The sequence below is a fragment of the Marmota flaviventris genome, chromosome 4 (genome assembly GCF_047511675.1).
Source record: "Marmota flaviventris isolate mMarFla1 chromosome 4, mMarFla1.hap1, whole genome shotgun sequence".
In the NCBI taxonomy this organism is placed as follows: Eukaryota; Metazoa; Chordata; class Mammalia; order Rodentia; family Sciuridae; genus Marmota; species Marmota flaviventris.
The window spans coordinates 130551272-130672975 of NC_092501.1; the positions used below are offsets into that span (position 1 = coordinate 130551272).

At 39.1% G+C, this 121704-nt stretch overlaps 1 protein-coding gene across 7 annotated transcripts; it reads left to right on the top strand.

Annotated features, from left to right (window-relative positions):
- Positions 1-23113: 23113 nt before the first annotated feature.
- On the top strand, positions 23114-109763 carry Rnaseh2b (ribonuclease H2 subunit B). Of its 7 annotated transcripts, none has more exons than XR_003581800.2 (11): positions 23114-23475; positions 43944-44015; positions 45999-46106; positions 50610-50686; positions 53290-53404; positions 60729-60793; positions 62279-62384; positions 64793-64874; positions 66559-66601; positions 71032-72738; positions 87928-88008. XR_003581800.2 is itself a non-coding variant. In XM_027928815.2 (11 exons), exons 1-11 carry the CDS (start codon positions 23412-23414, stop codon positions 90231-90233), a joined length of 945 nt encoding a protein of 314 aa, XP_027784616.1. In that variant the 5' UTR covers positions 23117-23411; the 3' UTR covers positions 90234-90267. The 7 variants fall into 7 exon arrangements, 6 of the variants coding, with proteins under 6 accessions (XP_071467620.1, XP_027784618.1, XP_027784616.1 ...); XM_027928815.2 differs by lacking the exon at positions 71032-72738 and adding an exon at positions 90102-90267 and having other exon boundaries at positions 23117-23475; XM_071611519.1 differs by lacking the exons at positions 71032-72738; positions 87928-88008 and adding an exon at positions 109587-109763 and having other exon boundaries at positions 23115-23475.
- Positions 109764-121704: the final 11941 nt, after the last annotated feature.

Genomic DNA, 121704 nt, shown 5'->3' on the forward strand with positions numbered 1-121704 from the left:
CACGTGTCACTAAGTTACCTTAAATGTGTGTGCACATGCGCATGCACACACATACACACACACACACACTTATTTTTAAAAATGTTTGAGCAATACTTCAAAGTTCTAAGTTCAACATCCATACCAAATGTGGAAGAGCTTAAACTTGCTTTGGTCTTCAAACCCCACCCCCTGAAAGATACTCACATAATAAGTTTATTTGACAAACATTTACTGCACACCTACTATGCGCTAACGATCATTTCGGGACAAGGAGATATGAGACAAGTGTCCCATGGAGCTTACGTTCTAGTGGACTTCTGGAAAAATGAAAGGATCCTGACTTAGCTGTGAGTGCTGCACAATATGCAAGTTCACTGCAGTCTAGAGTTTGAAACAGTCATTTCAGGAGCCAAATTATTAAGGATAATTTATTCCAGACCTCTGCTGAAATAAACAATGCTTCTGACTTCTATACAGATGTGCAGCCAGCAGGGAGCTGACTGCCTCCATCAGTTTCTAGCATCCTTTCAGCAAAATCAGAGCTCCACATGGAAAACCAAGTATTCATCGTCCTCTGTGCACATTTAGGCAGCCCTGGGGCCTCTGGCTAATGAGGAGATTATACTCTTCTCTGTGTATAATTTTTTCATCTGTGACAGATTTAATGTGGATAATAATGCTCAGTCAATAAGCAGTCCAGGATCACTTAACAGAAGTTCAAATGAGTCCTTCATCTGTAATTTTAAGGGGGCCATATGTATGACAGGGGAGGACAGTGGGTGAAGAGCTGACCTAAATGCAGGACATCCTGAATGACCCTGTAGCCTTCATTTTTTCCACTTCACTCACTGAGGTTATGAACAATGGAAGAATGCATTTTATGGTAGATATAATTTGGGAATGACATTGAGAGCTTAAACCAAAGGATGATACTATTCATCTAAGACATGACATCATGTTTACTTATCCCATTTTAGGTTATTGACCAAAGCAGGGGTCAGCGAACTTTCTCTACGGGTCCAGATGGTAAATGAGTTAGGCTTTAGTTTCTGTGGCAACTACTCGACTCTGCGGCTGCAGAATAAAAGCATCCATAGACAGCAGGCAAGCAAATGAGTGTGGCTATGTTCCAACAAACTTTACTTACAGAAGCAAGTAGCAGTCTGCATTTAACCTTTGGGCCACAGTTTGTCAACCCTCAAAAGAGAGTTGGGAGCGTTGGAGCTATAATTCAACTCTCCAGAAAATGTGTGTGGCTGCAGGCAGAAATGGTGGCTGCCTTGGTTTGTGGGCAAAATATGACACTATTATGAAGTATTTTAGACCTAGATGATGGAATTTGTGAGTGAGCTTCATATTAGTGCAACACAACCCGCTCCTGGGTGTGGTTGGGGAAATAGATTCTCAACAGACTACTGCAGACCTAAATAGATTCTCAACAGACCTAACTAGTGGTTAGGTCTCCTGGGCTTGGGGAAAAATTGATTAGATGAAGGCTACTTTAAAGCTACAGATGCTTTCAATACGATTCATTCATTCAACCAGTCTTGATGTTGTTCACATTGTGCTAGAAACCAGGAACACAAAGATAAATAGAAAATAATATCTGCACCCAAGGGCTCACAGTTTAGTGACAGAAGGTGATGAAAAATAGTTAGAGGTCTTTTAACATTCCATCTTAACAGCATGAACAAAGCACTCTGGGATCAGGAAAAAGAAGCTCTTGACTTTGCTTGAAGGTAATGGAAGTACCACCCAGTAAGAGAGATGTTAAAGAGCAAAAGCAATATCTTTTCCTCACCCATCACAAGGTTCATGGCTGAGACTCCTTCAGTAAGAGACAGATTAACCAAAGAAAAGCATACAAGTGTATTTAATGTAAATTTTATATGATACAGGAGGCTTCAGAAATGAAGACCCAGAGAAAAAGGTGAACTAAGTATTTTTATGGACAGTCATGCAGAATTCCAGAGGGAGCGCAACAGGGTAGGATCTAATGGTACCGAACTCAGGGCAGTTTGATAAGGCCTATTTGTTCATATTCTTTTTTGTGTCCCTGTGTCTTTAGAGATAGGGATTTTCCTCTTCTCCAGGTATGGGAAGGATACCTCCAGAATGAGGGTCTCAGGACCTACTTTAAAAGAAAGTCAGATAATTCTTTTATGCCCTGCTTCAGAAGAGAAAGGTGTAATGGCACCCTCTTCTCCACAGAAAATCTTAACTAAGCTTCTCCAGAAATCTTCACCATGATTGGTTTTAAGATTATCAGGAAAAGAGTCTCTACAAAAGAGTTCAATGTAGGTAAACTTCCTATTTTCCTGTTGCTCTATTTTACTTGGCCACTGGCCTGGAAGATATCAGCAATCCAGATGCTAAACGCCCCCTTTACTAGTTTTTCACAAACATTTATCCAGTATAATAGTTTGTAAAAGTGTGTTTGCAAATGCAAAATGTGATAAGAAAATTAAAAAAAAAAAAAAGGCAAATCCTTTAACAAGGCCTCTGGCCTTGAGCTGGGGCTTCACAGAGATGTCTACATTTCTAAGATAAGAGAAGTTATCAATTGGGCTCTGTGGTCACAGCTGGTAGGGGGAGGATAGAAAGGGGAGAAGAAGCTCTCCCCTTCTCAGGTGTTGTCCTTGAAGGGTTAACTTGCCCAGAACAGTGAAAGAAAAAGCTGCTTTTATGTGAACTTCTGCAGACTGTGAACTTCTGAACCCCTCCCCTTACATTCTGGGTATAAAACTCTGAAACTCTGAATTCGGGGTTCAGCGGGATTGATTGATTACAGCTAAAGCTCTGCCCTCTGAACCTGGCTGCAGCCAAATAAAATCAGCTTCCAGTTCCTATCTGGTGTCTTTTCTCGTCTGTTCCCTGCAACAGGAAAAGATCAGAAAGTTACCGTGTTGCTTTAACTGTGTCCTCAAATGCCCAGGTGCCATACTTTGAGTAGTATTATGGTTTGTGGATCTGAAATGTCCCTCAAAGTCTCTTGTGTTAGAAGTGGGGATTTTGGGAAGTGACTGGATCCTGAGAGCTCTGACCTTATCAGTGGGTTAATCCACTGATGGCTAAACGGACTCCTGGGAGGTGGGACATAGTTGGAGGAAGCAGATCACTGGGGTGTGCTCTGGAAGAGGCTTTATCTTCTCTCTGGCCTCTTTCTCAACTTGGACCCCCACTTCCTGGCTGCCATGAGCTAAGAAGCTTTCCTCCACCATGCCCTTCCGCCATGACCTACCTCACCTCGGGTTCAAAAACGAAGCGAGCCAACCATGGAGTGAAACCTCTTGAAACTGTTGGTCAAAACTAATATTTTCTCTTCTAAGTTGTCCTTCTCGAGTATTTGGGGCACAGCAGTGAAAAGCTGACTAACACATGTACCATGTCCTGAATGCCATCAGACCTCAGAGCCAGGGAGCCAGCCAGGGGTGTGAAGGTGTGGGATAAAGCCTTCTGGGCCTGAGCTTATAGTAACCTTTGAAGTTCTTAACTACCCTTATTTTATGTTTCTTCATTTATAAAGTCAGAATTAATAATAATAATAATAATAATAATAATAATAATAATAATATCTAATCTATTCTGCCTTTACCCAAGATTATTAGGTAGGATCAAAAGAATCACTGTATATAAAATAAACCTGCCTGGTATGTAGGAAAAGAATATACTGTAATAGTACAAAAAACCTCCTGTTGGGGGTCACCAGGCAGTCTCAGTGATGGAGAATATGGTCTGTCTTTTCCAAGAATATTCCATGTCTCTGGGGACCTTCAGGCCTTTCTTCTCCTGGCATGCTTCCCTCCTGCCCTCCGTGCCAGGAACCCTCAGCATGCTTCAAGCTTACTCCCTGACTCAGCTCCTTTCTTGCGGGCTTTGCTGAGTCTCTTGGGTGGAGTTTGTGGATCGCTATTGTACACAGCTTTCTCTGGCCATTGCTTTTGGTGTCTTTCACCCTTAAGCCAGGAGCATTGTCTGATATATCCTTTCCTCCCACAGGACATGACAAAATCAGTGGGCTTGCAGTAGGTAAGGGCTGGGGAGTAGTATAATAATCCCTGAGCAGCTTTTGCCTGCTCTCAAGGGCCAAGTGGGCACATCATTTTGGGTTCTGCAATGTCAATGAAAGCTAGAAATATGGCATTGTTGGGAGTATTTACACCATAGAAATCAGCAATGGCTACAAATCCCATCTCCTTCCCCCACCAGCCGGTAACATTTACCAGCACACCATGCAGCAAAGGGGAGAGTGAACCCAATTCCTAACACACAAGTCACAGCCAATATAGCTCCATGCAGGAGGGTGAATTAAGCTTTATAAAGGGTGCCCATATTCAAATTAGGTCTTCATAGGCTATATAAATATGAAAAAGCCACCAGACCTTTCTACTTCACTGTCAGTGACCTCCTGTTTTCATCAAGTGTATTACAAAGGAGATAGATGTGCATTATTGTCAGAGTATAGAAATAAAAAAAATGATTTAAAAATTCTTCCCAGCGACTCAAGAAGCTGAACCCAGGAGGCGGAAGCAGGAGGATCACCAGTTCAAAGCCAGCCTCAGCAATAGCAAGGCGCTAAGCAACTCAGTGAGACCTGTCTCTACATAAAGTACAAAATAGGGCTGGGGATGTGGCTCTGTGGTTGAGTGCCCCTGAGTTCAATCCCTGGTAGCCCCCCAAAAAACAGAAAAAAATTCTTTCAGCATATGTTTGAGGGGGCATATAAAGACCTGACAAAACTTTTAAATTGCATAATTAGCTATGAGGAAAATGTGATTGCAAGGCCTTAGTTTTTACATTTCAGCATTCATGATATTGGACATTTTTTCTCAATTTTAGTACAGAAGAGATTTTGTTTTGGACAAAGAGGAAGTGAGAGCTGATACAATCTCATCATGTGCAAATGGCTGTATAAGGAGGCAGGGACCATGGTGAGCACCCAGGGGTCAAAAAGAGAGTGGTTGAAGTGAAATGATCCATAGCCTTTTCCATTTCCATTCCTTTTTAATCCTTTTTTTAAGAAATTTGTTTTATTTATTTATTTATTTATTTATTTATTTTTACCAGGGATTGGACCCAGGGCACTTCAGCACTGAGCCACATCCCCAGCCCTTTTTATGTTTTATTTAGAGACAGGGTCTCACTGAGTTGCTTAGAGCCTTGCCAAGTTGCTGAGGCTGGCTTTGAACTTGAAGATCCTCCTGCCTCAGCATACAGAGCCTCTGGGATTACAGGTGTGGGCCTGCACCTGGCTTAATCCGTTTTCTTAAGGTCAGTTTCATTACATAAAACACTATAAAGTAAGAGATTTCTTTTCTAAATTAAAGAATAAGATTAATTAAATCTTTTGCTCTATTTACATGAATAAATAAACTTAAAATTTTATTTTCAAAATACTTGCCTATAATTTCTTAGTAATAGGCCCAGTTCTCTGGGTAGGGGAGTATGGGTTTGGGAAGGTTGTATGCATTTGTCCCCTTGGTTTTGTCTTTGCAGGTTGGATCTTGGTTGGAGTCCATAGGACTCTTAAAATATTTTCAGACTATAATCCCAGTGACTTGGGAGGCTGAGGTAGGAGGATTGCCAAATTTGAGGCCAGTCTCACCAACTTAGCAAGGCCCTAAGCAACTTAGTGAGTCCCTGTCTCCAAATTAAAATAAAAAAAAATTTAAAGGACTAAGAATGTGGTTCAGTGGAAAAACAACCCTAGTTTAATTTTTTTTTCCAGAGAAATCACTCACACTATAAAAGAAATGAGAGTAAATGAAGGCAAAAGGGGACATGGAAAAGAGAGCCAAGAAGAGGGAAGATAAAATAGAGGGGCTGTGGTTTTGACACACAAAGCCTGACAAACAGGAAATGAAAACAGAAAAAGAAATAAAATGTTAAAAGCTATGAAACAAAGTAATGAGAGAAATAAAGTCTTAGATATGAAAAAATGTGTAATTATAACATTAATTATAACGGAATTATCAGCTGCTTTGGCTAGAGGTACTGACTCTTCACTAGGGCCTGCAGATGCCCAGAGGATAACTAAAAGCAGGATGAAGTTTAGCATCTCTGCCTTCACCTTAAACGGATTCCTGCTCAGCCCTGAATGTAGACATCATCACCTGAGGAATGCAATATGAGGTTTATTAGCCCTAAATTTAACTAACCTAACTCATCCCTCTTGAAGACTAAGATAAGAGTAACTGCATCATTTTCAAAAATTTACAGGGACATCCAACTGCCAGCCTTTACAACATCACATCCTAGTCCAAACTCTCTGTGGGTGCCTGCAGCCTCCAGTCATTGCCCTAAACGTGCAGTACCTTGGCTTTCAGGAACAGTGCAGTCTCACAGGCATATCATCCCTTGATGAGATCACAACCCTAATGGAGCCATGATCCCAGGACGGAACGGAGGCAGCCCCCAGGAAGCAGAAGCAATCATCTATGGGAACCAGATTGGCTCCTCAAGTGAAAAGGGCTTCTCCAGAGCCAACTCACAGGCCCAACCCTGAAATAATAATGGACCAGATTGTAGTCCAACCAGGGTGACTCACTCTATCAGCTCTGCAAACCCCTCAGTCATGCAAGCCCCCAACTCTTGCCTTTGTTCTCCTTTTCTATAAAACCTCAAAGTTTTTCTCAGTCCTTTGAAGACAGCTCTTTAGTCACTGAACCCCTATATCTGTCCTTTCCCACATTGCCACGCTGATTAAAGCTTCTTTCCTGCCCTTTATTACTGCCTGTCTCTTTGATTGGCATATTGGGACTGGTGACAGAGCCTGGTCTTTTGGAAACTTCTGAGCTAGGACCTTCATCTCCAAACCACTGTAACATATTTGATAACAACAGAAGAGTGACCCTAGCCTCCTGAAACCTCCTCAATTGTACCAAAGGGAGACTTGGCCTAAGGGTTCTCATGGTCATTGACATCTATGAAATAAGGATAGTAGCTATCAATTCTGAAATGATGAAAAAATAACCTTGTAAAGGAGAGAGTTGGATCTAACACTGGCCAGTATGAGTCAGATACATTCACTTCATTAAAGTGCCCTGCAAGGGTGAGTTGGCTTTTTAGATTCTATGAGCCCATCAGAATTCTGTCTCCGCTTGGACTCTCCGACTGGATGGTGTTGGTACCAAAGCCTTACAAATATGGTTTATATAGAGAAATCGATGATGTTAAGAAAGCAATTTTTTTCTAAGAAACATTTCAGAGAGCAGTAACATAAAATGGTGAACATGCCAAAGATATGAAAAATAAAGACTATTATTACAAGATGCAATGGCTCTGGATGTTTGCTTTTATGTGACAGATGTTTTTAAGCAAAGTCCAACACTGGCAGCTAGGATACACTTCTGATTTTAATTTGTGTTCTCTCCCCTTTCTATATTGATATCTGCTTGCAACATCTGCAAAGGCTCTGGAACCTGAATTTGACAGGGGGAAAGTGAAGAGCCCGCTTTTGGAGGGCTTCCATTAAGTCCACGCAACAGACTGTTAACAAAAATCTTAAATAGCTATTCTAATCATCAACAGCAATCTTACACAAATTAAATTAGACCCAAAGGGCCCCATTAACTTTAAAATGCCTTACAGGCATGTAACATAAATTGAATCCCCCCACCCCTTGGAATAGAAATAGAGGATTGTTCAGTGTGAGTCAGATGCACAGTTAAAAAGCAAAAAAAAAAAAAAAAAAAATGTTAGCCTGCATGTTGGATTCATACTGGCATGGAGACAGGGTTTCATTTTCTTTATCAGGAAACCACACTTCTGTGAGTAGAAATTCAGTTAGACCATGGCCAGGCCTACTTGTTTACATGCAAAGTGGCTTGCTTTGAGAGAGGCAGGGTTTTCACAGATGGGATAGATCCCCTAATAGGCTCAAGTAATTCGTATTATTTAAAGAAAGGAGCCATATGTAAACTGGCATTAACATTAAAATAACGCCATGGCAGAGGGAAAGATTCAACTAGAATTTCTCAATTCAAACCCACTCATCAAGAAATAGGTTAGATGCATGATTTAAAGTGTAATTATCCCATGAATCAAGGCAAGATGCTTTTACAAATGTCTGCCCTTCTCTGTTTTAAATCTCCAGAAGTCTATCCAGATATATTTCTTGAATTTTCATTCATCCCATATCCTGGTCAGCAGGTTCATTATCTCTTCATCTGCTATAGTCTCCAACTCTCACATGCATTTGGTAGTTTTTCTTAGGTAACTTCCCTCTAGCTGCTTGGAACATGGGATTTCAACTCAAATCAACAGCTGTAAATGAGAAACCCAATTCATACTAAAGAATAGAAACCATTAGAATCACCAAACTACATTTTGGTGGGCTTATTAGTTTGAGGAACACATGTCCTTGCAACTTCTAAAAAAGTATTAGACACCCATCTTTGTCCACAGCTTGGTGTTCGGGTGCCCTCACATAAGACGCTTGCTCCTTTCTCCCACCAGCCCCAACAGTATATTAGAGTCATGGGAGATGCTCATTGTCTGGACAGTATTCATTTGCACCTTACAGAATCAACGCACTTTTGAGAAACTACCTCTTATTCCACAGATCTCAGGAAGATTCAACTTCATCAAATCACCAAGGCTAGAACTTTATTAGTTTAAACCAAAGGCCAGTCTCAATTCACTGAGATTAGGACAAGGGTGGACACTTTATCAGAGATGATACAGACACAATAGGAAAGATGGTGGAATGAGAAGGACATCATTAGCCTAGGTGCACGTATGATTGCACAAATGGTGTGATTCTACATCGGGTACAGTCAGAGAAATGAAAAGTTGTGCTCCATTTGTGTACAATGAATCAAAATGCATTCTGATGTCATGTATAGCTAATTAGAACAAGTTTAAAATAAAAAAGACTCAAGGGCTGGGGGTGTCGCTCAGTGGTAGAGCTCTTGCCTAACATGCAGTTACATTGGGAGCACAAGGAGACCTCTGGAGTCCAGTTTGTATATATAAAGATTTTTATTGCTGATATCATTTTGAGTCAGGGATTTTGATTCCTTGCAGATTTTGATTTCTAGCCAACTAATTATAGTGATTTCATGAGCAATGTGTATTCCAATGTCTCTGAATTTTCCTTCAAATTCAGCCATTCGTCCACAAGGACTAGCCCAGAACAGGCTCTCAGTAATGGACAACATATGCATATGTTCACTAGCGCTGGGGAACCGTGATTGACCCAAGCACATGTGCTCCACTCTCTTAGAATGGGTTATTTTCCAAAAGAAGTCTAGCTTCATGCCAATTAACTTTGCCTATCAAATAGGCCCTGATGTGCCCTAAAGAATCAGGCTGAGGTCAAACTAGAACCCAGATTCATGAAGAAATGTGCTTTTATTTGTGTTTAAGCAAGTCAATTTTTTAAAAATCCAGCTTAATCCCCCCTTTTTTTCAGGTAAAACCTAGAATGGGGATGTGACTTGACCAAGGAAAGAATGGACTGAAGACAGGGACAGGAAGAGCCCAAGGTTCTGTGCTCAGTCTACTACCCTGGTCCACTGAGGCCACAGGCTCCATCGCAGTGCCCTCTCCCAACAGTGTGTGAACATTATATAAGCATTATATTGGGAATTTGGAATTAAGCTGTTACTATTCCATAGTTTAGAGTTATCACTACTATACTATCCATGGTTCCCTTATGTGTTTCTAACTATTTCATGTGTGTGGATCTTCTTAAACTGGGATTATAAGCTTTTTAAGAATAAACAATACTATTTTTCTCTCTTATATTCATTCTACGGAGCATTTTTGTGCAGCATGGAAATTCAAAGCTTCCTTATAAATGCTTATCAATTGATGAATAGAAATAACTGGAATACAGGTGAAAGGGGGCCCCTCCCTGCACCCCTGCCCTCCCCATGCCTTTGTTGCCACTGGGTACCACTTGCTGCTCACATTGGATGGGCTCTGGAGGACTGAGCACTAGGCTTTCTTGGTCTCTTCCATGGCTTGCTTTCTGTCTTGCTGTAGCTTCAGAGCAGAACAGCAATGACCTTCATACTCATAGAGTGGGAAGATGGAATCTCAAAGTTCAAAGCACATCCATGATGCTGTAATTCCCTTCTAGTTCCAAGTAGGATAGAACCTATACTGACTCAGCAGAATTCTTATTCTCTCAAGTCCCCAGGCAGGGCCAAGCATCTTGTGCACACAGTTAGTTTTAATGTCTAATCTCAATGTCTCCGGCTGCAGCTCAAGACTCTTCCCTTTATTACAACGCTGAGTGAAAACAAAAACTAGGGCTTTCTTTGCTGAAAATCATGTCCTCACCACACAACTGTTCTTTTAAAAATGTATTGACCAGCTTGTTTTCTTTACCAAGTTAAAGATGTGGTGTCATTTTTTATATCTGGTCTCAGTTTTAAAATAAATGGCCATCTGTGGTGCTGATTATAAAGAGGCCAGTCCTTTAAACCTTCAAACATACAGAACATACAGAGAAATTTTGGCATGTTTGCTTTGAATATTTTATTTTTAAAAATAAAGATATTATAGGGCTGGGGATATAGCTCAATTGGTAGAGTGCTTGCCTTGCATGCACAAGGCCCTGGGTTCAATCCCCAGAACCACACACAAAGAGAAGATATTATAGATATAGGTGATTCTGCCTTCATACCATTGCATATTCCTCCTCCTCAAAAATAATGACTGTTCTGGTGAAGCTAGGTGCATATTCTTCCTGGCTAGTTTTAAAATTACATGTATACACACACATTTATAATATACACCAATCATATACACACATGACATGTACATGTCTGTTCTTATTGACATGCATTGCTCATTGTTATCATATCAATAAGCTTATTGATTATTAACATCATTGCTTATTACTTGTCAATACATGTGCATATGATTATGTATGTATATGATATATACATATATTATTCATAGACTATATATTCATATGTTCCACTTATACTATGTACTATTTTTGAGTGTTCATATTCTTTTCTACTAAATGTGTATCTCTCTAGAATTTACTTATGTGTTGGAGTCCTCGTGACTCACTGGAATAGAGTGCCCACCCGTCTCTGCCTGATTCTGGATCAACAGGCTCATAGAACTGCCACGCCAGCCCCAACTGACTGGATTTCCTCTCCATTGACGGTCTATGAAGATGTTCCTCTTGCTTGATAACAAACATTGCTTGTGTGGATTAGTGTGGGAGGCCATCTTGAGCTGGCATGTCCTTTGTTTTGAATTGCCAAGAGGGGATGAAAGAAAAGGTCTAATTTAGTTCTTCATTTAACACCTAGTAGGAACTTGGGCATTGGGCGAGTCAAGGAATGATTGCTTCATTAAGATGAGCTGAGAATTGGTGGAATATCAACAAAATCTTGATGGTCGGGGAATTCTTGTTTGATCTTCACAGGTTGTATTTTGAAGGTTCAAAACTTTTGAATAAAGTAATCTTTATAAGCAAAAATAAATGATAACTTTAATTATGCATAATTTTTCCTTTTATAATTATTCTGAAGCAATTATTCTTGATACCTAGATTTCAAAAAATCATGTATGTTCTATGAACAAGAACATATTGAGCTTTGATTATGTGCCAGTCACTGTATAAGGAGAAAAAAGACAAGATAGTTAGGGTCCTGCCCTTGTGGAGCTTATAGAAATTAACTAAATACTTGATCACAGGGCAACTTTGCACAGCTGGGATAAGTGTTCCTCAGACCCTTCCTTCCATTTTTTCCAGTCACAGACCTTACAATGTCTTCTTCAAGTCTGTGGTTATGTTTTAACTGATGTGCCATTAAAATTTTTTTTTGATGTACTCAAATTCACCAATCTTTTCTACAGCTTTTTTCTTTTTGAGTCTTGTTTTAAATTCACAAAAAGCTATATATGTACCTCCTTCTTTCCCTGCAGGCTGTCACTGAACATGTCACATCCCTTGAGAACCTTCTCCCCAGCCACCATCATTCTGTGGTTCAGAGCAGCATCCCATTTCAGGATACTTACCACAATTATTTACTTTTAAGTCTATCATCCCGACTACACTATGAGCTCTACGGGGAGCCTGTTTATTTTATTTCGTTTCTAGTCTTTGCTGTCCTCAGCCCCTACACAATGCCTTGCTCATAGCTGAAACTTAGCAAATATTTACTGAATGAATCTGAATAAGTGAACTAATAAGAGAGGACCTAAAAGGGAGAAGGGCATGCAGAGGGACCAATCTGTGCCAAGTCCTTGAGGGGGGGGAGGGATGTGGCACAGTGACCAAGTGGCTGCAGGCATCTACTCTATTTGTGATGACTGAGAATGCCAAATTGAGGATTTCCTTTTATTTTCTTTTTTTTCTCTCTCTCTCTTTTTTTTTTTTTTTTTGGTATCAAGAATTGAACCCAGAGGCACTTAACCACTGAGCCAAATCCCCAGCGCTTTTCATTTTTATCATTGAGACAGGATGTCGCTAAGTTGTGTAGGGCCTTGCTAAGTTGCTGAGGCTGGCTTTGAATTTGAGATCCTCCTACCTCAGCCTTCAAAGCTGCTGGGACAAATTGAAGATTTTTCAATTTTAGTTGGAAGGTGTTTTGGAAGCCTCTGAAGGGGTTAAAGCAAAGAAGTAACTACTATTTCCGTTTTTCATTTTTAAAATGTTGTCCAATATGGTAGCCATTAGTTCCATATGGGTATTCAAATTCAAATTAATTGAAAATAAACTAAAATGAACAATTCCTTTCTTGGTCACAACCATGTACACTGCAAGTGTTCAAAAACTCCCAGGTGGCTAGTGGCTCCCTTACTAAGAGACAGCCCAGATACAGAGAATTTTCATCACTGCAGAAAGATCCCATAGAGAACAGTGGGCACTGAGGCTGTGTAGAAAGTGGGTTGAAAGGATGATTCAGTGTATTATATGTAACACTTAAAACCATCCAGTGGTAAATCTAAGAATGTTTTGCAGCAACAAAAAAATAAAATTAAAAAAAAAAAACCTTTAAAGCTGTAATCTAGCTGAAAATAAAAGTTGAGTTTTGAAAGGGCAATTTAACAGTTCAGGAAAGTACCCATTCTAGTATACTCGTAAAACTGTGCTGCTCTCAAACATTTCTTTCTAAATTATTTTATTTTATTTTTTTAGTTGCTGATTAACCTTTATTTTATTTATTTTATTTTATATGTGGTGCTGAGAATCGAACCCAGTGCCTCACACATTCTAGGCAAATGCTCTACCACTGAACCACCACAGCAGCCCCTGCTCTCAAACATTTTTAAAAACTCTCAGAACATTTTGAGATGCAGTTCTAAAATTTGCACTGTTTTCTAAAAGCAAATATATCTAGCGACTGGTCTGCAGATAATGAAGAAAAATCTACTTGCAAATTTACTCATTAAGGTCATGTCAATGCTTTAATGAACACATCAAACATTTGTTTATTTGTAGTAAAATCTCTGGCTGACTACCATAAATATTGGCTGTCTGTCAGAAATGATGTACCCAGATTTCACATGTTTTACATTTTCTAGTAGTGACCCAGCCCACACAATATCTTTATATAATGACAGCTGTCGTGAAAGTGGGATATCTTATAATACACATTGGATTTTGATTAATGAACTAATGGTGGTTCCCTGCTTAAAGTCATTAGCCCTTACATGGTTTTTAGCCAAAGCACACTCAGAGTTGACAATGATTTTGATTATATTATCCACGTGTTAGGGCGTAGCCAAAATGACCACATTGCTTATGGCAATGCTTTTTAAACGGCAGATCACAACCCATTACTAGATTGTGAAATCAATTTAGTCAATTTTATTAGCATTGAATAAAGGAAAGAAACTAATAGATTAGAACAGCCCCCAAAATACCAGACTACATTGAACACAATGTACAGATACTGGTGTGTGAAATCTCTGTTTTAATCCTGTGTGTCTTTTGAGGGACTTCTGAGTCTGCTGGAAGATGTACATTTCATTGTGTTCTACAGTGAAAATATTTTGAGAAACACTGGGCTTCCTTTGGGTGTTTCATTGAAACTAAAATAATTTTTTTTTCCTCTTGGCCACATAATGTTCAAGGTGATTTTTTTTTTCAATAAATGATTATGCTCCTTTGCCCCTCCCTAGTCAGCCCATGATGGGTCCCATTTTAGTCCCATTGATGGGTACTGGGTCCTCCCTTCTCCAGGCTCACCTCTTGCTCATTCCACAGCTTCCTTAGCTGACCTTGAACATACAAGGAAAGCAGCACCCACAGAGCCCTTACACTTGCTCTTCCGCCTCTCAGAACACCCTTCCTTCTGACATTCACAGGTCTGACTCTTTCCTTCCTTCATGTCTTTGCTCAAATGTTACCTTCTGTTTGGGGCCCACGCTGACCATGTTACAATATTTAAAATTATAACCTTCCTCATACACATGAACCGCCCCCCCCCATTTCCTGTTGTATTTTTTTGATTGCATACCACTAACCACCTTCCACCATCCTCCAGAATTTATGTATTGTGTGGATTGTTTCTCTCTCTCTCTCTCTCTCTGTCTCTCTACTGGATGTAAAATCCTGGAGGGTAGGTATCATGTTTAGTTTACTGACTTAACCCAAGCCACCAGAACAGTGTCTGGCACAGACTAGGTGCCAATTCAGATTGGCCTAAATCATGAGGGAGAGAAAAGAGAGAGGGGGACAGTTGGGGGTGAGAGATACACGTAAGTATTAAATACAAATTTATGGGATGTTCATTTTGCATCCTTAGCGTGTTTCCTGTCTTTTATCAAAAACTTCAAACTCTTCTTGAAAGTAGCTCCTCTATATTGCACTTTTGTCTTTCCAGGGCCCAGTCTTCATCTGGCTGTGTAAGACTAGAGCAAGATCTTCAATCAATTCCTCTTAGGAAACCATCCTCGAGGAGTGTATTGAAAGTTAAAAAACTGAGCCTCTGGTTACAATTTATAGTCTTAATACAGTGAGCCTAGGCAAAATCAGCAAAACATGTGCCTCTGCTGAACTTATTTATCCAATATAGAAAAGGAAATAGTAAAGGAGTTCAGAAGATAAATCTTGGGTTGGTTGGTTTACAACATGAAACTAAGGGAGAAAAGTAACAGAATCCATGTAATGGGCCTGGATTCTCCCCCTCACCCGCCGCCGGAGCCAACCAGTTTGGTGAATACAGTAAGCAGTTGGGTTGGCTCTGCTCCTAAGGAGGAGGACCATGTGCTTGGACATCTCATTTATTTCCCACTTGAAAATTTCCACTTGTTTAGAGAGAGAAGCTGCTCCCTGCAACTAAACTAGTCTATAGTTGCTGAGGTTGGCCTTGAACTTGTGACCCCCCTGTCTCAACCTCCCTAGTTGCTGGGATTACAGGCATGCACCACCACACTGGGATTACAGGCATGTACCACCACACCTGGTTTAATGTCATCTATAGTGACTTTGTGTGAGGCCTTCACAAAAGGTAGCTTGGGCCAGACTTTGTTAGGAGGAGCACTATGAAGTAGTTTCTGGTTTTGAATGAGAATTAGATTATTACTAAATAAATCACTTCTGGAAAAACGGTAGAAAATCACTTTTGAGTTGTATGGCTGCTGTAGGAATGTCATTTGTAGGATGGATCGTGACACATCTGATGTTAGAAGTTAGAAAAAAAAAGGAGGCAATTTCAAGTAGATGGATATCATATTAATGTCAAACAAATGGAAAGACTCACAGAAGCTCAGCAGGGATGTCTAAAGATGTAACCCTTCCTTTTAACAGTGCCTTAATCTATGCTCATTTATTTCACATACTGTTAGAATTACATGAAAAAGTGAAAGCAATATTTTTTCCTTTCTCCATAAATTTATACTTCCTTTCCCCCAGTCTGTGCTGATAGTCTGAGTAATTTGAACATAAACTCAACTGTAAGAAGTTCCCTTTAGCTCAGGGTTTAATTCTGAACATTGCACCACAGTTTGCTCATAATTCTTCTTCCTCCTCCTCTTCTTCTCTTTTTCTTTCTTCTCCTTTTCAAATCTTGAGATGCATTTGAGAAACCTGCCTGATTGGGATCACAAAGAGGACAATAAAGAGTCTGTGTCATTAGAGGCCTGTCACTTTTTAGTTAATTGAATCACAATTTAGTTTATTGTTGGCAAAGCTATGAAATAAATATCGTGCTTGAGTCCAGTGCAATTCTTCCACATTTTAACTATTAAATCATTTTGAAATCTCTTGGGTTTCCTCCCAACTCCAGCAACAAAGGATGCTTGATTTGTTACACATTCTTCACCTCTGGTATGATCTTAATAAGAAATACTTATGTTACTCATTTGCTCTGGGCTTGAAGTTTTGATAAAGACATAAAAAAGGTATGCTTCATGTTCATGCTAAAAAATAGAAAAATCATAAGAACTTTTAGGGATAATCCTTTTATTAATTGAATTACATTCACAAAGACTTAGAGCTATTTGATGAGCTAATGAAGTTTTTAGGCTTGTTGCTCTTGCGTAATCAAATTACAAGAGTCAACATGAAATTGGCTATTATCCTGTAGAAGTCACAATAATTCCTCTTTAAATATTTAACCAATATTTCTTATTTTTGCTTTGAACAAGACATTGTGAAACTCTCACATTACTGGAAAATGTTTTCATTTTTGACACTACATTAGTCATATTTAACAGTTATAATTCCTGTTCTCAGATGCTCTGTTATAATGGGTTAATAAAATATTGTGTCTTACTAGTATTTGAAGAGTATTTTAATTATAGGGAAGAAGCAGCAGACATAGGTGCTTCAATGTTACCAATGTATTTCTCTCCTTATGCCTCTTTATTTTAGAGAGCATTGGTAAAAGTGAACAGGAAATGCCAAAAGAGAACCAGGATGTTATTGTCTAGGTTCATAGGAAGAAGCACAGAGTAAAATGAAACTAGGAATTAATACTATTTCCATTATCAAATTAAATATTAATGGAACAATTTTAGAAAATATATCTCAAAGTAGAAAAATGATTGAAGAGGAACTATGATTATATTTTAGTTGACAGTCTTTTATTTTATTAACTTTTTCTTTTAAGCTGTAAGCATAGTCACTATGCAAATTTGCATCTGGCTTCTGAAAAATAGATATTTAAATGCAAAACAGCCAATATTTTAGTAATTCTCAATTTATTAACTTGTTGGCAATGCTTGAAAAAAACACAATTCCAGTGTATTGTGCTGTAGAAAATATTAAGAGCATATATAAAAACAAAATAAGTGAAAATAACTAAAATGTCAGGATATTAAGATTATACGAAGTATGTGGTGATTGCCTAGCCTACCGTGCAGCAAAACATGTAATTATCTGGTAATCCAATTGACTTGATTTTGGTAGCCTACCTGTACATAGAGTTCAGGCACAAAAGTATACTTTGGAGTTTGAATTGTCTGAGTTTTCTAGCTACCTTGATTTTATATGAACATATATGTATTGTGTCTATCTGTATACACAGATAAACACATATGCACATGGAAATGTGTAAGCATAGTGACATAAGCTTCTGCCAAAGAAACTAGAAAATCTCTTTTGGTAGAGCAAGTTTGGTTTGAAACTCACTGCAGCAAAGGAGCATACACACTTACTGAATTCTAGGCATCTCAGAAAGACGTTAGAAAGAAACTTTATAGGATTGAAGCTCTGATTGGGCAGTTTGAGGGAAGGTCTGAGGAAGCAGGGATTCACTCTAGATTGGATGCTGTTAGAAAGTAGAGTGGTCTGAGAGCATTTTGATGGCTCTTACTCTTAGTGAGTGTCACCCCTCACTTTGGTGAGGACAAAGCTATGATTAGTTAACAGATAGCAGTCCTCATGTGGGCTAAGAAATAGGTTGTTTGGCATTTTATGGGTAACACAGTGACCTTATTTTTAATCTGTGCTTAGAAAAACTTATGAAGTGAACCTGCTTGGTCTTATTTTTTCAAGGTCTCAGAGTAGCCTTATCAGAGATAGGTATTCTGAAATGGCTGAAGTCTGAGAGGAGAACCTAGTCATGAAAGTCAAGCCCATCAAGGGATAATATTCATTCTTTCTCAATAGCTTCATCCTTATTCTGTAACTGGCAGACCTCATGATTATTGTGTGTCCATGTGTTAAATTGCCTCTTTTGCTACAAGTATAATTCAGCTTCAAGTAGGTGTGTTAGCTCTCCATTGCTATGACAAAATACCTGAGATAATGACTTTAAAAAGAAAAAATATTTATTTTGGCTCACAGTTTTAGAGGTTTCGGTCCATAGTTGTTTGGCCCCATTGCCTTTGGGTCTGTGGTGAAGCAGAACATCATGGCAGGAAATAGTTAACAGAGGAAAGTTGCTTACTTCATGGAAGCTGGGAAGAAAAGAGCAAGAAGAGGTCCCAATATTTCCTTGAAGGGCTCATTTCTGGTGACTTACTTCCTTTCATTAGGCCCTACCTTCTAAAAGTTCCTCCATCTTCCAATAGTGCCATCAGCTTTGGGACCAAGCTTTGAATGCATGAGCCTTTGGTGGACATTTAAGATCCAAACCACAGCGGTTGAATTAGAAAAGAAAGAACATGAAGATGATATTCTCCCCAGAAAAACAATTATTACTTATTGGTCCCCTGGCTAAAGAGTTGCCTTTTGGAGGGCTGATCTGCTTTCCATCTCACGCTTTAGGATCATGTTTGTTTTCTCCATTGTCATTAGAGGAGCATTTAGTAACAGGACAAAAACAAGATAGCAACTTTTTCCCCAATAAATTGTATTTTTTTATCTTATTTTGAAAGAAGTATTAACTTTTCAATAATATGTAGAAGAAAAAAAAATTCTTCCACTACCTTTAGTTCTATTTCTCTCTGATCACCAGTAAGCATTGCTAAAGGTCATCTGACACTTAACTATTCCCCTGCCCACAGTTCCTTCCCCACTAAAAAATTAATCTATTGTTCCCTTTTTTAAAATTAGTGCATTGTATTTATATGTAACAGTGGGATTCGTTTTGACATACTCATAAATGCATAAAACATAGTTTGCTCCAATTCAATCCCCAGTACTTCCTCTTTTCCTCCATTCCCCTCTCCCCCAACCCCTCCCTCTATTCTATTGGTCTTCTATTTTTTAAATTTGTTCATTATAGTTACATATAAAATTAGAATGCATTGTGATATATTCATATATGCACAAATTATAATTTAGGTCAACTTCATTCACCAGTTCTTCCCCTTTCCCTCCCCCCGTCCTTTCCTTTGGTCCCCCATCCCCTGTGCTTCTACTTTACTGATGTAAGGAAGATCTAAGGTCATCTATTTTTGTGAAATCCCCCTTTTTAAGTTCCTTTTATTCCAACTTCCACATGAGAGAAAACATTCTACCCTTGACTTCCTAAATCTTGCTTATTTCACTAAGCATGTTATTCTCCGGTTTCATCCATTTACTTGCCAATGACATAATTTCATTCTTCTTTATGGCTGAGTAGAATTCCATGGTGTACGTACATACACCACATTCTCTTAATCCACTAGTCTACTGATGAGCATCTAGGCTGGTTCTATAACTTGACTATTGTGGATTGTGGTGCCATCAACCTCGGTATGCATGTATTTCTATAATATGCTGATTTTTTTTTCCAATACATATCAAGGGGTAGGATAGCTGGGTCATATGGGCCCATTCCTAGTCTTTTGAGGAATCTCCATACTGCTTTCCAAAGTGGTCATTTGGGGTCCTACCAACAATGTATAAATGTTTGTTTTCCCAGTAATTTATCATTATTTGTATTCTTGATGATTGTCATTCTGCCTGAGGTGATTTTCATCTTCCTGATTGCTAAGGAAGATGTGTTTGTTGGCCATTTGTATTTCTTCTTTTGGCTAGTTTCTCAAGATATTTGCCCAATTACTGACTGTGTATTGGGTTTTTTGGTGTTAAGTTTTTGATTTTTTTCCTATATTCTGGTTATTAATCCCAGCCTTCAGACACTTGTGGTTCTACTCAGAGATGTTAAGGTTGCTGCTCCCTCTTATTCTCTGAAGAGTGACTTACTTGTCTCTTTGTATGTTAGTGTGACTAGTACAGACTAGTATAAAAATTCATTTATGGAGTATTTTATCACATACTGGATATAATCAACTTGTTCTTATTTATAAAATCTGGGAATACCACAAGTTATTGACCATTGTCATGACTACTTATCTGCAGTCTGTTGGCATAGATATTTATTAAAATAATATTTGCCCACCACATATATGCCCATAGACATTGGGACAACAGAGAGGGAGGAAGGAAGGCTAAGGGTCCAGTCTTAGCTCAGGTACTTTTTTTTTTTTTTCTTTTGAGAGAGAGAGAGAGAGAGAAAGGGAGAAAATTTTTTAATATTTATTTTTTAGTTTTTGGTGGACACAACATCTTTATTTTATTTTTATGTGGTGCTGAGGATCGAACCCAGTGCCCTGCACATGCCAGGCAAGCACATTACTGCTTGAGCCACATCCCCCATCCCAGCTCAGGTACTTTTTAGGTGTCCTATCATAATTATCCATTTCTCTGAACTGTGTCCTTTGTACAATGTGGGTGACCACAGTAATACTTGACCTTAGGGCTGTTTCAAGAGTTGAAACAGTCAGAGATTAGTGCAGGGCTTGGCAGTGAGTATTCAAAGAGAACCACTGTAAATTTTTGGAAGATAAAGTGGTGAGCTACTAGATGCTCTCTTTCCTTCAATGAAGTAAGGGGCTCTTACTACCTCATGAGATCAACAGGAAGACCAAGACTTCTCACTTATTCTTGGGGTCATTGTTAGCAGGAGGGGAGAGGGGATATGGAAAAGGAATTATCTAAGTGACACTTGATGGATGAGTTAAAGCCACCCCAGTGGTGATGCATGGTAAGGGAGAACTAGCAAAGTGGAGAGCTGGGGCCCTCAGCATTGGGAACACAATGTCAAGTGCTGGGTGGGCAGAAACACAGGCAGTTCTTTGTGGCAGAATGTGGATAGAAGAGGACTGAGATATCTGAAATTGTGGCTGCAGAGTCCAGCAAGGACCAGATCTTAAGGGTTGTGTTTAAAGCTTAGTACCTTGAACTTTACCTTGAGGACGACAGGGACCTAGAATCAGTACACACACTACTACTGGTCTCCCTTTCAAGAAGGTATTTGATATGTATTAAGTGAGGGGGGCACTTTCTTATTGTTTTGTGCTGCTATAAAGAATACCCAAGACTGAGTAATTCATAATGAACAAAAACTTATTTGGCTCTGGATTCAGGAAGCTCGAAGTACATGATAGGGGGTCAGCATCTGGTGAGGGCCTTTAAGCCCTCATGATCTAAACACCTCCCATCAGTCCCACCTCCCAACATTTTAACATTGAGAAGTAAGTTTCCAACACATTTTTTGGGGCGGGGTGTGTGTGTATTCAAATCATAAGAAGAGACAAAGGAAATTGTTTAGAGAAGGTGCAGAGAGTTCACTGTACTCTTATACCACATGAATGTGGCCCATGTGAGCCTGGGCCTCTTATTTGATTTCTTCTGCCCTTCTTTTCCTGTCTCATTCACCTCCACTTTAAAGACACCCATTTTTTATGTTTTACACATGGCCTTAAATATGCATGTATCCTTGTAAAACATATAGGACTGGTTTTATGTATGTTTTAAATTTACCTACATAGTACTTTGCTATAAATAATTTCCTGCATCTATTTTTTCCCCTTTGCTATAAAGCATTCATATTGTATAGGTGCATCTAGTTTGTGCCGGGTACTAATTTTTCAATTAAAAGTTTAACCCCCATTTCATGATCACGACTTCTTAAACATAATTTTTTCAAACTACTGCATAGTCCATATTGAAACATTATTCATAGTAAGTTTGAGATAATATTAATATTGTACACTAGAGAATGGCTAACTTTAGATTAGTAATGTGAGATCACATGCCTCCATTAATAATGACAGTGCTGGATACAATGCAAAACATTTTTATGACAATGTTAAGTGAGAAAAGCAGACGAAATTGTCTTTACACTGTGAAAACAACCACATAAAGATACATACTCAAACAGCCAACGGCTGGAAAGGATGAGAGAAAAATGAAACCAGCTACACATGGTGGAGCAAGGGAACCATGGGTAGCATTTCTCCCTTAGCTGTTTTAGTAATCACCATGGGGATTTGGGTTTATACTACAGTGTCAGGGAAGGTCACAGCAGTACTAATCTGCTATCTGTTCCAGAATCTGCATTAGGATGCTGTTCCTTTCCACTGGTGTCCTGCAAGTCCATTTGAGCTGTGTTTGTAAGCCTGTGAGAAACAAGCTTAAAGTTAAAAATATTTTCAAATGACTCAGTTAGATCTAAGTGGTACAGAATCCAAGTATCTTCAGGATTAAACAAGAAAAGCAAAATACATAAGAGTTATGCATATTATTCTCCCATTTGTGCAAAAAATAAACGTGAACTTGTATTGGCAAGAGAAAATTCTGGAAAAACAAGGAAATGTTGGGGATCTGCAAGTGGGGCACACAAACATTTACTGCTTTCTAAAAACCCTGTGCCGGGTACTAATTTTTCAATTAAAAGTTTAACCCCCATTTCATGATCACGACTTCTTTAAACATAATTTTTTCATAAAAGTCATTTTTAACTCATTACAAAGTGTTCTCTAAAATTAAAAAAAAAATCATATTTTGAGCCCCCAAACTGTGCACTTTTTTTGTTGTTGTTGTTTGTTTTTTGTGGTGCTGGGGATTGAACCCAGGGCCTTGTGCATAGCACCTTTTTTTTTTAAAGTGATGAGGTGCAAGCCCAATTTGAGGGCTGTGGGGTGCATTATAAACCACCAAGCACACAACATCCTGACTTTAATTCCAAAGCAGACCTAACTGATGTCAAGACACGTTCAACCAAGACTTAGAGGCCAAGTCCCTGGGTTACAGTAAGATTCGGATGTGTCAACTGTTGTCCTTAGAGAGCTGTTGCTCTAGGAGTCTCCTGATCCTTAGAGTGCGGGGGGCGTCATTTGTCCTCCAGGCCCAACATTGCAGGGACCCTGGCAGCTGCACCACCTCGCAAGAGCGCCCGGACAGTCGGGCTGTGCGACTCCGCCCGCCGCCTCAGCGTCCCCGGGTCGCCGCCCTCTCCGCCGCGTCACTTGTCCCTGGGGGGCGCGGCGAGCACCTACCACTGGTGGAGAAGCGCAGGGGAGAGGCGAGCGTCTCTTCCCCGGCCTCGCGCCGCTGATCCGGGCGCCTCGGCCTGGCGCTAAATTTAAAAACGTAGCGCGAGCGAGCGCAGTTTGGTCCCGGAAACGAAACCGAATTCAACCCGTGGGTCGTCTCCTGGGCTCGGCCAGTCCCTTAGCGCGCCGCGCCACCCGGAGTAGACCCTCCTCCCGCCATTTCCGGCGGGGCGCGGGACGGGGGCCTGTGGCTACGGGTTTGTGGCCGCGCGCGCGTCCCGGAGGAGGCGGGCGCTATGGCCACGCGCGTGGACTGCGGGGACGGGGCTCGCGCCCGGCAGCACGTATTCCTGGTTCCAGGTAAATACGGCCGCCCCGCGCGGCGGCGGGCGGGAAGGGCGCGGGGACGCGCTCCTACTGCGGAACGACGGCCCGCTGTGCGCAAACTCCGCGCGCCAACTCCCGCGGCTCCCAACCCTGCCCAGGGAGCCGGAAGGACTTCTCCCAGACACCCGCACCGCGTCTTGGTCACGTGTTATAGCCAGCCGCGGTTTTCAATCGCGGGAGCGCTCCAGGGAGCCGCTCTGATCCTCCTGGATCGAGTGAGCGGGCGGGAGCCGACCCCGCCTGCAGAGGGCCAGTGGGTTCCAAGTCTCCCGTGCGTGTGGTACCCTGGAGGTTCCTGCACGTGTCCCCAGTTGAGCAGCTGGAATAGCATCTTCCATCCTAGTGCATCGGAGACAGGGATCCAGTACGCCCGGAGTGGCCTCAGATACAGCTATTTTTACTGGGCCTCTTACCTCGAACTGGCCTGGCATGGCCTAGCAAGAGGGAAGCTGGTTGGGGGTGATGGTTAGGCCAAGGATGGTCATAGCTCTGCAGGATAATGACCACAGTAGCCCTAGAGCCAGGCCCTTCGTCCTCTGTGTGCACGGATGACCAGACCTCCAGAGTATGCAGGGAAGTGGGTGGAGGAGGAATGGAAGGGTGGATAGTCGGTGCCACAGGAAGAGGGACCCTTTAAGCGCAGAGTAAATTCCTCATACAAATGCCACATACATATGATAGTATAACTTTGGAAAGAAGGAAAGTCCCCTGTTCATTATATTTAATGTCGAGATTTAGACTAGCAAATGCATTGTATTTTTGCAGTAAATATACACTGATATGACACAGTTACCCACTAATCTAGATTTTTTCTAAAATTACATGGCAGTGTGTCAATATATTTTGCATATATGCTTAATTCTCCCACTCCTTTGTAAATAGTTATAATGTACATGCAGTAAAATATAGGGATTTTAAGTGTGTAATTCACCCAACCTTTCATCTGTTGTGCCCCAAGTCAAGAAGTAGAACTTCTCTAGGTGCCTCCTCTAGATATCCACAGTTGTCTCTGTGCTGACCTCGCTCACCAGAGATTAGTTTTGCCTATTTGGATACTAGCGTACCTTTCCGATTTTTGGCTTCTTTCACTCACCATTGTATCTATCAGATGTGCCTGTGTTGTGGGTACCAGTGCATTAGTTTTTTGGTTGGTTGGTTGGTTTTTTTCATTGCTGCTTCTGGTTCATGATATGAATACCCATGCTATTTGTCTCCTTTACTGAGGATAACATTTGGATTGTTTTCAGTTTGTAACTTGTATAAGTTGTACTTCTAAGACTATACTTGTGAGGCCCTTGGTGGACATGAAGACTCATTTCTCTAGGGTATATACTTTGGAGTGGAATGGCTGGATCTAGGTACTTGCATATTTATTTGGCTTTAGTAGTCACTGCCAAATGGTTTTCCAAAGTGGTTGTACCTATCTGCACTCCCACCAGCAGAGCATCAAAGTTACTGCTGCAAAATTCAGGATTTTGACTGAGTCTAGCAAGGGGTTAGATGTATATACATGTTTTTCATTTAAAAAAAGAAAGAAATCCTACTTTCATTTCACTTTTGTCACATCAGTACAATTAAATTTTTAGGATAAGAACTCTAATCTTTCAGAATCAAGTGCATTGTTATTATTATGACAATGCAATTGCTGATAATAATTCGAGTTTCTCATTTTGTTGTCTGTTTACTAAGTATTGACATTTTCATTCTTAAAGTATATTTGTGCCTTCATTATATTGAACACCCCCCCCCCCCAATAATTAAATATTGAACGTATCCCTGAAGGTTGAAGATTTAAAATATCTACTGAGAGGTGGTGAAGAATTTTGTCTCAGTTCCTGTTCAAAGATGAGATGTACTGTCACCTTTTAAGCACTGGGGAAGTTGAACAACTGTTAGGGAACTGATGGTGCTGTGTGGTCAGGTGGGAGGAGAAGAGGAAGGCCTGGTTTCTGGAACACTTAAAACTTGAGCTCCCTCCCTTCCTTCTTCCAGCTGGCCTTTAGTGCCACCTTCAGGCTCTGAGGGTACAAACAGTTTGATAGCTACAACTTGCCACAGTGGTTCTCAAATTTGGAGGCATCAGCCACCTGGGGGCCAGGCCTCACCTCCAGAAGTGCTGGGGCCTGAGAATGTGCATTTCTAATGATTTCCCAGGTGCTGCTGCTGGTGGTCCAGGGACCCCCCGCTGAGAACCACTTCAGTGAGGTCCAGCCCTTGGGAGCTAGATGGAGATGTAGGAGTTTGAGCCTCAAGCTTAGAGCTGGTTTTGCAATGGGCCAGAGTTTACATAGTCATCAAGTATGCAGAAGTTCAGTGTACCAGGCCTGTCTTCATGCTGTTTGTATTTTCCAGGAAATGGGGCAGTGCAGTTAGTTATGCATCCAGGAGCAGGAAACTGAATACCCTTTGCTGAATGAGCATGTTCGCTACAGTGAGGTTGGACCCTTAATAAGGTCTTATGAAAATTTTCAAAAATTTTGGTAGAGATAGTGTGTATTCAGTTGTAGAAAACTTCTGGGATCTGGAGAACCTTTATGTATTGAACAGTGAGCACATTGTCCACCAGAACAACAGAACTTTTAAGGAACTTTTAAGCCACCTAACCTTGTGATGACGCATGTCCAACAGTTAGTTTGTATTTTCTGAGTTGACTATTGTACTGTTATATCATGAAGGAAATATTAAAAAGTTGGACCCACTTTTGTTAGGTCCCTAGATGGCTGGCTGCACCTTACAGAGCAGCCTGGCAGATACTCTCTGTCAATAAACCTTGGCTTGAACTCAGAGCTGTGTCTCTCTTGGATATTTGTGCCAGCTACCCTAACAGCATTGGCTTCTAGTTTGCAATTTTGGTTGGCAAAACTCAAATATCCCAGATAAAAGCTGGAACTTGGGAGGGATACTTGTAAGATATTCAGACTTAGCACCTGCATTTTAATAGGCAGGTGGAGACAGAACTGCTTCTCATTTCAGCAAAGGTAAGCACTTCTTTTAGTTCAAGGTGTTCTTAATGTTTCTCTACAATTATCTAGGCATACTAGGTTATTGGCAGTTGTAGTTTCTCTAAGAGAACGTTAACATCTCTGCTTTTAAGAACATGTTAGAAGTTTTGCCCCTCTCTGCTTCCCTAAGAGTTTTATATTTTTAGTATTTTTCTTTAGTCCAAGTTTTGTACACTCGTCAGTTCTATTAAGCTGGGATGGCCTAGGGGTGAGGATCAACTGGGAACACACTGGCTGAGTGGGCCAGACAAGTTTATTATTGCTATTGTGGCTGAATCATTAACAGGATTCACCTCCTATTAAGTATTAAAACATTTGGAAAACCCAATGTTCTTGTGAGGAAAAATGGGAAGAACAGAAATTATTTCAAGACAATTTTTAAAAGCCCAGAACTTGGGCTGGGGATGTAGCTCAGTTGGTAGAGTGCTTGCCTCACATGCACAAGGCCCTGGGTTTAATCCCCAGCACCACAAAAAAAAAAAAAAAACAAAAAAAAAACGCAAAGCTAGATCTCATCTGGGTCTACTTAGCCTGATTAAAATTTCTACATGAGTCCCCTGAGTAAAAGGTTTCCAGACCAAAATGGACCTCAGATCGAATCTTCACTTACAGTATTACTTTTCATATTGCTAAAGGACTTTCCCCCTTTATTTCATGAAAATAAATGTTAAAAGTTATTTTAGGAAAGGTTGTATGGGTCATTTCTCTACAAGTGAGGGCCAGTTTCTTGTGGGTGGAAGATGGGTAAGTTTTTGAGAGAAAAGAATCCCAAGCCTGCCTACCTTAGACATTTCAAGTACAATAAGAGCTTTTTAATTGGGCATCATGATAACACAAATAGCAGTATCAGAGTTGCCTCTCCACATGGAGAGCAAAAACAGAAGTGAAAATATTGTGTGAACTCACCCTTTAGAGCTGTGTCCTCTTCAAAGATTAAAAAATAAATCAACTTTAAAGCAAAGGTTAATTTCTTATGTAATGATGGTTAAAATTTATTCTAACGCTGTTGACTCTGATGGTCTGTCTCAGCTTTTTGTAAGTCCTGGAAGACACATGTCTTGTTAGGGATGAGGGGAGAAAGAAAGTAAAAGTGTGTATGACGACAGATGAACTACCATAGACCTCGTTGACTTTTCTGTGCTACTACAAAACAAAAAACAACTTTTTTTCCTCTTTTGCCTAAGGGTGGGCATATGTTAGAAAAGTTGAATCAGGCTTTTTGCCCTTTGTCAAAACTGTTTTCACATATGCATGCATGTATAAATTTGTGTTTAGAAATATGCCTTGTGGGCCGGAAGTTGCCTTTCCCTTGGCAGAGGTAGGGAACCTGGCCAGTGCAAGTGCCGACTTCAGACAGCCCCTGGCTTCTTGGAAGATATGTCATTTACTCTGTATGAGTGTTTGAGTTTTCCAGTATGGAGCGTGTTTAACATTTTCCACAGGGATTCTGAGTCTGCCTTTGCCTTTAAAAAACATTTTTTGATAGGGCTCATCTGACCTATCTCAGATGGCCAGTGGATCTGCTCCCCTGGCTATCTGAGCATGTTCTGAAATGGATGGACTAAATCAGTTGCCATTTGGTGTAATCAGGCTGTTCCTGGAACCTGATCGTGCCTTCTTAGTATTGTTCCAAAAGACCTGGCACAAGAACTCATGGCTCCCACATATTTATCCTCCAAGAGGAAAAAATTTATTAAGAAAAGTAAGCAGTGGGACTTCAGGAGTTCTCCCACATCCTCTGAGCTTTAACTGTGATGTTAAAAACAAACAACTCTGGTGCTGGGATGTAGCTCAGTGGTAGAGCATTTACCTAGTGTGCTGGTGGCCCTGGGTTCCATCCCCAGCACTGCAAGCACAAAAACAACTTAATGCTTTCTCAAGCCTGGCTATAATAAGAGACACCTACAAACTAAATGTGTGCTATTTGGTAGCTCTATGTCCTTGAACTAATTGCTTCCTTATTGTGAAGTGTCTATTCCTCATTACTGCAGTGGGGAGACCAGAACCAGTCTAATGCGGTAGTTGTCTGTGGCTCAATTTACACCGAAGTCCTCTCCAACTTAACTGGGCCTGGGATACAGTAGGTATTTGATAGGTATTTTCTGGAAGAATGTCTCTCTTTCTATTTCTTCCTGCAGTATCTTTGCTTACACTGACCTTTCTCTCCCCCTTTCCACTTCTATCCAAATTCTACCCATTCTTCAAGGCTTGGTTCAACTTCATTTTCCACAGAGCCAAGCCATTTGCTGGACCCCACCTTCTCTCTGAATACCCACGGTGTTCTATTTCCCCGGAGCTCTGCCTGCTCTTCTCCACTTTCTCTGCCTGCCAAATTTCTGCTTTTCCTTTAAACCCAGCTCAAGGGTCACCTCTACCAGAAGCCTTCCCACTGGGCCTGTCTTCCTGTTAGTGTACAAGTTAGTGGTACCTCTGGTCACCTACAGGTCAGCATGATTATCCATTGTCATTTTGTTTAAATATGTGTTGAACACCTAACACATGCCAGGAGCTGGGGAGGGTCCAGGCGTGTTCCCTCTGAGCAGCCAGAGGCTTCTCAGTGGTGGTCCCTTTGGCCTTCAGCTTCAGACCACAGTCATTCCTAGTGCCTGTAAAGAGCAGATCATGCCACTTAAAACTTCTGGACTTTTGTTCAGAACTTCCTTTGTGATTTCTTTTCTAGGGATGACTTTGCTAAGTGGAATGGGCCACTGATGAAAAGACACGTAAGGGACTCAGATCTGTATATCCTGGTGCCTCTTTCATTATCTTCCCCTGAAACCGCGAGGCTGGAGTCTGGCCGAGCTGCCTCCCACCAGAGCTAACCCCATGAGGGCCCCAGTTCGCCAAGGCTCTGCAGTGATTGTCAGATTTACCTTGTTTTTAAACTTTTTGTTGTTGCTCTTTAAATATCAGTTTTTGACTCAATTAACTCTACATTTACACATTTTTATTTGCCTACTATTTTTTAAATAACTTTTAAAAAAAATTAGAATGGTAGTACCCAAGATGGAAATTTTAGTAATGCAAAGAAAAATAAAGAAGGAAATAATTTGTCTGTCAATCCGCCACCCAGAAATAAAAATACCAATTATTTGTATGGAGATGTTTATTTCCATTTGTGTGTGTGTGTGTGTGCTATTTGTATTACAAAAGGAATTTCAGGGTTTTTAATTTTTTTAAATTTTTCTATTTCGGCCTTTCTTTCATTTTTTACTCTTACTATTTACCTACAACAATACTAAAACACTCAGTGGAGTTGGGATTCTAGAAGAGTGCTGTATGGCACTGTTATACTTATACATGGAATTAGAGAAAGCAGTTGCATTGATTTAACAAAAGAACTGAGGGGTTGAATATTTTTCTGTTAATGACCTGTCCCTATAGTCCCAGCTACTTGGGAAACTAAGGTGAGAGGATTACTTGAGCCTAGGAGTTTGAAACTAGCCTAGGCAACATAGTGAGACCCCTGTCTCAACAACAACAACAGCAACACACACACAATATTAAAAAGAAAAAGAAAAACTTGTAATATGAACAAAGCGGACAAAGAGAATTTGTATATCATACTTTGAGTATTGAAGAGGCATGAGTTTATGTTCACACAGTAGATGATATACATTTGGAATATATTATCTTTAAAAATGGATAAAGATTGAAAATACAAATGGTTGCAGGAGAGATGAAGATAAACATAAACTCAGAGTCCTAATGGATACAATGGCAAACTAGGATGTTTTCAAAGCCACCAAAACGGGATGAATTTTTGATGACAGCCTCCTGCATACTTGCTCTGTGCACTGGGCATAAGCTGGAGGACTGTTTGGATGGTGCCTGAGTCTCTTACATGAACTTCGTACTGTTTCTCCCTGTGGGGTCAGTGTATCTGGGTTGCATATTGCAAAGCCTGACTTGAACTCCTCCAGGAGTTCCTGAGCAGGTTCCCATTTTCCTAGGAAAGGCCAGCTGTGTGCTGGGGCAGGGCAATGGAGTGTGGAACATGTGAGGACATCTGGAAACAGGGTGTCGTGGCAGCAGGAGGCCCTGGGTTTCTGCCTGATTGGTAACTTCCTCTGCTCAAACCAACTTCCTCCACAGAGTGGAAAACAGGCTGCACCCATGCCTCAGGTCTCCTGGTATGAAACTTTTCAAGTCAGCCTTTTGATTGGGCACCCTGTGATCCAGACATCCCCATCCTCCACCAGCTATTGAATGTGGCTAGGAGGGTAGATTCCACTACAGGCACAAGGTGGGAGAGGAAGACAAAGGGGACTTGAGAGTGAGGTGCTTTTCTGGAAGAAAAGGATGGAAGGTCAGCACAAGAACTAGCTGCTGCCTTCACTTACCAGTGGGACTCAGAAGCCTTAGCCAGCATTTGGAACATCTCAGTTGTTGGCCCTCTCTCTGACGGGCTTATGCCTACATAGATGGCAGAGGTTTATTTGTATAGAGAATTGGTTATGGTGAATTGGAATCTGACTGCAGCTTTTACGGTTATCCCTTGGTATTCAAGGGTGATTGGTTCTGGGACCTCCAAGATACCAAAATCTGAAAGTGTTCAAATCCCTTTATATAGAATGGTATTGTATTTGCATATAACCTAGGCAGTCTCCTTTACTTTGGATCATTTCTGGATTATATAAAATACCTAATATAATGTAGGTACTATATAAATAGTTATTGTATTGCTTAGGGAATAATGACAAGGAAAGAAGTCTCTGTTCAGTATAGATTTTTTTCCATCAGAATATTTTTGATCCAATGTTAGTTGAGTCCATAATGTGGAATCTGTGGATATGGAGAACTGATTTTACTTGCCTTCATTTTCCCAAGGTTTATGTAATTTTTAGGAAATATCTCTTGTCTTTGGATCTTATATCACTTCGTGTTATTATATTTGACCCTCACAGTGACCTTGGGTAGCAGTTCAGGCAAGCTTTATGTCACTGTTTTTTTATACATCAGGAACCAAGACTCAGAAGTCAAAAGTGTCTGTCCAGGAGGCAGTAGGATTTCAGTGACACGTCAGCTCTCTCAGGTTCTCTAGGACTCCTGCTTTACTCCATGGGCCATCCTACTGCCTGCAAGGAGGCATCCCAGCACGTGGCAGAGACTGGGGACATGGAAGGGCTGAGGCTCCCTTTGCTCTAGGTTTGATGACCTGGGCTCAGGCACACTTCCTCTTCTGGAGGCGGTCCTTGCTGCTGTCAGATACCCCAATCAGGTCTGTCCTTTCTGCCTCTCCAGAATTTCCCTCCTTCTTAGATATTTCAAGCTCCATCTCTGTAAGTTGGTGGCATTTGTTGTTCTGAGCTAGTTGTGAACCTGAATTTTATCACCGGCTTTTTCTCCAGTGCGTTCTCCAGGCGATTCCTAGAACATGGCTGTCAATAGGGGGTAGCCCTGAAAGATTGAAGGTTTTGTTTTTCATGGTCTTGGTGAAGGACAGTTTTTACTTTTTTCCCTAAAGCCTCAAAAGAAAATTATATTTTGAGGAACCTATCACTTGGAAATCATTTTCCTAGTGTCTGCCTCTGTCCCCCACCCCCACCTTCTCTCTCTCTTCCTCCTCCCTCTCCCTCCCTCCTTCTGGATTTGCCTCTGTAGCCTTTGAAGAAACAGAGCCTCAAAGCCCAGAAAATGACCCATATCTCTTTGATGGTGGTGCTAACATCTTGGGAAGGGAAAGGCATACACTTATTACTGAAATTAGCATTCCTAGAAGCTGTAAAGAACTTAAAAAGTGTGCTGATTTGTCTTGCATGCAGTATCTTTGTGTGCTAGCAAAGTGTTTCCAAGGAAGACTCTCTGGCAACCAGGCAGGAGGGAACCAGGAGGTCTGAATATGTTCCAGTGGTTAAACTTGAGCCATTTAGGACTCATATTACAAGAGCATGGAAGTGATAATCTCATTTTTTTATATTGGATTTTCTTTAAAAAGCTGAATAGCCCTGATATGGTATCTAAAAATGGAGCCAATGGTGCTTTGGTGTCTCTCCTTTCTTCTCCGTGTAACATAGGTGTGGGTTTCTCAGAGCTTATCTCTTATGTGCCAAAAATGAGACAGGATCTTGAACAAATGTCCATTGCTTCCAAGTCATAAAAGCACTTGGCAAAAAGGTGATTCTCTCCAGTCTCGTGTCTTTGAACTTTAAATAATGCGAAGAAACTTGTCTTAAACAAGAGAGGGATAAAAAAGAGCTGCCAAGTTTTAAAAACTGGTTGATGAATAGCTTCATATCAACTGTGCAGCAGCCCATGCCGTATGGTCTGTAGGTGAGAAAGAATGGACCGTTTTGGCTTGTGAGAAACTGCGCGACTAACTTTTCAAAATTACAGAGTGATTAGAGCAGGATGATAAATAGGTGGAAGATCTGCTACCAGTTAATGGTGACCAGTGGGGCATAACTGGATCTTTCCAAAGTCCAAGAGAGCAAAATACTGTGAAATCCGTTAGATATAAGGAACCAGAGTGACAGGCTTGAGATGATTATGGAATTTGAAATGGCTAACAAGACTGATATGTGCTTCTGATCTGTCTAAATTTTTCTTTCTTTCCTTTTTTAGCAAAAAATACTTAAGCTATTTGAGCTTGAGGGCATACATCATCTTAAATAGGGAGAGTCAAAAGGCCAAAGCTTACTCTTAAAAATAGTGTGAATTCTCATTTTTTTCAGTACAATTTGAAGGAAGTGTTTCACAAGAATAAATGTTTCTACAAAAGAAAAGTTTGATTCTATAAGTATCAAGATTTGCTTATATCATTTCTTATTGAACTTTTTATAAAATTGAACACATTACAGTTTTCAAGCACATTTCATGTGCAAAGAGCTACTGGGTACTTAACCATACATTTTCTTGATTTTATTTTTTTTTAACACACATACAATATACATTGTTCTGGCTTTATAAGCAAGATATACTGATTCTAGTTTAAACTTTTCTAGGAAGGCTAATTGTTAGACCTTTAGGAACTCTTTGCTTGGAATTTGTATTTAACTTTTGGTCTTCAATTCCCTACCTGTTCTTTACTTTTTCATAGAGTTGAGGGAAGGGAAACTGATTCTTAATGAGTAGTCATTACGTGTTCTAGGCACTTTCATATACATTTCATTTCAATCTAACAAAAACCTATATACTAATTATGATTGTGCCCATTTTATAATTGAAACAACTGAGGCACAACAAATGTTGAGTATCTTGCCTGTGGTCACACTGCTGTGTAAGAAGAGGTGCTGGGGGTTTTGGAAATGGCCCTGTCTGATCCATGGATCATTTTGTGCTAAGATTGTTGAAGAAATAGTTGCCAGTTAAAAACAGACTTATAGATGAGGGCCCTCTTGATAGTCCCTCTTTCTTACTTTTCTGATTCTCTCTCATAACTTTAAAAAGCAGGATTTTTTGTTTCTTCCTAAGTAATTTAGCAGTTACTCATCTGTGCTAGGTGCAGGTGAGAGAAAAGACATTAAAAAAGAATTCAGCTTCACTTGGTGAGTGAGGACTAGCCCATGGGGTGTCCCAGGGTTTTCCATATTTAAATGAAAACTCTTTAACTTTGATAGAACCTTTGACCTGTGGTCACAAATAATTTTGCATGGCTAAAAATACCAGGTATAGACTAAGGACTTAAATAAAAGGTCTAATAGTAGTACAGTTCTTTTTTTTCATACTGAGCCTTTAAAATGCAGTGAGAGTAAACCAACACCTCCATAAAAGCAATGAAAATCCTGACAAGGAGAGTTCAAAATCAACTTTTTTAGAACTCTTAAAATTAGCCAAAGACTTCCAACAGTCTAACGAGTGTTTACTCAAGAAAAACTGCTGAAACTCATTAGGAACAGCAAGCAGGGTTTGTGGCATTGTAACTTGAACTACTCCCATTTTTCTCTGCTCAGTTCTATAGTAGCCTGGAACTGAGCAGAGAAAAGTAGCAGTCTTGCAAACATGGTACTTGTAAAAGCTAGCAATCTTTTTTTTTTTTTTTAAATTTTTTTATTTGTTATTAGTTGTCAGTGGATCTTGTTATTTATTTATATGCAGTGCTGAGAATGAAAGCTTCACACATGCTTGGCAAGCGCTCAACCCCAAAGCTAGCAATCTTTCAACTGTTGGACAGGATAGACCTGGTTTGAAGCTCTTCAAAAAGTCCCATTCCTGGAGCATTGTCCCTATTTGACCTGTCTCACAGTTCCCTAGAAAAGTCCCATTTGCAGGGCACAATTATTTGGCCTGACTTAGAGTTCAGAGTCTGTTCTTTGGGAAAAGCCCTATCCCTAGGACATTTGTCAGAAACAATCAGTGGCAATTATATAACATTGTAGCTTCTGATGGGACTATAACAGTTGGGCAAATAATAACCTGGCCAAAAACTTAGAGAGAATATAGGGAATAAGATGTTCATAAGGGGCTTGGAAATCTCATTCCTAGGGACTTAGAAGGCTAAACCTGTATGTAGGGCTGTAGGTATCTGAGTGGGAATTGAATTTCCAGAACTGTCACATTTACTGTATCTGATTCAACATGTCCAGTTTAAAAACTATATAAGACACACACACAAAGAGGAAAATATGGTCTATAAACAGAGGGTAAAGTAGTCAATAGAAACTGTCCCTGAAGGACCTGAGGTGTTGGATTTATTCTATAAAGATTTTAATCAGCCAGGCACTGTCGCACATGTCTGTAATCCCAGTGACTTGGGAGGCGGAGGCAGGAGGATTGGGAATTCAAAGCCAGCCTCAGCAAAAGCGAGGCACTATGCAACTCAGTGAGACCCTGTCTCTAAATAAACTACAAAAGAGGGCTGGGGTGTGACTCAGTGGTTGAGTGCCCTGGAGTTCAATCCCTGGTACCACTCCCCCCCCCCCCAAAAAAAAAAAAAAAGATTTTAATCAGGTATTATAAATATATTCAAAGAACTAAAGCAAACCATGTCTAAAGAATGAAAGTATGATAATGGAATTTTACCAAATAGAGGATGTTAAAAGAGAAAAATTATAAAAGAATATGTCAATTCTGGAGTTGAAAAGTATAGTAACTAAAATGAAAAACTCACCAGTGCTTTCAGTAGCAGATTTGAGTTGGTAGAGAAAGGAATCAGAAAACTTGGACATAATTGAAATTATCCAGACTAAAGAATGGGGGTGGGTTGGGGGGAAGCATAACCGTATAATCCTAGGGACTCATAGGACACTATCAAGCATACCAGTATATGCTTAATGGAACCTGAGGTGAGTGGGGGGAATATTTGAAAAATTTATGACCAAACAACTTTCCAAATTTGATTTAAAAAATCATTTGCTATCTAAATAGGATAAACTCAAGGAGCTCTAGGCCTACATGCATCATAGTGGGACTGTCAAAAAAAGACAAGAAGAAAATGACGCATCAAGTTGAAGCTATCTTCAAACTAAGAGCTGACTTCTCATTGAAAACTAGAGACTAGAAGTAAGTAGGGTGACATACTCAAGATGCTGAAAGGAAAAGATTCTCAACAAAGAATTCTATATCCGTCTAATCCTTCAAAAATGAGGAAGAAACTAAGATGTTCCCCGATAAAAATAAAAATTCATTACAAGCAGGCATGTCCTAATATAGCAGTGATTAAATAAGAATGCATTATACACGTAAGAGGCATAAGAGAGAGAGAAAAACCATCCCACAAAGAATCAAGAGGAGTTCTTCAGATTGAATAGAAAAGACACTAGATAGTTAACTTAGATTCACAGAAAGAGTGAAGAACACTGGTAAAGATAACTATAAATGGGTACCTACCATATGAAAATAAAATTTGTATAAAAGTATAAATGCATTTTTGTTTGTAACTCTTCCATCTAATAGACACCTATATAAAGCAATAAATACAGAACTGTGTCAATGGGTATACACTGTATGTATGACAATAATAGCTCAAAGCAGCAGGAAGGAAAAGGAAAATATTTCAGGAACGTTTCTAAATACTGTTAAGCTAAGTTAGTATTAATCTGATCTATATTGTTTTAAGTTAAAATGCTAATTAAGATTCCCAGAACAACCACTAAGAAAACAACTTTCCCAAAAATAAAGAAAGGAATGAAAATGGTGCCCTAGAATGTATCTATTAAATATAAAAGAAGGCAGTAATTCAAGAATAGAGGAACAATTACATAATGTATAGAAACAAAAGAGATAGATGGCAGACATAAATCCTACTTTTTCAGTAATTATATTGAATGGGAATGCATTAAACACTCATTAAAAAGCAAAGATTCGCAGAATCGGGGGTAGGGGTCTATGCTCCAGCTGTATGCTATTTATAAGACACATGGTTTAGATTCAAACAGGTTGAAAGTAAAAGGATGAAAAAGATATTCCATACAAACAGTAGCTCAAGGAGAGCTAGAATGCCATACTAATTTCAGAGGAAATAGAGTTTAAGACAAAAAGAGATACATTGGGCAGGAGCTTGGTTTCCCAGCTAGATCCCCAGTGCCTGACCTGGTAGCATAGAATTGGTAGAATAAGAAGGTCCAATAAGAGGGTGCTGTTTCATGGCTCAGTGGTTTTTTTTTTTTTTTTTTTTTTTAGAACCTGATATTTACCCTGTCCTGCCGTGAGTATGAATGAGAAAGCAGTTTAGTGAGGGCAGATATGGCATTTGGTAATTGTCCCGTCATGAGGTTCAGGATGCTAAGGAGTGTCAAGGAACCAGGGCATGGTAGTTGCCATCATTGACGTGAGCTGCTTGTTGCCATGGTTTTTTGATTGTGCAAGGTGAAATTTTTATCTAATGACTTTTTTTCCATGTTTAGGGAAATATTTATATTTAAAACCTGCATTTTATGTAAAATCACTCAACTTTCAAAAATTGATATTAAATCAAGTTTTAAAAAATGAGCATATTGGGCTGGGGATGTGGCTCAAGCGGGTAGCACGCTAGTCTGGCATACGTGCGGCCCAGGTTCGATTCTCAGCGCCACATACAGACAAAGATGTTGTGTCCGCCGAGAACTAAAAAAAAAAAATTAAAAAAATTATCTCTCTCTCTCTCTCTTAAAAAAAAAAAAAAATGAGCATATCAAATAAAACCAATCTCTCAGTCTAATGATCGTTTCTTTGTTGATTGTTCCCTTTGCTATGGAGAAACTTTTAGTTTGATACAATGTCATTTGTCTGTTTTTGGTTTTGTTGCCTGTGCTTTTGGGTTCACATCCAAAATAATCTTTGATCAGAGCAAAAACTCTTTTGTTTTCTTCTAGTAGTTTCATAGTTCAAGCCTTACTTTAAGTCTTTAATCCATTTTGAGTTGACCTTATATATTAAGAGATAGGGGTGGGTGTAGTTTCATTCTTTTGCCTATGAATATACAGTTTTCCCAACACCATTTATTGAAAATACTGTCCTTTTCCCAGCATATGTTCGTGACTCCTTTGTCAAAAATAGGTTGGCTGCATGTTCTCATTTGGAACCTAAAAAAATTGATCTCCTAGAAACAGAGTAGAATTGTGGTCCCCAGAAACTGAGGGGTGGGGTGGGTAAGGAGAGGTTATTTAGTGGGATACAAAATTACCATTAGATAAGATAAATAAATCCTAGCATTTTTATAGCACAGTAAGGTGGCAACATTAACAATAATTTATTATGTGTTTTAAAATAGCTCAAAATGTTTGAGGTGACAGGAATGCTAATTACCCTGATTTGATCATCAAACATTGTATACATATATCAAAATATCATACTCTGTGTAGCCCATAAATATATACAATTATTGAGTATCAATTAAAAAAAATTTCTCTGCATTGGTTTTGGCCCAGGAACTAGCTAAAGATTTAGTTGGTAAAGTGAATATATAATTCCCTTGACCCCTTAACCATAAAAGCAGAGAACTAAGCAATTCCAAGGCACAGGAAGCCTTGCCAGACCTCCCCATCTAGATCTTCTATCATAAGGTTTCATATTCCTCGTATTGTTTTTCTTCTTGGCCGTTGTTACACTAACAGCTTACATTTCAGTGATTATTTGATTTAAAACCCGTTTCTTTCATGGGATTTGCATGAGCTCCATATGGATAGGGGCTGGGTCAATTTTTACTTGTCAGTAATGGATGAATTAATAAGTGACATAAATGTTTTCTCTAGTGAAGAGGGGCAAACCACCTGAGTACAGCATCTCACTAGCAATTCCATGTTGAAAGATTCAGTCCAACAGCAAGTTGTTTTGTCTGTGCCATGTGAGAGCAGATCCCAAATCATATTTCAGAGAACATTGGCATTTGCAGCATAATACATTAGTGTCCGTGTTTATTTGTAGTTAGTAATTTCAGAAGTTCTTATAGCTTGACATTTTAGGCTATAACTAATCCTCTGGTCTTACTGCTTTTCTTGAGAAAAATAAAAACACTACTACCCTTGGAGAATTATTAGAAACATATTTTTTAGACTTTTAGTATTTAAAATTTTTGATTAGTGTAGGCTCTGGAGGAATGGGGAAAACTGAAGGAGAATGTGTCAGGCTTACGAGATCCAGTAACTTTGGAAAAAAAAAGAAACAAAAAGTCAACGATAATTCATCAAGTTAAAATTGAAAGGTCTACTGTTATAGTGAAGCTAACACAGAAAGAGGTCACCTGGATCTTAAGATATATATGAAGGTTCATGATGCTGGGGGTGAGTTGGATGAGAATCAGCAGGAGGGGAAGGGAGGAAAACTACTCTTTAGTTTTTTGGAAAAATGTTAAACAGTGCTCAGCTTTATCTGGAAATAAGTTACAGAAAGAAAAATCTTAAAAGATTCTTAAAATTAAATCTGTATGGTTCCATTTATATAATATTGTTAAAATGGCAAAATGAATAGAGAAAACAGATTAATGGTCCGGGGGGAGGGATAGAGTAGAGAGCCCCATCAGTTTTTGCTTTATGCATTTTGAAGCCTTGTATTGGGTGCATATTTAGAAGTGTTATGTCCTTTGAGCTAATCCCTTCTATCATTATAAACTGGCCTTCTTAATCCCTGGTAATAGTCTTCTGTTATCAATTTAGTCACTTTCCTTTGGTTGGTATTAGCATGATAAGCACAATATAATCTTCCTTTTACTTTTATTCTACTTGTGTCTGTGACTCAAGTGTGTTTCTTGCAAGCAGCATATAGTTTTATCTCACCTTTTTTAAAATCCAGGCTGACCATGTCTGCGTTTAGTTGGGATGTTTAGACCTGACACGTGAATGTGATTGTTGATATGGTTGGGGGTGAGTCTGTCCTCCTGCTGTTTGTTTCCTGTTTGTCTCATCTGTTCTTTGTGCCTTTTACTCTTTCTCTATCTTCTTTTAGATTAAATATGTATTTTTTTTAGTTCTATTTCATCTCCTTTGTTGTCTTATTAGTAACAGCATTTTTTGTTTTTGTTTTATGTTTGTGATTGCCTTTGAGTTTATTGTACACACATTTAAATCATCACGTCTGCCTTCAAGCGATTTGATATTTGATATCAAGCGATATTCTATCACTTCACACATGGTATAAGACACTTAGAGGAGTATCCTTATGCTTCTTCCCTTCTGGCCTTGATACTATCGTTGTCATACATTTTATGCATACATATGTTATAAACCCCACAGTAAATTGTTCTTTTTGTTTAAAGAGTAATATTTAAAGACTATTTTTTATTTACCCCTGCAGTTACCATTACCTACTTTCTTGGTTTCTTTGTTTAGATTCTGATTTTCATCTGGTATCATAGTGTTTGCCAGAGGATTCTTTTAGCATTCTTTGTAGTGTGGGTATGTTGCTGATTTGCTTCAGCTCTTATATTTCTGAAAAAGTCTATTTTCTACCCTTGATTTTCAGGGGAGGTTTTATGGGATTGCAGTGTTTTATTTGAGTACTTTGCAGATGTTTCTCCATTGTCTTTAAGTTTGCATTGTTTTCACAAAAAAATTGCTGTCATTCCTTGTTTTGGTCTTCTGTACAAAATATGTCTTTTTTCTCTCTTTGGCTGCTTTTAAGATTTTTCTTTTTATTGCTGTTTTCAAACTACTAATTATGATGTATAGTTTTATTCTGATTCTTTTGTGGTTGAAATCACTGAGCTTCTTGGATGTGTGTGGTTACAATTTTCATAATTTGGAAACATTTCAGGCATACTTTTTTCAAATATTTTTCTGTTCTCCTTTTCCTTTCTTTTGAAAACTTTAATTAGGTGTAATTAGGTGTATATTATCTGTTTATTATGATAAGTTCTTGAATTTGTCCCATAGGTCACTGATCCTCGTCTTTTAAAAATTTTCTTTTTATGTTTTCATTTTAGACTTTGTTTCTCTGTCTTCAAATTCATTAATCTTCTGCCATTAATCCTATCTGATGTATTTTTCATCTCTAAAAAATCAGTTTGGTTTTTTAAAAAAATCTCCTATCTATACTTAACTTTTTGAGCATGAGAAATGCTGTTTCCAATGCCTTTGTAAATTCTCATGCGTGGTGTATAATATCAGTACCCCTCTTTCAATAATTGAGGTTTTGTTCCTCACCATCGGCCATATTTTTTTCACTTTGTTGAATGAATTTGATTCAGTGTCAAACATTGTGAATTTTACCTTTTTCAGTTCTATAAATATTCTTTAACTTCAGGAATAAGTTAAGTTACTTGGGAAGAGTTTGATCCATTTAGGTGTTGCTTTTAAAATTAGTTCGGCGAGACCAGAGCAGCATTTAATTTAGGTCTCCTCCTTCCCTACTACTGAGTTAACACCCTTTTGCGTACTCTACCTAATGCCCTGTGAATTATGAGGAACAGGAATAAGGGCAACTTAGAGGTGTGAGTGTGAGGTGCTGTTTTCCCTAATCTGTTCAGATGGTTTTCACCTGTCCCTTGGGTAGTTTCATCACATGCACACACTGATCAGTGTCTTGAGAACAGTGGTTTCCTATGTTTTGTGTGGTGTTTGTTTTGAGTTATTTCAAGTGGGAGAGTAAATGGAATTCTATCTACTGTATCTCAGTTGAAAGTAGAAATCTCAAAATCAGGTTGTCTTTTTCTTTACATATTTAATAGCAATGTTAGTTTTGGGAAAGAGTGGTATTTTAATCATGTATTAAAGCACTTCCTCAACGTGCTTGCTGTATCTAAGTGTATATAGATTCAAAATGGAGCAAAGGGAGTACAGACCATAGAGAATAAAAGCTCCCTTCCCTCCCCGTAGCTTTCTGTTTTACTCTTTTGGTAAACTGTTGCTGCATTGCCTTTCTAATCAGAATTTAAAAAGAGTTCCCCGAGTGTGCCATTCACAGTATATGAAAGATGTTATCAGTGATATTGTCTTATCTTTCTCTTTTGATCTGCATGATTAAAACTTTGACAGTCAAATATTGTAAAGGAAACAAAATGAGAGGACTTGTCTTACCAGATATTAAAATTAAATCCATAATCAATAAGAATTTGAGATACTTAGTAGATCAAAATGGAATGTCTTTAAACAGACCTAGAGATGTATTTTAAATATTTTTGCATAATGGTAATATTTTTATGATGAGTTTATTCAGTAGATGGTGTTGATACATCTGGCCAACCCTGAAAAAAGAATGCTTGATTTCCCCCCTCTATCTTATACCCAGATAGGTTAGAGATATTATTTAAAAATATTAGAAGAAAATACAGGTAATTCACATGCTTTTGAGGAAGAGAAAGCCTTTTAAGTATGACACAAAAGATATAAGCATATTGAAAAATAACGATCTGATTGCAAGAAGATTTCATATTTTTATATGGCAGAAAAGATTCATTATAAACAATTAAAAACAGAGTTAATATCCTTATAAAGACTCCTTTTAAGATTCCTCATAAAGTAAGGGGGGAGAAAAGGTGAATATTTTAACAGAAAAATGGCCAAAAGACATAATTCAGTAATGATGGAGGTAAAAAATATAAATGTCCAATAAATATTTATTTTAAGAATGTTCTGCACTCAAAAAATTAGACAATAAGAGAACAAACAACCCAATCAACAAATGGGCCAAGGACCTGAACAGACACTTCTCAGAGGAGGACATACAATCAATCAACAAGTACATGAAAAAATGCTCACCATCTCTAGCAGTCAGAGAAATGCAAATCAAAACCACTCTAAGATACCATCTCACTCCAGTTAGATTGGCAGCCATTATGAAGTCAAACAACAACAAGTGCTGGCGAGGATGTGGGGAAAAGGGTACACTTGTACATTGCTGGTGGGACTGCAAATTGGTGCAGCCAATTTGGAAAGCAGTATGGAGATTTCTTGGAAAGCTGGGAATGGAGCCACCATTTGACCCAGCTATTCCCCTCGGTCTATTCCCTAAAGACCTAAAAAGAGCATGCTACAGGGACACTGCTACATCGATGTTCATAGCAGCACAATTCACAATAGCAAGACTGTGGAACCAACCTAGATGCCCTTCAATAGATGAATGGATAAAAAAAAAATGTGGCATTTATACACAATGGAGTATTATTCTGCATTAAAAAATGACAAAATCATAGAATTTACAGGGAAATGGATGGCATTAGAGCAGATTATGCTAAGTGAAGCTAGCCAATCCCTAAAAAACAAATGCCAAATGTCTTCTTTGATATAAGGAGAGTAACTAAGAACAGAGTAGGGTCGAAGAGCATGAGAAGAAGATTAACATTAAACAGGGATGAGAGGTGGGAGGGAAAGGGAGAGAGAAGGGAAATTGCATGGAAATGGAAGGAGACCCTCAGAGTTATACAAAAGTACATACAAGAGGAAGTGAGGGGAAAGGGAAAAATAATACAAGGGGGACAAATGAATGTCAGTAGAGGGGGCAGAGAGAGAAGAGGGGAGGGGAGGGGAGGGGAGGGGTGATAGTAGAGGATAGGAAAGGCAGCAGAACACAACAGACACTAGTATGGCAATATGTAAATCAATGGATGTGTAACTGATGTGATTCTGCAATCTGTATATGGGGTAAAAATGGGAGCTCATAACCCACTTGAATCAAAGTGTGAAATATGATATATCAAGAACTATGTAATGTTTTGAACAGCCAACAATAAAAAATTAAAAAAAAAAAGAATGTTCTGCTTCATAATAATAGTATTAATGATAGCTGTCATTTATTTCTGTTTATTATGATAAGTGCTTTCTATAGATTACCTAGGTTAATTCTTTAAAAAGCACATGTCCTATTATCACCATCTTAGAAAAGGCGTTTGAACCAGGAGAGTAAAGTCACTTGCCCAAGGTGACAAAAGTTATATATAGCCCAGGCCATGTGACGCCAGAGCCTGAGCCTCATCACTTCCCAAACAGATAAATTAAAACTCCCCGAAATTCCACTGCAACTCCTGGAGAAACCGGTCATCAGCTTGTAAGTGATAAATTAAGTTAAAATTTAGGAAGGAAAACAGTGAAGTAGGTAAAATAAGAAGCAGATCAAGCATCTCTTAATTTTATGACCCCCATTTCTTTTCAGAATATTTAAAAGATGCTTCAAAGAAGACGAAAAGTGGCCTGATGTTTGTAAAATTGGTTAACCCTTGTTCAGGTGAGCTCTCCCTCCCTCCCTGTTCCTCAGATGCTGGTGTCCTGAATGTCCTTCTCCCTGTGGCTGGTGTGACTGATGAGTGCATGGACACATTTGGTACTGGTGCGTCTTCTTCCTAAACAGCTTTTAAAGTTAAGATGGCATCATGAGGTCACAAAAGCAAGCTGATGACATTTCCTAGTTTTCCTAGATAATTTCCCCTCGACATTTTTTGAAAAATTTCTTCTTATAGCTTTAATCCACAGAACTTTAAGGTCATCAGAAATGTTGGCAAAACAAAAAAGTAGCGTGTTTGAGTTCTTTCTGAAAACAGATGAATTTTCTTTGGCTTTCTTAAGCCAACTTTTCTTAGTAGTTATTCAATGTTAGCCTTCATTTATATTCATTTTATATTACAAAGTAAAATAAACAACCAAAGTAAAAAAGCAGAAGGCTTTTACTTGACATGCCAAGATTTTGATTAGTTTCATTTTTAACTGTACTTCCCTTATTTTATTCCTGCCAAAAAGTAGTATGTTGTTTTTTCTCCTGTCAGGGATGATTTTCTTTTTAATTAAAAGTATTGTACATTGAAGAGATTAATATTTTCTTGGATATCAGTTTTATTTTAACTTTACATTCAGCATATTTTCAGTTTTATCTTCTGATTTTTAGGCAAAAATATTAAAATATTCTGTACGTATGTAGTATAGTGATATTGGTGGTGTTTTTTTGAGTAGATACCTGATTCTTAGCAGATGAGAGCATTCTCCTGGTGCCCATAATGCTGGATAGTGAAATGAGGGAAAGCAAATGGGTAGTGCCTTATTGTTGGAGAGACATGATCAATAGAAGCAACAAGAGAGGTGAAAAAATTCATGACTTCCTCCAATGTTCTTTTCCCTAAAATGAAATTGAATGTAATTGGTGTCATGTTTAAGCCTAAGTTGAGGTGAGAAATGTTTGTTCAAGAGAAGTTTTGGGTAGCAGTACAGATTCTAAAGCATTTAACAAAAGCCAGATTTCTTCTAAAAATTTGGTTTTGTCTAATTATCATAGGAATAGAGGAACAAATGTTCTTATTTGCTACACTGGCAAGAAAAAATAAAGGCCAACATTTGCTGAGCACATACTATATGCTAAGTACTGTGTTATTTATGTTTTCTGGGTTTTTTAGCCCTTATTAAAAAAAAAAAAACTATGAGATAAGTGCAATATTGCCCCATTTTACAGATGTAGAAGGAGAGGCACAAAAAGGTTTATATAATTTCCCTAAGAGCGCATACCCAGCTCTTGGTGGAGACAAGTTCAGGCTCAGGGTCTTGACTCCAGAGATGGTACACCAGTTGGAAAGATTTTTTTTCTTCTTTTCATTAGTTGAAGAGATCAAACATGAATATATGAATGGGCTCCTACCCTCTTTTGAGAAGTAAACGAAAATCCTTTCAGCTTTTCGGTTGAGTGGGGCTTTAATTACTCCCTATATCTTGAAGCATATCCTTGTCTTCCCTATTTGGATTGACTTGTGGGGTAAGAGAACTTGGTTTCTGTGTTGATCCCTGTGTGTTGGGGCTGGGGGGGCGGGGGGCGGGGAACATGGTGCCCTGGAGACAGGGACCCATGTGGCAGCTCAGACCATCTAGCTGAACTCTTAGGGTTTGCTAATTTAGGAATGGCTTTCCTTCTCCCTGATCTGATGCAGAAAGTCTTTGTAGTAGTTAAGATAAATAACTTACACTTTTACTTTTTTTGATTTAAGTTCAGTAAAGATTATAGAGCTGGAAAATAAGCACTTGCATATAATAGCTCTAAGATTTTTCTGGGAGTCAGCGTGTATAGGATGTATCTATGTATGTTTATGCTCATATTAGTAGCAGTCCTCAGAACTGTAGGGCAGTATGTTTGATATGTGTATGAGTGGTGTGTGTGTGTGTGTGTGTGTGTGTGTGTGTGTATAAGAGAGAGAAAACTTACTTACATATAAAAACCAGATTTGTCTTCCAGGGGAAGGAGCCATTTACTTGTTCAATATGTGTCTACACCAGCTGTTTGAAATCAAAGTTTTCAAGGAAAAGCACCACTCTTGGTTTATAAATCAGTCAGTTCAATCAGGTAAGTGACTAATGTGAATATTTTCCAGTAACTAAGTATGTACTCTTGCTTTTCCACTCTTCACACCTGGGCTTATGGGTCCATCCACCTGGTTGGGAGTCTGGTCAATGGCATATCCTTCCTTGGCAGCAGAGCAGGGTTTAATCAAAGAGAAGGGAAAGATTATTAGTTATGTCTTTTTTAAATATATTTTTAATATTTTATTTTTTAGTTATAGGTGGACACAATATCTCTATTTCGTTTTTATGTGGTGCTGAGGATTGAACCAGTGCCTCACGTGTGCTAGGCAAGCGCTCTACACTGAACCCCAACCTCAATCCCAACCCCTATTACTTGTGTCTTTGATGCTAGGAAAGTTTAAACTAACCAGTGTTGTCTCCTAAAATGCTACCATATCCTCAGGCAGAAGTTAGATTACCTTTGTATCATGGAGTGCCTATCTCATTGACTGTAGACTTTCTTTTGAGGATCTTCAAGTTTTTAACATCATTTCTTTGAAACTGGATATTTGTATAGCTTCTAGACACTAGAATATAGCAACCTTAAAAAAATACTTTTCATATAAATTACTGCCCCCCTGTGTTACTCAGGTTTCCATTACTGTAATGAATACCTGAGATAATCAGCTCATAAAAAGAGAAGGTTTATTTTGGCTCAGTTTTGGAAGTTTCCATCCATGATTGGTTGGCCCTGTTGCTTTGGGCCTTTAACAAGGCAGAACATCATGGTAATAGCATGTGACAAAACTGCTCAGCTCATGGACAGAAACAAAAGAAAAATTGGAAGAAGTGGAGGCTGAGTTCCCACAGTTCCCTTTGAGGGAATACCCACAATAACCCAAGACTGCCCACAAAAAACCTGGAAGATTCTGTAATTTCCCAGTAGTGGCACTCTGGGGCTCAAGCCTTTAACACATGGGCCTTTAGGGGACATTGCAGATTCAAATGATAGGATGCCCAACCCCCCCCCCCCCCCCCCCCCACACACACACACACACCTCACCACCAAGCTCTAGATTCAGAGGGAGAAAGGGTACCAAGAGAGCTGTGTTCTGACCCCTGTTCTGGGGCGCGTTGGGGTCCAGCAGTGGTTGGGTATATGAGGCATTGTGCATTTCTTCTGCCCACTTTCATTGCTTCTTTTTTTACCCCCTAATTATTTATTTTTAGTTATACATGAAAATAGAATTTATTTTGACATAATTATAGAAGCATGAAATACAGTTTGTTCTAATTCAGTCCCCAGGCCTTCCGCTCCCTTCCTCCCACCTCTTGTTCACCTCCCTCTACTCCATTGATCTTTTTTTTCTTTTTTTAAACTGATATCTTCAAGATACACATGGTGAGATTCATTGTGGTGTATTTATATATGTACATAGGAAAGTTAGGTCAGAGTCATCCCACTGTCTTTCCCTATCCCATCCTTTCTCCCTTCCTTTCATTCTCATTTGACTTTTGACTTTTGGACTAGCTTATTTCACTTAGCATGATAGACTCCAGTTCCATCCATTTACTGGCAAATGCCATAATATCATTTTTTTTTATGGCTGAGTAATACTCCATTGTGTGTATATATACCATTTTCTTTACCATTGATCTGTTAAAGGGCACTTAGGTTGGTTCTCTAGTTTGGCTGTTATGAATTGTGCTTCTATAAACATTGATGAGGCTGTGTCATTGTTGCATGTTCATTTTAAATTTTTTAGATATAAACCAAGGAGTGGGATAGTGCGTCAAATAGTGGTTCCATTCCTAGTTTTTTGAGGAATCTCCATACTGCTTTCCAGAGTAATTTGCACCAATTTGCAGTCCCACCAACAATGTGTGAATGCACCTTTTCTCCCACATGCTCCCTAACATTTATTGTTACTTCTGTTCTTGATAATTGCCATTCTGATTGGAGTGAGATGGAATCTCAGTGTAGTTTTAATTTGCATTTTTCTAATTTCTAGAGATATTGAACATTTTTTCATATATTTGTTGACCATTAGTATATTTCCTGTTGAGCAGTGTCTGTTTAATTCCTTTGCCTATTTATTGATCATGTTTTTTGTTTTTTTTTGTGTGTGTTAGATTTTTTTTAGTTCTTTGTATATCCTGGATATTAATGCTCTGAAGAGCAGGTAGCAAAGATTTTCTCCCATTCTGTAGCTTTCTCTGCACACTCTTGATTGTTTTCTTTGCTGTGAAAAAGCTTTTTAATTTGATGCCATTCCATTTATTGATTTACTTCTTGTACTTTAGGAATCTTTTTAAGAAAGTCAGTTTCTGAGCTGACATGTTAGAGTGTTAGGCCTGCATTTTCTTCTAGCAGGTCCAAGATTTCTGGTTTAATTTCTAGGTGTTTGATCCAATTTGAATCGAATTTTTGTGCAGGGTGAGAGATGGGGTTAAATTTTATTCTGCTACATATGAATTTCCAGTTTTTCCAACACCATTTGTTAATAGGCTATCTTTTCACCAATGTATGTTTTTGGCATCTTTGTCTAGTATGAGATAACTGCATTTATGTGGGTTTGTCTCTATCTTCTGGTCTGTTCCATTGCTCTTCTGCCTGTTTGGGTACTCTGACTGCTTTTTAAGAGTGCTTTCTGTTGGCTCTGTGTTACCACTGAGTGCTAAGATACACAGGCCATTTTTGTCCACCTTCTAAGACATTCCCGAAGAAGGATTTGTTGCTTTGATTAGTTTTGCATACCTATTTCCATGAGGAAATTGAAGCAGTTTTTAGTTGAGCAAATGCAATGGTAGTTTGTGTGTAGCCTAGAGGGTGGAGAGTACTCCCTTTTCATTGTTGTTGATGTGTATATTCATTTGGCAGTATGTGAGAGTTAGGGTTTCTAATGTAACACACTTGCCGTCAAATGTAGCTGAGAGACACAGAACACAGGAAAATATTGGGCAGCCGTGATTGCTCATCTATCTTGGATGTCTTGAGTTGGTACTCACTTTTTTCTTTCCTTTATTTTTAATAGACTGGTTTTTTTTCTTTACAACAAATTTATCTTCACATCACAACAAATTTATTTCACATGCATTTTTTTTTTTTTTTTTTTTTTTTACCATTGTCTTCTTTTTAAACTTAATTCTAAAGAAAAGAACTGTTTTTAAGAATAGCCACCAAGATGTCACTGTTCGATCTGGAAACCTGTTTCTAATTTCTGCATATAATGGATACCTCATATAAGGTTAACTTAAAACTTATGGTTTTATGAGCTTTCACTTTTCAAAATAATTAAATAGTGTCATAACATAAAACTGCTTCTTTGAATTTTTTTTGTTCTGTACCATGAAAGGACATGGGGAAAATTTACTATGAATTTTTTTCCTTACTATGAAATGGATTCTCATATATATATGTGTGTGCATATGTGTAGATATATGTGTAGATATATGTGTATGTATATATACATATATATGAATCCTTACTTTAAATTATAAATATATGTATATTTATATATATTTTTGATCTAAACTATAAATATATATTCATGGTTTAGGGTTAGGATTTCTTGTCTTTATAGGTAGGTTGCTCAATTAGAAAATAAATGTAAGTACACATGTTTCCTGAAACCAAAATAAAACAGTTGGGCAGGGGTAAGTGAATCGTTTATTGTTTTGAATTTGTTTATTTTGATGAAAATACTTCCTCCAAAGCAGTTCTGTGGAAGGGTGGGAGGGAGTTGTCTGGGATCCTTGGAGGGGAGTTCAATAGAGGAAAGAGAAGCAGGAGCCTTTTTTGTGATTGCCTGTTTCCTTCAGCCAGAGAGTGGGATTTTGGGTTTGTTCAAGCCGATTGCTACCATTTTGCCTTTTGCTTTGGGGGCAGGGGTTGGTATTGGATCTGGGTTAGTGAAGTGCCTGATGAGCTTTGAGCCCCCAGGCCCAGAAGAAGCTGTCCCAAGAGAATAACAGTGCTTTCCCAGGGCTTCCTTTTCAAAAGCACAGGAAATTACTTTTTACTGGAGCTTTATAGATAGATTTATATGAGTTTCCCAATGTTTGCCTGGTTTAGGTTCCCTCTGTGCTACCCCCACCTCTACTTTCTTTGGGGATGGAAGGCTTTATAAAATACGAATTCTGAAAAAGAAATGGAAAGTTAAAATCAGATTTCAGTGTCTTAGCTCCATTCTTCACACAGGGATTTGCAACTTTTTGAAGTAAAATCTGGTGGAGCATATTCTGCCTTTTGAGACTGTTTGAACGTGAAAGAAGCAAGATTTAAGGTAGAAATGTAAAGATTTTTGTAAGAAATTTGTGAAATCTGTGATTGAAAAAAATGACAGCCTTCAAATTGAGGCATCTCTTGCCACTTGTTGCACTAAGGCTTGGTAGGATGAGCTGTCACACGTGTTACTAAATCAGTAAATTTCTTTGACCTGTATAAGAAGACCTTTTGGATTGGGGATTTCACATGTGTTTGTCAGTGAATGATTCTCACCTTGAGGTCAGCAGGAATTCACCAGCTTGCCTTCCTGAGCCCTACTGTTCTTTTAACCTTTAGGAGGTCTCCTGCACTTCGCCACACCCATGGACCCCCTGTTTTTGCTCCTCCACTACCTCATACTGGCCAACAAACAGGTGAGTTTCCCAGTGGGGGTCATCTATAATGACCTCATCTTCCTGCTCTCCTTTTCAAATGTAGATTCCCTGCACTTCCGGTTTAATTTGGTAAGTGTGGAGGGTATGTATCCTGTGTGCTAGGACAGGTCAGAGCACCCACACACAGGCCTAGAAGCAGCGCTGCAATCTTGATCCAGTTTGATATTAGCTTGCCCATCACTTCTGAATTGCTTAGCTCACAGTGCTCTGTGCCTTACTGGTTGACAAAGCCTGACACTGAAAACATTTATCATTAAGTGCCCAGATACACGTAAAAATTGACCACCAGCTTTAGGAGAAGAAGGGTTTATCTTCTGTGAGACTGTGATATAGGGACATATCTAATGAAAGCTTATTGAGGAAGATATAGTTGAGACTTAAGAAATTCCAGATAGATAAAATTTACCCTTGTAATAGAAAGACAGAGTTTACAAAAAATATTAGTTTCAACCTAAAGTTCTGAAACATTTTGGTCTCATAATATGTTCACACTTATTAAGGGTTTCCAAAAGCTTATGTTTTTATGAGCTCTAATTATCAATATTTACTATATTAGGAATTAAAACTGACATAAATAACACATTTTTAATGAAACAAACAACAAAATTTAATAAGGCATGTGGCAGTGTTTTTAATGGCTGGCTTAAAAGAAGATCACTGAATTCTCATGTCTGTTTATATATTCAGCCTGTTTATTGTTTTGGTGGAACTGTGTGAAGAATATGTGGCCTCACACAGAGATATAATCAGAACAGGGAGGAAAGGGCATGATAGCCTTTTAAGATAATTGTGGATATTTTTCTCTGATATTACTTCAAAAATCAATAAGGAGTAGTTTCTTTTCTTTTTTTTTTTTTAAAGAGAGAGAATTTTTTTAATATTTATTTTTTTAGTTTTTGGTGGACACAACATCTTTATTTTATTTTTATGTGGTGCTGAGGATCGAACCCAGCACCCCGCGCATGCCAGGCGAGCGCGCTACCACTTGAGCCACATCCCCAGTCCCAGGAGAAGTTTCTTAAAGGTTAGTCATAAAGTGGAATCTGAACCCTTGTCAATGATCCTTCCATGCTGTCTTACATTAAAATCCATTGGTTTGTTTTTCACTTAGCATGGATCTTTTTTTATAACATCATGTTTTGGTTTATTTGAAAAATATTGGTTCACTGAGTTATATAAATCTTCCAAATGTTAATACATCCCAGTTTATACATACACACCCTTTGTAAATGTCTTACTTCAATTTGGTTTCTGTAACACCTGAAAGTGGATAATTTTATAAGCAAAAGAGGTTTACTTTGGTTTAGGGTTCTCAAGGCTGGGAATTCAAAGAGCATGGCACTAGTCAAGGTCTTATGTTCCTTTAACTCATGGTGAAAATAGAAAGGCAAACATATTTGCAGAAGAAAGAACATGAGGGATAAACTTGCTCTTGTAATAACTAATCTAGTCCTTTGAACTCACTCATGTAAGAAAGGATTAATCTGTTCATGAGGGCTCCACCCCCAAACAGCTCCCATGAGCCCCAATGGCAAGCAGATTCCATATTCATATCATATCAGTTACTACCATCAAAAAAATCCTTGAAGTATTGAGAAGCTGTGATAGTGGGAGATACAAGTTTTCCACAGTTCTGATTTTTGCCTGAAAGTTCAAGTTTTATTATAGGCTACAAGTGCTTTCTTTCCCTTGAAGTGATGAGCTTGCATCACTCATGTTCTTCTGCTCAATACCTGAGTCCAAACTGACTTATAGTGGGTTTTCAAGTATAAGTAATATCCATGAGTAAGTGGTTAGTTTTGTAATTAGTAAAGCTAAGAAGAATTAAACTTAACTGAGAAGAATAGTGGTCTGGATTCTGTGTGTGTGTGTGTGTGTGTGTGTGTGTGTGTGTGTGTGTGTGCTGGATTCTTATGGTCTACAGTTTTCTTCTTTTGGTACCCAGGCTTTATGGACTTAACTAGCTGAGCCTGGCTTAGCCTGAGTACACCTTCATTTATGTATCCCTCTAGCATTCTCTCTCTCTCTCTCTCTCTCTCTCTCTCTCTCTCATTCTTCCTCTTAATTTGGAAGCATTATCTGACAGCACTAACAGGAGTGGATTTACTTTTGAATTTTTCTTTAAGTGGCTGGGTTTTCTTTCTTCAGCTGTGGAATGAGGATGGAGAGGCCGAGGAATGTTCTGGGCCCATCTGGGCTGGTTCCAGGCCTGTGTGATGGTGGGGCTGCTGCTCTGGGGCTCTTCTTCAAGTTGAGTGGTTGGACCAGCCCTAGGCAATCACTATCATCTTTGCAAGTTTCTGTGGCTTCATGTACTTTTCTAGAATTTTGTTTCTTGTTTCGTATGGTGACTGTACCCCTGGGGTAGGGTGCTTGCTGCTTGGAAACCAAGTGCTCAGAAGAGCTTCTTAAAGGGAGCCCTGCATCAGTCCTAGAACCTGTCCCCATTTAGGGGTTTCTTAGATGGGACAGAGGCTCTGAACTAAGTTGCAGGGACAGACCATGAGATATGTCTTTTTCTCTTTTCGTGTGTGTTTTGGCTGGGATGCTTGCATTGTAACTGACCAAAGTGTTTTTTCCAGGGAAAGTTTCAGCCTCTAGATCAGGTGGTGGTGGATGATGCATTTCCGAATTGTGTCTTGTTGCTGAAACTTCCTGAACTTGAGAAAGTACTTCACCACGTGACAGAGGAAAAAGGTATGGTATGTGGGCCTTGGAAGTCAGGCAGAAAGACTGGGCCTTTCTCAGAACATGTAGCTGCTTAAAGCCTCCCTAGCTGTAATGCCCATTCTGTGTCAGTGGAAGACAAAGTGTTACTCAGATGGGCTTCCAGTCGTCAGTACCCCTCCTGGGTCCCATCGGATTGTTCATTCTCTGGAATTATGCCCACTGAAATCTTCTGGCCTCCTCCACAGCCAGAAATCACAAAACATGGCTTTAGTCTCAGTTCTTTGAAGTAGCTTTGTGACTAAAGGCAAGTCAACTGCTTTCTGCTTCAGATTTTTCATTTGTTAAATTATATAAAACGACTGTTAGTGATCCAAGGGGTATTTGAGTACCTAATGAGAAGCAAATGTTGAATATTAGTGCTGGGCTTTGGGAACAAATAAGACACTGTCCCTTCCCTCACTTTTCTTTGAGTCTGATGGGGCAAGCAACAAGCAGAGCAGTGACAAGACAGTGATGGAAGTAACTGTGTGTTTCCTGGGGATGCACAGGCCCCATATGGGTTGGGTGGGGTACAGGTGGGTGAATACCGTGTTGCTTTCCAGGGGGAGGTGACCTAAGTGGAGTCCCGAAGGATAAGTCAGAGCAGCAGTATAGCAAAGGCATGGATATATGGAAAAGGTTGTCCTGTTTAGGTGGTTCCATGAAATTCATTACATCTGGGAAGGTTTGGGGCTGTAAGGAATGGGGTAGGAATGCTGGGCACGGGTTCAGATAGGGAACGTTGTATGCATCTGGTGGTGGCCCATCTCTGAACTTTTCACCAAGACAGTGCTACCGTGTGGAGAATATATTCAAGAAGCCAAGGCCAGGTCCACAAGGGCTGTTGCAGTGATCTAGACAGAATATCACGAGAGCCTGAGCTTAGGAGGAACTGCAATTTAGGGGGAAAACTAGCCACATCAGGTGACTGAATGGTGGTCAGGGAAAAGAAAGAGTAAGAATGGCTTCTAGGTTTATGTCTTGACCAAGAGGATGTATAGTGCTGGCATCCTGGAGGCAGGGAACAGGGGCTGGAGGAGTAGGCGAGGGAACAAAGAGGTGAATTCTAGATATTACTCTTGAGTTTTGAGAAGAGGAGGTGAGGCATTGTGTGTCAGGTTAAACAAGTTTTGTGTTTTAATGGGTTAAAAAACACTATACACACTTAGCACCAGGGTTTCAAATAATCATCCAAGTAGTTTCAGGGTTAATCTGGAAACATAATGTGAGAACCAGAACAACAGGCCAAGAGGCTATTGCCATCTGGGGTCATAGATGGTTTGTTAACAATGGCAGTTCTTCTGGGACCAAGAAAGTGGTGATTCCAAGAAGTGTAAGCTTACAGTGGGAAGGGGAAAGCCTCACTGGTTGCATTTCATGTTTGAGAGGCTACTGATTCTTACTTGGCCCTGTTTGGGGATCCAGTTTGGATCTGAGGGCTGCATGGAGCCAATGTTTTATCAAAGCAGCCCCCTCAAAGGCGTTCCTGATGCTGAGCTTGGCAGGGGACAGCATCTTTTTGTGGGTGACAAATGAAGTAGACCATAACCATTTTTGAAAACTAAAGTAATAAAGAAAATAGAATTACAAGTCATTTTAATTTTTGTTACTTTAACATGAGTTGAAGATGCAATGAAGTTGTTATCCAGGATTCTGCCATGGGATGTGTAAAAGCAGTCAACTTAAAGCAATATCCGGAAACAAGATTCTGAAACAGTATCAATGCCTCTGCGTTTGTTCACTTCGAGTCTCTGCCCTCTCCCAGCCTGGGCATTAGCTGCATCACTGTGTGGACTTTGGTCCCAATCTCCGTCTCTTCTCAATTTTGCCTGACTTTTAAAAGATTTGCACTTCCATTTTTCAAAGTGGCTATATTATTAGCCTTTATATAAGTATGTAAGTCAGATTTCTAAAGTCCCAGTCCTCAAGTTTCTCTTTCTTTGTTATTAAGTGATGGTAAGGGAAAGCAAAATATTTTCAGATTAAATGTCCTACAGTAAAAGATACGTGCAGTGCCCAGAGGTTTGGTAGTTTACTTATAATCCGATTCTACCTTTAATGAACTCCATTTTATAAATTTGAAATAATGGAAAGTTTAAAAGCAAAACCAAAAAAAAAAAAAAATTAAGAATAGGGAGGAAAAATTAAAAAGAAGTGAGATTCTCCATGCCTCATCCATCAGAATACTTGAGTATAAGCAACCCTACAACATGTTCTTCATCCCTTCATCCAAAATATAAATATATGAAATATTTTTCTTTATGTGAGGTCTGTGTACAGGACAGTGTACTCAGATGAATGTCTTTTTCCATGAAGATCAACAGGGGAAAGCCCAGCATTCTGAGGTTTACCACTGGTTGTTATAGGCTGTCCACAGAGAGAAGGGTAGAGGATCTGCACTACAGCAGGAGGTGGTGCTTATGGTTTTTCATATATTACTTAATCATCGCAGTAAGGCCCTTTCATTGTTATTATAATCTGCATTTTTAAAAATGAGGAAACTAAGTGTTAGAGAGTTAAGTAACTTGTATGACATCACAGAACATGAAGTAGCAGAACCAGGATTAAAGATAAACTTATGTATTAATAAATTAAAGAACTGATAGTGACACTTGCTGTTCTTTCTTAGAGCTATGAAGTACTTCCAGGATACTCTGTTAGAGTCTTTAGAGAGTGTCTCTTGTAAAAACAGAAAACACATTTTTTCTTTTAAAATCTTTGTATCCCCTCTTAATGATTTTGCTTTGTATGGCAAAAAGATAAGAAAGGAGACAGAAATGGAATAGCTTAAGGAGCAGACAGTCCTCACCCCTGCAGTGATCGTTCTTATTTTCACGCACTGTCCTCCAGGTCATCATAGTGATTGTATTGAAGACTGGCTGCTTAAAGTTTGGTTCCCCCTGATAAATAAGCCCAGCCACTGCTGCTGGTGCTCTGAACGATGAAGGCCGTGACCTTAGCCTTGCCTGCTTCATTAGTAATGGAAAGGCTCTACTTGCTCGCTCTAGGGCCCAGAGCACGTTTCTTGCCAAAGAAGCTCACATTCAGTGGAGAGATGACACGGGAGAGGACTAATACGGGGTCATGGACTTTGCCTTGAACGTAACACTCTGCTTCATGTTGCAAGCCAGAGCTGCATTGCACTGTCTGATGCAATTAATGGGAAGAGCCAGGAAAACTTACCTGATTAAAATTCCCCAAGTGCAGTTGCCAAGTTTCTATCCCCAGAAGACAGGGGAGAAGAGGAGGGCTGAGTTTCTCAGTTATGGAAAACATTGAGAAAGCAGAAGTGAAAATCTGCTCTAGGCAGTTTATTCAACAATACATCAGGGAAATTCAGGTTTGTGAACTGATTACCCAATTGCTGAACATGTTATTTAATTGTAGACTCATTTTTATTCCATCTTTATTTTGTAAACCCAGTATTTCCAGATGTTTGAGGCCAGTTTTATAAGTACCAGACACATAAGGGAAAAAACCCATCCAGTGTGTGCACATACTGTCCAACTTTCTAACTCTCACAAATATTAAGTTTAGGACATGGATGAACATGCTATGCTATTTTTCATAATTATGGGCCGCCTGTGGTCTTCATGAATATCTGAGATCTCCTTGTTTTTAGAAATTTACAAATTTCAAAATTAAGCTGTAGTTTATACACTGGATCTGTGTAGTATTCTGGGACATAGTGATCATCACTGGGGGGTATGTTCTGAGAAATGTGCCGTTAGCTGATTTCATTTTTGCATGAACATCGTAGAGCGCGCTTCCACAAACAGGTGGTGTAGCCTACTGTACACTTGGGCTATTGGTATACCCTGTTGATCCTGGGCTACAAATCTGTACACCATGTTACTGTAGTGACTGCTGTAAGCAGTAGTAACAGGATGGTAAGTATTGGTATGTAGAAATATAAATCAAGTACAGTAAAAATATAGTATAAATTTTTAAAAACTGTTACACCTCTACCGGGCACTAACTCTGCATGGAAATTGCAGGCCTGGAGGGTGCTCCGGGTGAGTCAGTGAATCAGTGAATGGTGACTGAATGTGAAAACCTAGGACGTCCCTGTACATTGTTGAGACTTTACTGATACTGTGCACTTAGGCTACCCTAAATTTATTTTTAAATCATTTTATTTTTTCAATAATATATTAGTCTTAGCTTACTGTAACTACTTTATAAACTTCTTAATTTTTTTAACTTTTTACTTATAATAGCTTAAAATACAAACCTATCATATAGCCTCAAAAAAAAAAAAAAAGGATCTTTCTTTGCATCCTTGTTCTGTGAGCTTTCTTTAGTTGTTGCTCTTGTTCTCTTCTTCTTCTTTTTTAATTGTGTTAAAAATTAAGATGCAAACACACACTAGCATAGGCTTACTTAGGGTCATGATCATCAGTATCACTTCTGCCACCTCTACATTTGGGCCCACTGGAACTTCTTCAGGCACAATAACACAGATTGCCAATCCCCTGTGATAGCAGTCCTTTTGGAATCCCTCTAAAGGACTTGCCTGTGGCTTTGTACAATTAACTTTTCTTTTTTTAAAACAATCCAGAATACACTAAAATAACAATAAAACGGATGAATCTCACAGAAATTTTGTTGAGCAAAAGAAGATGAACACAAAAAAGTACACACTATATGATTCCATTTCTAAGAAGTTTCAGAATAAAGTAAGAACCAGTCTATAAAGATAGCTCAGTGGTTCCCGGTGGTCTGGGGAGGGCTGGGATAATTGATTACAGAAAGGTTCAAGGGAACTTATGGACATGATGAGTACATGACTGCATTTATTTCTCAACACGCGTCCCATTGTACACTTAAAGTGGATATGTTCATTATATAAATAAAGTTGATTTTTTTTTTTTTAAAATGTACTTACTAATCCAGCACTAGAAGCCAGGCCTCCTGATTTTTGACTCAGTAATTTTTTTTTCCCTCCCCCATGTCAAGATAAGGTTGACTCCTTCATTCTCCATACTTCCCGTCGCCTTGGGATCAGGTGCTGTAGTGTGGGAGGCAAGGCAGCCTGGGCAGCCAGGAGGCTAGTTTGGGAAGATGACCAGTTTAGCTTCAGACATGTTGAGCCTTGGCTCAGGGCTTTATGTTTGCTATTTGCTAGCTGAGCTTGTTTAAAGTCTTGTTGAACTAGGATATAAAGCCTCTCCAGGAGAACGGTGCAGTTGACCTTGGAGAAGGGCAAAGGAGAGCTGGAAAAAGATTTAGAGAAATCATCAGAGAAAACCAAAGGAAAGCAGTTTTGTGGCTACCCTTCTGGAGAGGTCTTTCCCACAGAGAATAGGGAGGACAGAAGTTCCTAGGGGAGCATGTAGATCTCATTGTCCTTGGTAAAATGAGCATCAGATCCATAGCTGAAAGGTCAGCTTGGATGGGAATGCAGTGCCGCTTCTTAATTGCTAGTGACTTTGGACAATTTACTTTAGGTCACTCAAACCTGGTTTTCTGTGATGAGTACAAATAAAGCTTTTCACTTGAAATCCATTCTGCCCATCAATGAGAAAATGTATGTGAAGAGCCTGAATAAATGTTAGTTTTCTGACACATAATTGACAAATATCAACTGTCATCATTTTTGCTTAGCTGATATCAACTATTTTCTATTCGGCAGGCATTGTGCCTTAGGGTTTGTAGGGACTATTCCATTGCACGCTCAAAATAACCCTTGCTTTACACCTTGAGAAAACAGGTTTTGAGAATGAAGTGGCTTCTCAAGGTAACAACACATACTGGTGTTTGTGTGAGCCCTGGAAGTATGTATGGCTTAGTCTGTATTTTTGACTTCTTCTGAGAGACCATTTCCAAGAGGGACAGGAGAGGTCTGCCTAGGTGATTCAGGGAGTGTGAGCCAAGAACAAAAACTATGTAAGTTGTAGTTCTTGTAGCATTTTGGAGGTAGGAACAAGAGAGGTAAAGAGCAGAGACAGGTGGGATTTCTTAGGACAGACTTGAGCACTGAATTTTGTTAGTGAGTCTTGATGCAGGTGATGAATGGAACTTCTAAAGGCCATTCAACAGTGTACACTTATTGGGTGAGCTATGTCCTGTTAAATTTCCCCTGATGTCCTGATCGAGATATTGTCTCCAGGGAAACTGAATCCAGTCTTGCTTCTGTAGCGGGCTGTTTTTCTAGGCTATCCTGGCTTCAGGAGAGCAGAAATCCTCCTACTTCTGATGGAATATCATATGCAACTGTCCCTCCTTCAGTGACACATACTCAGGAGACAGGTGCAAAGGTTTAGCTCCCACTCCATCTTCATTTTGACCACTACAGGCAGAAATGGGGAGGAAATGCACAGAGACTAGGGGAGGAAATGCACAGAGACTAGGGCAGGGGTCCTCCAGCCTTTCTTCCATTCAAACCATTTGGATTGCAGAAAACTATCCCTGAATAAGCAGTTTCCATTTCCCGTGATATGGAGGGGAGGAAGGGGAAGTATCATGCTGTATAGCTCACAGATGGTTGGTCTGCACTGGCCTTAAAGTTTCCAGTAGCCATAAAGATGACTCCTATATGGTCATAAAGGAGGCTGGAGTGGGAGAGCTGCCCTTGCTAACCACACAGGAAGAAGAAATCCCAAGGACTAAACGTGTTATGGAGGAAATCCTGGTTTAATGACGTAGCGTATGAAGCTAGGTGGATTGTGAGGAGAAGTATAATTTCTAACAGTCAGAACTTTTATATCCATAAAGGGCCAAGTTGAGCCTACCATAAATCTCAATTCCCCTGAAATATCTATGACTATGTTAGTAATACTTTAAAAGAAGCATATATCCGTTGCTGCACCAATTCCACCAGGGCAGCACTGAGTAGTTAAGATGTTTTTGTTTCTTTTGCCCCTGAACATGGACCTTCACAGGCATCTGCCTGATTTTAGTGTTTTTATCCCTCCCACCCCCCGCAGGTTTTTTATTTTAGAAAGGAAAGTCTTTCTTTGAAAACATTGAGGTGAACTTAAAATTAATTCAGAAAAATTGAGATTATTTAGCATGTTAGATTGCTGCGTTTTAAAAATTACCTTTTTTACAGTGTTGTTTGTATAACTTGAGGGTTTTTAAAAATTCATACTCATTCTGTGATTACATCACTTCTGAGGTACCTAAACTCTGGGAGTTTTTAAAAAAAAGTCTCAAGTATGTTCTCCGGTTTATAGGTTGGGCTTTTCAACAATGTATTATGAAAAATTTTAAATTATTGTATGTGATGTTACCTTGAGCTTTTTTGTTTGTTTGTTTGTTTTGTTTTTTAACTCACTGTACTAAGGGTTTTTTTCCCCCATTAATCCAGAAATAGGCAACAAGAAATATTACAAGTATAGCAAAGAGAAGACATTGAAGTGGCTGGAAAAAAAGGTATAGTACCTCTCTAGTGTCTTGTGATAAAACAAAAAAACAAAAAACAAAAAAAAACTCTATATCCAAAGACCATCCTATATATGTAGTGAAAATGGGAAAACTGTATAAAGATATCCAAGACTGAAAAGAAACTTGGTATTTTTATTTGACCTGAATCCTCATTTCTTCTGGTCCTAAATGAAAGAGTTTCTGGCTGTTGATTAGTACAGATTTGAATCTTCCAAGCCAGACAGTGCAGGCCTCTTCACTGCTGTTAGCTGCACAGGTATCTCCAAGGTGGTGTTGCTCACATAGCCAGGCAAGAGATGGCAGGAGAAAGCTGTTCAAGCTTAGAGAAAGTTAGTCCACTCTAAGTGTCCAAATGCTGAAGAAGGATCATGGCAAACCGTATGTCTTAGTGATTTTGACCTAATCTAAGGTCCAGGGCAGTATTTTTAAAATTGATTTAGGAACATCACAACCAGTATTTCTCTTGGAATGGAGCAGGACAGAATGAATTAGGACAAGACAGAATGGGTTCATATATATAGCCCAGAGTACAAGTAAATGTTAAGGATGACTCTATGAAATGTATTCTTGTATATGTGTTTGATGTCAAATTGCTGTATATTTCTTACTGTGGGTTGTAGTTAAAAAAAAATAAATTGCCACTGGTCTAAGGAAAGTATCATGTACTTTCACATGGATTAAGAATCTTAGTTTTTACAAGATCAGTGCGGACCAGTAGTTATAATTCTGTTTCCTAAGGTTCCCTTGGATCTTACATGTGAGGGCCATGCTCATTTGTCACACTATATCACTGAGCAAACTGGAGTCGAAACATGCAAATGAACACTGTAGAATTAGTCAGGCTCCTATTGTACAAAGTAACAAAAATTTAGTAAGTGCCATCATGTTCCACTTGTCATGTGCTATGTCATAGCATATTATATATAAGTGAAAATGCTGAGCAAAATCTTGGCATTTCATTTTTGCTTTTAGCAAGTGATAATGATATGACCATAAAGTGAAGTTTATGCTTATTGGGAAATTTTATATTTTTTGTTCTGTTTAGAAATTACTAACATAGAAGCTTTGTACCAGGTTCTGTTCTAAGGGTTCTACATGCATTAACTCATTGTCTCACAGCAGTCCAATGGGGTGGATACTCTTTATGCCTAATACACAGATAGAAGCACAGAGAGGCTGAGTGATTGGTCACAGAGCAAACCAAAGCAGCCTGTTTCCAGAGTCAGTGCTTCAGTCACCACCTTATGTTGCTTCTCATATTGCGTAGGCTCAGGAAGTCCACGTACTGAGGTCATCCAGAAATGTGTCTGCCCTCAGCCTCTCTCCAAGCATGTAATATTTGGTGAAGATATTGCTCGGTTCTCAAATACTTCTTCCTGGATCTTAAGTGGAACGAGGGTCATCTGGAAAGTCATGCATTTCTAAAGTTATGTTGAAGATTCCTCCGATTTCTGCCCTATGTTTGCTTCCTAGGTTAAACAAACTGTGGCAGCATTAAAAACCAATAATGTCACTGTCAGTGCTCGGGTGCAGTCATCTGCATTTTTCTCTGGTAACCAGGTTTTGAGTGACAAGGAAGGTAAGTAAACCACTTTATCAGAAATAATTTTTGTCTGGAGTAAGTTGCTTATGTGCAAATGCGTATCTGAAAATTTAAAAATCTTTAATGTCACTGAAGCATCATTCTTGCCAATGTTTTTCATAGATTAGGGCAATTGTACATCCTATTTCAGAATCAAAGGCTGTTTCTAACAGATCAGTTCTCTCACTGAATGGCACTTGAATCATTCATTCAGCAAATAATTATTTTGCACCAACAGTAATAGCAACCCTGAGAAGCCTGGCTGTCATTTCTTGAGGGTATGTTATGTGCCAGACCCTTGGCTAGGTTGCCAGGATACAAACATTGTCTCCTGATCACCCCAGGAAGTCCCATGAGAATCAAGGTTCAGTCCACAGTTACCCACCAGCAAATGGCAAAACCGAGCTACTCGTGGAGCTTCTCTCACTCTCAAGCCCATGCTTTTTGCCCTTTTCTTGTGCCTTTCCTCTGGTTCAGGGTTTCTAATGGGCTGCTTCTTTTTGCATCTTACTGCCATAAAGCTTAATTCCTAAGGTAGCTTTAAATGTTTTGATTTTAGATGAAAATTGACTCACTTAGCAATTTTCTTAGGTTATTAAGGTACTACATTCTTTTGCTTTTTCCAATATAGTGTATGTGTGCATTGTTTAAAAATAAAAACAATTATATAGTGCAATTAGCATTCTGAAAGGGTGAGACAGAAATTATTCTGACCTTCAGCTTCAAGGTTCTGTGTTCCCCTGTTCTGGCTATACAATTTTCAATACCTGACTTTAGCCATTAAAAAAAATTAATATGAGGAATAGGGACCTTTTTTGTGATGGATTATTCAGACGGTCTTTGATGTGCAGAAGTCTGTTTTACAACTCATTACTTATTGACATAGCTGGCCACTGCCATTTGGGGGGTGGTGAACAGCATGCTTGCCATACCAAATTCATGAACTGTCAGTGTCTTTAATTGGCCTTAACAGAAGAGGAGGAAGTAGTGAATCACAAGGGGAGATGGATGGAGAGTTGACCAATGAAACCATATATATGTGGTTTATTTATTTTTCTTTTTTTCTTTTTCTTTTTTCCTCCTCCTCCTCCTCCTTCTTCTTCTTTTTTGCAGAAGAAGGGATGTTAGAGAGTTTTATAGACAGGTCTTCTTACTTTAAAAATTGATAACTATAGTCTCAGAGAGATGGATGGTTTATTCTAGCTGATAAATAAGGTCTTATGCTCCGAGTCCAGGGTTTTCACCAAGACTCTACATCTAAGTTTCTGGGCATGGCTGTATTGCTGGTTAGTGTTCCAGCCATAAAGTAAGCTTTACATACTTTTAGATCTTTAGCTTGGGGTATGGTACCAAAAGCAGAGAATGAATGACCTGTAAACTGACTTTCTTAAAATAGTTTTCTTTGTCTCTTCATGACTAACTGGATAAATTACTAGCCCAGAACCCTGAGCACATTTTAAGAAGGGTCCAATGATAACTTTGTGTTCTACATCAGCCATGAAAATTTCTACTAAAGATTTTCAAGATCAGGTAACTACCAGACTGCAGTCATTTACTAAGTAATACTGGGGTATATTGTTGCCTTATTTTGAAGACAGAAAAGAAGGAAAGCAAGGAAGCAAGTAAACATCTCTGCAGCAGACCCGGGCTTTGCTTTTTGATAATTCATCTCCCCCTGTGGTCATTCCATCTCCTGATTAAGTTTGATTGCCCCACATAATCTGCTCACAGGACTGAGTTAAAGAGCGGCATTTGGAAACAGATTTTATTGGCTGTTTTTAATCAATGGCAGAGCTGCATTTTAGTACTATGACTTCAGATACCCTGAACTAATATTATATTCTGCTGTGTGAGTTGTGTTTCAGGTTTTAAAAGGCATTTTATTAGGAAGTATATATAGTGTTCAAAATATATGTAGTGTTCTTATGAAGCAAATACCTAATAGAGATAAATCATGTTATTTTATTTATCTTAAATGAATATTATCACTACTATTCAATGATTATATTTGTTATTTGGAGCAGATTTAGAAAAGATTAGCCTTAGAAAAAAGAGACATTAATATTTAATATTATCACATCTGATTTTTAAGTTTTATTTGTATTCAAAGGCTTCAACTAACAAAGCAACCCTGAATTTTTGCTTTTCCTGTCCTTAATTTAGTACATGTCTACTATGTTATATCATCACATCTTTGGTATCATGCTATATCATATATCATCATCACATCTCTGCTCTGACACATCATATTAGTATCGCCATTTACCAACAAGGAATCCGAGGCTAGAGCCTAATGAGTTTCCTAAATCCATATAGACCAAGAATTTGAACTCTGGTCAATTTGACTCTAAAATCACTGTAATTATTCCTAATTGTTTTATTTCACTCTCTTTCATTTATTTCAGAGGATTACATTCGTTATGCCCATGGTCTGATATCTGATTATATCCCTAAAGAATTAAGTGATGATTTATCCAAATATCTAAAGTAAGTGTTGGTGTAGTCCTAATGAACAAGGACCTTTGTGCTTCTTGGTTTCCCCAGCAAAAGGTTTCTCTGTGGCATATGATATCACTGTGTGATAAGAGATTATTCTTGAGCTTTGTCTTATACTGTATGGATTGGGGAGGATTTTTTTGTAAATATTTTTTTAATTGTCAATGGACCTTTATTTTATTTATTGATACATGGTGCTGAGAATTGAACCCAGTGCCTCACACATGCTAGGCACGCACTCTACCACTGAGCCACAACCGCAACCCCAACCCTGGAGAGGATTTTTAATAGACATTGAATGGAATAAACTGATTTGGTAGAAACTGATTACAGCAACTAGCGAGTTTAGGGATTGGAATTTTTTTTTTTTTTTTTTTTGTATTAGAGGACAAATGTGTTTAAAGTTTTATCCCCAGTGAGACTTAACTAACTTGATTTTTGTGATCATTTAAAGAGAAAGAGATAGGAAAGGAAGGGTGGATGGCATGTAAAATATTTTTGAAAATTGTATTAAAGGTTTTATACCGTTTCACTACCATTAGATGTTCACTAACTACCTTTATAATGCTGAGTACTTCAAATTGAAAGTCACGTGGAAAATAATCTCTGTCCTTTAGAGATGGAAGAACAGTTTTAAGAATGATTTGATTTTCATTCCTTCCTTTTTAAAGATCTTTTTTTTAATATTTATTTTTTAGTTGTAGTTGGTTGGACACAATACCTTTATTTTATTTATTTTTATGTGGTGCTAAGGATTGAACCCAGGGCCTCGCACTGCTAGGGGAGCGCTCTACCGCTGAGCCACAACCCCTAAAGATCTTTAATATAATATAAAGACCATACTTTTGTTGAAAAGTATGTGCTTATTTTCAAGATTTTAGCCATTATTAAGAGCTTATGTTTATGATGATTTAATAGCTTTTCCCAATCCTTATTAAATCCTTTTGCTTCTTTAATAATCCATGATAGGGAAGAATATGGTTATTTTTTTAAAAAAATCCATAATAGATAATAATAGAGTTGTTTGTTGTTTTCAGCAAATTCCACAGATCCTGCTTTAAAAACAGTCAGTGGAAATTGGTCCTTATACTAGTTAAAGCATATTGAAAGCTTGTTTTAAATTGATAACCATCCTTCTGTTTAATATTCCCTTGGATTTCTTAGCTGATTGTTTTATTAGAGACTATATCTTTGTATTCCATTATTTGTTTAGTTTTTTTTTTTTCTTTCCCTAAAATTTCAAGTTTGATTTAAAGACTTTGGAAGACAGAGCATGCCAGTTAAACTTCTTTTTAAAGGGAGAAAAGTTTGTGTGGCTTTTGTCAACAGTTATAATGCTATTCACTTTTAAATAAATGGTAGCATCATAATTTATGAAGAAAAAACACTCCAGTGCCAAAACTCTAATTTGTGGAGGCCAACAAAAACCCACTGTGTTTCAACAAATGGGTTTAGTGTTTTTCTGTTTAAACAGTTTTAATATGAGGGATTAAGTAGCAAAATGAAGATGCATTAATTTAAAGAGATTCCATTCTTTACTTTGAGGGGATTGAACAGGAGGATCTATAGTGGCAAAGCTATATGAAAAGCAGGACTCTCTTAAGTCTTAAGTTGCCCAGTTTCTATTTGCCTTTCAATGAAAACTCATGGCTGTGATCTTTCTTAACTTCCTCAGGCTTCCAGAACCTTCAGCTCCAATGCCAAACCCTCCATCAAAGGTAAGAAACTGGGACCAAGATATTTTTGAGTTTAATTTGTTCTAGTATATATTAAAGCATACAAAATCCATCTTTCATGGAGTGGTGCAATATGGAATGTATATTATTCTGGGTTCTCCATGAGTATTTTTAATTATTGTAGATTTTACCCAAAGTGAAAACCAAGTTCATTTTAGAAAGCACCTCTATAAAAATATTATAGATATATAATAAAATGAAGCCTTCTTGAGTAGGCTAAGCCATTTAATTACTTTCATTAATGACCCAGAACCATACAACTAAAACTCATTTTGCCAAATCTAATTATAAATAGCCCAGAGGCACATCGAGCATGAGTTTTGTAACTCAAAGATGAATAAGGATGACCATGTTTCTATTCTGAATCTGAAATGATTAACAAAATTAGTTGTAGTTGCCATCTGTTATTGAGAATCCTCCTTTTCCAAACATCCTCAAACAGCTCTCCCTAGCTCCTCTATAGCTTGTGTTTATTCCCTAGATCCATAGACTAGAAAAGCCAATCATAACCCATGCCTGAACTGTAGCATCCCTTAGTCTAGACCAGATCTCAGATGAGTAAGTGTTGCTCTGAGGCAGGGGAATAAACACATGCACTGCTGTGGATGAGCTCATTCTCCAGCCAGCAGAGGACTTGAAGCTTTGAGCATGTGCAGTAGAACACAGATACAAAACAGCTTTCCTTCCCCCTGCATTCATTGCTTGGCCTTCAAGGTACTCAGCGTGCTCAGGAATTTTCTCCTATCAAGTCCTATTTGGAGGTGGGGTTAGCAGTTTAAAAAGCTGCTTTTGTTGAGCTTTCTTTGATTTTTAGAAAAGGACTGAAAATTGAAAGTGCGTCAGTGTTTATTTGGGGCCACATTCAGCAGTTGTCAAAGAAGGTGCATCTTTTGCTTCCTTTGAAGAAGAGCACTGGGCAGAAGTCAGTTGCTGTAAGATCTAAGGACATCCTAGGTCAGACACATGCTTCTTCCAGTTCCGTAGTTAATCTCTGACAGTATCCAGGGGACAAAGAGTAAAATAATAGGATGCTCTGAAAGTGTTTGTTTCTTATTTTTCTACCTCAAAAAATAAAGCGTATTTCTTTCTCCCACATGTCTATCTTCCTTAGAAACTTAGATGTAATTCATGAATTGATATAAACTTAGCCTAGAAAGTGCAAGCCTTTGATACCTTTTAGAGTAATATATCTCATAAGTTTATTCTTCTCCATTCCGGTTTTCTGTTTCTTAATTTCCAAAATTTAAGTCATTTGTGGTCTTGTCATTTTTGATTTAGATCTAGGGTCAGCAAACTTTTTCTGTAAAGGATATATAATAAATGTTTTAGGCTCCTGGCATAGACAGTCTGTGTTACAGCACAGGGCTGTGTTGTTGGAGGGCAGAAACAGCTATAGACAATACATAAGTGATTAGTATGGCTAGGTTCCAATAAAATTTTATTAGTGAAATCAAGGGCCAGCTGGATTTGGCCTGTGGGCCATAGTTTGCCAAGCTCTGATTTGGATCTCAGCATCTTGTCCTTTCTGCACCTCAGCCTTATCTCCTAGATGAGGTATGCACATTACAAACTATACTGGATAATGTACCATAGTTGAAACAAGCATAGACTATATCTTCTACTAGCTTTCCTGTCTGTGCCAAGGGTTTGATTGATTTTTTATAGGAGTATACATGATCATTTTCAGGAAATACCTCCCAGCAGCCACCAGGCGTTCTTGTATCAGTTGTAATGCAAGCATGGAGTCTGCATCTAAATGTGTTTTGCCTCATTTTCCCTTATTGTCACATCTCTGCTTTTGTTGGGCTCAGCTTCCTACCCTCATCCCCTGAAATCTTTTGAATTTGTCACTATCAACTGACGAAGTTGGATGTAATCAGTGTTTGGAGATGTTCCCAAGTTCCCTTTTTGCAAATCTTTTGTATTAGTGAGAAGACCAGGCCTAACATAAATCCTCATGTTAGTCTAGTGTTTGTTCCTCTCTTCCCAGAATTGTACCCATTTAGTCACATCCTTGGTACTGTCTTTCTGAGCTACTTCACCATTTCTGCTGAAGAATCTTCAGCAGAAATCTCACTCCATAGTGATTTGGTCTTTTAAATAACAAAAATTTATCAATAAATTTTTCCCCCAATATATTCAACAATGTGCTAGAAATAACATGTGCAAAGATGTACCACAATAATTTTTATTTTTTTTATAAGAAGAACTTATAACTGGTATATTGTCTGGTTGTGAGCTTTTAAAACACACGATCATTTTGCTTATTAAATTAAATGTTTACTATTCAGATGGAAGTGAGATAGGTAAACTGAGGGGTACAGAGAGTACTGAGTCTCAACAAAGGAATGCCTCTGAAACCATTGACATGTTACAGAACAAGCAACTCATGAGCAAACCTACCTGCATTCTGTCACCTTAAGCCCTCACCACCACTTACTGATTAGCCAATAAAACAACAGCTAAGACACCATGGCAGGATAGCTCCAAGGCAGCCGGAGGAACACACAACTCCTTGTAGCATGCACATCAGGAACTTTGACCAAGGTGTGACCAGACCCTCTTCCCCAACCGCATCTCCCATTGTAATAGTAAAACCCAGATGGGAAGAGATATGAGTCTACTTGTACTTCCCACATTCCCTTATACTCACAGATATGTAATGATGGCTCAGTATATGATAGTAATGTTGTCTTATAAGCAGGGAGACTTTCCTCAGGCTCTCTGCAATCTCCTGCACTCCCATTCCTGTGTGTGTACTTTCCCTTTTTAATAAGTCTTTTGTTTTGTTACTCACCAAATGCATCCTTAAATTATTTTCTGTGACATTGTTGTATAATCTGCAAGATTAAGGTAGAGGTCTCCTTCACTACTGGAGTCTCTTGGACCTCTGTGCAGTAAACATTGTTCTGGTGAGCCAGCTAGGAGGTAAAATGACAACAACCGACCCCTGACCCCTAGTGAGTGACCTGACATGCTTTTCTTGCACTCTTAAAAAAGTTCAACTGATATTTTTTCCATTCTATTCCATTTTCATGAGCCACAGAACTTAATCTCAACTTGTCTGTCTGATTGTGGCTCTCCTCTTCAGAACTAGTTATATTAAGCAGGTCCAAGGACCACACAGGTGACTCCTAACACCAATCTTTGGGTTTAGGAAGTACCGTGCCAGTTCATTGCCCCCCCCCCCCCCTTCTCTCTCTCTCACACACACACACATTCTTCTCTGAAATGTCTTCAGATTCCTTCCCTCTGGGTTTAGGGAAACATGAGTGTCAGGTCATAAAGATGTCAAAGATAAAAGGCACTGGGTCAGATGGAACTTAACAAACTCACATGGGGAGACACTCATGAGGGCTGATCACTCAGTGTCTTCAGCACCCTCACATTTCATAAAACAAGTAGGTCACACCTGAGGCAAGCAGAGGAAATTGGCCTTGGCATGACAGCCTCAGAAGCAACCTCCAAAATCAATACAGTAATTGTTGTAGAACCTTACATAGTGCAGAGGATGGCAGGCAATCTCCCTTCCAGCCTTGCTCTTTGTATTTCTTCTTTTTTTCCCCTTTGCTGTGGAAATCTTGATTCCTGCATTGTTTCCAGGCACTGGTAAATTTCCTTTTTGGTGCTCTGCTGCCCTTTTACAGTGCCTCCATCACTGCTGCTTGCTGTGTTCATCTAGTACTAATTATCCTCTGTGTGATCTGGGATTTGAGTGACCCTCCTTTAAGGCCTTCTTTGATTCTTTTTCATAATCTTTCCAACTGCCAAACTCCTTTGTACCAGCAGTCCAGATGTTTTGTTCCCCCTTTGGTATAAGTGCAGACCCCAGAATCACTTGTTTTTGGATCATAATGTATATGCTATTCATATGCTCTGGGCTTATGGGAGAGATGTGGATTATGAGATTTGAAATTGCTCACAAGGATCCTATGGTCATTTTAAGCCTTATCCTTGATAGGGCTCATTGGGGGCAATAAAGGGAGAGTGGACCATTTTTCATCATTAAAGACATCCTCAGACCTCTGTAGACCTTTTTTTTTTTGGTACAGGATTAATCCCAGTGGTGCTCAGCTACTGAGCTACATTCACAGCCCATTTTATATATTGTTTGAGACAGGGTGTCCCTAAGTTGCTTTGAACTGGTGATCCTCTTGCCTCAGCCTCCTAAATCACTGAGATTATAGGCATGCAGACCCATACCTGGCCTCTGGAGTCCTTTCTGTCTCTTCTCATATAGGACCTCAGGCAGGCTTGAAGAATCCCGGGGCTCCAGGGATAATTAGAAGCACAGGTGTCAGTTGGAGGCAAGGATGCCTAACTTTTCTGTTGTAAGACACCAGTTAAAATGACATAAGGTCATACTTATGGACAGGACTTTGTTTATTTCAATTTCTCTTTTCTTTTTCCAGAACAGAGAGGCACATTCATCACTAAACAAGATAATGTCACCTCTCCAAATGGATAATACCACATCTGTGCCCGCCAATTCTCCTTTGGGCTGCATCTTAAATAATTGGGATGCTTTTAAGGCTGACAGTCTAAATAAAAGCAGACTAACTTTTCTTTGCAACATGGCATGGCCTCAATACAAATTGAAAAGTAGGGAGATTTGGCCAGAAAATGGGACCTTAAAATTGAACACTATCTTGCAGCCGGATCTCTTTTGCAAACAAGAGGAGAAATGGACAGAAGTACCTTATGTCCAGGTCTTTATGGTCTTATACCAGGACCCAAAACTTAAGGGTCTCTGTAAAATACACAATGACCATTTTCCTTTAACTAAAGTCCAGGAAGAAAGTGCTCCCCTAGAGGATGCACTTTTGAGTGGTGGCCTTAGAATGCCACGTGGGCCCTCCCCATTGAAAGCCTGCCACTCCCCCCAGACTGTAATCCCATGGGTTTCTCAGCCTAATCTGTCCCATCTGGTCTACCTATCAGCCCACCTTCTCATCAACTCTCAAACCCCCCTCTATCCAAGGGGAGCGGCCCTACAGGGGAGTGCTGAGAACCGTATCCCTTCATGGGGACCCCCAGCTCTCCAGTCTTCATCCACTTGAGGAAGTCTCAAATGGAGAAGGGGAAATCATGGGAATATATGATCATTTTGTTCTGTCAAACTTGGCTCAATGCAAACAGAAGTTAGGAAATTTTTCAGAGGATCCAAACCAATTTATAGATGAATTTCAGGCCCTGACTCTGACCTTTAATCTCAGTTGGTCTGACCTACATGTAGTGTTGTCCACCTGCTGCACTCTTGAAGAAAAGGATAGTATTTTGTATGAAGCTCGGGCACAAGCAGGTAGCCTGACTTTAACCAACCACTAGGGGATATAGCCATACCCCGTGAGGACCCTAACTGGAATCATCAACCAGAACACATCAGCCTTGTTAGGCGTAACCACATGATAACTTGTCTTATCGAAGGATGAAAAAGTATAAGGAAAAGGAAAAATGTGATAATTTTGGAAGGTAAAACAGGAAAAAGATGAAAATCCTTTATTGTTTTTAAATCAGCTAACTGAGGCCTTCCAGAAATACTCTTCTGTTGATCCTGACTCTGTGGATGGGCAAGTGGTATTAGGGATATTTTTCACCTACCAGTCAACCCCATACATCAAAAAAGAGATTCAAAAGAAGGCCTTGAACCAGTTCTTGTCCTTGAAGGAGCTGAAAGATTTGGCCCCTCTGGCATTCCACAGAGAAAGAAAGGAAAAGTTTAGGAGGTCCCAGAGGAGATGGCAACAGGCTAGAGAACAAGCCCAACTAATTTCATTTGGTATGAGAAGCACCTTGCAATCTCAAGGTGACCCTAGAGGCAGATGTAGCCCAAAGGGGAAAAACTGGAGACCTGACAGATGTTTCAGGTATGGAGAATCTGGACACTGGAGGAAAAATTGTCCTAAACAGTGACCACCTCAATCTGGTTTTGTCCCCTATGTAATGGGGGAAAAACAATGGGAGTGAGACTGCCCTTGCCTCCAAAGGGAAGCTGGGTTGGACATCCTCTCCTATGATGAGTGCCCTTGAGGACTGAATGTATCCAAGGTTTCATATTGTCCCCATTGGCCAGCTGGACTTCACTCAGGAAGAGTCTCAGGTGACTCTTGACATGGCAGGTAAAAAATATGGGATATGGGGATTTCATATTTTGCCTTACTTGAACCTCTTACACTACTTTATAATCAAACCTTTTTTGTGATTGGTATTGACAGAATCTCTAAAGTTAAAAGATTTGTAGTATCTCTGACTTGCAGATTTGGAGAACTAATTATGACTCAAGCCTTCCTGGTTTTCCCAGAAAGCCCCACTCCCCTGTTAGGTTAGAAATTCTTAGGCTCTCTGTATGTAACTCTTCATGTAGCACCTAAACATTCACCTCCCCCTTCATTGGGGCATTGATAATATCTAGAAAGAGATTGGAGTTCTGCCTGTGGATGCTTTGACTAAAATAATTCCTCAAGTTTGGGACATTCAGATATCAGGAAAGGCAATAAATGCCCAGACAATCTTAATTTTTCTAAAAGACCCAAAAACATAGCTCCATAAACAATAGTCCTCCAGCAGCCTGAGGCCTGCCAAGGGTTCCAACCCCTTATCTGTATTTTAAGCATGGTATCCCAGAGCATGTCATACTCCGATTCTCTCAGTGCTAAACCTTGCGGGGAATGTCGACTGGTCCAAGATTTGCAGGCAATTAATAAGGCTTTAATTCCCCCTTAATCCCATAATCCTAAACCTATACACTATTTTGACTTACATACTGAGTTGATCTGCATAGTACACTGTCCTTAATCTCAAGAATGCTGTCTTTGCATCCCATTACACCCTGAGTCACAATAACAGTTTACCTTTGAATGGACTGACCCTGGCACAATAGAAATTGGTCAATGTACTTAGAAGGTGCTGCTTCAAGGAATTATAGACAGCTTGCACCTGTTTAGAAATGCCCTAGCAAAGGGGAATTAAGTTCTCAAACTTCAGAAAATGGAGCTCTGTTCAAATATGTGAATGGTCTTAACTGCAGCCCCACAAAACAAGATGCTGACAAAAATACTATCAGAGTTCTTAATTTCTTGGGGTTTCCTGGGTTCTGAGTATCTTCATGAAAGGCCCAGATATCCCAACAGAAGGTAAAATATAATACTACAAGAAAGTGATTAGTATGCTACCATTTGGATATAGAGGTTGAGAATAAGATGGTAGCATCAAGTGGAACTCAGTGATTGTGTGGAACTAATCTATGGGCCTTGGCTTCCCCTTTGGTGGTTGGTTAGATGTACCCTAGGATATCCATGGATCATAGATGTTGGATTAAGACCACAGGTGAGTCTACTAACCTCCCAGATTTTCATGAAAGATGGTCACAAATTGTTCTTTACTGGTAATGACCATTTAGCTTCCATCTTTGTACTCCAGATATGGCTGGAAGATGTAACGTGGCACATAGAAGCCTTTCAGTTTTACTCAAAGAAATTTAAATGACAATGTGGTATCCCCATGTTGGATTAATCCTATTAAGTATTGAGGTAGCCTTAATGAGAAAAGCAATGCTCCAGAATCATATGGCATTTGACGTCTTAATAGCTGCCCAGTCAGGGGCCTGTGCCATTATTAAAACTGATGTTGTGTATATATCCCTGATAATTAAGGCAGCATTACTTTAGCCTTGCAAGATCTGCATCCTCAGGTAAAGGTGATGGCTGATGATTCTGCTCTTAGCCTAAATGCTTGGCTCTCTTTGCAGAATAAAGGAAATTGTTGGGAAAAATTATTAATATTCCTTATGACCCTCATAAGTGTTGGGTTCTTTTGTGCCATGGATTATTTTGTTGCTTTGGGATACTACCTCAACTATCTACTTGTTTTCCTAGGCAAGTAGCCAGAATGATGGTGGTGAATGGATTTCGCCCTTCTCCAGCAACTGAGAGTAGCCTCACTCTGTCTCCTCCAGATAGGGAGGAAGAGACTTTAGATCCCTGGATAGGTAGGGAGGACATCCCATTCCAGCTTGAAGCAGCTACAGAAGATAGACCACCTTCTTTCGGCAACCTGGTAAAAATAGGGATCTAAGTCTGGTGCAGGAGATAAGATAGGTAAATTGAGGAGTACAGTAATTCTCAACAAAGGAATGCCTGTGAAACCATTGACTTACAGAACAACAACTTGTGAGCAGACCTACCTGTGTTCTGTCGCCTTAAGCCCTCACCGCCACTTACTAATTAACCAATAAAACAGTGGCTAAGACACCCTGGCTGGATAGCTCCAAGGCAGCCAGAGGAACACACAACTCCTTGTAGCATGCACATCTTTGACCAAGATGTTACCAGACCTCCCACTGTAATAGTTTTAACCCACATGGGAGGAGATAGATATGAGCTGCTAATCAAGTGACTGGTTTCTACTTGGACTTCCCACATTCCCTCATATCCACAGATACGTGATGATCACTCAGCATATGATAGAGTAATGTTGGCAGCATAAGGAGGGAGGCTTGCCTCGGGCTCCCTTCCTGCACTTCCATTCCTGTGTGTGTACTTCCGCTTTTTAATAAATCTCTTGCGCTGTTATCTTACACCAGTTATGTTCTTAAATTATTTTCTGCAACATGGTTAAGAACCTGGAAGATGCAAGTAGAGATCTCTGCTCCTATAGATCTCAGATCCCTGTATGATGACAGAAGTACTTTTATTTATTTTAAGTTCTAGCCATGGATATTTTTTATTTGAATCATCAGAGAAGTGAATAATGTCCCAATGTTTATAATGACATCTGTGTTAGAAACATTGCACCACAGATAAGGAACACAAACATCCTCCTGACCTTGTGCTCTTTGAGTTTTGAAAATAATAACCTTCAGCATTATGAACCACAAGAAGACACCTTTCCAGTAAAAATATACATAGCCTGACCACCCTTTACTGTCTCAATTTATTAACAAACATGTATTAAGAAAGTTGCATGTATCCATGCGCTTTGTAGTGGTAGGTAGTTCATATGTGGTGAATTAGCCTATTTTTTCCCCCTCTGCAGTATGTTTGGGGGGTGGCTTTTGTAGAATGTGGCTTTCAGTGTGGCATATTTATACATGCACATAACATGATTTCATCAGTTTCACCCCCCAGCATCTCCCCCACTCTTCGCTCCTGTCTGCCCCACCCCCCATCCCGTCTTTATCCCTATTGGCCTCCCTTCTACTTTAATGATGTTCCTTCGTTTTTCCTTTTTCTTCACTACCTTCTACACTTGAGAGAAAACATACAACCCTTGACTTTCTGAGTCTGGCTTATTTCACTCAATATGGTGCTTTTCCATTTCCATCCATTTTCCTGAAAATGACGTAATTCCTTATGACTGAGTAAATCACTGTTGTGTATATAAACTACATATTCTCCATCCACTCATCTGTTGATGGATACCTTGGCTGATTCCATAACGTGACTATTGTGAATTGTGCTGTGGTAAACATGCGAATGCATCTATCTCTAAAGTATGCTGACTTTAATTCTTTTGGATAAATACCAAGAGTATATCATAGTTCTATTTTTAGTTGGTTGAGGAACCTCCATACTGATTTTCTTGGTGGCTGTACTAGTGCACATTTCCTAGCTTCCTCGCTGGCATTTAATATTATTTGCATTCTTGATTATTACCATTCTGACTGGAATGAGATGGAATCTGGATAGTTTTGATTTGCATTTCCCAAATGACTAAAGATGTTGAATATTTTTTTTATTCATAGAATTGTTGGTCATTTGTACTTCTTTGGAGAAGTGTCTGTTCAATTAATTGGCCCAATTATTGACTGGGTTATTTGGTTTTGGGTGTTTAATTTTTTAGTTCTTTTTTTCCCTATTATTTATTTTATTTTTTAATTACTTTTAAAAAATTTACATAACAGCAGAATGCATTACAATTCTTACTACACATATAGAGCCCAATTTTTCATATCTCTGGTTGTACACAAAGTCTATTCACACCAATTCGTGTCTTTATACATGTACTTTGGATAATAATGTCCATCACATTTCACCATCATTTCTAAGCCCATGCCCCCTGAATTTTTGAGTTCTTTATGTATTCTGTATTAGGTGTCTATTGGAGTAGCTAGCAAAGATTTTCTCCCATTCTGTGGGTTGGTTTTCTTTTCTGTAGATGATGCCATCCCATTTATTGATTCTTGCTATTACTTCCTGAGATATAGGAGTCCTATTGAGGGAGAGTTTTTGCCTGTGCCTATATGTTGAAGTGTTTCTCCTGTTTTCTTGTAATGGTTGCATAGTTCCTACTATTATACTTAGGTCTTTGGTTCGTTTTGAGTTAACATTTATACAGAGCAAGAGAGAGGGATCTAGTTTCATTCTTCTGCGTATGGATATCCAATTTTTCTAGCACTTTCTGTTGAAAGAAGCTCTCTGTTCTTAAAAGTATGTTTTTGGAAACTTTGTCAAGGATCAAATGACTGTAGCCATGTATGTAGGTTTGTTTCTGTATCTTCTATTCTGTCCCATTTGCCTATGTGCCTGTTTTATGCTGGTACTGTTGTTTTAGTTACTATGTCTCTGTAGTATAGTAACTACCCCCACTGTCTTCTACATATGAGATAAAATAACATACATAGAGAAAAAACAACCAATTTTTTTAATATTTATTTTTTAGTAGTAATTGGACACAATACCTTTATTTTATTTTATTTTTATGTGGTGCTGAGGATCTAACTCAGGGCCGCTGAACCACAGCCACAGCCCCAACACAACCAATTTTTCAACCACCATTTCAAAGCTATTTGATAATGTGATGCCTCCCACAATCTTCATTTTGCCCATGATTGCATTGGCTATTCTGGATCTTTTGCTTTTCCGTATGAATATTAAAAATGGTTTGTCAAGGTCTGTGAAGAATATTGCTGGTATTTTTATGAGGAGTGCATTGAGTATGTAGATTACTTTTGAATAAGGCCATTTTAATGTTACTAATTTTACCTATCCATGAATATGGGGAACATGGGAGGTCTTTCCATCTAATAGTGTTTTCTATTTTCATTGTTCTATGATTTTTACTGTAGAGGTCTTTCACCTTGTTAAATTTATGCCTAAGTGTTTGGGGGTTTTGTTGTTGTTGTTGTTGGTGGTGGTGGTGGTGTGTGTGTGTGTGTGTTTTAAGCTCTTGTGAATGGAATTGTTTTTCTGATTTTTTTTCCTCAACAGATTGATTATTGGTATATAGAAAAGCTGTTGATTTGTTTTTATACTGATTCTTTGCCAAATTTGTTCATTAGCTAAAGAAGTCTTCTTGAACCTTTAGGGTCTTCTTAGTATTGGATCATATCATCTGCAAATAGAGATAATCTGACTTCTTTCCTATTTGTATCCCTTTTAGTTCTATTTCTTGCCTAATTTCTATGGTTATAATTTCAAGTTCTATATTGAATAGGAGCAGTGAGAGTGTACATCAAGGTCTTGTTCCTGACTTCAGAGGAAGTGCATTCTAAAAAAAAAAAAAAGTTTTTTATGGTTTTTCCCCATTTAGAATGATATTGACTTTAGGTTTGTTACATGTAGCCTTTATGATGTTGAGCTAAGTTCCTTCTACCACTAGTTTTTTCAGGGTTTTTGTTATGAAGGAGTATTGAATTTTGTGGAAGGCTTATTCTGCTTCATCAAGATGATCATGTGATTTTTGTCCTTAGTTTAGTTCTATTTATATGGTTATTGGTGATGTTTATTGATTTGCATAAGTTATAAACAGATCTTGCATCCAACTTGATCATGATGGATTGTCTTTTTGATGGATTATTGAATTCAATTTGCTCGTATAATAAAATAAGTATTTTTGTGTCTATGTTCATCAAAGATATTGATCTGTAATTTTCTTCCCTTAATGTGTCCTGATCTGGTTTTGATATCTGGGTGAGAATAGCCTCAAGGAATGGGTTTTAAAGCATTTCCTCCCTTTCTATTCCATGAAATAATTTGAGGAGCATTGATGTTAGTTCTTTAAAGATCTGGTAAAAATTCAGCTGTGAATTCATCGCATCCTGGGCTTTTCTTGTTGGGAGACATCTTATTACAGTTCATTCTCATTGCTTGCTATTTTACATATTCTTTTGAGTCAACTCTTGTAGGTTATGTTTCTCAAAATTTATTCATTTTTTCTAGAGTTTTTATTTTATTGGAACATAAGTTTTCAAAATAGTCCTTCACGATCCTCCGGATTTCAATTTTGTCTATTGTAATATTCCCATTTTTGTCTCTAATTTTGTTAATTTGTCTCTCTGCTCTTTCTTTTAGTTAGTTTGGCTAAGGGCTTATCAGTCTTGTTTCTCCTTTCAAAGAATCAACCCTGTTTTGTTGATTATTTGTATTGTTCTTGTAATCTCTATTTCATTAATTTCAGCTCAGATCTTTGTTATTTCTTTTTGGGATTGGTTTATTCTTGTTTTCTAAGACCTTGAGATGCATCATTAGGTTATTTAAGATCTCTCTCTCTCTCTCTCTCTCTCTCTAAATGTAGGCACTCATAACTATGAATTTCCCTCTTAGAACTGCCTTTGGTGTATCCCATAGATTCTGGTGTGTTGTGTTTTTATTTGCTTCTAAAATTTTTTTAAATTTCTCTCCTGATTTCTTCAATGACTCACTCATCATCCAAAAGTGCATTGTTCAGCTGAGTATGGTAGCACACACCTGTAATCCCAGTGATTTAAGAGGCTGAGACAGGAGGATTACAAATTCAAAGCCAGCCTCAGCAACTTAGCAAGGCCTTCAACAATTTAGCAAGATCCTGTCTCAGAATAAAAAATGTTGTAAAAATGGCTATAGCTCAGTGGTTAAGCACCCCTGAGTTCAATCCCTGGTACCAAAAAGCCAAAAAACAAGAAATAACAACAAAAGTGCAGTATTTATTCTCTGTGTATTTATGTAGTTCTGTAACTTTTCTGGCTATTAATTTCTAATTTCATCCTATTATGATTCGAAAAGATACAGGGATTACTTCATTCCTTTTGTATTTGCTCAGATAGTTTAATGGCTTATTATATCAATTTTGGAGAAAGTTCTGAGTGAATGAAAAGAAAGTATATTCATGGACACTGATGTGTATTTGTCTCTTTTTTCTCATTTCTAGCATTTTTTGAAGGTGGTTATTTTTCATGGCTCAATCTTTTGAGGGCTAGGATTTTTAATTAGTATATTTCAGTTTTGTTTTGTATTTTTCTATTTTTATTTATTATGTTTTTTTATTTTATATATTTTTTCTCTCACTTATCTATTTCCCGTAATTCTCTTTCTCTTTTCTTCTGCTAACAGCCAACCTCTCTGGTTCTCTCTTTCACTCTTCCTTTAATTTTTAAATTCTATTTTCTCACCTCCTCTTTCAGAATCATGACATTCTACATCTCTTCTGTTCTCTCTCCACTCTCCACTCAAAATTGTAAATCCTTTCACAAACACTGTTTTCATGTGGGCAATAACTGATGACATCATTTCTGTTTATTGTTACAATTAACATTGTAGATGTCATAGTAGGAACTATTTGGTTTAATATTGTATATTTTTGGCTCTGGTTATTGTTATTATTTGCCTCCCCCTAAACTATGAGGTTCTGGAAACCTCCAGGGACACTATAAATCCACAGATCCATACTTTTAGATGAGTAGACACACACACAATATGAAAAAAAGCAAGGGAACAAATCACCTCATACAAACAAATAATTCAATAACAGAGTCCATTGACACCACAGTGTCAGAGAAGGAGTTTAGAAAGGTTGATGTAAGGAACGAAATCAGAAAATATAGGAAGTGAAAGATCACTTCAATAAAGAGAAATTCTGGGGGGAAAAAAATCAAGTGGAAATCCTCAAAAGGAAGAAATCAATAAACCAAGTAAAAAATTCAGTGGAAAGCATCACCCACAGACTAGACCACTTGGAAGATAGAATTTCGGTCAATGAAGACAAAAATATATAATCTTGAAAATAAATGACCATGGAGAAAAGATATTAAGAGACCATGAACAGAACTTCCAAGAAATATGGGATAACATGAAAAGACCAAATATAAGATTTATCAGGATAGACGAAGGCTCAGAGATGCAGAACAAAGGAATGCACAATCTTTTCAATAAAATAATATCTGAATATTTCCCAAGACTTAAGAATGAAATGGAAAAATCAATAAAGGAGGCTTACAAGGCACAAAATACACAAAATTACACCAGACCCATACCAAGGCACATTATTATGAAAATGCCTAACATATAGAATAAAGGCAGAATATTAAAGGCTGATAGAAGAAAAACAACAGTTACATTAAGAGGTAAATGAGTCCATTTCTTAGCTGATTTCTCAACCCAGAACCTAGAAGCTAGGAAGTCTTGGAATAATATATACTAAGCTCTGAAAGAAATTAATGTCAACCAAGAATACTCTATCCAGCAAATTTAGCTTCAGAATTGATGAAAATAGCAACCTTCCATGATAAAACAATAGTTTCAAAAATTTGCAATTAGAAAGCCTGCACTACAAAATATAATAAAATATTTAATGAAAACTACAATTGAAAAGCAGCAAAGGGAGGAACTACTAGAAGAATAGTCAATCAAAGGATAAACTAATTCAAGTTAAAAACCAGAAATCAGAATGACAGGGAATAAATCATTTTTCAATAATAACATTGACAATAAATAGTCTAAACTCATCAATCAAAAGACATAGACTAGTAGATTGGATTAAAAACAAGACCCAACAATATGCTGTCACCAAGAGACTCAAAAATATCTACAGACTGAAAGTACAGGACGGGAAAATAACATTCACATAGATATTGTAAACAAGCAGGAGTTTCTGTCATCATATCAGATAAAGTGGACTTCAAGCCAAAGTAAATAAGAAGGGAAAAAGAAGTTTATTTTTCACTGCTTAATGGAATTATACACCAACAAGATATAATAATTGTAAATATTTATGCCCCAAACAATGCAACATCTATACACATCAACAAACCCTTCTCAATTTCAAGAATAAATAGACAATAATACTTGGTAACTTTAACACTCTATCTCACCACTGGATAGATCCTCCAAACAAACACCAAATAAAGAAACTATAGAACTAAAGAATACAGTTAATAATTTAGACTTTTCAGGCACATATAGAATATTTTATCCATCAATGATTGAATATACTTTCTTCTCAGCAGCACATAGATCCTTCTCTAAAATAGACTATATTAGGCCACAAAGCAACTCTTTGCAAATAAAAAATAGAGATAATACCTTGCATTCTATCAGTCAAAATGGAATGAAATTAGAAAACAACAATAAAATAAAAAATAGAAGCTACTCTAACACATGGAGACTAAATAATTTGCTGTTGAATGACCATAAGAAATCAGAGGTAAAATATAAAAAAATACTTAGAGGTAGATGAGAATAGTGACACAACATATCAAAATCTCTGGAACATTATGAACGAGGTTCTAAGAGGAAAGTTCATTGCATTGAGTTCATTCATTAAAAGAATAGAAAGTCACCAAACAAATAACCTAACATATCTCAAAGCTCTAGAAAAAGAAGAACAAATCAACATCAATAGCAAAAGAGGATGGAACATAATTAAAATCAGAGCTGAAATCACTGAAATTGAAAAGAAGAAGAAAACAATACAAAAAAATCAACAAAACAAAACTTGGTTCTTTCAAAAAAATAAATAAAATTGATAACTCTTAGCCAGGCTAACTAAGAAAAAGAGGAGGAAAAATTCAAATTACTATAATCCACAATGGAAAAGGAAATATCACCATGGGCACTACTGAAATACATACAATAATCAAACTATTTTGAACATTTATACTCCAATAAAATAGAAAATTTAGAAGTCATTAATAGATTTCTGGAGACATATGACCTACCCAAATTGAATCAGGAATACACAGAAAATGTAAATAGATCAATTTCAAACAATGAAATTGAAGACATTATCAATAGCCTACTAACAAAGAAAAACCCAGGACCAGGGCTGGGGTTGTGGCTCAGCGGTAGAGCGCTCGCTTTGCACGCGCAAGACCCTGGGTTCAATCCTCAGAACCACATACAAAAATAACAAGTAAAATAAAGGTGTTGTGTCCAACTACAACTAAAAAATAAATATAAAAAACAAAACAGGACCAGGCAGATTTTCAGCTTAGTTCTACCAGACCTAACTTTAAAGAACTAACACCAAGCCTCCTCAAATTATTCCATGAAAGAGAAAGGTAGGAACCCTCCCAAACTCATTCTGTGAAACTAGTATCACCCTGATACCAAAACTAGACAAAGACATCAAGGAAAGAAAGCTTCAGACCAATATCCCTGATGAATATGGATGCAAAAATTCTTATAAAATACTAATAAAGCACATACAAAAACATATTTAAAAGATGGTATACCATGATCAAGTGGGTTTCATCCCAAGATGCAAGTTAGATTCAACAAACAGAAATCAATAAATATAATTCACCACATCAATAGATTCACAGACAAGGATCACACAATTATCTCAATAGAAAAGCATTTAACAAAGACAACATCAATTTATGTTCAAAACACTAGAAAAACTAAGTATAGTAGGAATATACTTCAACATTGTAAAAGGTATATACATTAAACCCAAGGCTAACATCTTTCTAAATGGAAAAAAGTTTAAAGCATTCCTTCTAAAAACTAGAACAAGACAGGGATGCCCTCTTTCACCACTTCTATTCAACATAGTCCTTGAAACTCAAGCCAGAAAAATTAGACAAAAAGAAATTAAAGAAATACAAATAGGAAAAGGAGAGCTCAAACTACCCCTATTTGCCCACAACATGATCCTTTATTTAGAAGACCCAAAAAACTCTACCCAAAATTTCTAAAACTTATAAACAAAATTCAGCAGTGTAGCAGAATATAAGATTAACACCTATAAATCAATTGCATTCCTATACCAATGATGAATCGACCAAAAGAGAATTTAGGAAAACTATCCCATTCACAATAGCCTCAGAAAATAAAATATTTGGGAATCTATCTAGCAAAAGAGGTGAAAGACCACTATTAAAAGTAAAGAAAGAAATTGAGAACTTAGAAGATGGAAAGATCTCCCATATTCATGGTTAGAATTAATATTGTCAAAATGGCCATACTACCAAAAGTGTTATATAGATTTAATGCAATTCCTGTAAAATTCCAATAATGTTCTTTATAGAAATAAGAAAGGCAGACATGAAATTTATTTGGAAAGATAAGAGGCCCAGAATAGTGAAAGCAGTCCTTAGCAAGAAAAGTGAAACAGAAAACATCATAATACCAGACCTTAAATTATACTACAGAGCTATAGTAGCCAAAACAGCATGATTTCGCACAAAAATCATACATGAATATCAGTGGAACAGAAGAGAAGACAGAGACAAACCTATATAAATTCAGGTATCATGTTAGACAAAGGCACCATAAACATACATTGGAAAAAAGATAGCCTCTTCAACAAATGGTGCTGGGAAAAGTGGAAATCCATATGAAACAGAATGAAATTTAACCTCTCTCTCTCATCCTGCACAAAACTCAAAGTGGATCAAGGGCATAAGCATTAGATCAGAGACCCTGAACCTAATAGAAGAAAATGTAGGCTCAATATTCTGTTATGTTGATGTAGGAACTGACTTCCTCAACAAGACTCCTAAAGCTCAAGAAGTAAAGAATCAATAAATGGGATGGTATCAAACTAGAAAACTTATTCACAGAAAAGGAAACAATCGAGAGTGTACAGAGAGAACCTATAGAATGGGAGAAAATCTTTGCCACCTGCCCCTCAGAATATTAACGTCTATATATTAAGAACTCTAAAAAGTTACCACCAAAAAAACCCCACAAATAACCCAATCAATTAATGGACAAATAAACTGAAGAGGTACTTTACCGAAGAAATACTAATGGCCAACAATTTACGAAAAAAATGTTCAACATCTCTCTAGCAAGTAGAGAAATGTAAAATAAAACTATACTGAGATTTCATCTCCAGACAGAATGGCATTAGTCAAGAATACAAACAGCAATAAATGTTGGTGAGGATGTGGGGGAAAGAGTATACTCATACATTGCTGGTGGGACTGGAAATTGGTACAACAATTATAGAAAGAAAGCAGTATGGAGATTCCTCAAAAAACTGGGAATGGAACCACCTATTTGACCCAGTTACACCACTCCTTGTTATAGATCCAAAGAATTTAAAATCAGCATACTTCAGTGACACATCCACATCAACGTTTATAGCAGCTCAATTCGTAATAGCTAAGCTATAGAACTAACCTAGGTGCCCTTTAACAGATGAATGGGTAAAGAAAATGTGGAATATCCTATATAATGGAATATTACTCAATTACAAAAAAAAAAATGACTTTTACCCGTAAATGGATGGATCTAGAGACTATCATGCTAAGTGAATAGCAAGTCCCCCAAAAACAAATGTTGAATGTTCTCTTTGATATATGGATGCTAACTCACAATGGGGGTGTGGGGAGGGACTTCAAGTTCAGTGGATTAGACAAAGGTTAATGAAGAAAAGCAAACTTTTTACCAGACTCAATCTCATCTCTCTTGTTCTGATTCCCATCCCAAATACACACCCAACCTGTTTGTCCCTAATTATGAAGCTTAGACCACCAGTTTCAAAGGGAATAGGAAGACAATGGAATGAATCAAACATTACTTTTCAATGTTCATATATGAATGCACCACAGTGACTCTCCACATCATGTGCAACCACAAGAATGGGATCCTAATTAGGATATACTCCATACATATATCATATGTTAAAATACACTCTATTGTCAGGTATATCTAAAAAGAACAATTAAAAATGGGGATGAAAAGAAGAAATGAGAGAAAGAAAGAAAAAAGAGAAAGGAAAAAAATTAAAATGATGAAGAAGAAAAGAGATTGAGAACAAATCTAATTCATTGATAAAAATATTTAAATTTAGAACTATAAAAACCCAATAATGGATAACAACAAAATTGACTAAGAAAGTGAATGTAAAAATAAATATAAAAAGATTAAAGTTTCTCACAGTTCCCGTTGGCCATTCAGTTGATTCCTTCTCAACTCTGGCTCAAGGAGGCCAAACCTGTATGCTGGGCTCCACCTCTCCTTGCCCACCAACCAGCAAGCATTGAGGAAACGTGGTCTGCTCAGAGCTAAATTCACGTAGCCCTGGTTTTTGTATCAGAGGAAAGGATGGGCATGGCTACAGTATGTGTGTGAACTGACCTGGATTATCTGGCACTGCACATCCTGAATGTCTCAAAATGTGTGTGTGTGTGTGTGTGTGTGTGTGTAAGTGTCCAGCTTACAGTGGCGACTTTGGGGGTGCTGGGGTGTGCTGTAAGCAGCAAGCTTTTCCCCAGACCTAGTCTCATCTCTTCCATTCTGAATCTCATCCCCAATCCACACCCCACCGGTTTGTTTGCCTCTGGACACCCAGCTTAGACACCAATTTCAAAGGGAACACTGCTCCACCTTGTGCTTCTCAGAGCTGTCAGCAGGTCAGTGCCACAGTCTCCCTCCTGATCCCAGCTTGAGACTCAAGGTAGGTGCCTGCTGACCCAGTGAAAGAAAAGCAGTGGCCATTGGGTTTTGAAGACAGAAAAAAACACAGAAGTTGTGATCTCTGGCATAGTTCATCTGGACAATGAAGCCCCTTTCCCAGTTGTCACAGAAATTCTGGGGACAGTGAGGCAACCCCATTCCCAGACTGGCTCCCTTCGCAGACTGGAAATCTCCTTTCTGCCAAGACTCCATGTTTGCCTGAGTCTGCATTTTTTGAATCATGAGGGTTTGCTTCAGCTCGACAGAGAGGAGCTCCCCTCCCTGGTGCACACCGTTTCTTTGATCAATCCTCTTATTCCAAGAACCAGTATTTCTGGGTTTCACCTGGTGACTGCTGACTCACTGGTTGCACCTCAGGGGTTTCCCTCAGCTCTCCCACCTCATCCTGCAGCTGCAATCTAAAAGCAGCCACTGTTCACTGGGTCCCTCAAGTCTGTCATTTGCGGAGTCCCCTCAGGGTCTTTGTTCCTGTTCTTCCTTCTGCTGAGAATCAGTGGTCTTGCTTTTGACAGCTGATTTGCTGTAGGTTGCTGTGTGGTCAAGAGAAGATTTTCCCACAATATGTGATAGAGTCTCAGGATGCTCATCTATTCTTTACAGCAAAGAATTTAAGAATTTCGTTTAGTTTTACTCCCCTGTGTGGTTCAGGTGGTGGCATATGTTAGCACTAAACTAACTGATTCAGTTCATTGCTTAGGAAAAGCAGGGGTGTGAAGAATGAAGCTGATGATAAGTCTGTTTACCTAGGGGAGACCCATGTTGGCTTTTACCCACATGGTATCTCCACAAAGAGCTTGAAGACATGCAGTGGTCTTGTACAGTCAATCCACCATGTCAAACATGACTCTTCTGCTCACCTTTGCACCTTTTACCATAAGCATGACATGCTTTCTTTTCTTCTTCTTCTTCTTTTTTTTTTTTTTTTTTTTTAATAGTCATTAAGGTCACAGTCTAGCTCCTGACAGAATTTTCACATGCATTGCTGCAAAACACCCATGTGAAAGGCGAAAATATTTAGGGAAGGTTCAACTTAGCTGCATTGGACTTAATGGGAAGAACACTTGTATAAAAATAGAAATCTCACCCCACGTCCTGTACTAGACTCTTAAGCTATTCATTTCGCTTCCCTCTCCTGCTGCTTGTTGTTCAGTTGTTCTTGTGTGGATAAGATAATTAAATTGAAAGGAAGTAAGGAGATAAAGCTATGCAACTATGGTAATAATAGAATAATATTGCTCCTGTATTCCTCAGTGGATATTAATTAGCCTAGGAGGTGACGGAAACCTAGTTACAATTGGATATCTGATCCATTTTAAAGGAATTCTTGTCTTTGACACATCCATGCATTGTGTTTAGCCCCAGACTGTCCTTGAAGTCTTATGCCACCTAGGTTCTCACTGTACCTGGCACACACAAAGTGAGAGTTTGCTTCTGTTGCTACACAGGATGAGAGATTGAGTCTTGTATCTACCTAATCCCATCACCCCGCTGCTTCTTGGAAGTGGTACGTGGCTTAGTTCAATAGATAGTTGTCAAAATGTAGGGCGTTTGTAAAAAGCAAATCCATTGCCAGGTCTGTGCTCCATTTGTCCAGTGTGAGTCCAAATTGCACATTTGTTTGTTTTTAATGCATCATATAAGTGGCAAGGTGACATTTGACACCACTTCACTGCTCTAACATTGCAGAAACTAAAGTTATCAGATGAGCCTGTAGAAGCAAAAGAAGATTACACTAAGTTTAACACAAAAGATTTCAAGACTGAAAAGGTACGTGTCCAGGTGTAGTGACATATTATACATTTGCAATTGGTGACCTGTATAGACATCAGAAACAATTGCACACTTGATTGTGATTAGTTTTTGAATATGGAAAATTATTAATTTGCATCTCTGTGGCTTAATTTATTCAAAATTGTGCATGACAATGAAAATGTTAAGCAATTTAAACTTTTTACAAAACAGAGAAGAGCAATATGCTTGGCAAGAATGTGCCTACACTTAGCCATGTGTTCATAGAGCGATGGGTGGTAAGGGAAGAAGCCTCTACAGGTAAATTTTTAGTCAATCTTACTGCCCAGAATCTTCCCAGAAATTATGATAACAAAAATTTTTAATAACTTGACCATTCAGCATTTACCCATAAATGTTATTTGGGTAACATTTCGTACTAAGTTTTATCTGACACATGCATGATAAATATCATGTAGCTTTTAAAATTGGCATTATAATGCTTACATAGTTTTTGGTTCTGCCCTTTTATCATTGTGTTGAGAAAATGTTCACATATCATTAAACACTCTTTGAAGTTTTGATCATCCTTTCATATCCAATCATGAGTGTTAATTTACTTCATCATATGGAATATAATGTAATCCGTCCCCTGGTCTTGGATTTATGGGTTACTTCTGGCTTTTAAATTTTGGGGTTTTTGTTTGTTTTAATGAAGTGATAGACATTTACAGTCTATATCAGTTTATTTTATTAGACACAATTTAGAACTAAGAGTAAATGCTTAGAGAACATGAACTCTTTCATAAAATATATAGCTAAATTGTTTTCTAAAGTTGTAACAAAAATCTGTAATCCCAAACATAGTTGCCAATGACTGTTTATCTAGCATACTGGATAGCATTATTTTTATTTTGAAAATATTTGCCTGTCAAGTTTCTTTAACTGGAAAGATTTGTTTTCCCAATTGTTTATCGATAATTTACAATTTTTGCAAAGGGCAGTTGTGTCCCTTTCCTGTTTTCATGTTGGAATAATAATGTTTTCTGTTGATTTGTAAGAACTTATTCTAAATTGAGATTATTAACACTTTTTATGACACAGGGTACAGATAAATTTTCCAGAATGTTTTTAGCCTTTTCATTTGATTTTTTAGTTGTTTTAAGTTTTTTTCTGAAGAATGTATGTTTCCTTTTCCCTATTGTTTCTATGTTTAACTTTCATTTAGATTTTAACAGTGGATAGTCCCCTTAGAGTTTATGTGTCACTTATTAAGGCATAAATACCCTGAACAACTTGTCTGGATGAGATGGCTACTTTTCACCATCCAGTCAAGAATTAAGCCTCCTATGTGATGTGTGATAGAACGTGGGAAGCCAGATTGCAGGAATCATATGCTGTGCCTTTGAACTTATCTTACAGTTCCAGGGAGATAGATGATTTTTTTTTTCTTTACTGGTTCCCATTATTTATACTTCTTTTCAACAAGTTTTGATGCATTGCAGTAAAATCAGCTGCTATTTACCATCTTCTAGTGCTTTTTAAAGGACATAGTTCAGGTGAAAGGGGAGAACAATACAGTAACCACGAAAGAGAGAAAAATTTAAAGGGCAGAGTTATTTGGAGTCAGCTTTTTGGAGAGTATTTCTTTGTTGAAGAAGTACTTTTCAGTACTAGTTGAAGACCAGTGGATGTTTTGTAATATAGGTCATCTTTTGAATATACTAGAGTTGTGCTTGGTTTCCCATAGAGCAAATGAATAAAATCAGATTGTAAGTTGATGTGAATTATTCATCGTGTGGTAATATAAGGCTGTAATTCCAATCTCTGCCTGTGTCAGTTCTATTGTTTGTGTTATTGCACTAATGAACCCTCCAGAATTATTCCCCCTGCAGTAGATCATTGACTGTAACCGTCCACTCCTAGGAAGGCAGCAGTCTTATCTTAACATATTCTGTGTCTGAATTATGAATAGATATCCAAATTTTTTTCATTCTCTTGGGAAGCATGTTAATAGCAGAGCTTTCCTCCCTTGACAAACCTTGAGACATACACAATATTGTCTGATTTGCATGCATGACTTACTAATGTTGTATTCATAACATATATTTCTCTCTTATTTTCAAAAACAGAAAACAAGCAAAATGACTGCAGCTCAGAAGGCTTTGGCTAAAGTTGACAAGAGTGGAATGAAAAGTATTGATGCCTTTTTTGGTGCAAAAAATTCTAAAAAAATTGGAAACCTTCAAAACTCTAAAAAATAAAGCCTAGTAAAGCAAAAAGCATCTTTTCTTTTTACGTGTTCCATTTTCATTCTTCCTCCATGCCGCGGTACTTCCTGACCCTTGATTACCACCTTTTGGAGAAAGATGGCAATGTTCAGGTTCTCTTGAACATTTTTTAGGATTTGATATTTGTGTCTCTGAACAAAATATGGGAAAGTTATTGTGTGATTTCATGTCGGTGGCCTTTGGTGTCTTTGAGAAAGTAATCAAGTGAACAGAATTTAACATGTAGCATCACAGTGCCCTCTGCTAACTGACCCATGACAATATTTGAGTTATTGTTATTTTATGTAATTTTGCTACACAGTAGCTTTGACAACATGGTTTTCAGTATACTGAGAGAAACTAGGTAACAAAACTGTCAGGTAAAATTGCTACTTTTTAATTGACTAGTTTTTGTAAATCTTATTGGAATTTTTCTGTTCTTACAAATATATGTTTTTGGTTAAAAAAAAAAAAGGGGGGAGAGAAAAGAATAAAGCTAAAATTGTAATCTATCTTTTCATTACCCAGAAATAATTTGGTGCATGTTCTTACAATAAAAAAAGTTAAAGGAATTATAATAGCAATTTTATAACCATTTTTAAAAATATTTATTTTTGTTTTTAGTTGGACACAATACCTATTTTATTTATTTATTTTTATGTTGTGCTGAGGATCAAACCCAGGTCCTCACATGTGCAAGACAAGCGCTCTACCGCTGAGCTACAACCCCAGCCCCTATAACCTCCATTTTTGTAACATAATTTTGTGAGATTTTTCCCAGGCTACTAGGTATTTTTCACAAAAATGATTTTTAAATGACAATATCCTTTTTAATTATTCAACATTTGATTATTTAATAAATATCCTTACATTTCTTTACATATGTTCATGTTTTGAAGAATCAGATTGTATGTAAATATTTGTTTAGATATTTTATTGCTTCCTTAGAATAGATTTTTAGATGTGAGTTTACTGGTTCAAAAATAAGTTTTTCAAATATATACTTATGGAAATATATTCCAAAAAAGTTGTCAGAAATTTGCACTCTAACAAATGGTGGGTGGGACATTTGTACATACATATAATCTGATCAGCTTAATTCCCTACTAACTCCCCTTTCCTCTCCTCTCCTCTCCCCCTGAGCCCCTGCCTGTATCCACTCTATTTTCATAAGATCTCCTTTTTTTTACATTTTTATCTCAAGCTTCCATATATGAGAGAAAACATGACCCTTGACTTTCTGTGTCTGGCTTAATATAATTTTGCTTAATATAATGCTCTCCAGTTCCAACCTTCTTCCTGAAAATGACATAATTTTGTTCCTTTATAACCAAATAACTCTCCTTTGTTTTATAAGCACCACATTTTCTTTGTCCATTTTCTGTTGGCGGACACCTAGACTGATTCCATACTTGGCTAGTGTGAATTGTGCTGTGATAAATATGGGTATGCATGTGTCTCTCAAGGATGCTGGTTTTAATTGTTATGCAAAGACGTCCAGAAGTGTTTTAGCTACTTCGTTAGATGGTTCCATTCTTAATCTTTTGACGATTTCCATGGTGGTTGTTTCTATTTCTGAAAAGATTATCAGAGGTAAAATTGTCTAGCACTGGAGTCTTTTTTTATTGTTGTTTACTGTAGCTTTCTTTAAACAGGAAGAATTTCTTACCTGTTCCTTTGTCTTATTTGACATTTTTTAAGAATACAAGCCACTTTTTTTGGTATAATATTTCTCACTTTGGGGTTGTCTAACTTTCCTCTTGATTAAATCCAAACTATACGCTTGAGACACCCACAGAAGGAGTGTCCTGTCTTTCTTACTGAACTATCAGGAGTCACAGTTTGCCCCATACCAATCTTGTTGACTTCCTCACTCAGGTTGGTGTGCATAAGCTTATTCACTGTAAATTATTATTGATTATCTTTATAATTAATTAGTATTTGGGGGTAAACATCCTGGAACTCTTAAATATCCTATTCTACATCAAACGTTGACTCACTATTTTTAGGATCTACCAATGATTTTTCTAACTCTAGCATGTCTTCTGCATTGGTTGGCATCCTTCAGTAATGAAGAGCCTTCCCTTCTCCACTTCTTTATTCATTAATGATTTTATATCAATATAAATTTTTAGACTTTCATTTTATCTAGGGAATTATTGTAGTAGTAATACTAGTAGTAGTAGTAATTTTGATGCTCATATTGTTCCAAAATGGCTAGAAGAGACCCTTTAAGCTTGCTCCTACATCTTTTTAATCTTTTTATTGTTCTTTAGTACTTTCTTATTTCTGCAGCAGGGAATTCCAGGCTCTTTTTGCACTTTCCCTACCCAAAGCCTGAATCAGCCTTTTTTCCAAGGAGCCCTATTCCTTTAATTGGAGAATGGTGTTTAGAAGCCAACATCTAGGCAGTAGCTGTGCCATTACTGGTACAATATTGCTTAGTGTCCAAAGCCAGAAAGTGTGTGTGTGCATGCGTACATATATAACTATGTACTCATATCAACATTTCTAGAGCTAACTGTTTATCAACAGCTATGTATATGTGTGATAGTTTGTAGATTCACTTTATCAGGGTAAAGAAGCTTTTTTCTATTTCTACTACTGTGAGAGTTTGTATCATAGTTATTGACTTTTGTCAAATAATTTTCATATCTATTGAGATGATCAGAATTTTCCCCTTTTGGGTACTAGGGATTGAATGGGGGAGGGGTAGTTACTACTGAGGGATGTCCTCAGCCCTTTTGATTTTTTATTTTGAGACAGGTTCTCACTAAGTTGTTTAAGGCCTTGCTAAGTTGCTGAGGCTAACCTTGAACGTGTGATCACACCGCCTCAGCCTCCCAAATTGCTGGGATTATAGTCATGTGCCACCCTGCCTGGCAGTTTTCCTTTAATAAAGGTGTATCTTTTAATATTTGGATTATAGTTATTTTTTAAATTTATTTTTTAATTGTAGTTGGACACAATACCTTTATTTTATTTATTTTTATATGGTGCTAAGGATCGAACACAGGGCCTTGCACGTGCTAGGCGAGTGCTCTACCGCTGAGCCACAACCCCAGCCCCATAATGATTGTTTAATGTTAAACTAACCTTGCATTCCTAGACTAGACCCTATTTGGTCATAGTGCACCATTCTTTTCATTAACAGATGGGTTTTTATTACTAATATTTTGTTATGGATTTTTATATCTTCTGTTAATAAATATTGGTTTGTAGTTTTCTTTACTTGTAATGATTTTATTTGATTTTGATGTCAGTAAAACCAGCCTTATAAAATGAGTGGGGAAATACCTTTACATAACCTATCTTCTGAAGAAGTTGTGGGAGATTCATTTCGTTTGTTACCTTATGTGTTGAACAGAATTCACTTGTGAAGATGGTACTGAGGGTCCGATTAAATAGGGGAAGAACATAAGTAGCCAGGGGAGTGTGGAGAGTGTCGGGAGAGACTTGCACATGTATATTCAGTTAGTCTTATGGGCCAGAGGTATGTTGTAATTCGGGTTCTTTGGATCTCAGTGGCATCCTTTTGGCTGCAGGGGCCAGGGCTTTGGGGTGCACTTTCCATTCTGCTTTTGTTCTCAGCATGAGAACTTGTTGGAAGCTAAGATGCAGAAATGAAGAACAGATTAGCAGGACAATGATTAGTACTATTTCAAATTTGTCAAGTTTATAGGAGCAGCTGTTAGAGGAAGAAGCTGTTTCAAAGCCATTTGGGCCAGTCATTTTCTTTCTGGGAAAGTTTTTAATTACTATTCCAATTTTTGTAGTCAAAATAGAGCTATTCCAGTCTTCTCCTTTTTCTTGCACCAGTTTTGGTAATTTGTATGTTTTAAGAAATGTCTATATTTCATGTCAGTTGTCAAATTTCTTGGCATAAATATTGTTGTAATATAGTAACAGTAAGAGCATATTTTATATTATCCTCTTAGTGTTTGTGTTTGTATAACAAAGTTTCTTTTTTCACACCTGATATTTGTTATTTGTGTCTTTTTGGTTTTCTTCATTAGCTCAAGCAAAGCTTACCAATTCCTTTTATCCATTTGAAGAACCATTTTCTTCTGGTTTGCATCATGTCTGATAAGACATCTGTTTTAATTCTTACATTTCTCCTACTTCTTATACTTGTCCATTCCTCTCGCCCCTAATAGTTTCTAGCATGTTGGTGTGGTTTTCTTGATCTTCTTTGGGAGTCAGTTAAGCTTCTTGTATCTTTGAGTTTATAGTTTTCAACGAATTTGGAAAACTTCTGGCCAACATTTCTTCAGATATTTTTCAGTTATTTTCCCTCCTTCCTCTCCACTTCATCGGTTTCTGGGACCTCAGTTACATGTATACTGGGCCTCTTTTGATAGCAGTCCTGACATGGAACTTCTGATTTTTTTTTCCTTGTTCCATTTGTAGACAGCGATTTCTCTTAATGTATTTTCAAGTTTATTTTGGATATAGGATTTCATCTTCCATTAACCTCCAGTAGTGAATTTTTATTTCAAATATTATAATTTTTGGTTTTAGTTGTTCTATTTGTACCTTTTTTATGTCTTCTCACTTTTCTGCTCATATATTTGTGTTTTCCTTTAGATACTTTGTAGCTTTTTAGGTAGCTACATAGATGTCTGCTAGTTGGTCATTTCTGTGTCGATTTGTTTCTTTCTCTCCTCTCCCTTTATTATTATTTCTTACTTTGAAATAACTTTAGACTTATAGAAAAGTTGCAAGAATACTAAAGAGAGTCTACCCTCCCCTTGGCTTCCCCCAATATTAACCCTTTACATAACCACAGTACAATTATCAAAACCAGGGAATTTAGCTAACTCATGACCTTATTGGAATTTCACCTATCTTTATACTAATGTCACTTGTTTGTTCCAGAATCCAATCCGTGATCTCAAAGTGTATTTAGTTGTCATATCTCCTCAGTATTTTCTGATTTATGAGAGTCTTTTAATATTTCTTTGTCTTTCAGTGACCTTGACACTTTTGAGAGTATTGATTGGTTATTTTGTAAAAATGATCCTCAATTTTTTAGATAGTTAGGAACTGTGCTAATATGCTGTTTCTCGTGTAATCATTTCATAGCACTACTAACAACCAATAGTAACAGACACTGGATAACATTGATGTGCTTGGCACTGATCTACACACTTTGCATGTAACAACTCGTTTAATCCCTATGGTGGCAGGACGAGGTGTGATAGGAGCCAGAATAGTGACACCAACCCAGAGAGCAAAGGACAAAAGGAAAGGCCACTGAAACATTTGCATTATCATCCTTATTGGAGGTCAGCTGCTAGCATCAGGGACTATTCAGGTTTGCATGTTTCACAATGCTAGGCACATATACGATAAGCAGATGATTGAACAACTTAACCAGTATCCTCACTAGTTGAGAGGACTGTTTTTTCCTAAGGGACAAAGTCAAGATCTCTAACCACTGTGGCCCTTCAGAGCACTTAAGTTATTTTCTGCCCTTTGTTTTGGTCTTGAATACACCGCACTCCCTGCCACACTGGTGCCTTTGTATGACCAATTTCTTTCTATCTCTTCACCATCTCTTCTCATGATTTGTTCTGTCTTGTCATTATCACCCCAAAATCAGAGAAGCAATTCTAACCCTCCTTGCCTGCCTCCGCCATGCTCCTACTCAGACACCCTCCATCCCATTTTCCTGCCTTCCTCTCTCCAGAGACCCCTGCCTGACTACTGCACAAATACACACTCAGCTGGGGATAGCAAACAGAGGTGGGTGTTGCATTAGGGATTAACCTGCTGCTGAATTCATCACTGAATACCCAGGCAAGTATTCTGCAGTACATTGAAGTTCTCAACAGCCTCCTGGCTGAAACTTGAACTTCAGGATTCATACTGTGAATGGATTTTCTGTGGTGCTCTAGTATTTTGCCGCAGTCTGGCTGGGCAAACTCCCATCTCTGGAGTTAGTACTGCTCTGGCGGAGGCGCAGATGTCCAACCCTGCGCTCCCTCTGGTTTGTCTGATGAGGGATCTGATGGACAATGTGTCCTGGGCACTACCCTGATGGGGTTGCTGGGTTCCTCCAGTGCTCCGTATATTTGTGGTTTTGGGCCCCGGAGCATTGGGCCCCCTTGTCCATTTTTTGGCAATGGAGCCTGATGCCTTTCTCCACGATATCGTGGATAAACACCTGGTCCTTGTTCGTTTTTTGATAATGGAGTACCCTCTATGGTGGTTTGAGAACGGCATTCATTAGCCCAATGTCTCCCTCTACGGCATCGTGGGCAAATACCTGGTATTCTACTCCTTGGATACCTAGTTTTGTTAAACCCTCCTCCAATGGGGCAATTCCTTTTAAAATGTCCTGTTTGTTCACAATTGTAGCATGTTCTTGGCCTGGCATCTAAAGCCTGTTTTACTGCAGCTGCCACAATTTGCCCTTGTTCATTAATGTCTCTGGCATCTAAAGCCTGTTTTACTGCAGCTGCCACGACTTGCTCTTGTTCATTAATGTCTCTACATAATTTAATATATGTGTTTAAATCTTCATGTTTCCATGGTCTAATGATATCTCTGCACCAACGATTCGCTTGCTCATAAGCCAGGTGTTTTAGTAATGGCATTGCTTGTTCTGTATTCCCAAAAACTCTGGTAGCTGTTTGAATAAGCCTATCTACAAATTCAGCATAAGGTTCATTAGCTCCTTGTATTACCTTAGATAATTGACCTTGTAAACCTCCATGTCCTTGTAAAGTCTTCCATGCCTTAATTGCATCTGCAGCAATTTGTGCGTATACGCCAGGATCATATGCAATTTGTTGCTGCTGATCCTCATAAGGTCCCTTTCCTAACAACATATCTAGATTTCTCTGAGGATAACCAGCTGCTGCATTTCGCCTAGCCGTCTCCTTGCAAAATTCCTCATTGGCAACCTTCCATAACAGGTATTGTCCTCCATTTAGCACAGCTTTACACATATTAGCCCAATCTGCTGGCGTCATGTTCAAGTTGTTAATGGATTCGACCAAGCTTACAGTGAAGGGTGCTTGAGGACCATAGGTTGTTACAGCCTCTTTTAGCTGCTTCACTGTTTTGAAATTTAAAACTTGGTAAAATCGCTGCCCTCCTGCCTCAAATACAGGGCATGTTAATATTTGAGATCTTGTCTCAGGATCCCAACTATCAACTGCGGGGGTTGGGGACCTCCCAGCATATGGAGGTGGCCTTGTTAGTTGGACACTTACGTCCTCTGGTGATAGAAAGGTGTTAGTAGCAGTCTCCTGTAGAGGTGGTGCTGTTGGTTGGACACTTACACCCTCTGGTGATAGAAAGGTGTTAGTAGCAATCTCCTGTTGTAACTTTCCCCCTGATGGCTTTTTCTGTTTTACACTTTCTTTCTCTGTCTGACTAACTTGAGAGGCCTTCTCTTTTACTTGAATCTTTTCCTCTGTCTGACTAACTTGAGAGACCTTCTTTTTTACTTGAATCTTTTCCTCTGTCTGACTAACTTGAGAGACCTTCTCTTTTACTTGAATCATTATGTCTTCTCCTTCCTCTACCATTGTCTGAACTGAAGGCTTTGGACTAAGCAAACAAGATATGAACGTCCACAATGGCAATGTGCCAACTGGCAGAGTCCCTGGGCTTTTCTTTTCTATTCTTTTTAAATCTTCACCATGATGGTTCCATTGTGATATATTTAACAACTCCTCCTTAAAAAGCCATGGGCTACATTTTTGTATTGTATCAACGTATGCCCTGACTGCTATTGATTTTACTGGGATGCCTCCTTCCTCTAACAATTTACTTAACACTCTTTCAGTTTGTTTTTTACTAATTTCTGATCCCGTATTTCTACTATAATACAACCCAACAAGATGACGCCAAACAAAACCGAGACAGAATGAAATAAAAAGGGAACAACAAAAAGTCATTATAGCCTTTCTATCCTCCTGACATGTGCATCCGTCCTTTCTCCCTATCTGTTCCTCAGACGTAAATAGTTTTTCCTCAGATGTGAGCGGTTTTTCTTCTGTCTCACTCATCTCCAGGGACAGGCAACTTAAAACAAAAGTGAAACAAAATAACAAAAGAAGAATCTTAAAATGGCTACCCATCCTCTCGCCCTGCCCTCAGGGGCGAGCAGTTTCACTTACCCTCAGTCGCTCCCCGTGCGAGCCACCAAATGCCGCAGTCTGGCTGGGCACAATCAGGAGCCACTTGTCAAAAGAAACTAACTTTATTTTTAGAACCAAACACGCCAAACAAACAGCATCTCAGGAAAAACCCCTCAGAGCCTCAACTGCCACCACCGGCTTTCCACACGCCTGTCTCTCCCCCCACAAGCTTCTCTCCACCTCCCACAATCCTCCTGCTCTTGAGGCCGATTGGCTGGGTCACGTGGGCAGAGCCAAAAAGTCCCCCAGTGAGCAGCTCCGTGGTCTGAAAGGGCAGGGAAACAGTCCAATGAGCATCACCGCAGAGGAGCCAATCAGCTAGATGTTGCTGGGGCCGAGGAGCCAATCAGCTAGATGTTGCTGGGGCCGCTGTGAGCCAATCATCAGCCGGCAGCTGGATTGCTGGCAGCTGGAAGTTTGCTGGGGCCCCTTCGGCTGTGGCTCTCAACAGTATTTGAAGTCCAAGGATGACGTATTCGTAAACTCATGCAAAACTTGCATGGGCCTTAAAGTTATATGCTAATGATTCTGGTTATTAAGTGAAATAGAATCATTAATCTCTCTGGATCAAGAGCTGTGAATTAGACAACACTTGCTACAGTCATTTTACTTGTATGTCCCAAGACTCACAGCCAAGACATTATATCCATATGTGACTGTGCCAATGCTAATAAATTTGCTTTCACGTGGCATTTAGAGATTTCTATTGAGCCCACAACCTCAATTATTAAAGTTTGAGAATATATGTGAGTTTATAAAATCCTTGTCTCCCCAGGAGTTTTAAACAGGAGCTTACATCATGGCTTAGCCACAAATTAAATGGGAATTTGGGAAATAAGCAACTTTGTTTTCTTGCATATTTGACTTCACCTTTGTGTTAGTCCACTTTTCATTGCTGTGAGCAAAATACCTGACAGGAACGACTTAGGGGAGCAAAACTGTATTTTGACTCATGGTTTCAGAAGTCTTAATGCATGGTTGGCCACCTCCATCTCTCTGAGCCCAAGGTGAGGTAGAACCCCATGGCAGAAGGGCATGGTGGAGAAATGCTGCTCAGCTCATGGCAGCCCAGAAGCAGAAAGAGAGGGAGGAGCCAGAGGGACACGATGTAATCCAAAAGGACATGTCCCCAGTGACCTACTTCCAGCCACATCCTGCCTGCACACCCTGCCTGCTTACAGTTGGCACCCTCTACAGTAGTCCTTTCAAATTACTAGTCCATCAACTGAATTAATTACCGATTAGCTTACAGCTGTCATGATTTAATCATTTTACCTCTGAACATGAACACAGGAGCTTTGTAGGCATACCTCCTAACTAAACCATAGCAACCTGACACCAAGATGAAGATTCTGATCTTAATTGCAATGTGCAACATTAACCAAGAGTTGGATAATTCTTGAAAAAGAAAAACGAAAGATGTTACACATGCCAGGTGCCACATGGGGAAATAATATTAAGAACAAATCAATCTGGACTTATATGGAAGAGTGTTTGGGTAGTATGAATCTACCATAATGTACACCTTTGCACATACATGTAATAACCTACTCTTCTTTCAAACTTTTAAAGGAATTTCAAATAAGAGTCATTTTGTACATTTTATACCAAACATTAGGATACTTTAGCTTACTCAAGTTCTTTGGCCCCTTTTATTTTCTTGCATCATTTATTATTATTATTATTATTATTATTATTATTATTATTATTATTATTATTATGAGTTTGGGAAAGCTTCAAAAAATTCCTGCAAACTATAAAACCACTTGCATACACACACCAGGGCTTCTGTTGTTTTCATCAGACCATACATTTTTTTGAAACTGATCCCAGATTACCTACATTCTTTCCTTTTGTATGTCTCTAATATCTTCAATTTAATTTTTCCTTGTATTCTCAGTCCTTGGGTCTTTTGTTCTTTCAAGATTTATACTTTCATTCCACACTCCCACGGAGATTCTTCTCTGTTGGCTTAAGGCAGATGTCAAGGGGTATTTGTCCCTCGTTTTTTCTGGTCTATTTCATATTGTCTACATGTAGACATTATGTATCTTTTTGGAGGGGACCTTCATAGGACATGAAGGCAATCTGGAAGTAGGTCCGTAGACATGTCAATTTACTTACTAAATGTAATGTTTTATTCCGACTTGTGACAACAGTACATATATCTTAAATCTTAAGGGTAAATGAAGTGAAAAAGAGACTAAATGAACGACACCATGTTTCAGTACCAAAAGAACTGGTTAATTTAAAGTAGCTGAATTGTTCCTGGTTGAAGTCTCCTTCCTGCCTTAACTTTGAGCTTTGGCCAAATCACTGGTATTGCTGGCCTGCAGCCACCTGCTCTGTGACATGGTATTAACTCACAAAGCCATCTTATGACCTTTCCTACAATCGCTGGTTCTTGGGGTGCCTCATTTCCTTCTCGCCTGGGAGGAAGGTGCTTTTAGAGTGAGCATTCATGAGATGGGACAGTGCACGCAGCACTTCCCTAAGCCCCTTGGAAAGATCATCTGTTTTGCTGGAAGAAAGTCTGAAGGGAATACACCAAATACCGACCATTATAGTCTCTGTGTGTTTATTTTTCTTGCCTTCAGTTTCCAAAGAGCACAATTACTGGAAAGTAATCACAAAGTCTAGCAAGGTGCTTTGTAATTTTTAAAGCACCTTTCCTAGGATTTTATGTGCTTAATCCATATAGAAACGTGGCACAAGTGGTATTATCTCTCCCATTTTACAGTCAAACAAGGTGAGACCAACTTATTTGCCCACGATCACTCAGCTAACAAATAAGGAGCCAGAACTTGAACTTGGGACCTCTGACTGTGGACTTTCCACCACCCCAAACTCCCTTTCCCTAGATTGCTCCCACATCCTAGGAAGTCCGTCCTCACTAGATGTTTTAGTCAACTTTTTCACTCCTGTGACTAAAAGGCCCAACCAGAACAATTGTAGGGAGGAAAGGTTTATTTGAGAACTCACAGTTTCAGAGGTCTTAATCCATAGAAGGCCAACTCCATTCCTCAGGGCTGGACATGAGGCTAAACATCATGGAGCAAGAGTGTGGCAGGGGGAAGCAGCTCACACAGTGATCAGAAAGCAGAGAGACTCCATTTGCCAGATACATAGCCATGCCCTCCATGAACCACTTCCTCCAGCCACATCCCACCTGCCTCCAGTTACCACTCAGTTAATCCCACCAGGGATTAATTCACTGATTAGGTTAAGACTCCTATAACCCAATCATTTCTCCTAAACCTTCTTGCATTGTCTCACGCGTGAGCTTTTGGGGAACACCTCTCATCCAAACCATAACACCAGATTTCAAGGACAGCTTCTTCATATAGCTTAGGGATTGACCCTCTTTCCCTGTTTTTAAGCCGGTCTAATTTGACTAGCCATCTTGTATCACAAAGGCGTATTTCTCCCAATCACTCCAAAATTCAGTGATCCTTGGAGTTAGATACATGATGCAACAAAGCCTCTCCCTTGGAAGAGAGCCCAGGCCCAGGGAGGCAGGAGGGCGTTGTCTTAGTGTACTTGGAAGGTGTCCTGTGGCTTTGATCTTGTCTGAATAATCAGTACTGAGTTGATTTTTGTACCTCTTTATAAACTCCTCAGGTTTCGGCATCCCTTGGGGCCACAGACCAACCAAAAGTTTTTCTCGCAATGTGCAACAGTATTTTACATCTTTCACAGCAATCTCTGATCTGAATTTAAATTAATCTTTACAACTCTTCAAGGTACACAAGAAAAGGGGTGGTACCCTTGTTGTACAGGTGGTTAAAGTCTTCCAGACTGTAGATGCCAGAGCCCGGATGTCCTCCCTGCTCCCTGCAAGCCCAGGCTGCTTTCCTTTTGTTTTTTACCCAAGGTTCTTATTCATGCCATTGTTTGTATAGGTTATGGCCATTCATCCTTAAGTCCTAATTACAAATCTCATTTTAAGAAAGGAAAAAAAAACTCAGATTTATTCTGCTTCATCTTCTTGCTATATTCTTAATGAATTCTACAGGTCAACTGATCCTTGGCAGAGTGGCAAGCCAGAATTTAAGTTCTTAGCTGGTGCATTTACATGTCCAATCATTCCTTCAGCTGTCAGCTTTTTAGCGGTTACTGTACTTTCATTCATAAATGTTATTTTGATGGTCTGACCCTAATCAAGCCCTTGTGAGAAGGGAGCAGGAACCCAATGAAATTTACACAAGGAATCGGAGCATCTTCATAAACAATAAAGGAAATGTTACGTTACACGTGGGTTTTGATCAGAATGTGTATAAAATTAAAGTTGTGTTGTTAGTTCTTGCTAAAGAAAAAAAAAAAGCCAAGGAATAACTTAGATCCTTTCGTTCCTCTGAGAATTTGCACAGAGCACCTGCTACATGCCAAATGTTCTAGGTACTGAATATGAAGCTGTCAACATGGCAGACAAAAATCCCTGTTCTGCGAAGTTTCGGTTCCAGGGTGGGTGGCTCTGGGAAAAGCTGAGCAGATTAAGGACAGGGTCTGGGGAGAGGGAGTCATGGAAGGCTTTGCTGCCTTTGTATCTTATCCACCTTATAACATAGAAATCTGATTTCCATCCACATTTTTTTTTTGTAACTTACAGTTCCACAATGAATTATTTTTAACATTGTACTAAAAAAATGTTTTTTAAAACTTGTAGTAATTACACTTGTTCAATTACATTCTTCAGAGAAACGTTAGTGATTTCTAAGTCTACTATGAGTCTATGCCCCTCTATTTTGTTCAACATTGGAGTCTACATAATGCTTCATGCTTTTTAAAACAGGATCTGAAAAATAAAAGCCAAAAATATAAAAATGGTTTAAGAATTATTCATCTCAGAAGCTTATGTTCATGTTATTTTTGTGTGTGTATGTATTTTTTTTTCTAAAATGATGGTTTTGGCTCCAAAGTTTGGGTGATGCTAACACTATTTTGTATTTTTTACATTATTTTATAATGCCTTTGAACACTGAGAGAAAAAAATGTGCTCCTTGGCCAGTTGTCCAGGAGCCTGATATTAGCCCTAGGATGAGATCACCAGTGCTGGTCACCATGGGAACCCTGTGCTGCACCTGAGGGCCTCTCTTGGAAGGGAAAATGCACAGCTACCAATTCAGTACTAAACCAGTCTGCCTTGCTCCTCTGTTCTAGAGACTGCAGATGGTGCACGAGTTATCAGGTGACTATTTTCTTTTCCTTTTAGATGGCAGCGCAAAGAGTGAAAAGAGGCAAGTGACACAGTTCCACATGAGGCTTGGCTGCTTCCTGTACAACTTCAGACACCCCCAAGAGCTAAGACTTTGTCTCCCACCTTTCTAGAAAACCACCAGTTGCCAATAGATGCATTTTAAGGGGCCAATGATGAAAGCTTCATTTATTTGATCAATAACAGGCAATGACATTTGCCCTCAAGATGGAGGCATCCCCAGAGTGGATTTGAGGAATTCAAGCCACCTCACCTCTGCCCGGGCCTATCCCCCATAACAGTGTGGCTCTTTCCAGTATAGTGCATTATATATCAAAATGTTGAGGGTATAACCCGTTTTCACGGTCATTTCTTAGGCCTCTGACCACATTGGCTTGTTCCACTTGGGTCAGATCAGCATGTTTTAGGTGTGTACGTGGTGATGGAAACACTGGATTCTACACTAGGAGCACCAGCAAACCCCGTTTCAACCCTTTCTTTAAATACTTACCCAAAACCTGACCTTTCCTTACTCCTTACCAACTTGGCAGCTTCTGGTTCAGAACAATATCTAAACATGTGCATTTTATGATGGCTTAGAGTTATGGAGTCATAAACATTGCTTCATTTTTAAAAGATTTGTTTGGTATGTGTATTATTATTTTCTTAGAGCAAGGGCATAGGATATGAGAGAAAGAGAGAAGTCAATGCCAAAAAGTAATTTAGTGGGAAATTCTAGTGCCTAGTGAATGAGTTTCAGGAGGAGAGGGTGGGGTGTGCAAACGTGTCTGGGGGTTCAAGCAGGCTCATTCACTAGACGAGCAGAAGGAATGGGGTTGCTACGGTTCAGTTCATCTTCCTGTATTCTAATGGGACCCCCAACCTCTTTTGCAGGAAATAATTCTTTTCTGAATTTCTGACTCCATCAGTTTAGTTGAATCTAGTCTGGCAAGGAGTCTATATTTTTTCAATGCCTCCTTTCATATGTTGAAAATTTTCCGTTCACCTCAAGGAACTTTTACATTCCCGTGCTTCCATAGTCGAGAAGCAATCTTCCTCTCCAGAACCCCAGCTCCAGAAAGTCAATGTAGAATTCTGGCTTCCAGGAGGGGGCGCTCTATAAAAAGAGCAGCTTGAAACCCAGGCCATTTAGGGTAAGGATCAAGAACCTGATGTGTGGTTCTGCACATAGCTGAGGAGTTTAAAATGTGGCTTTTCCCACCCTCTTCTTGTACAGTCCACACACTGTCATTGGAGGTCAGTGTACATTTTGGCCCAAAGCAATTGCCAACTCCATGGTGCTCCGGCTTAGTAGGTTCTGTGTCTGAGCAAATTATTTATCCTCTCAGAGCTTCATCCCAGGGACAGAAAGCCTTCTAATATAGTAGCTGTCATCTGCAGGTGGACCACTGCCCTTGTATCTCCTTCCTCTGGAGAGATTTACCGTTGGTAGATTTCTGGGTGGACTCCATGGTCCCCGAAGTATAAGGCTCCCCCAGTTTCTGAAAGACTTCTCTTTCTACCACTGTCTTCACTTACCAACCGTGTGTTTGACCCTCTGCTTCTGTGCCTTCCTCCCCTCTCCCCAGTCTCTCTTATTGTCTCCATACACACACCCCAAAGCCACTGGACATGACGATGCCCAGGTGGTCACTAGAAGCCCTGCTCTTTTACTTGTGCCCCAAGTTCACATTCCATTGGCCTCTGAACTTTGAAAAACTACCAACCCTTCAAATTTAACACAATTAAAATGACAAAAAATTTGTGTCATTTTTTTTTCCATTGGAGAAGTAATTCATAACACATTGCAAATAAAAGAAAAAGCAAAAGGGACCCTACCTCTTACCAGCACTGCTCAGGACCCTGTTGCTAATTACATTCTTGGCCCTAGATCAGGTCCTTCTCTTAGCTACCCAATCCAATGTCCATTGTCTGTCATTCTTCTAACTAGCAGCCCTATAGTTACTGTGTCTGCAATTCACTTTGTCATTTTATTTCAGAATCAAATCCTATTGAGTCGTCCTTCAGAAATGTCTCATGGGAAAATTAAAATTATAACAGATATAAAACGCTAGCCCTCTCTCAAGTCCTTTCCTCTCCACGCCCACTGCCTCCAAAAGGAAGCCATTCCAGCTGGATGGCCAGCTCACTGGAGTGCAGAGACCATATGGCTCGGGTCTCAAATAGAGTCTTGCCCACAGCGATGAGCACGCGGTGTGGGCCCCACGCTCAGAGCGTGAGTCACGATGGACACAGCCAGATCCTCTTTCCCACAACTTGTCAAGGACTTTTAGAAAGCAGTCGTGCTCAGAGCTAGAGAGGAAGTGGGAAACGGGCACTGCTCAGGCTATAAAAAGGCCTGACTTCTGGAGGCCAACTTGGAAATAAGTGTCAACAGCCTGGAGATTCTGCTCCCCCGAGCCTCAGCAATACCCACTGCTAAAAGAACAGTCTCAGGAAGAATCATAAATGTGTGCAAAGAGGGAGCTACAAGAACATTCATTGTAGGATTGTTAAAATAGCAAATAATTGGGAGGAAAAACCCTGAAATGGGAGGGCTGAGAAAATTTGTGTTTAAAATTCGTTCTGAAAATACAAGGACCCTCCTCTCCCCTTTGTCTCCCTTCATGCCTTCTTTTCTTCCTTCCTTCCACTTTCTCCCTCTTTCCCTTGCCCAACCTTTCTCAGTTTTTCTTCCTTTTCTCTTTCTTCCTCCCTCTCTCTTGCTTGCTTGCTCTCTTTCCCTCCCTCTTTTAGCAATTTTCTATGATAAACATGTATTACTATTGCATTAATACAAAAACAATCTTAAAATATGACTATTCTAAGTCATACCATTAGTTCCTTAAAATTTTTTCTCTCTTATGATTATAATCTTTTAAAAAGGGTTGTGTCTCATTTAGTAAGTTTTTTTGGAGAATCGTGGTACATATATTTCACTATTCTATGCTTTGTCTTCACGTGGGAGATTAGTAAATAATAAAAGGATGCTTAGCTACCAATAATCAAATAGTGGTTCTTCTTCCATCCCCATACCTTCAAAGGTTTCAGATACCTACTATGTGATTCCCTGATCCCTTCCCCCTTATCTAGTCAAAAATATATGATTTGTTTTTAATGGTGTGTTTGGGACATGAACATGGATGCTGAAATCAATTAACTTTGCTTTGAAGGTCTCCTTAGAGCCCTAGAAATAATTGCAGATACTCTAGGGAAATATCACAACCAGGCCTGAGAGTGACTATTCTGATCCACAAAACTGAGGAGACAGGAAAACATACAACCAACTGAGGAGGGCACAAAAGAGAATGTTTCAAATTAGCTCATGTTCAGCTTTTATAGTTTTCCCCTTAGCAGATAGTAACTATTAGTCAGCTTTCTGTCGCTATGACACAATAGCTGAGATAAGCACCTTAGAAGAAAGGTTCATTTTGGTTTGTGGTTTCAGAGGTTTTGGTCCATGGTCACTTTGGTCTTATTGCTTTGGGCCTGTGATGGCACAGTACATCATGGTGGAGGTGTGAGGCCAAGGAGGCCTGTTCATCAGAGAGAAAGTCAGGAAGCAGCTTGAAGTACACAGACACCACTGATCTAACTTCCTTCCACTAGACCCCACCCCATAAAGGCTCCATCACCTCCCAATTGCACCACAGGCCAAGCCACTAAAACATGGGTCTTGGGGGGACATTCCAGGCCCAAACCATAACCTTAGCCAAAGTCGACTTTATAGCAAGAACTTTAGATTCAATTCGTAAGCACTAGTAGTCAATTTTTCCAAAAAAGTTTATTTAAATGAATCAAGATGGAGCATTAGTGGTTTTGAAGTTGTCTAGGCCACTTCTAGAATTCTGTAAAATTATAGGATCCTAACTTAGTGTCTCTCATTCCACCCTCATCTTTTTCATGATTTGATAACTTAATGAAGGAGATCATAAAACTTTATTGTTGAGGCATTTTTAGGAGACCGAGACACATTTTTCTTTGTATCATTATTGCCAAAAGGCCAGGTAGCCTTAAGTATCCTGTGAAAAGGCAAAAGTGTGGTGGCAGAGTCGGTGGGCTGTGCTAAATTCAATAAAGTTCTTTCCTGATTGACTTTGGAGCACAAATCTTAACAGACACTATAAAACTCCTAGAAATGCCCATTCTTTTCAGCATCCGTCACTGTGTTTTACTACTGAATCCTTTGTCCTTTAAGTGTCTTGTAAACCCTTTGGGCACCTCCCTGGCACCTCCCTTGCATACATGCTAGCACAAGTGATAGTCACAATATTTAGAATAGCTTTTTATTGACAGCACAGCCCAAGACAAACCAGTCTGTCATTGCACCCTTGACCTCCTTTCATGGGACTATCGGAGATATTGTTCTATTTGTAGGTCTAACAATTAGATTAAAGTTTATCTCCCAGTTACACAGAGCTTCATGAAGGCGGGGTCCATTTTAGTGTCCTTTTATTGCAGATGATTATCATGGCAGGCCGGGGGTAGAGTCCTTAGAAAGGTCTGCTTGCAAAGTTGGTCTTCAGCTGGCGTCTGGTAAACAGTTCCTCACACTGAAATGAAATACTGATAAGATCAGAGTGACTCTCTGTACCCATCCTGTTGGGATAAGCAGCATGGTTTATGCTGACCATGTGCTTTCCTTCTGGGGTCTAAAATTTTGGTACAAGGCAAACAGAGAGTGCCTACACCAGCAGCCCCCCAAACAGCCTTAGGCATGGAGTCTACAATGGGCTTCCCTGGGCAGAAGCATCACAGGCATGACACTGAATTGTCACTCACCTACAGGCACTCTGCCTGGCCCTCACAGGAGGGAGAGAGCTTAAGGAGGCCTGTGCATGGATTCCCCAGACACTGCCCCAGTCCTTTTCCCATCTGGCTAGGCGTCTCCACCGCACCACTGGAATTAATCTTAGCTGTGAACACGACTTTGTATTGTAACTCCTATAGCACATGCTTAGTGATGGGTGTCTTGAGGACCCTCCAAATACCACATGTCCCCACAACCATGCCCAGCATTTGGCATTTAGTAAGTGGCTTACTACATGTTTTCTGAAATGGAAATGAAAATGACTCAAAGAGCGAGGACTAAATCTGTCCTCTGAAAAATTCTCAAACAAATCAAGAAGTATTATAAACACATCGATGACATCCTGAGGACTCCAATGGAGAATGTACATCCTCTGGAAAGGGCGGAGTTAAATATGATTCTGAATATTTAGCTCAGGCAAAGCCTTTCTCGTGAAGATGGACCTTCTGTATTTGAAGTGGCAGTGGGAAGAGCAGAGCTAGGGGCTTCACTGGCGTGGAAGCTATTTCCCCAGCTTTCCGTCACCTCCCTCCATACCATGTGTTGGCACTGTTGGCCAATTGAGTCACCGAGAGTGACACTTCAGTATGGGTGATGAGGGCAAAGAGCAAGTGCTTCTCAACATGGCTGCACATTGGAAAGGGTCTGGAAAGCTTGAGGAAATCCTGATGCGGGGGCCCACCCCTAGACATGCCGCCATCACTGGTTTGAGGTGTGGTCCAGATGTTCATTGGAATTCCCTCCTGACACCAACCCCATCCTTTCCTCCCCCACCTCATCTTTGACCATCAGACTTCACAAGGTGAGGTCCACACTTCCACCAAGCCCAGTTTATTCTTACTTTCTAAATGCTTTATAAATTTCAATTTTCTAGTTTCCGAGTGTTAGGGTTTGGATATGAGGTATGGCCCCCAAAAGCTCATGTGCTAATGTGGCATGTTCAGAGCTGAAATAATTAGATCATGAGAGTTGAAACCTGATCCGTGAATTGGTCCAGTTGATGGATTAACGAATCAAAAGGACAACTGTACAAAGCGGTAGCTGTAGGCAGGTGGGCATGGGGGTGTGACCTTGGAGGTTCTATATGCTCCTCATGCGCGTGCACGTTCTCTCTCTCTCTCTCTCTCTCTCTCTCTCTCTCTCTCTCTCTCTCTCTCCCCTCTTCCTCTCTGTCATGAGCTGAGCAGCTTTTCTCTGCCATGACCTTCTGCAATGATGTTTTGCCTCACCTCAGACCCAGAGCAATGGAGCCAGCCGAACATAGACTACACCTCTGCAAACAAGAGCCCCAAAATAAACATGATCCTCCTCTAAGTTGTTCTTGTCGGGTGTTTTGTTCCCAGCGATGATGAGCTGACTGACACACCTAGTTCACAGTCAGTAAGCAGGCACCCTGTTCCTCAAGTGCCTAAGAAGACTGGAGCTGGGACAAGCTCAAAGTCACACTCAAGGACATCACTGTGGTATAGAACAGACCTCTTCAGCCGAGGATTGTTTTTAACAATGACCAATCGTCTACATTATCAGTTGGCCATTATCAGTTGACTTGGAAAATACACACTTCACTTTCATATAAAATGAAGTTGGTTGATTTATTTTGAATATTTGGTGATGGCTGGTTGTCATGACAAGGATGCATGTCATCTACTCTAAAGGGGAAGCCCTCTCTACCAGTGAAGGTGAATCCATTCATCTGCCAGAGTTGCTGGGTGTCAACAGGCAGAGCTCCATGGAGAGGGTGGACCTAGGCTGGAGCCCATGGGAGGTGCCACCTAGACAAGGCCAAGGAAGGGAAGGGAAGGAACAGTCTGTTCACATCCCGCCTTCCTGTCCCTCAGAGTCAGAAGCACTGAGAATTCAGACAGGAGGCCTCCTTGGCTACTTGGGTTTAGAGAATCTCAATGGGATTTATTTTCACCTTTTCTCTACCTGGTGCTGGAGTCTAAAGGTACCATGAAAATTCCAATTTAAATTGGGTTAGAACTACAAGAGCTGGCAAAGAGGCCAGCAGGGACACACCCTGGTAGGGCAGCAATTATATGGGGCTCTGGGGTTGGACAAGTCCAGGCAGGACAAGTGCAAAGTCAGGAGACTTCTTTTACCCAGGAGAGAAGATAGGCGTCAGCTTCCCAAGCCGATCAAGTTTTGGCCTTTGTTAACAAGGGGACCAGGGTCAGCTTATCACTAAATGCAAACTAATCATTTTGCTGCTCATTTATTTTCTCAGTTAACGCTTTCACATGTGTACCTTTCCAATGAATAAAGACTCATAAAAAGGGTGGCGTTGTTTATGACTATAGCAGAGTGGCCCCCACTTTCCTTTGCTGACAGGTTTATAAGGGCCAAGGAAGTTCAAAAGGTAAAAAGAATTTCCAAGCAATGTATTTTTGGCATGCTTTTTTACTATTTTTTTTTTAATAGAAAGGCTAGTTGTGTTGGCTTCATTACTGAGCATGACAAGTGGTAAATTTTAACACCTTATTTTTTTTTAAGTGAACAAAAGTACCCATGGGTGTTTTTGTTTGTTTGTTTGTTTCAAGGAAATGATATGGGTAAAGATTCCTTGGCTCTTCAAAGGTATCAATGCGGTCTATTTTAAAAATGAAAAATAGTTTGACTGCAATTATATTATTAAAGTTTTAGTAAATAAATATCCTCCTATTTGGAGTGTGGTTTCCAGAGCGCTGCCCTGAGCAGGCTGAATGCAGTCACCCTTAGCACAGCCTGGATCTGATTACCAGGAAGTCGTAACAGAGTGATCCAGTCCTCTTAATTACTTCTCCTCTTTCTATTCCAAGACCCTTAACTTCTCCCCAAGCCAAGAATTCCAAGTCTAAATTCCACCACCAGGGATTCATCTCTTGGAGTTAAACCTTGGGTTGTCCACTTTGCCTTAAGTCTTTTGCAATCCTCTCATTAAACCCATGCAATGGGAAAACGAGGTCCAGAGGAATTAGATGAGTTGCTCAAGTGATAAGCAAAGACAATAGCTCGACCCATGATCAGAGGCTAAATTGATATGTTGAGTATTAGAAAGCCTGGTGTTAAAATAATTGTCATGAAGATGGGTGGAAGGCAGGGGGGCAAAGGCAGTGGTGGCTGGAAACATGAACACTGCTGGTGGATTTCAGGCAGGAGGGGACTGCACACCTCTGCATGTCCCTCTGGGAAAGAACTCTTGGCTCCAGACCCAGAAAGGCCAGGATTTCAATTCTGGCTCTGCCATCTTGAGTAAGTCCTTTAATCTCTTTGCACATGAGATGTCTCCCCAAAACTCCCTGTGTTAATGCAGAAGGAGAAATGATTAGATTATGAGAGCCAGAACCTAATCAGCCCATCCCACTTTGAATGGACTAACTGGGTGGTAATTCTAGGTAGGTGAGGTGCGGCTAGAGGAAGTTAGGTCACTGGGGGCGTGCCCTTGGCCTGTACTCCTGGCTCCACCCTCTCTCTCTGCTTCCTGGCCACCAGAGTAGAGCAACTTTCCTCCACTGCACCCTTCTGCTGGGATGTTCTGCCTCACCTATGGCTTACAGCAACAGAGTCAGCTGACCATGGACTGAGGTCTCTGAAACTGGGAGCCAAAGTAAACTGTTCCTCATCTAAGTTATTCTTGTCAGGTGTTTCCATCAGAGCAATGAAAAGCTAACTAATACACTCTTAGAGCCATTTTCTTTGATCCTAAAATGGAGCTCATAATAACCCCTATCTTCCAAGAATATGGACAGAGCCAGGCACATAGTAATTGCTCAATTCAAGTTACTTCTCTTTCTATTCCAAGGCCCTTAACTTCTCCCGGAGCCAAGAATTCCAAGCCTAAATTCCACCACCAGGGATTCATCTCTTGGAGTTAAACCTGGGGTTGTCCACTTTACCTTAAGTCTTTAGCAATCCTCTCATTAAACCCATGCAATGGGAAAATGAGGTCCAGAGGAATTAGATAGTTGCTCAAGTGATAGGCAAAGACAGTACCTCAAACACTGTAAATCCATCCAAAATATCCATATGCTCTGGAAGGTGAATCCCATATTGTTTTCCTATACAAGATTTTTGAAATTAGCTGCCTCCAGCCCTTTAGACTATGCACATTGAAATTTAAAAATGTTCACACCCATGTTTCTGTTTGGAAATGGATGTGGGAAGTCTGTCCTTCCCCTTCTCTTCCTTGAGATTTTTTAAAGATGAAATGAAAATAAAAATTTCATTTTTGGCAAAACTAGGAGGCAGTTAAAAACCATAAACAACAACTAGAAACACAAAGCAGGGAGCATTGAGGAGACAGAAGAAGAGAGATCACGTGGCTGCAGAATCACACCATGTCAGCAAATGCACACTTGTAAACAGGGAGCGGGGAGGCAAGGAGCTGATTCTAAGCCTCATGTTTACACCAGAGAGAGCAGCATACCAGCCAGGGTAGCAAGAACTCCCCAGCGCCCAATTCCATCATGAAAAGCAGAGATGATGGGATATAAATATTGCTGACACCAAGATGAAATCATTTTTGTTGGACCCAGACAAAACTGGAGCCGGGAAATGAAGGAGGAGAGTTCCTGCCTGCCTGTCTGAGATAATGACTATGTCAAGGACGTTCTAAAATCCCCACGAGAAATTCTTGCACATTCTATACACACCCCATGTTTTGCACGCCTCGCATGTCTACACAGATTTCTGTAACAGAATTTATCTTTAATATTCTTTAAGACTGCAGCAATCCATATAAAACGTCCTTGACAGAATACTGGTCCAAGAATGGCACCTCCACCAATAAGCTGAAGCCAAGTTCTTTATATATATATATATATATATATATATATATATATATATATATATATATGTATAAATGTACAAAATATATGTGAAATGCATATTAAAACATTATATAAAATGTATATGAAATACTCAGCACCTACTATGATATCCACAACACTGATTTCCACAAAAACGAATAGTGGGGGCTGGGGCGGTAGCTCAGTAGTAGAGCACTTGCCACGCATGTGTGAGGCACTGGGTTTGATCCTCAGCACCATATAAAAATAAAGAAAGAAAGATATTGTGTCCATACAACTAAAAAAATATTTTAAAAAAATTAAAAAAACAAAAAAGCGAATGGTGGGATCAGCAATCGCCAAAGCTAATGCCAACTTCTGCCTCAAGTCTCCAAGTCCTTTGGCTGCTGTATCGAAGCAGCTTACTTGACTTTCTTTCTTTTTGCTAATACAAATCTCCTCTAGCCCCTACCTCCTTGAGTGTGCAAGTAGTTTACAGCGACATGTGTGTTCCCATTGCAATGCACTCCCAAATAAACTTATGAATCTTTGGAGAATCTCACTCTGTTATTTAGTTTGATGGTGTTAAAAAAAAAAAAGTTACATGTACATACCACATTTGCAGGGAAGTTTCTATCTCCGTGCCAGCAAGAAAAGAAGAGACATTGCTTTTGCAGAACTCCATAGCTTCCCCTCTGTACTGATAAGGGAGAAATAGACCGAAAACTCACTTGCAAAACTTGGTTCACAAAGAAAATTCCTAGATGTGCTCCTGCAAATATCTACCCATCCCCACTCCAAACCTTGTCTGCCTCAAAAGTGAGAAATCAAAAAGCGCCAACTCAATTTGTTTCAAAGATGCAAGACATTAAAGAAGGAAAAATTCAGGAAAAATGGTAGATAAAATATGGCCAGAAAGCAGTTGAAAATGGAGTATTTAACTGCAAACACGCATTATTTAATGACACTGTGACCTCTACAATGCTTGAGCACAAAGCAGAGGTGTAGGAGTCCGTGGAAGCAATAGAAAGGCAAGAGATGAGATTGGAACTAGTGAGGTTGCAGAGTAGACATGGGAGAAAAAGTAAGCCATCAAAGAAATAAGCATGCAATTAAAGGTGTGAGGGAGGAAAGGATGATAAGGAAAGCACAGAGCTGTGTGAGCGGGCAGGGCTGAATCAGTTCGGAACTGACTGACCATCTCTCTCCACATTGACTATTTAAACATGGCTAGCTTGGGCTTCCTCATGAAACGATGGTGTCAGGGGTCAGACTTCTTTCCTAACACCTTGCTGCACCATGAGCAAGTGTGCCCAGTGGCAGGAGGAGGAAGCAGCCACTCCTTGTGCCTGAACTGGCACAGCCTCTCACTCGCACTGGATTCTGGAGGTTGAACTAACCACTAAGGTTGGTGCACACTCAAGGGAGGGGAACTAGGGGAACTAGAACCTACCTGTCAAAGAAGAGGAGCTAAGAATTGGAAGCCATATTTCTTGTAGCATAGAATGCAAAAATACACAGTTGAAAAAAAAGAATAAGGAAGATTTCTACACACTAACATGGAGAAAGTGAGACTTTATTATTAAATGAAAACAGTTGAGTGAAGAACAGTACAAACAATCAAGTAAGGGAGCCGCCCCCTCCCATCCTATAGTTTCTCATTCCTCGGCTTCAGTTACCCAGAGTCAATTGTGGTTCAAAAATATTAAATAGAGGGCCTGGGGTGTTGGCTGAGTGGTAGAGTGCTTGCATAGCATGTGTGAGGCACTGCGTTCGATTCTTAGCACCACACATAGATAAATGAATAAAGGTCCATCAACAACAAAAAAAATAAATTTAAAAAATTATTCAATGGAAAAATTTCAGAATTAAATAGCTTCTAATTTTTTTTTTTATTTGGTACCAGGGATTGCACCCAGGGGTGATTAACCACTGAGCAACATCTCCACTCCTTTTTAATATTTTATTTTGAGACAGGGTCTCACTTGGTTGCTGAGGCTGGCTTTGAACTTGCAATCCTCCTGTCTCAGCCTCTGAGCCTCTGGGATTACAGGCATACGCCATTGCGTCCTGCAGATTATAAATTTTAAACTCCATGCTATTCTGAGTAGCCCAATAAAATATCTCACCATTCTGCCCTGTCCTGCCAGGGACATGAATCACTCTCTTGTCTAGTGTATCCATGCTATATACACTACCCACCCATTAGTCACTTAGTAGTCATTTTAGTTATCATGTCTACTCTTGCAGTATCACAATGCTTGTGTTCAAGTAGCCCTTATTTTACTTAATAACAGCCTGAAAGGATCATGATGTCAATTCAGATATGCCAAAGAGAAGCTGTGAATGCTTATTTTAAGTGAAAAGGTATGTATATATAGGAAAAATCAAAGTATGCATAAGTGTCTGTACTAGCCATGGTTCAGGCATCCGCTGAGGATCTTGAAATGTATCTGTCATGGATAAAGGGGTAATCACTATATCTTTTGAGTAAGAAAAGTAGAAATGGGGAATAAGAATACCTATGTATGTCTTCTATTTTCAAAATGAAAATATGAGCAAATCAATAAAAATTATTATTGCTAGTGAACAATGGCGAATAGGGATGAGGGTAGGAGTGATAACACTTAATATGTGCCTTTTTAATCTTTTCATCTTTTAAAATGAATTGAATAAAGAAAATATTTGCATCTTAAAAAACTCAAAGATTCTCCAACTTGCTCATTTCCTCAGGGTGATGAAATTATTTGGAGAAGTAATGCTGGGTCCTGTTTTTACAATTTCATTGGTTTCCAAGGAATCTTACATTTTGCAACCAGAGTAATAAAAATTAGCTTAGAAAACGGTCCATTTGGTCATATGTTTAGTTACAGCTAATAGCCCCACTGGTAATATGGCCTGTAAATTAATTGCCATATTTGTGTTTGCCTGAGGGTATGGAAAGGAGTTTATGTCCCTTTATTGTCAAATCAAAATTACCATTTAACATGCAATTTAAAATGTTGAAAGTGTCAAAACAGAAGATCAGCCAGTGGTGTGCTGTCTCATGAAATCTATTTATTAAATATTCAAGGGTTTTGCAAGCCATTTGTTAAACCACTGGTAGCTTAAAAATCAGCCATGGTGGCAGATGCAAGTACATAAACAAAATAATTTCAGGTTGCGATGCGTGCATTGAATGGAAAACACTGCAGAGAAGAAATGAGAGGGGAGTGCTCACATGTACCATGTGATCAGGCAATGTGGCATTGGAAAGTTGCACCAACTTCAGTGAGATTGAGAATGTCTACTTTTTCTACTTCTATGCAGACATGGACGTCATAAGGATTTATTGCTGTTATATGTGCAAGGCACCCAGTGCTTTGCCAGCATTACCTCACTGATAATCACAACTTTTTGAAACTATGTTGTTTTCCCTGATACAGGGATAACACTGAGGGGCCAAAGGTAGAAAATGGTTTGCAGAAGCCAAAGAGCTGCAGAGCCAAACTGTATACCCCGTGGTTTGGCTCCAGTGCTACTCATTTCTGCATCATGTTGAAAAACCATCACAGAGAAACATGAAGAAGAAAAATAATATTATTCATGATTCTAGCTCCACTGTTCACTTTTAATCTAAATCAGAGGCTTTCTACCATTTCTCCACTGGAATCCATCTAAGCCCTGTGACTCACTTCCATGACTGTGATACTCTGAAATGATGTTCTCAGGATGTGAAGGGTACATTCTGCAAAATCCCATGTGTGTTTTTATATGTGCTGTCTACTGACTGATTTTATTCTTCTAATAAAAGGAACGGTTTTTCAGAGTTCACAATGCCCATGACCAGGTATGGGTTTGATATGCTTTTTATTGGAATGGCGAATGGAAACCTTTCCTGCTCTGTGGCAAAACTAATGATTTATCTGGACCCTCTCTTGCAGACATATGCTTTACTTTTCTTAAGATGCTGAGGTTTCATGGTGATATGCACATACAATCACCTATATAGTCAAAATACTTATATTACTCAAGAGGCTGGTTACTATTAAAATACACACACACACACACACACACACACACACTCTTGAAGAGCTGGATAAGTTTTGATTTTGTAAATCACATTCACACTGGAAAACATCACAACTACAAGATCATTAAAATAGTATTTTCAAATAAATGTGCCAAAGAAAAAAGGGAAAAAATTAATCAAAAATTTTAAAAATTTTAATATCATTACTTGTTGGTCAAAAAACTTTTGGATGATTTTCTAAATGATTTCTTATACTCAAGAAGTTTAAGTGACAAATTATTACGTGTGTGTGTGTGTGTGTGTGTGTGAGTTTCTGATCTTTATTAATCACAGACAAATTAGTTGTCACCTTGGGTTTTGTAGAATTAATAAGTCATCTCCCTGCAGTTGTACAGTTTGAACTTCAAAACAGTGATTTTTTAAATCCAGAAAAGGGTTAGAGATGGCTCTGTAAAATGATTTTTAAATCAAATGCTCACTTAAAAATATTTTTTGAAAAAATTGAAACAAAAAAAAATTTAATTATCTTTTGATGTGTAAAGAACTTGTAATGAAGATACTAAACAAAGTTATTTGTGGAGAGATATGGTATGCTAATAATTGATCATGGCCATTAACCAACTGAATGACATTAGTTATATAATTTGAGGACTATTGATTTCAATTTTAGTTCTTCCTGATTTTTAAATGTTCGATCATTTTAGAAATTGGTTTTCCAATTTTCTTCTCTCCAATTTGTTCTCTCTTCATCTTTGGCAGTGAGTAGCTGTGGGACAAAAGTGGTCTCATCTGGGCAACAAGAGGCCACATGATGATGTTCCTGTTTCTTTCCTAAGCCCCCCAGTGATCCATGAGTGACCTAAGCCCTCACAGGACACTTTAGTAATATTTTAAAATTTGCAATGCAAGCTTATTATACTAATATTTTCAAACCAATGTGTTCTTGACCGATCTCTTGTGTCACTGATCTTTTCGATCCTTTTTAATAAAGGGATTTATTGAGAAGGAAGGGAAGTTCAGACTTGCCCTCCAAAAGTTCAATAATTGAGTCAGTGGAAATAAAATGACAATAAACCGATTAATAGGAGAAAAGGCCTACAAATTTATTAACATGTGCATGAGCCACATAAAATATGAGACTCAAAGAAAGGCCAGATGGTTGAAGCTTAAATACCCTCTTCCCAGGCCAAAGGAAACTGGGGCACTGTAGGCTATTATAGAGGGATGGGGTGAATCATTTTTAGGGGAGATTGTGTGTCCCCAAAATAGACAATGCCCTGGGACAAAGTTCCTCTGTGCTGTAGGTGTGGTAGTTGATTTGGTCTCTTTTTCTGTGATAGGATTTTAATCTTCCTTGATTAATGAAATTTCAGAAAGAAGATTGAAGGCAATGGTGTTCTTCTTTAATTGTCTCCTCTTTAAGAAGATAAGGTCACTTCAGAGAAAAGCATCTGCTTTTAATTTAAAATAATCAGGATACCAATGCACAGTATTTTGGGGGTATCATTTTCTGAGCCCTAGAAGGACACTTTAATCATACTTTAAAATTCACAATGCAAGCTTATTATACAAATATTGTCAAGCCAACGCATTCAGTAGAGATTTTAAAAAGTAAAGCAAATTCCTTCCTAACTAGAAACTATTTTTTTCCCTAAAGTAAGACAAATCTGATGTTGTAAAAGGTGTTAATCTCCTCAAATGTTTCTCTGCCGTTGATAAGATAAAGTAAGTCTCATGGGAGGGTATTGTAGGTATGATTTGTTTGTTTGTCCCTAGCAAATGAGTAGATCTTTTGCTCCTGGTACATTTAACTTTGTTTGACTAATGCATTCACTCTACAAAGGGGCCTGGTGAACTTTTAAAATCACACTTCTTGATCTGAGAAAAGATTACAGATTCCTATAAACCTATTTTATTATATGCTCAGTTTAAAAAATACTTTCTCTGAGAGATACAGTGTCTTCCTTTTTTTTTTCCCCTCAATTCTAACTGGCCTCAGCTTTGGTGAAGCCCAAGTCGGAGACAGTGGCGAACCTCAGGGGCTGCTGAAATCCAAACAGAAATTGTCTGCTCCCTGCGAATTTCCTCCATGACACAAGAGAGCAACCACCAGTAGTTGGGGACACTTTGGTTTTGGGTAAAATTTAAACTCAGTTTTGGAAACATTAAGGAATGGATCTTATAGTATGATTCAGGCTCCAAACTAACCAATTTTTAAACAAAAATTTGGGTAATTTAGGGAAAACGTTTGAACTTTTCTTTAGGGTTTCTCCTGTTTAGTTCACTGTGGTGATCTGTGTCGGACATGAGGTGCTTCAAAAAGGGTGTGCAAGTCAGTAGGTGTCTTTCTTCCTACTCTCCGATGGAACATCAGAGGGGGCTCCAGCCAGTGGTCGAGAGCCAAGGCCAGAGTTGAACAGGGCTAGGTCTGAAGGTCAGTTCTTCCATTTACCCCAGAGCCTCAGTTTTTTTCCCTGTGAAATGTGGATAATAATTACCTACTCCACTCTCACAGGACTGCCGAAGGCCAGTGTGGAGAGCACTTAGCTGGGCACTTGACACCTAAGAGTGTCAATTAATAGTAGTCACAGTGAAGGGCTGGGGTATGGCTCAGTGACCGAGCTTGCCTAGCATGCATGAGGTCCTGGGCTCCAACCCAGCACCAGAAATAAGTAGCCCGTGGGGATATATCACCAGGGGTAGTAGCGACCACTAATCTATACAGATCACTAACGAGAGCACCAAATATAGACGTGAGGCACTCCATCCAGTACCTGCTAGCATCCCTCCTATCCTCACACCTGGTGGGGCCCCTGTCAGGGGGAAATCCTCTGACAGTTTGTATTTGGAGCCCAGAAAGCAGATGCCCAGAGCCGCCGCTGCCTCTGTTTCAATGCACATTGTAATGTTTTCCTAATGCCGGCTTTACCAGGATGAGCTAAGTGGCTGGTTGACATATCATTATCACATTTTGAAGTTGAATAGCCACAGGATCTATGAACTCTCATCACACAGTTAATTATTCCTGAATTTTTCCACGGCTCTTGAAACATATTCTATTTATTTAACGGTCCCTTGGGAACACCGGGTGCCTTTGTCCCTGAGACATGACCAGTGGTGTAAAACCTCTGCATCTGTCAGATTTCTCCATGTGGCACATAATTGCCTGATTTCCATTTGAAAGTGCAGCCCTGACATTAAAACCACATAGACCCACGGATGGTAACAATGGCTTCCTGACACCTACAAGAGAGAAGTGGGGACTGGTGGTGGGATGGGGGGGCATAATGGGGGAACAGACACTTAGGCCAAATGAACACCCGCCTTCACAGGGACCAGGTCTGAATTTACAGCTGCAGATGCAGTGTGTCTCAGGAACAAACAAACAAAAACAAAACAAAACAAAAGAAAGAAAGAAAAAGAACCCAGAGATTAGCATCAGCGTGAGTCTGGTGGAGCCAGATGGCTCTCTGCAGAGCGAGCTGGTGTCACCCCATTGAGCAAACAGGGAGCCGGCCCAGAGGGGAGAGAAATGATCTCATTCCTCAGCCACCAGTGATTCTCCTTCTTCCTCTCACACACAACTTGAGCTGAAGGAAAGTTGGGAAAGAGAGAAAAGGTGAAAAAAGAAGGGGAGACCAGCTGGCTGTAGAGAATGAGTAAGTCGCAGCCCCAAGGAGGGGGGAGACGCCAGGCTGGAGCCTTCAAGGATGCTTCAGATGTCCCCAAAGGAAAACGCCACACGGGAGAGCGGAGGTAGCAGGCAAGGGCCCACACATCATGTCAGCCATGAACTTTCCTCCATGACCCCAGAGTCTTCCAGAGGGCTTGGTGTGCAAGAGGTCGCCAGGAGGGCAGGGGCTGGCTGAGAAGCCCCGTCTGTCCCCCACTGGGGAGGGACGGTGGACAGGGTCTTCAAGTTCTTCCCAATGAAAGTGTCCACTTCCCTCTGCTAGAGGCATGCAAGTTGTCAGTCTTTGGCCTGCAGATCAGCTTGGATATGCCGTGTCCCCAGAGAGGTGCCCTGAGGCGGAAGAAGTTGGAGGGTCCAGGGTGAGGAGGGTCCCAGGACAAAAGTGAGCCTCGCAGGTAGTAGGCACGGGAGGGCTCCCCTTCTTGGATGTTCTGAGCCTGGGAGGGGCTCCCCCTGGAGTCACACTGCCCACCCTGCCTAACAAAGCACTCACTGCTCGTCAATAAGTCTGTGATTTTGAGTGACAGCCCAACATTCAGTGGATGGTCATCAGAAAGACCACCAGATGCTGGTGTTAGAGCATAACATTTGTAGATGTGCGCAGAGGTGCCAGCATCCCATAAGCTAATGGTGTTTATGCAGCGGGCGTGGGTACAGAGGGCTCATGAGGTCTCCCTCCTGAGAGGCTGATCCAAGAAAGAAGGCAAGTGCTCTGGGGAGTACCAGGGCTCTGGGAGCACTGGACTCGGTTTCCAGAGTACCTGAAATTTGTCTCCAGCAGGATTTACTTAACCGAATAAATAGCACACTCCAGGGTGATACCAAATGCAGGG

Excerpts from the sequence above, each read along its gene's own strand:
- Rnaseh2b (XM_071611517.1), top strand. The coding sequence starts at position 46,025 with ATGTGTCTACACCAGCTGTTTGAAATCAAAGTTTTCAAGGAAAAGCAC. Across the intron at positions 50,687-53,289 it reads TCATACTGGCCAACAAACAG|GGAAAGTTTCAGCCTCTAGA; the intron begins GTGAGTTTCCCA and ends TGTTTTTTCCAG. Across the intron at positions 62,385-64,792 it reads GGTTTTGAGTGACAAGGAAG|AGGATTACATTCGTTATGCC; the intron begins GTAAGTAAACCA and ends CATTTATTTCAG.